Source organism: Gorilla gorilla, chromosome 8 (assembly GCF_029281585.2).
Source record: "Gorilla gorilla gorilla isolate KB3781 chromosome 8, NHGRI_mGorGor1-v2.1_pri, whole genome shotgun sequence".
Taxonomy (NCBI): Eukaryota; Metazoa; Chordata; class Mammalia; order Primates; family Hominidae; genus Gorilla; species Gorilla gorilla.
The window spans coordinates 46,484,748-46,628,926 of NC_073232.2; the positions used below are offsets into that span (position 1 = coordinate 46,484,748).

At 43.0% G+C, this 144,179-nt stretch overlaps 3 protein-coding genes, 1 long non-coding RNA gene and 1 pseudogene across 7 annotated transcripts in view; 2 read left to right on the forward strand and 3 right to left on the reverse strand.

Moving 5' to 3' along the window:
• Positions 1–347: 347 nt before the first annotated feature.
• On the reverse strand, positions 348–47,327 carry HKDC1 (hexokinase domain containing 1). 2 transcript variants are annotated; one of them, XM_004049515.5, is made up of 18 exons: positions 47,105–47,327; positions 40,189–40,351; positions 34,640–34,788; positions 34,419–34,538; positions 28,759–28,854; positions 27,147–27,246; positions 24,534–24,717; positions 21,674–21,829; positions 20,314–20,547; positions 19,175–19,479; positions 17,464–17,609; positions 17,248–17,367; positions 10,777–10,872; positions 10,488–10,587; positions 8,960–9,143; positions 6,624–6,779; positions 2,095–2,328; positions 348–1,290 (listed from the first exon to the last, which is right to left on the reverse strand). In XM_004049515.5, the coding sequence occupies exons 1-18, from the start codon at positions 47,165–47,167 to the stop codon at positions 1,143–1,145; spliced, it is 2,754 nt and encodes a 917-aa protein (XP_004049563.1). In that variant the 5' UTR covers positions 47,168–47,327; the 3' UTR covers positions 348–1,142. The 2 variants fall into 2 exon arrangements, with proteins under 2 accessions (XP_004049563.1, XP_055209594.1); XM_055353619.2 differs by lacking the exon at positions 47,105–47,327 and adding an exon at positions 46,878–46,975.
• On the forward strand, positions 35,063–52,466 carry LOC109028595 (uncharacterized). The gene is made up of 5 exons (XR_002007609.4): positions 35,063–35,181; positions 41,607–41,771; positions 44,369–44,427; positions 44,569–44,717; positions 50,836–52,466. It is a non-coding gene; the product is annotated as an uncharacterized lncRNA (long non-coding RNA).
• A 6,049-nt stretch (positions 52,467–58,515) lies between these two features.
• Positions 58,516–88,081, reverse strand: SUPV3L1 (Suv3 like RNA helicase). Of its 2 annotated transcripts, none has more exons than XM_019035500.3 (15): positions 87,073–88,081; positions 81,579–81,656; positions 81,099–81,206; positions 79,902–80,016; positions 78,209–78,377; positions 75,875–75,986; positions 72,378–72,455; positions 70,557–70,648; positions 69,076–69,256; positions 68,431–68,524; positions 67,128–67,347; positions 65,106–65,186; positions 64,582–64,758; positions 59,685–59,833; positions 58,516–59,016 (listed from the first exon to the last, which is right to left on the reverse strand). In XM_019035500.3, the coding sequence occupies exons 1-15, from the start codon at positions 87,341–87,343 to the stop codon at positions 58,581–58,583; spliced, it is 2,361 nt and encodes a 786-aa protein (XP_018891045.2). In that variant the 5' UTR covers positions 87,344–88,081; the 3' UTR covers positions 58,516–58,580. The 2 variants fall into 2 exon arrangements, with proteins under 2 accessions (XP_018891045.2, XP_055209597.1); XM_055353622.2 differs by lacking the exon at positions 87,073–88,081 and adding an exon at positions 84,984–85,109.
• A 6,680-nt stretch (positions 88,082–94,761) lies between these two features.
• VPS26A (VPS26 retromer complex component A) overlaps positions 94,762–144,179 on the reverse strand; it is a 50,119-nt gene continuing 701 nt past the window's right edge. Inside the window, exons 1-9 of one of the 2 annotated variants that reach the window (XM_031015063.3) lie at positions 135,904–136,048; positions 135,312–135,417; positions 111,452–111,527; positions 110,171–110,327; positions 109,127–109,291; positions 104,848–104,954; positions 101,537–101,605; positions 99,012–99,154; positions 94,762–96,458 (exon numbers count right to left, since the gene is read on the reverse strand). In XM_031015063.3, the coding sequence (XP_030870923.1) occupies positions 96,345–96,458; positions 99,012–99,154; positions 101,537–101,605; positions 104,848–104,954; positions 109,127–109,291; positions 110,171–110,327; positions 111,452–111,527; positions 135,312–135,417; positions 135,904–135,929 (963 nt within the window). In that variant the 5' untranslated portion in view covers positions 135,930–136,048 and the 3' untranslated portion in view covers positions 94,762–96,344. Of the gene's footprint in view, positions 96,459–99,011; positions 99,155–101,536; positions 101,606–104,847; positions 104,955–109,126; positions 109,292–110,170; positions 110,328–111,451; positions 111,528–135,311; positions 135,418–135,903; positions 136,054–144,179 lie in introns of those variants that run through there. The other variant, XM_063710046.1, reaches the window with a different exon arrangement.
• Positions 105,402–105,828, forward strand: LOC129525094 (small ribosomal subunit protein eS12-like; annotated as a pseudogene).

Sequence of the window (144,179 nt, forward strand, 5' to 3'; positions counted from 1 at the left end):
GGGACAGGCCAATTACACATAGTTCTGCAGGGTAGAATGGAGATCAGTGGGGTGTATGGGAGGAACCGAGCTCAGAAGTCAGAAGGACTTCCAGTCAACTCCAGCCGTTCAAAAGCAAGAGCTGTAGGATCATGTGGGAAATGCTCAGTTACTGGAAGTATTCTAAAGACATCTGGATAATCTGTTAAGGATATTGTAGAAGATATTCCATATATTACCCCTGTTGGTAAGTTTGGACTCGAGAAAAATGCTCAAGCTCCTTCTGACTCTGCATCCCTTGTTCCATCAACAAAGTATGGTATTACCAAGTGAGCCTCTCAGAAGAAATATCAGCACCTCATGCAAAGTTTATTGGAAAATCAAAATTTTTTTATGAATTTACTGGATTTCCTATACCTAACAATCCTTAAAACAACTATCAACAGCTGCAACACAAACCACATGCAAAATGAAAAACAGATGCCCCAGACAGCACCCCACCACATGGCACACACTTAATAAGGAACAAAATCCTACAGGGTGCTGACATAACTCGCTTTAAGCATGCAATGATTCCTGCAGTGCTCCCTGGCAATCAACCTCTCTGCACCCTGGGGCTGGATACTTCAAAGTCTTTGTTCTCTTATCAGGTTTGAAGTCAACATGGCAAGTTAAGGACAAGTTAGATGAGATCCCCCTAGTTCATAACGTGAGTTCCTCTTGCTCTCCAATGTTCATCCACAAGTACAGGGTCCAATCCCCTATAAGAGATGGCTTAAGCATCCCAATGGGGAAACAGCCTGCCAGCCACATGGGCAGATTCTATATATTTCCAAGTCCAGCAGCCACAGGACTGAAAGCCATAGAGAATTGACAGCTCAAGCCTCAACTGAACAATGTGTTGAAAGGGGATCTCTCAGGACAGACACTTTGATTTCATAAGTTGGCCCATTTTGGCCCAAATATACCAAATAGAGATGTCATGTGATGTCACTGCAAATCCAGTACAAGATACTAAGAGTACCCGAGAACCTGGGGTTCTCTTTCGGCCATCCAGAAGGTGAGGTCAGCCAGGAGGGTGCCCACTGGTCTCTGACCAACTGATCTGCCAGAGGAAAAGCTGTTCAGTATCCAAGATGCATCAGGTCCAATCCCAGGGGTTCCTAGTTCTCCTTCTGTGCCTGCTGTAACCTCTTGGCCACAGCAGTGATCAGTGCTGCCCCTTTTCCACTGCCATCTTCTGACAGCATGAATGTCACATCACATCGAGGGGCTAGTTCCTTCACGGTTTCCTGCAATATTCTAGAAAAGCTATGAAAAAGAGAAAGAAACATCATCAGCCTTTCCATGTAGAATCCGAACATTTATAAATGATCATAATCTAATTTCTTTAGCTTCTTCCCTTTGGTTTGCTTTTCAAGGCTCTAAACAGCTTCTTCTTCTAATTTTTTTTTTTTTTTTTTTTTTAGACATGGTCTCACTCTGTTGCCCAGGGTGTAGACTGCAGTTGTGCAATCACAGCCCACTGCAGCCTCGAGTTCCCAGGCTCAAGCCCCCCAGCTCAGCCTCCCATGTAGCTGGGATCACAGGTATGCACTATCACGCCCAGCTAATATTTGTAATTTTTGTTCATTTTGTATTTTATTTATTTATGTTTGTGGAAATGGAGTCTCCCTGTGTTGCCCAGGCTGGTCTCAAACTCCTAGGCTCAAGTGATCCTCCCGTCTCTGCCATTACAGGCATGAGCCACTGCACTCAGCCAACTTACATTTCTTGAGCCCTGTGTTAAGCACTTTACATGTGCTAACTCATTTCAACCTCACACATTTAGCCCTATGTGGTAGGGATTATTAGTGCTGGCCTTTTGTGGATGAGGAACCTGGGGTTTAGAGAGGCCGGCTAACATTCCCACATCGTATTACCAGGTAGCAGAGGCACCAGGGCTCACACCTTGTCTGTCAGATTGAATAGGTGACTTGACCACACAGCACTCCTTTCCCATAAAAGGACTGGGATGCATCTTCCCATGCCGCAGTTGAGGAAGCTATGCCAAGTCCACACTTAGCCGCCAGCACCTCCCCAGCCCCACCCGCCACGCCTCTCATGGGCACTCACTGAGGGTGCAGCTTGTACAGGGTGCCGTCCACACCCACAGTGATCCTCAGGTGCTCTAGCCCCTGGTCTTCTCTCCTTTTTTCCACTATAGCGGCCAGGCCAGCACCGCAGAGCTGGGCCGCCCGCCGGGACACGGCTCCGCACACCTCCTTCACCACGATGCTGTCCTCACATGTGCTGTCCAGGCCCAGCTGCTGCAGAATCCTCCTGACCTGGAGGAGGGCCAGCCGATCGCTGCAGGCAATAGAGCAGGGAGTCAGGACCTGCTTCCCAGGACCCCGGGATGTGCCCAGTGTGACCCACAGCCTCCCCATTCTTAGATGCCCTTACAGGAGGGAGGAGAAATTGACCCAGGCAATAGCTAGGCTGGAGCAGAATGCCTTAGAAGCCGAGACTCAAGAAGGTCCACCACCCCTGGAAGTTCCATCAACTTTAAAAAATGAAGTGTGAATGCCTCTGGTGTTCAGCATGTTCATATCTGTGATCTCACTAGAAGCCATATGAGCTGCAGCAACCAACACACCAGGTACCCATTTTTCAGAAAAGGAGGCTGCGGCTCAGCCTGCTAGAGCTGTGCCCTCTCATTAGAGAGCAGGGGCTCAAACTCAAGCCCTTTCACACCACCTCTCGCACTTTCCCACAAATCGTGCCAGCTCCCACACTCTGGCCCCCTTCAACTGGAGGCCAACTTTCCTTCTATTTAACTTTTTCTGATTCTCTGCAATTTCTTCCCTTTTTCTCATTTCTCTGCTCTTTGACGGTAAGACTGTATCTTCAGTAGCAGCCAGCAGGGTATATTCAATGAGCAAGTGAATAAATGAATATACAAAATACAATCAGAACCTTAGAGAATGGGAACCTGGTAGGACTGTAAACACATGCAGAGAAACACCCATCATAGGGGCAGGCTGGCTTCAAGTCTAGACCCTGGTCATCTGGTCATCTCACAGTGAACTAATGGTACTTAAACGGAGCCCTGACTCCCGCACCAAGCAATGTGAAGTTGTATCCTTGACTGTCTCAGGTAATACTTAGAGAAGAAGAGTGTTATCAAGAAAGACAATTGAGAAACAACCTATATGACCATACAGGGGATTCAGCAGGTAAATGGTGGTGTAGCCAAACAATAGAATTCTTCGTAGATCTTAAAGATGAGTTTGTGGCCAGCACAGTGGCTTACACCTGTAATCCCAGCACTTTAAGAGGCTGAGGCAGGAGAATCACTTTAGGCCAGGAATTTGAGACCAGCCTGGGCTACATAACAAGACCCCATCTCTAAAAGATTTTAAATTAGCCAGATATGATTGTGTATGCCTATAGTCCCTATTTGGAGGCTGAGGCATGAGGATTGCTTGAGCTCAGGAGTTTGAGGTTGCAGTGAGCCATGATCATACCACTGTACTCCAGCCTGGGTAATAGCGTAAGATCTTGTCTCAAAAAAAAAAAAAAAAGATGAGTTTGCATGAGAATATTTCATGCCATGGAAAATCTTCATGACACAGTGAAAAAATAGATTATAAAATACTATGCACTGTATGATGCTGGCTTTTTGTTTTAATGTTTGCCCTTGCCCAGATTAAAAAAAGACACACACACACACACACACACACACACACACACACACAGAAGGAAATCTATTCAGACATTGGGAGGATTACAGGTAATTCTCTTCTTTTTGAGGCGGAGTTTCACTCTTGTTGCCCAGGTTGGAGTGCAATGATGTCGGCTCACCCACTTCCTGGGTTCAAGCGATTCTCCTGCCTCAGCCTCCCAAGTAGCTGGGATTATAGGCCCACCACCATGCCCAGCTAATATTTGTATTTTTAGTAGAGACAGAGTTTCACCATGTTGGCTACCTGACCTCAGGTGATCTGCCTGCCTTGGCCTCCCAAAGTCCTGGGATTACAGGCATGAGCCAGCCACCACATGTAGCTTAATTCTTATTTTTCTTCCTTTGTTTATCTGTATTTTTTAGATTCTCTAAAATGAATGAATAACATTTGTATAGTAAGAAAAAGAGGTTTTTTAACTGGTGTGTCTTAAGAGAAAGCCTGCAATTCCTTCCTGGGCCCAGCCTTTCACAGCTTACCTAGTTCAAGTACATTCCCTTCCTGATCCTCAGAGCAATCCTGGGGGTTAAGCAACAGGGCAATTATTTCTGTTATGAAGCAGGAAACTGAGGTTCAAAGAGGTGAAACAACCTGCCCCAGATCACGCAGCATAAACAGGTTAAGTAGTGAAGATAAATCTTAAAACTCAAGCTCTAAGACTGTAAATTCAGGGCACTTCCCCCTGAGAACACTGTCCCATCCATTTGACAAACTGCTTTGAAATGGGCTGCAGTCAGCACAGCACCTACCAATTCCCACTGGCACTAGGTGGATATGATTTTCTTTTTATTCCACGAAGGTTTTAAAAAACAAAACCTGGCCGGGCGCGGTGGCTCATGCCTGTAATCCTACCACTTTGGGAGTTCTAGGCAGATGGATGGCTTGAGCCCAGGAATTCAAGATCAACCTGGGCAACATGGTGAAACTCCATCTCTATAAAAAATACAAAAATTAGCTAGGTGTGGTGGTGTGTGCCTGTAGTCCCAGCTACTTGACAGGCAATGGGAGCAGGGGAGAGGAGCAGTGGTGGCAGCTGAGGTGGGAGGATAACTTGAACCCGGGAGGTTGAGGATGCACTGAGCTGTGATTGCACCACAGCACTCCAGCCCAGGCAACAGAGTGAGACCCTGTCTCAGAAAACAGAAACAAAACAACAACAGAAACCTGTAGAAATCAAAACATCCAAAACAGACACCTCTTGTGCAGCAGAAGCAAATCTTTCTGGGGGCCTAAGAGTGTTACCACCTTGTGCTTGTCTAGGAACAACTATTCTTTTATTACGAAAAAAAAAAGGCAAGGCAAAGATAAGTAAACTTGCTGGTCTATTGCTTATGAGGGAGAAGCTGTTTTACACAGCAAAACAGGATCCCTTTGGTCACCAAGCGTGATGATTTTTAACCCATCTGTTCAGATTGGATGGGTTGAAGACTAGACAGGAGAAGGATGCTGAACACTTGCTAATTTACACCCCAAAAATACATAATCGCTGCTGCTGTTACTGATTCCATCATCCTCTCCTTAAACAATAAGAACTCCCCTTAAACAGCCCATCTGATTTGCCTCATTAAGTAAACCACTTTCATGTATAATGTGTTTCTTTTTTCCCCACTGAAAAGTGATTTTTCACTTGTGGGCATCTGACCATAAAGACCAAGAGAATTAAATGAATGAACACAAATGGAGAGAAAATCCAAACACAAAGCATCAGATAACATCCAGTGCTAGCATAAAAAGCAGTGAAACTGACACATTTGTACATAACTGATGGTGATGGAAATTGAAACTACTTTAAAAAAAAAATACTGCGCCCATGGTGAAATACTCTTTTAACCAAATGTTTCTACTACTAAGGAAATGATTTACTGTATTCAAATGACTATGTGTACTAAAAGAAAAACTATGGTGTTACTCAGAATAACAGGAATTTATAAATTACAAACTAGACATCCTATATTAAAGGGAAAGTTTAGTAAATTATAGTACAGTAACATAGTATAATATGCAGCCATTCAAAATGATAATTACACCAAAGAGTTGATAGGGGAAAGTTCCTCTTTCTAGAAGTATTCCAGCTAATAACTGCAGGAATCATCACCATTTACGATGTCTAGTGAAATAATAGATCCAGGCAATATGCATCAATGACTGATAACATCCTAAAAGAAAGAGAGACAGACAGACAACTCAATGCCACCTAGAAAATATTCTTGTCCAGAATTCACTACTGAATCTAATTAAGCATCTGGGTCTAACTATGAGTTTTTGGGAAATACAAGAAGACAGAGGAAAATGCTAAATGCTGCAATCCACAAAATCTAGAATACAGGAAACTCATAGATAAGACAACAGTTTCTTCAACAAATACATTGCAAGGGAAAGTAAGAGAGGGAGAGGAAACCCATAGATTAAAAGAGATTCTTTAAGCATATCAACCAAATGCAGTGTATAAACTTTGTCTGGATACTGATGCAAACAAAAGAACTGTAAAAACCATTAATTTTTGGCAATTCAGGAAATAAGAACACTAACAGGATATTTTGTGAGATTGAGGTTTATCGTTAGCTTTTTAAGTGTGATAATGGTACTGTAGTTATGTTTTATTAAGAACCCTTATATTTCAGAAATACATTATGAAATATTTATAGATGAACTGATGTAAGATGTGGGGTTTGTTTCAAATTAGCCCAGCCTGAGGATGGGGACAGCAGGACTTTATAGATGAGCCCAGTTTGGCCATGAGTTTATTATTGTTGAAAGTGATCCTGAATCAGTTGGAAAGAGAAGAGCAGCCCCAGGAGGCAATCCCTTACCCAGCCAGGGCCTTTCTGTTTTTATTTTTAAACCTCAAATTGGCCCAACCCCAGCATGGTGGCAGCATATGCCAGTCAGAGCCTCACGATGAACTTGATCACAGGTCACCTTTCGATCTGGGACAGGAACTTGGTTTCGAAGATGCCCCTGGTCCGGAGACGCTCTGAAATCTGCCCTCGGAAGAGGAGACCCTGCTTGGTCAGGTCGATCAGGATCTGCCGCACAATCTCCCCCAAGTACATCCCACTGGTCATTTTCTCGTATCTGTTTGGAGAAGAAGGATAAGGTTGGGGCAGACATGCAATGCAGAAGACCACATGATGTGAGAAGGCCAGGCTTTGGAGCTACGCATGGAGCAAGATCCATATCCTAGCTCTGCCACATACTAGCTGCTTGATGTAAGCAAGCACTGCAAGCTATCATCTACAAAACAGGGAGAAGAGCAGCGCCCCTACAAGACTGTTAGGAGGCAAGCATCTGGGTACAGTGGGCACTAAGCAAAATTTAGTCCCTGGTCTTGGCCCCAAAGCCAATTCTCCTTGGCTTTGTGTTACAAATCTGTTCCACTCTGCAAATTCTGCTCTGTGAGTTAACACACTGAAACTGTCTGCATGCACCAGGGGTGCTCAAAAGCATTAATTCCCTTCCTCCTTTCTACCAGACCGTGAGCTCCATGAGGGTCAAGAGAGCAAGAGAGAAAAGGGGCCTTGTACTGACCAGGCACTCTGCACAGGGTGTGTAATGGTGACACACATCATCATTAACAACAGTGACACAGAGCCAGACTGCCACTGCTTGCAGAGTCAAATGGGAAGCATTTATGTGCTGGGCTTGGGTTCTCTTAACTGCTCAAGACCTCATCAGCCTAAGGGAATTAACACCAGAACAAAAAATGGTGATTTCAAGGCAAGTTCAAAGGTGCTGCCCCCTTAAAACCTCAATCCAAAAATGTGAGCCTTCAGTGGCTACAGACACAAAGCTAACCTAGAATGAACTGCCCCTTGGGAAGAGCCATGACACTCAGGTGCCCCAACTTGGGATTCAAAGGGAAGGTCCCTTCTTTTTGGAGCAATCCCTGCTTCAGCTGGGCTTACCACAACTCACCTGCCTTCCAGTTACAAGATTGGTGCCAAAGAGGAAAGAAACCACCAGGGCCAGTCTTGGTCTTGTCTGAGCCTCTTCCTAGACAACATTCTCAGTTCAACAGCTCCCAAGGTGTCCATGGCCTAAGCATCCCCTCACATTTCCCATCTGCTCAAGCTCTCAACTTGGATAGCACCCATAACAATAAATCTAAGTTTCCCATTATTTTCTATATTAAGACACTGAGCTTAGTTTTGATAAAGACCATATGGCCTGCAAAACCTAAAACATTTACTATCTGTTCTTTTACAAAATAAGTGTGCCAACTCCTCTTCTAGTGGATGGGCCTGGGTTAATAATCAAATTTTAGCATGTGATAAGATTTGGATTTATGTCCCCACCAAAATCTCATGTTGAATTACAATCCCCAGTATTGGAGGAGGGGCCTGCTGGGAGGTGACTGGATCATGGGGGTGGATTTCCCCCCTGTTGTTCTGGTGATAGTGAGTGGGTTCTCACAAGATCTGGTTATTTTAATAGTGTGTAACGCCTCCCCCTTCACTCTTTCTTCCTCCTTCTCCAGCCATGTAAGACGTGCCTGCTTCCCCTTCACCTTCTGCCATTATGGTAAGTTTCCTGAGGCCTCCCAGCCATGCTTCCTGCACAGCCTGTGGAACTGTGAGCCAATTAAACCTCTTTTCTTCATAAATTACCCAGTCTCAGGTAGTTCTTTACAGCAACGGGAGAATGGACTAATATCACATGCCAGCTCTAGCTCTGCTACCCCTTTCTCTCATAATAGCATAATGCAAGTGAAATATACTCTAATTTATTTTTTAGGCCATTCATTATTTTCAGTATTTTTCATGTGGTTAGTCATTGGAATACACCTCACAAGTGATTGTGACCCATGGTGGGACATGACATCATGGTCGAGAACCAGCACTCTCATCCATCACAGGTGGCCACTTCCCCACTCCCAGAAAAGGTCACCAACCTGGTAGCCAGCTCTTGAAGGCCTGAAGATGTTGGCCTCTGAAAGAGACTTATTAAAAGCCCATCTCAAGAAGGCTCACTGAGTCACCATGCCCTTGGCAAATGAACATGCTGGCAGCCTCTGCCTCACTTCCAGAACCACCACTAGACCTTATGGGGCCTTATGGTAATTAGAAAAAGGGACTTTTCCCTTTTACCTGTTGCAAACTTGTCATAATATGTTTCTTTTGTTCCAATAGGATATTTCACTGACATTCGACAGCTGTAATAAGCACACAAAGCTATGCTGTCTATGGTACCCCCTTAGGTCTGGTAGTGTTGCTCACTACACAACCCACATAAATGCACACATCCACCCTCTTCACCTCTGCTTGCCAGGATTCAAGGACCCCTCATCCACCTCCGTGTCGTATCGGGTCCGGATGTCATCTATGCAGCCATTGTCTCCAAATCCTCCCCACTCTGTATTGATGCACATCTTCCCTTCACCCCCCTCCACCATCTCGATGTTCCTCATGTCCTCCATGTAGCACATGTTGCTGCCTGTTCCTAGAAGGAATTGTGAAGGAACTTTAGTCTTCAAAGACATCACCAGGTTTTAGAAAGGCAGCAGAGTGCAGCAAATAAGAATTTAAGCTTGGAGTCAGATACGACTGGATGCGATTCCAGCTTTACAGTCATAGCTGGCTAACCTTGGGCAAGCATCTCATCTTTCAGAGGCTCGGTTTCTTCATTTCTGAGGAGGAAATAATACCTGCCTATGGGTTTGTTATGAAGTGATATCTTTAAGTTTCCTTCACATGGTAAGCATTCAATAAACAGTACCTGCCGACTTCATCATCATCATCATCATTATCATTGTTAAGCCATAGGCACACAAAGCTTCCAAGCAGTTGTAAAATTAGCAGTCAGAGCTGGAAGGGACCATGAGGAATCAGCTAGTCTTGGACAAGCAAATGCTTGGCATCTGTGAGCCACCCTCTTCTTCCTTGCCCATGACTTGGCCTCAGAACTATTCTCAGCCCAGCAGTCCAGGCAAGTATTTTAGTCAATCAACAGGCCTCACCTCTCTGCCCTCCTAGATCTAGCCCAATCCCTCCCACAGATGAAGAAACTCAAGTCAGACAGAATAAGCCACCTGCCCAAGCTCACAAAGTGGGTAAGAGTTAGAGTGAGAGGAAACCTCTTACCTGGCATGGGAGATAACTCAGTACATCCCCATCTCCTTGTTCCACCTGCTGCTTATATCCAGAAAGCCCAGATGATCAAATGGAACAACTTTTCTAGGTTCTATCATTACTTAGCCTGTGCCTATCACCTGGAATGCCTTTTGTCCCCATCTCCACCTGTTCCAATCCTACCCATTCTACCCCTCTTAGAGAGAACATCCCCCTAGAATCTACCCTTGGCCTTAATCACTGCCAGACTTCTCCCAAAGACCCCTAAAATGCCTGTATCAGGCCACTCCTTTCCCCTCTTCTAAGTTTCTTTCCAGCTCCTCTCCTTCCTGTGCACCCTGAGAACCAGAAGAATTCAGAGAACAGAAGAGGCACACATTGGAGCCAGAGTGAAAATCTATAATAGCTCCCTCAGCCCCAGGCCAAGATGATCCAACTGTAGTCTCCTTCCCCTCCATGACAATTGGCCCCAAGGTCCTAATTTAAAAATCTCTTCTTCCTGTGTCATTATCCTTCCTCAATAGAAAGGATGACCTTGGCTTAGGGCTCTTAATGCAGAAAGAACTTGGTGACCTGGAATCCCAATTGTAACTTCATCTCTGCCTTGGGCAGAGCCTCTGTATAATGGAACAATGCCCGCCCTCTCACTATGTTAAAAGGAAACCATCAATGGATACAGTGGGATTAGGCCAACGGGCCATGCCTGACCACTTACCTGCAATCAGGCCAATCTCACAATTAGGATCTTCATAGCCACAGGTCATCATGGTCCCCACTGTATCATTCACGACTGCAACAATGTCCAGGTCAAACTCCTAAAAACAAAAACAAAAAAACCCCAGCTTTACTATGAGTTGAATGTGCAAGCCAAACAGGTTTAGGAGGGGCATGTTATCCCAAGGCAGGCAGAGGCCAGAGTCATAGGAACTGGGCAGAGGATGGCAGAGCAGAGGGGCCTGGGGAAGGCAGCAAGAGCAGGCATGAGCCTCAACACCACATCCTACGTTTCTCCTCTTGATGGCTTCCCTGAGCATGTCCACCACGTCCTCCCCTTCACAGTCAGTGGCCTTGAAACCTTTGGTCCACCCTATGAGTGTTCCCTGTAAGAAAGGAGGGGAAATTCATTTGAGCAATAGTTTGCTAGGGCCACTGCACAACCTCAACATCCAACAGATGCAAGGCACTATAGCTGGCTGCTTGTCAAGTATGTGTGCTTTTGACTATGCCTCCACCTCCACAACCCTAACCCTGGGCACAGCAGCATCACAGAGCACAACACTCAGACAAGGTCTACCACTGAGTGGAATCATTGCAGCAATTCATACTCCTCAAGGGTCAAATCATGTTCCCTGGCCATGATTACGCAGAATAAAGGCCTAGGATCATAGTGATCCTACTTTTTTCTTTCTTTCTTTCTTTCTTTTTTTGAGATAGAGTTTCACTCTTGTCTCCCAGCCTGGAGTGCAATGGCGTGATCTCGGCTCACTACAACCTCCACCTCCCGGGTTCAAGCAATTCTCCTGCCTCAGCCTCCCGAGTAGCTGGGATTACAGGCATGTGCCACCACGCCCAGCTAACTTTTGTATTTTTTAGTAGAGATGGGGTTTCACCATGTTGGCCAGGCTGGTCTCAAACCTCTGGCCTCAGGTGATCCGCCTGACTTGGCCTCCAAAAGTGCTGGAATTACAGGCGTGAGTCACCGCATCTGGCCATGATCCTACTTCTAACTTAGTCAAGGACAGATTATGATGTGATCAAAGGCAAAGCTATCAAATGTTTATCAAAGCATGTTTCACAGTGAAAAACTAGAGGTATCCTAAAACTCCAACAGTATGGATCTATCATCCTGTACCTCGATATGGGACATGATATACACCCATAAAGAATTACACTGTAAAAGAACATTTGATGTGAGAGAAAGATGTTTTCCACACACTGTTAAGTGAAAGCACGTCAAACAAATACAGATGGTGAATTATTCTATTTTTATTTTTAAAATTACACTCATACACACATATACACTCGCACTTGGAGAAAGGACTGGAATAATATATACACCAAAAGGGTTAACACTGGCTCTCTCTAGGTGCAAAATTATGCATCACTTTTCCTCTCTCCTTTTTGTTTGTCTATATTTTCTAATTTTTCTGAAATTAAAATTAACATATATGATTTTTATAATACTGAGAAAGTAGGTTTTTTGTTGTTTTTTTTTTTTTTGACACAGATTCTTACTCTGTTGCCTAGGCTGGAGTGTAATGGTGTGATCTCAACTCACCGCAACCTCTGCCTCCCAGGTTCAAGCGATTCTCGTGCCTCAGCCTCCTGAGTAGCTGGGACTACAGGCACACACCACCACGCCCGGCTAATTTTTGTATTTTTAGTAGAGACGAGGTTTCATCATGTTGGCCAGGCTGGTCTCGAACTCCTGACCTCAAGTGATCCACCCTCCTCGGCCTCCCAAATTGCTGAGATTACAGGGGTGAGCCGATGTGCCCAGCCCGAAAGTAGTATTTTTAATTCTCAAAAGGAAGCCCAAAGTTACACTGTTAGCCTGAGGCAGGAGTTAGTCTAGCCTCGCACTCCATCATCTAGAAAGCCACGGGGGTGAAGGCAGGCAGAGCTAGGGTGTCTAGGCCAGGAGAAGCTCTGGGACAGGAAAGGCAGTGAGAAAATCTGATGGCAGTGCCGTCAGCCCCGTGGCTGGATGCCACCTCACCCTGAGGCCGTTAGCCCACAAGCCCCAGTCTCCCTCCTTCCCTCCATAGTTCTTGGGAAACTGGACCCCTGGCTGGCTCCTTTCCTGGTTGGTATGTGTAGAACATTAGAGAGACACTCCCAACTGGGAAACCTCTCTTACTGATTGCAATTACACAAAACTAATCTATTTTTTGATGTCTCTCTTTTTTCTCCCCAACCATGGGTGTCTTTGCTTTTAGCTGCCCACGGGTCTCCCCTCCTTCTTCACTGTGTCTTCACGACACCTTCAGAGCTGCTGAGAGAGAGGACCAAAGGCCCAGTGTCCTGAGTCAGGAGCAGTAGCTGTGTCCTGGTGCCCTGTCAGGACCGCAGACAGCTGCACACGGCACCCTCCCGGATGGTGTATTAATTTTTAATGGCAGCAGCAATGCAGGAATGCATTAGTAGTGTAAAAAATTAAAATGTTACTGATAAGGATAGAGTTCCCTTCAACTCCCATCCTCCCAATATGAGAGGTAACCTCTGCCATTAGTCTGATATTAATCCTTCCAGACCTTTTCCTCTCCACTTATTAGTATTTTTTTCTTTTTCCCACCATTTCTTCTTTCAGGGGTGAAATTACACATATTTTTAAGTAAGTAAATTCACGCTGTGTGTGAACTACTGCAATTTTTTTTTCTAATTCAATAATGTATCTTCCAGATCCTTCCAGGCCATTTATTGGATGTGCCACATTCCTTTATTGGATATGCCACATTCCTTCACTGAGCAAAATATTCCTTGAATATAATTGCATGAAAATAAAACCACAAAACACACCTATAAAATGAGTTCTATTTTTGTAATCATTTTCAGATGAGGAAACCAAGGAATAGGGAGATTAAATGACTTGCCCAAGGTCACACAGCCAATAAGTAGAGAAGCCAAGGGTCTGGGGGAAGGGGGGCCTAGGGAATCAGCGCTCAATGAGTACAGAAATTCAGATGGAAAAGAAAAAGTTTAAGAGATGGATGGTGGTGATGGCTGCTCAAAAATGCGGATGTATTTCATGTCATAGAAGTGTGCATTTAAAAAATAGTTACAGTGGGAAATTTATGTTATGTGTATTTTACCACAATAAGAAAACGGTAAAAAAAAATGTTTTTTTTCTTTTTTTGGAGACTGAGTCTTCTCTGTCGCCCAGGCTGGAGTGCAATGGTGTAATCTCAGCTCACTGCAACCTCCGCCTCCTGAGTTCTAGCGATTCTCCTGTCTCAGCCACCCAAATAGCTGAGATTACAGGCACCTGCCACCATACCCAGCTAATTTTTGTATTTTTAGTAGAGTTGGGGTTTCGCCATGTTGGCCAGGCTGGTCTCAAACTCCTGACCTCAAGTGATCTGCCTGCCTCAGCCTCCCAAAGTTCTGGGATGACAGGAGTGAGCCACTGCTCCTGGCCCTGGACACAATCTTAGTGCATCTTTTGTGCTACCCTTATTATTGTCCTGAGCTCTCTGGTTGACCTGCTGAGCTGACCAGAGTTCTACCATAAATTTAGGAAGCTGTATTCTGCTTTATGCCAGTCTTGGAAGCTTGGCTGATGAGACTCTGTCAGAAAGACAGAGCTCCTCTCCACAAGCTGGTGAGTCTGTCTGTGAAGCTGAGGCCAGGGATTGCAGAGAATTCACCACTATGATGTCAGGCCCTGGTGACAGTGCACCCCTTCCTCACCACCATTACCAGCACTGGATTCCTCTTGGCCTTTTCCAGGCTGAATTTCAATCCTACGCTGCCTCGAGAGTGAAGGATGATACTAGGATTTGAGTGCCTGCCAGGTGCTGGACCCACGCTATGCATTTTACACACACGAGCTCATTTAGTCCTCACCATGTTCCTCCATTTTCACCAATGGGGAAACCATGCCTCTGAGAAGTTAAATAATCTGTTCAAGGTTATTCATATGGGAAACAGTAGAGACAGGTTTGCAAAACAGGAGCCCATAACCCCAGAACCTGTGCTCTTGAACACTGTGTTTTCTGACCTTAGGAAGGACACTGGGCCTCTCTGTGTGGCCACATCTGGGCCTGCTCCCAATCCCCTGCAGAAGGACATGTCCCTGCCCGGAGGCTTTCTGTGTGGGCACTGGCAGAGGCTGCAAACTGTCTCCCTCCATCTGCAGAACAGACAGCTCTGCCCCAGCCTCATGCAAAGGCCCAGCCTCACTCACCCACTGTCAGCTCCAGGCCGAGGCCCCATGACCCACTGGAGCTCTGGGGAGTCTGAGAGCTTAGCCCAGTGTCTAGTCCCCACTTCTAAGCTCTACCTCTTGGTCAAGCTAGTTTACCAAAAAAACCATGCAAAAAACACACAATACTGACCTTCCTGTGTCTTAGTTTCCCAATTAAAAATCTTTATTCATTACACATAAAGTTAAGCCTGGGTGATTTTTTGTTTTTACACACAGAAAAACACACACACACACACATACACACACACGTTTAGAGATGGGGTCTTGCTATATTGTCCAGGCTGGTCTCAAACTCCTGGACTCAAGTGATCTTCCCATCTTGGCCTCCCACGGTGCTAGGATTACAGACATGAGTCACTGTACTTGGCTTGCTTGTTGTGTGTGTTTTTGTTTTTAATAGAGACGGAGTCTCTGTTGCCCAAACTGGAGTGCAGTGGTGTGATCATAGCTCACTGGAACCTCAATCTCCTGGGCTCAAGCGATCCTCCCACCTCATACTCTCCAGTAGCTGGGACCACAGGCATGTGCCACCATGCCTGGCTACGGTTTGTTTTTTTGGGTTTTTTTTTTTGAGACAGAGTCTCGCTGTGTCACCCAGGCTGGAGTGTAGTGGTGCGATCTCAGCTCACTGCAAGCTCCGCCTCCTGGGTTCACGCCATTCTCCTGCATCAGCCTCCCAAGTGCTGGGACTACAGGCACCTGCCACCACGCCGGGCTAATTTTTTTGTATTTTTAGTAGAGACGGGGTTTCACCATGTTAGCCAGGATGATCTCCATCTCCTGACCTCGTGATCCACCCGTCTCGGCCTCCCAAAGTGCTAGGATTATAGGCATGAGCCACCACTCCTGGCCTGTTTGTTTGTTTTTTAAGACACAGGGTCTCACTATGTTGCCCAGGCTGGTCTTGAACTCCTGGCCTCAAGCAATCCTTCCATGTCGACCTCCCAAAGTGCCAGGATTACAGAGATGAGCCACCACACCTAGACAACCCTGGGTGTTTTTACCCTAGAATTACGAGAAAGATTTTGTAATAAATGTCTCCATATTTATGAATTACCCATTAAATGATAAACTATGATGTTCTTCAATGTCAGCTAAAGTGGCCATGTGATCAATTGCTTCTGAGATACTAATATTAGAAAAGAAATGCATTTCTTGCCAGGCACAGTGGCTCACGCCTGTAATCCCAGCACTATGAGAGGCTGAGGTAGGTGAATTACCTGAGGTCAGGAGTTCAAGACCAGCCTGGCCAACATGGTGAAACCCAATCTCTACTAAAAATACAAAAATTAGCCAGTTGTGGTGGCACACACCTGTAATCCAAGCTACTCGGGAGACCGAGGCAGGGGAATCACTTGAACCCAGGAGGCAGAGGTTGCAGTGAGCTGAGATCACATCAGTGTACTCCAGCCTGAGTAACAGAGTGAGACTTTGTCTCAAAAAAAAAAAAAAAAGAAAAGAAAACAATTCCATTTATAATAGCATCAAAAAGAACAAATTACTTAGGAATAAACAAGAGAAGTATAGACTTTTACTCTGAAAACCACAAAGGATTGTTGAAAGAAAATAAAGAAGATCTAAATTAATGGAAAGACATCCCATGTTCATGGATTGGAATGCGCTATTGTTAAGGTGGCAGACTCCCCAAATTAATATGTAGGTTCAACTCATATGAAAATCTCAGCTGGCTTCTTTGCAGAAATTGACAAGCTGCTTCTAAAATTCATATGAAAATGGAAGGGGTGCCGAATAGCCAAAACAATCTTGAATAAGAAGAAAGAGAACTCACATTTCCTGATTTCAAAACTTATAAAGCAGGCCACGTGTGGTGGCTCACATCTGTAATCCTAGCACTTTGGGAGGCCGAGACAGGTAGATCACCTGAGGTCAGGAGTTCGTGACCAGCCTTGCCAACATGGTGAAACCCCATCTCTACTAAAAATACAAAAAATTAGCCAGGCGTGGTGATAGGTGCCTGTAATCCCAGCTACTTGGGAGGCTGAGGCAGGAGAATCGCTTGAACCCAGGAGGCAGAGGTTGCAGTGAGCCGAGATCACGCCATTGCACTCCAGCCTGGGTAACAAGAGCAAAACTCTGTCTCAAAAAAAAAAAAGAAATGTATTTCTTGTGATGTGCTGGCAAGATTTCTTTCATCAGACGATAAAAACCCATTGTAATTCCCTGTTTACATGGCTGTCCAGAAAGACACAGATCGTATTACTGCCCAATTGTTATAACTGGCCTTCACTGGACATTACCTCTTTCTCCCTCTCTCCATAATATGATTCGACCTCTCTTTTAGTAGGAATATTATGCATGTGTCCCTTTATTGCATACTACTCTAAATTCTCCTGTGAATGGTCAGTCTAAAAAATCGTGATAAATTGATTTAAAATTAAATTGTTGAAATTCTCTATCATGTTTTCCCAGCTGCCCTGAACCCAAGATCCCTGTAAAAATGAAGGCTGGCTGGGAGTTACCTGGAGATGGCCTCAGTAGAGGAAGGAAGCCCACTGGGCTGGCCGTGAGCCTGGTGGGGCTGTCTTACCTTGTCAATGCTCATCTGCCTGCAGGGAAATGAGAATGTGAAGCCCAAAGGTAGGGAGGCTCCCTTGAGGCCCATGTAGTCCAGGAAGTCGGCGATGCACTGCACAATGTGATCAAAGAGCTGCAGAGAGAGAGACAGCGGCATTCACACCGGGCGAACATCGATGCAGGGTGGCAGGCTGGCACCTCGGAGCCCAAAGGCCTTGCTGGCACTTACCTCCTCACCAGTGCCCTGCATGATCTCCAGGGGGATGGCGAAGATCTTGTTGTACATTCGCACTGACCTCCGTCCACTTCTGATCTTCACCAGGAGGACCCGGAAGTTGGTTCCCCCAAGATCCAGGGCGAGAAACTTTCCTTTCTCTGTGATGGAGAAAGCGGCGGCTGCATTCCATGACAGGGACTTGTGTCGGGGCATTGGGAGGAAGAGGAGACATCGGAGCAGAGCAGACCCAGGGCCTGCACTCCTGGGCCTCACAGACCAGAGGGTCGTGGGGGCCACCCTGCACAGTGCCCGGGCCCCGGGCAGGCATCTTGAGCCTGCGTGAGGCCAGGCTGCTTTCCTTGGCCTCCACTTCTGTGGTAAAGGCCCAGGCACCACCTACACTATCGCCAGTGAGGTGCCGTGAAAAGAGCCCTGGCCTGGAGTCAAGGGACCTGGGGCTTCTGAGAAATGGCTTTTTATCTTGAGCAAGAGAGGCAAGGTCCCATCCTTCCACATCTGCAAAATCAGGAGACTGAACCTCTGAAGGCTCTTTCAGCTTCACTGACTGACAGCCTTCTCGGGAGCCCCAAGGAAGGGTACAGGGCATCCAGTCAAGGAAATGCATGATTCTTATACTCAAGGGGCCTCCGGTCTGGCGTGGTGGCTCACGCCTGTAATCCCAGCACTTTGGGAGGCCGAGGCGGGTGGATCACGAAGTCAGGAGATCGACACCATCCTGCCTAACACAGTGAAACCGCATCTCTACTAAAAATACAAAAAATTAATTATCCGGGTGTGGTGCTGGGCGCCTGTAGTCCCAGCTACTCGGGAGGCTGAGGCAGGAGAATGGTGTGAACCTGGGAGGCGGAGCTTGCAGTGAGCGGAGATCACGCTACTGCACTCCAGCCTGGGTAACAGAGCGAGACTCCGTCTCAAAAAATAAATAAATAAATAAAAATGAAATAAACAGTGTCTTTTACTGCTCTCAGTTAAGAGATCCCAAGTACAGCTGTTGGACCATGAGTAGGTCATCTAGCCTCTGTAAGTCTCAGGTATGGCATCCATAAAATGGGAACCATTTCCTCTTTGGTAACGTTCCAAGTGGTTGTGAGGATGAAATGAAATGAAAGGTTCAAAAGCAAATTATAAGATGTAAAGCATTTTACTAAGGTCATTATTTCCGGAAGAGTCTCGTGAGATTCAAAGAGGTAAAATAATTTGTCTGAAGAACTGATTTCACTACTTAGTGGCTTCTTTTGGCTGAGCACCGAGGACCAGAAGGATCAAGGGTTGGAGAAGTTGGGGGCAGAAGCAATGAGAGGGAAAGGGAAGTGAGCCAAGCTGCAGAAGAGAACAGAGCCAGAGAAGCAGCAGGAAGACAAGCCCAGGCAATCTCAGGCATCTAAAACAAAGTTCCTGGGGTCAGGATCTGGGGGTCGGGGGGGGTACACTCCTGTTCTCATCTACACACACATAAGTGCACACACATAACCTAATGTAGGTTTTTTGTGTTTTTGTTTGTTTGTTTGTTTTGTTTTTACTGCAAATGCCTTGGGTTAACAGAGGCCAACAGATTTAGAAAGAATACTAGCCTTCTTCTTACTCCTGCCCTCCATTAGAGACGTGAACCCAAGTTGCTAAAAACCAAGAACCTCACTGGCTTTAAGGAGTTTTGACGGGAGCCCTGGATGGCTGTTCAGAGAGGGAGGCTGTGCTGGCCCACCTGTGCCGTCCGGCAGCCCGCAGACGTAGGTGGGCAGCATCCTGACCGTGGCCAGCCCGTGGCTCTTCTTCTTCAGCCCATACTCCAGCTCAGCCCGCATCTTGGCCTGCACGTCCACGAGCTGCTCTCGGGTCAGCTGGAACAAAGCCAGCACCCTGTCGATCTGCTTCCGCTGGGCCTGCAGGCGGGAGGCCACCGCGGTCACCATGGCGGCCCCCTTGGTGCTGCCACTCTCTGACAGGAGGAAGCGGACATCACAGCTTGGGACCAGTTTCCTCACCACCTTGTGCAGGCGTTTTGGGTACCTGAAGCAGGGGTGATGGCAAAATATTTAGCAATCATAAAGGCCAGGCTCAGGCACAGACCCAGGGGCAGCAGTGAACCCAGTCCCAGAGGGCCCTGCGGGGCGGGGCTCAGCCCTTTATTTGCTGATGGTAGGGAGGGGAGGGGATGAGAGGAGGGAGGGACTAAGAAGCTGGGGCAGTGGAAGGCACTTGGGAGGCTCGGGGAAGTGCTTATTCTGTCAACGAACATTTCAACCAGTCTGTGCATAATGTATTGGCTGAACATCATTTCTGTCCAAAGAGAAGGATTTTCTTTCTCAGCTCTTTCCAGGGTGTAACCACTTGACTTCCAAGTCCACCCCGGTAGCCAAAGGGGCTTTCACTCTCCTTCCTTCTGGAAAATTCCCATTTCCCTGTGTTTTCCTACCAGGACCCTTCCCATAATCTTGGCAACCTGTGCCATCTCTATTTTTCCCCATCTATGACTAGGTGTATCTTACTTCCCAGTCTTAACCACATAGTAGGTGTTCAGTAAATAATGGCTAGATGGAAGAATGAATGGAGAGATGAATGGGCGGGTGGGTGATGGATGGGTGGACATAGATACATGGATGGACAGCATTCCTAATCAGGCAATTGGCTTTAGCAGAATATTTCTTTAAGAGTAATCCCCAAAAGCAACCCAGCCAGCTAGATGAATGCGGGCCCTGGATTCACCCTTTCCCTTGTAATCTCAGAACCAACAAGAGGGGCTGATGGCTCCAGACCCCCGATAGGCAGGATAGTCCAGAAGACACTGGGGCCCTGCTCCAGGGAGACTCATTTGTGGGGCTGTGGCTGGCAGGCAGCACTCACTGAGGGTGTATCTTGTAGAGGGTGCCATCCATGCCCACCGTGGTCCGGAGCCGTTCCACCTTCTTGTTCTCCCGGAGGCGTGTCAGGATGGCCGCCAGAGCTGCTGCACAGAGATTGGCCGAGCGGAAGGAGACGATGGTACAGACATGCTGGACGGCAATGCAGTCAGCCTCAGACGGTTCCAGACCCAGGTCCACCAGGATCTCTCTTGTATTAGCAAGGCCTTCTTTATACCTGGCCAGGGGACAGGAATGAGTGAACCACACTTCTCCATCCCATTGGTATCCTCCTGGGGGAACAAGCTTCTCCACCTCTCAGGATTGTGAAAATTAATAGGCAGGCCCATGGTATAGAATAAAAATAACAATATCAACATTGATAGTAGCAGCTGCCACTAACTGAGCAGTCACCATGAGCCAGGTACTTGTCTAAGGATTTTACACATAGTAACTCCTTCAACGCCCACAAAAATCCTGCGGGAGGCACCGTCATTACCCTATCGTACAGATGAGAGATGTGAGTGCAGAAAGGGTGAGAAACTTTTCCATGGCTGCACAGCTAGTAAGGGCTAGAGCCGAGATTTGAACTCAGCAGTTAGATTCTAGCACCCACATTTTTAATCACCCTGTGCTACGCTGACTTTCATGGAAATTCTGTCTCTGCCAAGTTCTGCATAGACATAGATGCTGCAGGTCAGCGCCATGCGGCTGAGCTCAAAATCTAAACTAATCACAAAGTCAAGGCAATGCCAGGGTTTCTAAGCCTGAGGAGCAGGACCCTCAGATGTGCTGGATGGCAATGCAGTCACGCCGGGGCCAGCTGCCTTCACCTGCGGCCTTCACCAGCCAGCTCCATGCGAGGGACCTGTGTGTAAGGCCTCACATCACCACATTCAGAGCCAGTTCCTGATGGGAGCAGGTGGAGAAGGCTCTGCTATCACAGGAGTTCTGGACTTGGATTCCACACATGAGCTTAGTGTCCAAGGATGCCCTGATATTGTAAGCAAACTTGTGTGTGAATGTACATTTTCGGGGCTGAGGGTCTGGAACCTGAATAAAGTTCTCAAAAGGATCTGTGATCCTAAAAATGCTACAAGTTACCACTTTAACAAGAAGGCAACAGAACATGGGAAGAGGGTGGCCCTCTGACAGCAGAGTCCCTCACTGATGAAACCAACAAGAACCTCTCATCTGAGTCATGGCAGAAATCGCTAACCCATCTGAAGCCACGCCCAGGTCTGAAATCTTCCTGGTGAAGGAGGAGGATCTAGTCCCTCCTGCTGTCCTACCACATGGAGCACCCCACACCTGGGCCTCCCATCCCAGCCCTCCACAGAGCCAAGGCAGGGGGACTTGCTTACTTCTCCATGGCAGCCACGTGCCGTGTTTCGATCTTGCCCTTAGTGTGGAGAGCAGAAGATTTCTCACCACCGAACAGGAGGCCAGCCTTGGCCATCTTCAGCAAGATAAGCCTGACAAGTTCCCCCAGGTACAGGCCACTGATCATCTTCTCGAACCTGCAGGTTGGTGAACAGATCTGTGGACGTAGCCCCTTTGATTAAGCTGCATCATTTCCCGAAGACCAAGAGCCCACAGGAAGGAGCACATGGGAGAGGGCTGAGCTAAGATTCCCTCCTTCTCACAAAGTGCTGGATGGCAAGAACTTTTGTCTCAAATCACCCTGGCCATGGGTACCATTCTCACACCGAGCATAGGGACTCTCAATTTCACAGACTTTGGGTATTTTCCCAAAATCACTCAAACATGATGCGACAAGTCAAATTTCACACTCAGATGCTTCCCACTCCTACATCAAGCTTCTGTCCAAGAGAGAAAGATGCCGTGCTTGTGAGATGGGCTTGGACAGCCCCAGACAGGCTCTACAACAATGTGGATTTAACATTGCCATGGCTACCTACAGCTTTACTCCAAGTCTGCACACCAACAATTCCTAATTGTTTCCCAGGCAGACTATTGAATATTATTATTATTATTATTATTATTATTATTATTATTATTATTGGAGACAGGATCTCGTTCTGTCACCCAGGCTAACGTGCAGTGGTGCAATCATAGCTCACTGCAGCCTCGAACTCCTGGCCTCAAGTGATCCTCCTGCCTCAGCCTCCCATAGGTGTGCATCATCACACCTGGCTAATTTTTTTATTTTTGTAGAGACAGAATCTCATTATGTTGCCTAGGCTTATCATAAACTCCTGGCCTCCAGTGTTTCTCCTGCCCTGGCCTCCCGAAGCACTGGAATTACAGATAAGGGCCACCGCATCAGGCCTAAATATAATGTTTATTTTCCAAACACAATAAGACACAAAATCAAGAACAATCTATGTCACAATCTACTTTATATAGTTCACTATAAAAAGTCTTAGAACAGGCCAGGTACAGTGACTCACGCCTGTAATCCCAGCACTTTGGGAGGCCAAGGCGGGTGGATCACAAGGTCAAGAGTTTGAGACCAGCCTGGCCAATATGGTGAAACCCTGTCTCTACTAAAAATACAAAAAAATTAGCCGGGCATGGTGGCGCATGCCTGTAATCCCAGCTACTCAGGAGGCTAAGGCAGGGGAATTGCTTGAACCCAGAAGGCAGAGGTTGCAGTGAGCCAAGATTGCACCACTGCACTCCAGCCTAGGCGACAGAGTGAGACTCCATCTCAAAAAAAAAAAAAAGTCTTTGAGCATTGACGAAACAGAAGACAATCAAAAGAAATTTAGGGTGGATGTCAGGGAATATAATATATATATATATTTTGAGACAGGGTCTTGCTCTGTTGCCCAGGCTGGAGTGCAATGGTATGATCACAGCTTACTGCACCCTGGACCTCCCTGGTTCAAGTGATCCTCCCACCTCAGTCTCCTGAGTGGTTGGAACTACAGGCATCTGCCATCACACCTGACTAATTTTTTTTTTAATTTTTATTTTTATAGAGACTGGTCTCACTATGTTGCCCAAGCGGTCTCAAATTCCAGGACTAAAGCAGTCCTCCCACCTCAGCCTCCCAAAGTGCTGGGATTACACGCATGAGCCACCAGGCCTGGAAGGAATAGAATTTATTTTAAGTAAAATGGAAATGGGTGAAGATGATAAAATTCAAAAAATGGACACCACATCCTTGGGACATGACTGCAATGGGTCACTAGAGCACAGGCATGTGCCTGGAGTAGGTGCCACCAAAGTGGAATGTGCTTCCCGGGTGCACAGTTCTAGTGTTTGAATCGCTCCTAGAAGGTGCTTGAAATTCACCAGCATGTCTTGACAAAATGGCTGATTCCAGGGCTGGGGCTAGGAAAGTGTGACATGAGCCGGGAACGTCTTACGGTGCCAGGAAATAAGGAAGTACTTAAAGAGTGATGGAACATGTCAAAAGGACACAGGAGGCAGCTTCAGAGGCTTCCTTTGGCCAAATCTGAAACAATTTGAGCATCAAAATAAAAATGGTGGACAGCAAACACAGAGGGAAGGTCCTGCCAGAGTCACCACCTGCTGAGCGATTAGGCCTCTGAGAAAGCAAGGCAGCTGGGGGACATGCGAACACGACGAGTTCGGCTGCGCCTGCCTTCTCCTCACTGCCCAGGTGTGTTCTGCGGCCAAGTGTCCGAGTGCTCTTATCTTCAGTGCCTTTCATGCACATACGTAACCCACAAATACTGACTGAATTAGAATTAGGGTTATTAGGGTTATGACTTAGGGAAATCTTTCAATGTCCTTGGCTTCTATTTCCTCATTTGTCAGATGAAACTGAAATACAAGCAATGCCTTAGAAATTTGTTGTAATGGGGCCATGCATGGTGACTCATGCCTGTAATCCCAGCACTTTGGGAGGCTGAGGCGGGAGGATTGCCTGAGCTCAGGAGTGCAAAACCAGCCTAGCCAACATGGCAAAACCCTGACTCTACAAAAAATACAAAAATTAGCCAGGCATGGTGGCCCATGCCTGTAGTCCCAACTCCTCTGGAGACTGAGGTGGGAGGATTGCTTGAGCCTGGAAGGTGGAGGTTGCAGCGAGCCAAGATCGTGCCACCGCACTTCAGCCTGGGCTAGAGAGTGAGACTCCATCTCAAAAAAAAAAAGAGAAAGAAAAAAAGAAAGAAAGTTGTGATGGATAGCTAGTCACAACTGGAAAGCCTCCCAGGTAGCCAGGGGACCTGAGTGATTAGGCACTGCCTGGTGCCTATGCCCAGATAACACCAGAAGGGAACTCACAGTTGCTTTCCTGGGTTGAGAGAGCCGAGGTCCAGCTCCCTGTCGAACTCAGTGCGAATGTCCTCCAGGGCCCCGTCATCCCCGAAGGCCCCCCATTCTGTGTTGATGCACATCCTGCCCTCGTCGCCCTCCACCAGGTCAATGTTGCTCATGTCCTCCATGTAACACGCATTGGTGCCAGTTCCTGAACCAGGGATCAGAGAGAATATGCAGAGAGAGGACTCCCAGCTGGGCACAGACAGAGAACTCTTGACTGCTGGGGAGTCCTCCTCAATGTACCACAAAGTGCTTTTCATTCCCTGGGGGCTGGCTCTCGCTGAGGGAAGCAGCTTGGGCAAGCCCCAAGCACATGGGGAAAACAGCTGACATGTCAAGTCTGCACTTCTCAGGGTGCTCAGGGTTTGCTGTTCTGAATGAAGTCAATTGTGAAGAAGTCCGCTGATGAATATGGATGAAAGCTGACGAAGCGCTCTTACAAGAGGATGATAAATGAAGATAATCTTGTAAATATTTTTTTCAAAAAATCACCAACCCAGGGTAATTTTGAAAATTCTTTCCTTAAGCTACTTAGCTTCCTCTCTATTTGATACTGAAAATATTCCTTACTTATGGCCTGCCACAAATTGTTTCTAGCATAAGCTGCATCCTTATCTTAGACTGTGATTAGCTACCACCTAAGAAAGCAACATTGCGTTATGCAAACACAAAATCGCTCCAAGGAAATGCCTCAAACACTTGAGCACTGGGGAATGACTGCAAGTGGGCACCATCTTTTTGGACTCTTTTGGGAGGACGGAAATGTTCTAAAATCGGATTGTGGTGATGGTTACAAAACTATACGTTTACTACAAATCATTGAATTGTACACCTAAAATCAGAGGACTTTTATGCCTCAATAAAGCTGTTTGAATTTTCGGGGTTTTTTTTTTTTTTTTTTTTTTCAGTATCTTCCCTTGGCTGATACTCTGGTGTGAGTATTTTAAATGCCAACATGGAAAATGAGAAATGTAGAAAAGCAGAATGTAATATTTGGAAAAAGCTTTTCTCAGAAATGCACGGACACTGTTTAGGCGTGGCCCCCCAATCTGTGGTTACCAGACGCAGCCACAGTGACAAGCAGGTGCCATGACTGGCAAGGGCCTGAACCATTCTGAGGCTCCTGGAAACAGAAGGGTGGAGGGAGCCCCTCAGCTTTAAAAACCTGCCCTTTGAGAAAGCCAGGCTGAGGAGGGTCTTGAGGGACATTAAGAAAAAGCAATTCAGAAGAACTTTCCCCAAGAGTGGTAAAGGAATGGGAAAAGGAGAAGGGGATATTCAAGAACAACCTATAAGTCAGAGCCATTCAGCTTTACTGTACCCCAAACTGCCTTCCCACACATTCCTCCAGCAGACCCCCTAGCTCTGGTGTGGAGACCACCCACTGGAAACCCCCATTGCACCACGACCTCTCTGGTCCACAGCTGCAGTGCACCTTGCCTGACAGTCCAGTGGTCTCTTGGATTGTCACCCTGCTTCCACTCTTTTCCCCAGTAATCTATTATCCACACAGCAGCCAAAATGGGCTTTTAAAAAATGCACATCCGGCCGGGCGCGGTGGCTCATGGCTGTAATCCCAGCACTTTGGGAGACCAAGGCGGGTGAATCACTTGAGGTCAGGAGCTTGAGAGCAGCCTGACAAACACTGTGAAACCGCATCTGTACTAAAAATACAAAAAATTAGCCAGCCGTGGTGGTGGGCACCTGTAATCCCAGCTACTCAAGAGGCTGAGGCAGGAGAATTGCTTGAGCCCGGGAGGCAGAGGTTGCAGTAAGCCAAGACTGTGCCACTGCACTCCAGCCTGGACGACAGAGCAAGACTCCGTCTCAAATAAAAAAATAAAATAAAATGCGCATCCATTTATCCATCGCCCACCCAGAGTCCCCCAGTGCCTTCCAGTCTCCCTCAGGGGATAAGCCGGTGACCTTACAGTGACTGTGTGCACATCCTGTGCAATCTGCCCAGTCTGTCCTCTCCCTCTCACTTGAATGGCCTCCGACTCTCAGCCTTCACTCACCTCATCCGGACACCACTCGGTTATAGGGTTCCCCCAGTGCCCCCTCCCTGGACCCCTTCCCATCTCCAAGCCTGTAGGTGTCCTCTTTCCTTTGGCAGGGACTCCCTACCCTCGGGCCTCCACCTTGCTCCCTGGTTTGCATCACTGAGGTCCCGGCTCAAATGCCACCCCTCAGAGAGGCTTCCCTGACGCCTCATCCCACTCACAGTCACATCACTCTCTTTGTTTTTTTTGTTTTTTTTAATCATGCTAACCACCACCTGAAATTATCTTAATAGCCTAGGCCTTCTGGGCCTCTCACCCACCTCCCCACTGAAAGTTCCAGGAGCACAGGAACTCCCCACTCCAAACCCAGTGCCAAGCCCAGGGCCCGGCACACAATGGGTGCTCAGTAAACACTTGTCGAATGGATGAATGAATGAATTTTTCATGTCCCTATGTTGCTTCTCCTAAATAGTGTCAGTGCCCTTCCCGCCGAATTCACTCAGAGCTCGCTGAAATGAAACTCCCAAACAGTCCCTTCTCCCCTACCCTCAAAAAACCAGTCCAATTGAGTTACCGATGATGACACCAACTTCGCAGTAGGGGTCGTCATAGGCACAGGTCATCATGGTCCCCACGGTGTCATTGACCAGGGCCAGGATGTCCACGTCCATGTCCTGCCGAACACAAGGCCAGAGGGCATCAGCGGGTGGGAAGGAGGTGTTTCCCTCCCTCCTTCCCCACAGAGGCAGCAGGTAGTGAAGGTGGCTGCTGAGACATCCCTAGATCCTGCCTGCTGGGCCTGTCTGAAGGAGCAAGGCCTCATCAAGGTTCAGGGTCTAGGGGAGAGAAAGAGCCGACAGGAGCTGAAGAGGGGAGCCCATCCTCTTGCTTTGTGGGTGAAGGCCTCTGCAATGGAAATATGAGGGACAGGCCACCAGGACTCCAGCCCTTGCTTTTTGTTGTTGATGTTTTTTTTAATTAAAAAAATTTTATTTTTTAATCTACAGATAGGGTCTCACTATGTCGCCCAGGCTAGAGTGTGATGGCTGTTCACAGGTACAAACATAGCACACCACAGCCTCAAACTCCTGGGCTCATGTGATCCTCCTGCCTCAGCCTCCCGAGTAGCTGAGACTACAGGCACACATCACACCCAGGTTTCAGCCTTTGTTTGTGAGATCCTGGGAAGACATCGAGGAAAGCATGTTTATCCAGTGGCATTTCCAGGAGAAAACACCAAAGTCCTCACCCACGGGGACAACTCAGCCAGCAGGCACAGACTCGGCCAAGTCTTCCCCATGTATGGCATGGTGACTTCCTGTCTGGATTTCCTGTTCTGCCAAGTCAGCTTGGGTTATTGCACCAACATCCCCCAAAGTTTGGAAGAACATTTTAAAGTAAAATGAGAGCCAGGCATGTGGCTTATGCCTATAGTCCCAGCTATGCAGGAGGCTGAGGTGGGAGGATCATTTGAGCCTAGGAATTCGAGGATGGAGTGCCAGGCACTGCCAGCCTGGACAACACAGCAGGACCTCATCTCTAAAAAAAAAAAAAAAAGGAAAATGAAAACAATAAGGGAAAATGCAGGCTATAAAACAATAAGATCCCAGCTTTAAAGAAAAAAAGGCTGGAAGGCTATGCAGCAAACATGCCTCTTGCTGTCAGGGCAACAAGCAATTTGGGTTTGTGTACTTTCCAGCTCAGCAAGGAGCGAGTCTTGCTTTCGCAGTAGTTTAAATTATTGTAAAATACGTTCAACAAATAGGGATATTTAATGGACAGGGAGTGGACAGTGAAATAGAGAATCAGCCCAGAAAGAATATGGAACCAGCCCGGAAAGTATATGATCTTTTCGGCCTCAGAGAGGAGGGCGTGTGGGGCCTACACACAGCATCAGATCTAACCAAGACCTCCGGAGAGGGCTGTGGCTGCTGGGGAGGCCCAGGGATGAGCTGGCCACCTTTCAATAGGGATTGGTGCAAGCCCCGCCTACCAAGGCTCTGTGGGTTCATCCAAGTTGGCCACATCTGTACTACAGTGGGACCTTTCCTAAGATCAATTCCTTCTCTGATTCTCCCTCCATGCAGGCACCATATGTGACCCCCTCACCTCACCCCCAGCCCCACCAACCCAAGAGAAAGGAGCTAGGGCTGGGAGAGCCTCCCACACCGAGGTGAATTCCTCACCTTGTGTCTTCTCATGGCTTTGGTCAGACGGCTCACCACATCCGTGTCCTGAACTCCTCGTGCCTTAAACTTTTTTGTCCATGAAAGCAGGACACCCTGGGAGAAGATTTCAGGTCCAGTTTGAATGAAAGACGTGCTGAGATGTGCAACTGAGCTGCAGAAACTTCATGCCTATGTGCATCCCCCATGGCCTTCTCTTCTCTAAGCTGAATCACCCCAATTTTTTTAAAACATTGCTTCTGCAGCCTTTTCTAATAATTTAAAGGACTATTACTCTCATCTGAGTGGTATGAAATATATGGTAGCAGAAGGAGTAATTATTGAAAAGTTAGAGCTCTTGGATTCATGAGACATTAGACAAGTCGTTTAACCTCTCTGAGCCTCAGTCTACTCCTCTGCAAAGTGGAAATGTCACCTCCCTACCTCTCTCAAAGGAATGCTCTAATGAAAATACCTGGTGTATTATACATGCAGAATGCATGGTTTGCCAGGTCCACAAAACAGAACTAACATGGTGTAACCTTGCAGGATTGTCTCAGGAACTTCATTTCAACTTAGAAAAATGATTCTCAACCAGGCAGAGTGGCCCGTACCTGTAGTCCCAGCTACTTGGGAGCCTGAGGCAGGTGGATCGCTTGAGGCCAGGAGTTCCAGGCCTGCCTGGGCAACATAGCGAGACCTCGTCTCTTAATAAAGAGAAAGAAAGAAAAATGGTTCTCAATTTGCATTATCAATCATTGCTTACAAATGGTGTTTCCCGAGTTTCGTGTCTGAAATCGCAAATAATCATAGAATGTTTCAGACTGGAAGAGAACTTGGAAGTTAAGAGAATCGCCCAAGTCGTCTCAGTCAAGAGCAGCTGACCCAGGCTCACAAACTTCCTGACCGCACCTCCTCCATTTCCCTCAATTTATGGATTTAAAAACGCTGGGATTGAGAGAGGGAGGAAAATGCTCTGAATTTCACCGCGAGTGAAGGATAGAGCCCAAGCCGAAAGCAGGTCTCTGACTCTGGACCAGCCCTCGGGCTTTTTTCCTGCACCACAGCGCCGCCGTGTGGCAGCTCTCCCTAACTTCTGCCCTCATAGGCTATGACAACATCCCTGTCTCCAGGGACAGAGCGGGGAGAGATGCACAGGTTGGCTTTCTTCGAAAATCCCTGTTGCAGGGAAGGTGGATGGGGGAAGTGAGGGATAAATGCTTGTGATAGAATCTTAAATTAAAAAGGCAATTACATACAACTGTACATTTTCTTTTTGTCTCAAATATTTGGTGACTAGAATCAACCATAGATTTGCTAAACTGTAGATACAGGATAACACTTGTATTTAATATAGGTATGAGTAAAAGAAAAACCCACAATTCTAGTTGTGGGAATATTTGAATATTGAGATGAGTGGTGATTTCTATTTTCTTCTTTAAACTTTTCCATTCCTTCTCTCTTTTTTTTTAAACCTTGAAAAAAGTATTACCATTTATTTTATTATCAGAAAACACACACACACACACACACACACACACACACACACACACACACAAAGAAATTTCTCTTTGGTTAAGACTTTCTGTTCCCTCAAAAACAAGAATAGAAAAACAAGTGACTTCCTTTAATTCTTATGCTCATGATGTTGGCTATGGGTTAAACATAATAAGAATTCTCACGCTCCTACCTTCTTTAATCATTTTCAGTTTCTCAAAGAAGCCCCCTAATCACACCTCCTCACACAGCCTTCCCCTTTCCATCCCTCTGCAGTCATGGAGCTGAACAGAGCCCATCTTCCCCAGGAGCCCTTATTCTAGTGTTACCGAACCCAGTCCTGCAGCAGAGCCCTGCTTAAACAGCTTTGCCAGATGAGGCCACATTCAAATATTATCAGGAATGAGTTTTCTTGCGGTTGGAACTTTACTACTTAACTTTAGATTTTATTGAAAGGCAGTTTGCGAGGAAATTTTATAAAATATAAGTATATTTGACTAGACTGTGATGAGAAAAAAAGCATTTTTCCCTTCCTTGATACAACTTTTTTTTTTTGAAACAAAGTTTCACTCTTGTTGCCTAGGCTGGAGAGCAGTGGCGCCATCTCAGCTCACTGCAACCTCCGCCTCCCAGGTTCAAGCGATTCTCCTGCCTCAGCCTCCCGAGTAGCTGGGATTACAGGCATGTGCCACCACGCCCGACTAATTTTGTATTTTTAGTAGAGACGGGGTTTCTCCATGTTGGTCAGGCTGGTCTCGAACTCCCGACCTAAAGTGATCCACCCTCCTCAGCCTCCCAAAGTGCTGGGATTACAGGCATGAGCCACTGTGCCCGGCCTCTCCTTGATATAAATGCCCTTCCTTAGTTTAGATTTTACCTGAAAAATCTTTATTGTGATATGACACTAAATGGGTTAAAATGGGCCGGGCACAGTGGCTCACCATGCCTGCAATCCCAGCACTTTGGGAGGCTGAGGCGGGAGGATCACCTGAAGTTAGGCATTCAAGACCAGCCTGGCCAACATGGTGAAACTCCGTCTCTACTGAAAATACAAAAATTAGTTGGGTGTGGTGGCGGGCACCTGTAATACCACCATTCGGGAGGCTGAGACAGGAGAATTGCCTGAACCTGGGAGACGGAGATTGTGGTGAGCCGAGATCACACCAGTGCACTCCAGCCTGGGCGACAGAGCTCAAAAAAAAAAAAAAATCAAAATGCTTTCAGGCACCTGCTGCCATTTTAAATGAAGTTCTAAAGTGGTGTCTTTCTGGAAAGGCACTGTAGTTGGGGAGCTTATGAACTTGGGGTGGGCTACTCTTGGTTGTGTGGCTTTGTGCAAGTCTCTTAACCTCGCTGAGCTGCAGTGTTTCTCAAATATAGAATGAAGATAATCATATCTACCTCTTAGAATTGTTTGGGGGATTTAACAAGATAATGTGCATAAAGCATTTGGCACAGCGCGAGGTACGGTGTCAAAACCGGAGGCAAGTGCTTTTATCATTATTATTGAGAAAGATGTTGGTGGGTATTCAACATAGATAAATGACAAAATCCTGGATGGATAAACCATCCGTTCACACCCTCCGCTGCCAAGCTATCAAGAAAGCATGTGCATTTAATTCTTAAAGTTGAATGAATTCTCACAGAGCTTGAGAATTTTCTTCCTTCTTCCTGGAGTCTCTGTTCCAGAGCTCTCTAATAAGAGCAGCTGGCACACTCTCACTCCACCACCTGCACTACAGGATCCAGCCAGGGCCCCGATTCCCAACCCCCTGACACACACATCTACTCACTCCTGGAACCTTTCTCTGCCAGCCAGCTCCACTTGGTCTCACCCAAACATTCCCTGGAAACTTTTTTGTTTGTTTGCTTGATGTTGTTTTTTGTTTGTTTGTTTGTTTCTGACAGAGTCTCGCGCTGTCACCCAGGCTGGAATGCAGTGGCGTGATCTCAGCTCACCACAACCTCCACCTTCTGGGTTCAAGTGATTCTCCTGCCTCAGCCTCCCGAGTAGCTGGGATTACAGGCGCCCGCCACCAGGCCCAGCTAATTTTTGTATTTTTAATAGAGATGGGGTTTCACCATGTTGGCCAGGCTGGTCTTGAACACCTGATGTCAGGTGATCTGCCTCCCTCGGCCTCCCAAAGTGCTGGGATTACAGGCATGAACCACCGCACCTGGCTGCTTGTTTTAGAGATGGAGTCTCGCTTTGTGGCCCGTGCTGCTGGAGTGCAGTGGTGTGATCACAGCCCACTGAAGCCTGGACTCCCGGGCTCAAGCAATTCTCCCGCCTCAGCCTCCCAGGGTGCTGGGATTATAGGCATAAGCCACCATGCCAGGCCCCTGGAACCTTCTTTATATTATTTTTCTCAGTCCTTTCTTTATAAAAGAATGAAAAAGTAAAACTCAGCCTGTCCCCTGTATAGATGATGGCAAATTCCCACGATGGAATCAAATAAATGATTGACACCTTTCAACTGTGAGATAGTTATCAAGCAACTATTAAATACAACACATTGTCAGAGACCTTGGCGGGGAAGGTCTGTGCCCTTGGCGGGCACTGCTTGCCCTCCAAAAACCTCTGTTGAGTTTAGGGATAAGATATAAAAGCACAAAGAGACAAGTAATCCAGGGACAGTCACCACAGCCTAGCAGCTACTGTGTAAGGCCCAACCACAGTGTTGGATGCTTTACAAATGCTTTGCCTAAGCTTCACCTCAGCCCAACAAGCAGATGTTATTATCCCTGCTTTACAAATGAGAAAACAAGGCGGGACACAATGGCCCATGCCTGTAATCCCCATGCTTTGGGAGGCAGAGGCAGGCAGATCACTTAAACCCAGGAGTTTGAGACCAGCTTGGGCAATATAGTGAGACCTCATCTCTACAAAGAAAAAAATAAAAATAAATAAAATTTTCTCAAAGAGAAAACAAGAGGCTCACGAAATTAAGGAACTGGTCCAAGGGGACACAATTTGTCCTGAAGCATGATTCAAAGCCATGTGTGTGGAAAATGAAAGCTCATTCCCTTTCACTATTCCACACCAATAAGTGACTCAAGCCAACAATATCAAGCACATCCCAAGGAGGTCCATGTGACTGTCAACTGGGCATCATAACCAGGAGGGCCAGGAGGAGGAGATTGATCAGGGTCCCCAACCCAGACAGGAGTGGCCCAGGGAGACTAGACTCTTGACAGTAACTCCCCCAACCTGGCCCCAGAGCGTCCCCTTATTTGCTGTCTTTATTCACATAAGATCGGGTTAGCTTCCTCCTGCTTACAGATTGAAAACTGAGACACACAGAGATGAGTTACAGGAACCCCAGCCTAGATGGTGACACAGTTGAGACTGTGTATCCCAGGCTCTGTGTCTGCTCCAGGACATTCTCACTCCTCCAGTGTCCCCATTTTTTTTTTTTTGAGATGGAGTCTTGCTCTGTCACCTAGGCTGGAGTGCAGTGGCGCGATCTCGGCTCACTGCAAGCTCCGCCTCCTGGGTTCACACCATTCTCCTGCCTCAGCCTCCCAAGTGGCTGGGACTACAGGCACCCGCCACCACACCCAGCTAATTTTTTGCATTTTTAGTAGAGACGGGGTTTCACCGTGTTAGCCGGGATGGTCTCGATCTCCTGACCTCGTGATCCGCCCGCCTTGGCCTCCCAAAGTGCCGGAATTACAGGCGTGAGCCACCGCACCTGGCCCTCCAGTGCCCCCATTCTAATCCTCCTCCTGAGGGCTCACTACAGGGAGAGACTCCCCAGCCTTCCCATGCTTCTTCTAGTTGGCTATGTCAGTGGTCCTAAGCGCAGGCCTCAGGCAGCATCACATCTCCCGGGAACCTGTCAGGGAGGCGAATTTAGGGCCTCCTTGCAGAACCACTGATTCCAGTAGGCCCAGCAATCTGTGCTTAAAACAAGCCCTCCAAGGAATTCCTCACACCAAGGTTTGAGAGCTACTGAAAAGCATTCTACTCCCCCGAGCTGTGCCCACGTTAATCATAAAATCAAGGCCACTGCGTTAACAAGTTCTCTGCCTCACACTGCCACCTCATCATGAACAAAAAGAAAAGAAAAAGACAAACAAGAAAGCTCCTGCTGTTCTCTCCTGCGTGCAGCCTGACTCCCACCCGTGCCCACATTCCCCAAGCCCCAATTCCTGCACAGCTGCTTCCCTCCGCGCCTTACCTCTTCCAGTTTAGTCTGTCGACAGGGGAAAGAAAAAGTTAGGCCAAGGGGCAATTTCTTATGCTTTAAATCTTTGGTCTTCATGAAATCTGCCAGACAGTCAGCTACATATTCAAACAGCTGCAAAGAAGAGAAAGCAAAGTACATGGGCTAAGGTGTGGTTTCCCCACACACAGATGCCACCGCCTTCCCTGCGGTCACAGGAGCCACCTGCCAGGTACCTCTGTGCCGTTCCCGCGGATGATTTCATTGGGCGTTGGGTAGAACTGACTCTCCATCTGCACGTGTCGCTTCCCCTCTTCAGCGACTTGCACCTTCAGCACTCGGAACTTGGACCCTCCGAGATCCAGGGAAAGGAACTCCCCATTTTCTATTAAGAAACAAATTCAGTTTCCATTTATTGAGGGTCTACTACAGATGTGGCAAGCTCTGCATTAGAGGTTGGACATATAATCAACGTCATCAAATCACAGCCACTAGGTATCATTATGCCCATTTGCCAAGGCTGAGGACTCTGGCCATTTCTCAGAGCCCTCGAGGTAAGGCGCAGAGCTGAGATGTGAACTAAGTCGGCCTGACTCTGCAGCCTGAGCCCAACCCACTGGCTCATGCTGTAGGAATGCGCATGGCAACTGGAGAAGGCCAATGTGAGCACAGTCCTTGCGGTGGTATGAGAGGTGGCCTCGACGGTGGAGCCCATCCTGGGATGCCATCACCGGGAAGAGAGAGCTGGTACTCCCAGCCTGGGGAAACTCGGATAAAGGTATGAGGGGGAAGACAGGGTGTGCGGTGAGGAGCAGCTAGCCTCCTGCAGCCGATGATCCTATGGGCAGAGGGAAAACACTCCTGGAGGGGAGAGGAGACAGGGACCAAACAATGGCCCTTGAGGTGCCAAGGATGCTGATTTTTTTAGGCCAGAGCCACTCCAAAAGGAGACATTGGAACACAACCCAGCCCAGCCCAAGACAGATGCCATTAATTGAAAGGTGGGGGCTGGGCACAGTGGCTCATGCCTGTAATCCCAGCATTTTGGGAGGCCGAGGCGGGCAGATCACCTGAGGTCAGCAGTTCAAGAACAGCCTGGCCAACATGGTGATGTTGCTGCTGTTGCTGGTCTGTAGACCAGAGTTAGAGTAGCAAAGGTGCAGCCAGCTCGATTTTTTGTTTTTGTGTAGACATCCGGAAATTCTTACCTTCACAGATCAGCCGCAAAGGAGCTGATGGAGTCATTTATTATTTGGTGAGGGAATTCAGGGAGTTAATCCTATGCAACTTTTATTAGTATTTATTATGCACCAAGTAAGAGGGTTCTCCCAGATGCTGTCTTGCTGTGTAGGAAGTAGGGTAGATCCCACAATCTATGTCCACACATTTACTGCGCATCTACTCTGTGCTGAGTAACATGTGTCAGGTGCTAGGGATGCACAGATGAAAGACGGTGTGCTCCCTGGGAAATTGATCCGAAATACAGGCGCAGAAATCAGCTATTTCCATATAGTAGGACCAGTGCTCAGATTGTGAGAGGCACAGGGAGAGATATCCAGGTCAAAGCTGGGAGACAAAGGCAGCTGGTTTTGCAGGGAGGGGACACAGAGCTGAGTGTTGAAGGGTGAGCAGGAGTCAGGCTGCCAGGCTGCCGGGAGCGGGGGTCCCAGGGAGAGGAACCATGGGCAAAGGAATGAGAAAGCATCTGATAGGAGTGAGTGTGCTTTTGCCAAAGGAGGGCAGCTGTCACAGAAATGAGGTTGGAAGGTGGCTCTCAGGTTAAATTTGGAAGGATTTGGAAAAGCTATCCACCCCAAGGAGCTTGGGCTTTATCTGGAAGGTGAGAGGGAGCTGCAGAAAGATTTTAAACTAGGGAGTGCCAAGATCTGAGATTTTGGGGACAAATGCCTCTGACACCAACCAGAATAGACTGAGGGTTTAACAAAAGAAGAGGCTGCTGCACTGCCATCGGACAGGAGGGGATGTGCTGAGACCTGGCCAGTGTCGGTGTGGAGGCATCCCACTCCCGGCCCGCATCGCAATCACTATCAAACACCTCACTCCACCAGTGGCTCGAGGTGCCATTTCATGGATGCCACGTGGTGTGATCCCTTCTGTCTCTGACCCCAGAAAAAAGGAACCAGTGGACCCTGGGAGAGGGAGGACTTGCCCAGGCAACAGCGGTCTGTGGGGCCTCAGAGTCTTCACAGACATCAAGAAAACAGCCCCGGCCAGGCACGGTGGCTCACACCTGTGGTCCCGGCACTTTGGGAGGCCCAGGCAGGAGAATTAATCCCTTGAGGCCAAGAGTTCAACACCAGCCTGGTCAATATGGTAAAACCCTGTCTCTACAATACAAAAGACAAAAAAGTCAGTTGGGTGTAGTGGCATGCACCTGTAGTCCCAGCTACTTGGGAGGCTGAAGCAGGAGGATCACTTGAGCCTAGACGGTCAAGGCTGCAGTGATCTATGATGGCTCCACTGCACTGCAGGTTGGGCAACGGAGGGAGACCTTGTTTCTAAAAAGAAAGGAAAAGGAAAACAGTGTCCTAAGCGGGGTAAATTGCTTTGGCCAATCTGCCTGCTCCGGAGGACCCTCCATGAACTGCTTTGGACCCAATGGTTCCCTTCTCGTAAGTCACTGCTGGGGCTGGTGCCTTCACTCCCTCCTTTTACCCAGTGCAGAGTCTCCCAAAGGTGCACAGTGGCTGAATGCGGAGATTCCTGGAGATTCAGAGTCCCCAGGGGGAGGGGCTGGGAAAGTGTGTGTTAGGAAATACTCGAGGCTCCAGGCTGATGACCTCAGGGCTCCCGGGCTCACCCCCAAGGCCTATTTGGCCTTGGAGGCTGACTGGAGGCTAAGGCGTGGAACAGAGCCAGCAGGGGTCAAGCCAAAGAATCACAGTCACCCTCATACTTCCCATGCCCCTTCCATGACTGGCAGAGAAGGCTCCAGTATTAACACAGCACTTTTAAGGCACTTGATCCTGTCAGAACAGACCACTGCAGCCCCCTGACCAAAAGGCTGGGTGGTAACTAAGGCTCAAACAGGTGACTCCCTCGCAGATAGGTCCTGATGGCAGTAGGCAAACTCAGGACTTCTCTGGAAGCTGCATACATTTCTGAAACGGACACCATAAGGAATTAGGAGAGTTTTGTTTGTTTTTTGTTGGTAATCATGAAATTATACCACCAGCTCACAAGAGCTAGGAGGACTTGGGACAAGATTTTAGAGATGTTAAAGCACGCCATCCACATGATCTCATTAAATCCTGACAATCATGTATGGTGCCGGGATTTACCAAGAGCACCTGGCTTATTAGGGACTCGGCCCAGGGACCTCAGCACAACAGAATCACTGGTGAGATGCTTTGTGCGGTGAGAGGCTCTGCGGAGACAGGGATGGGGAGCTGGGCGTCTTCCCGGCTAAGGAGGAGAGAGTTTCTATGACTTAGTTAGTTTCACTTCTGAACCTTCAGAAGCAGCCAGGGCCAGGAGGACACCGCCTGTCCCAGAGCCTTCAGACCATCAAAGGCCACCTTCCCTTGCTTCTGGGGACACACCTTGTCTGTATCAGGAGGAGGGGCTGCGGTCCAGGAAGCCAGGCGGACTTAGCCCTGGTGCTCCCCATATGACTCAGCTGCTTCCTCCCAGGGGCCCCAGATGCCCTGTCAAGGACACGTCCCAGTACTCTCGTCAAGCTGTGGCAAGGACAGAGCCAAGATTTCAAAGTAGGGCTGTCTCTCTCCGAAGCTCAACGTCCCTCCAGGACAGGGCACTGTCCATCCCAAGCACCTACCCACAAGTGAGGGCACAGGGCCTTTCCCAGTGCAGTGTCCCAGGGCCTCTCAACCAGCAGAGCCAAGCTACCTTGATCCAGGCATTGCTCCAGAGAGGTCCAGAACACGACTAATCCCATCAAAGCCCCCTGAGAGCTCCCAAACCTCAGACCCTGCTCCTGTGAGAGCCCCAATGCTCTTTCACGAGCTCGGTTTGGGCACTGGGACCCTGACATGGGAGAAACCCCTTGGTCCTTGGTGGTTCTGTCTGAACAGCAACACCACAGGGTTGTCACAGGAAATATGTGGCTCAGCGAGTCCCCAGCACCCCATGACCACAGTGGTTGCTCAGTAAATGGCAGCTTTCTCTCTTTCTTTCTTTCTTTTTCTTTATTTCTTCTTTCTTTCCTTTCTTTCTTCTTTCTCTCTCTTTCTTTCTTTCTCTTTCTTCTTTCTTTCCTTTCTTTCTTCTTTCTCTCTCTTTCTTTCTTTCTTCTTCCTTTCTTTCTTTCTTTTTTGATGGCGTCTCACTCTGTCACCCAGGCTGGAGTGCAGTGGCGCAATCTCAGCTCACTGCAACCTCTGCCTTCCAGGTTCAAGTGATTCTCCTGCCTCAGCCTCCCGAGTAGCTGGGATTACAGGTGCATGCCATCACACCTGGCTAATTGTTGTATTTTTAGTAGAGGTGGACTTTCACCATGTTTGCCAGGCTGGTCTTGAGCATCTGACCTCAAGTGATCTGCCCTCCTCGGCCTCCCAAAATGCTGGGATTACAGGCGTGAGCCACCACTCCAGGCCAGTAGCAGCCCTTTTCCCTCTTACAGCTTCATTCAGAGGCTGAAAATGGAAGAGTTGGATGGGACCTCATAGATCCTATCTAGAGAGTTCTAGGCCATTGTAGGCAAAATAATTCCCCCCAACAAAGATGCTCACATCCTAATCCCCAGATCCTGTGAATATCTGAGGGTGCAAGGCAAAGGGGAATTAAGGTTGCAGATGGGATCAAAATTGTTCATCAGCTGACCTTGAAGTTGGGAGATTATCCTGGATTATCTAAGCATGACTAATGTGATCACAGGATCTTGAAATGTTGAAGGGAGGCAGAAGGTCAGGTCAGAGAGGGACCTGAAGAGGCTACACTGCTGGCTTTGAGAACAGAAAGGGGCATGCCTCAAGGATGCAGGTGGCCTCTCGAAACTGGAAAAGTCAAGGAAACAGATTCTCCCCTCAAGCTTCCAGAAGGAACGCAGCCCTGCCGACACCTGAATTTTAGCCCAGTGAGACCCACTGCAAACTCCCATCCACCAGAACTGTCAGAGAATATATTCGATTGTTTTCAGCCACTGTGATTGTGGTAATACATCACAGCAGCCATAGGAAACAGATACATAGGCCATTTCTCATTCTACAGATGGGCAAACTGAGGCTAAACACTCGCCTCAGGTCACTGAGAGTGACAGAGCTGGGCCTCAGACCCAGGTTTGTTGAATTACCATTGAATATGATTTCCACTACATCATTCTTGCTCCCATTACTCATTCCCAGTGCTACACTAGGTGCTGGGAACACTGTGGTAAGACCTTGGACCCACGGAGTGAGTGGTTAATTTGGTGGAGACTCAGAGTGGGGACACAGCAAAGTGACAAGTGCCCTGACAAGCACCCAGCCCAGCACAGGGATACTTCCTAGATGGAGGCAGGGACCACTACGCTGAGACGGAAAAGCCACGTTGATGCTCACCAGGGAAGAACATGGAGATGCTCCAGGAGGAGAGGGAGCAAATGTGTGAGGCCACGATGGGCAGAGAAGCTAAGGTGCCTGGGGCTGCAGAACTGCAGAACTGCAAGAGGGATTCAGCAGCACTGAAGCACAGAGGGGCAGGGAGGGTGGAACGGCAGAGAGAGAGCTAGAGAGAGAAGCCAAGGTACAGGGGCAAACCTTAGGTACTTTAGACACCCATCAGCCAAGAGGAGCCAGGGACCCTGGCAGCGGACAACTGCACTCACCGGAACCATCCGGAATGGCCCTGACGAAGGTGGGCAGCATCTTCACTGCAGCCGTGGGGTTGGTGTCCTTTGCCAGGCCCTTCTCCATCTCAGCCCGGAACCGCCTCATGATGTCCAAAAGGGTGTCATCGGAGAGCCGCATGTGATACAGGAACCTGTCCACCTGGAACAGACACCGGCCACCAAGGGGCGCTGCTAGGGGCCCTCACCCTCCAGTCGAGGCCGTAACCCCCGACATCCCTCAGCAAGCTGCATTCTTGACTCTGGGGACAGCATTGAGATGTGGATTCCCAAAGCCTCCCTATTTGACCCCTCCTCAGGCAGAGGACAGGGAAGGGAGTTAGGAAAGCAGAATGGAACGGAGGGCTGAGAAGGTGTGGAGTTACTTCTCTGAAGGGCAGACTCTGAAGAGAAAATGATTCCCCCATTATTCTGATGAGACAAGGGAGAGGCAGAAACTAAGAAGGATTCAGGGTTTCCGATTCCCAGTTCAGGGCCCTCACCAGTGTCTCATTCCTCTCCACCAAAAAAGGCCAGCCAGAGCTTGAATCGTAGATTTCTAAACATGGAAGCTTTCTTTCATCCAGTGATGACCACAGATATAGCCAGACAGGTTTCTCTTTGTTTACTGGCTGCTAGGAAGCTCAGAGCTAAATTTAGTTTCCAAAAGCAATGCCTAAATCTAGCCCTTTAAATTCCCCTCCTTTTTTTTTTTTTTTTTGAGACACAGTCTCACTCTGTCGCCCAGGCTGGAGTGCAGTGGTGAGATCTCGGCTCACTGTGGTGAGATCTCGGCTCACTGCAGCCTCCACCTCCCAGGTTCAAGCCATCCTCCTGCCTCAGCCTTCTGAGTAGCTAGTATTACAGGCAGGTGCCACCATGCCCGACTAATTTTTTTTTTTTTTTTTTTTTTGTATTTTTAGTAGAGATGGGGTTTCGCTATGTTGGCCAGGCTGTTCTTGAACTCCAGACCTCAAGTGATCCACACGCCTCGGCCTCCCAAAGTGCTGGGATTACAGGCGTGAGCCACCTCACCCAGCCATAAATGTCCATTTTGGTTTAACTGAGTTGTTCTAGCTAAGATAAAGCTGAATTTTTTAACTCAGCTCAGATTGCTATTGAAAATGAGTGGATGTCACTCATGTAACCAGGAAACAGGGACAGAGGACCATACCCAAAGGAGGGAAGTTATACAAATCACTATGGCTATAATCAGTCCTCTTGTTGGTAATATGTTACATCAGGGACGGCAGCAAAGCTTCCTCCCTCACACTAATTAACACTAATCAATTGGTGCTGGCAGTCTGGAGCCCGGGCTCACTGGGATGGATTATTGATGGGGGCAGGAGGAGAGACGGGGTATATGCACCCTGTCCTTTCCAGCCCTGTTTTTATACTGAGCACTCTCCACCCTCCAGGTGACAGCAGGCTCCATCCCAGGCACATTCCCGGTGAAAGGGCATTTTATCCAGGGTGAAGAACACGTGCTACTGTCTACAGAGTGCGTCCATGTACTTCACCTCTCCTCATCGCCACAGCATCCCTTTGAGGCAGCCACGTAAGGCCAAAATTCTTGTCCCCAAGTGAGAGGTGAGGTGAGAGGGCTGCAGAGCTGCGGCTACATGGGACTGTAACATAGGCTCTAGATCCCTCACCCCCATGGCCTGGCTTTGGCTCACAGCTCTGTCGGGGATGCATAAGCCCGACAGACAAATTATACCAAATGCACAGGGCTCACATTACCTTCGCGCTAGGACAGGGGCCCGGTCATCAGCCAGGCCTCAGAGGCCAGGACCCAGCTCAGTCCCGTGACAATGAACAGACCCAAGACACTGAAATGGTACCATGGCTCCGGGGACTCAGGGGCCAGAGAAAGACCAGAAAATCATCAGAGAGCCATTAGCAAAAAAGGACAATTGAGCTTTCAGCATATTTGAGAAACGGGATGGAACCAGGTCAGGCTTCATTAAGGGCTTCCTGTTCCCCCAAGGCTGTTTATGACTAATTGGTTGGCACAGCCACACACAAACCGAGAAAACTGGATGCAAAGGACGTGACCCAAGTAATTGCGGTTGGGGAAGGGTGGGATGCTGTACGTGGGAACCAAACTTGATTCTTTCCTACCCAAAGGGCCCTCAGACAGTGCCCCTGAACCTACTGATCATTTTTGCTTAGCCTGAGAGTATAAAAAACTCCAGGCATCCACACAATGTTATCCCTGCCATGTAAGTCCTGTTTTTTGAGACCCAGTTGGGGTCATTTGCGACTGGGGTTTAATGGGGTCATTGAGCACTTGGTTTGCTGCTGCTGCTCTTTCAATAAGTTGAGGTTATGACAGAAAGAATGTCAACTCAGCAACAGTTTCCTTTTGATCTTCTGTATCTGCCACAGCACCAGGAACAGTTGTTAGAAGGGAAAAGTGAAACATATGTTGGGACAAAAAGCACCTATTTTCAATCCAAACAAGTCATGTGGGGTATGTGTAACCAGGGACACACGTCCCAGGCACTAAGGGAGAGTACTGGTGCTGCAGAAAACCAAGCCCACTTTTGGAGAGACACACAAACCATCATGGGAGATATCGTCTAAGCAAGAAAGCCAACCAGCAGCGCGTTTCACTTAGAAAGAGCAAATCAAACATTCAAGACTCAAGACTGAATTGCAGAAGGTGGGAGCTGGAGGGGCCTTAGAGTTCATCTAGTCCAAAGATCTCACATTAGGAATGAGAGTCATAAAAAATTCCGCTCTTTGACCCAGGGCTTTCATTTCCAGAACCTATTCTCAGGAAATAATCCTGTCTATGGAGAACCATAAATCTCTACCAAGGCCAGGCGCAGTGGCTCACGCCTGTAATCCCAGCACTTTGGGAGGCCGAGGCGGGTGGATCACCTGAGGTCAGAGTTCGAGACCAGCCTGGCCAAGCTGATGAAACCGTGTCTCTACTAAAAATACAAAAATTAGCCGGGCGTGGTGGCGGGCGCCTGTAGTCCCAGCTACTTCGGAGGCTGAGGCAGGAGAATGGTATGAACCCAGGAGGCAGAGCTTGCAATGAGCCGAGATCACGCCACTGCACTCCAGCCTGGGTGACAGAGCGAGACTCCATCTTAAAAATAATAATAATAATAAAATAAATAAAAATAAAAATAAAACTCTACCAAGGTTTAACATAACAATACTTTTATTTTATTTATTTTATTTTTGAGACAGGGTCTTGCTCTGTTGCCCAGGCTGGAGTGCAATGGTGCAGTCACAGCTCACTGCAACCTCAACCTCCGGGGCTCCAGTGATCCTGCCACCTCAGCCTCCCAAGTAGCTGGGACTACAGGCATGTGCCACCATGCCCAGCTAATTTTTGTATTTTTTGTAGAGACAGATCTCTCTATGTTACCCAGGCTGGTCTCGAGCTCCTGGAGGCAAGTGATCATCCCGCCTCAGCCTCCCAAAGTGCTGGGATTACAGGCATGAGCCACTTCATCCAGCCTAATATTTTAATTATTAAAAATGTTTTTGAAAGTATCCAAATAAGGCCAGGCGAGGTGGCTCATGCCTGTAATCCCAGCACTTTGGGAGGCCGAGGCGGGCAGATCCCGAGGTCAGGAGTTCGAGACCAGCCTGACCAACACAGCGAAACCCTGTCTCTACTAAAAATACAAAAATTAGCTGGGCGTGGTGGTGCGGCCTGTGATCCCAGCTACTCAGGAGGCTGAGGCAGGAGAATCGCTTGAGCCCTGGAGGCGGAGGATGCAGTGAGCCGAGATCGCGCCACTGCACTCCAGCCTGGGAGACAGAGCAAGACTTCGTCTCAAAAAAAAAAAAAAAAAAAAAATTAGATTGTGGTAATGGTTACACAACTCTGGATATTCGAAAGTAACCAAATGTCCAACAAGAGGGAAAAGGTTAACTACATTATGGCATATCCACTTGATTGGATATTAAGAAGACATTGTAATGATAATTATGATGATAATGAAGAAATCTACATAAGTGGTTACACTGTAACAGTAAGTGAGGGAAGCAGTTCAGAACTGTATGTACCTTATAAATATAGCTAAAAACATACAGGATGAAGAAAAACTAGGAAGGCTTCCACCCAGCAAATATGAAAGTGTTTGAGATTAAAAGTAAATTAAAGGTGGAATTACAAGTAACATTTCCACTTTTTTGTAATGTTGACATACAGAGCTGTGAAAAATACACACTGAAAACCTCCCAGTTCTCCTATGGATGAACAATCTGCAGGTCAGTGACCAGGTCTGGCCTGGTGCTATCAATAGGTCAAATAATGTCAATATATTGAATTGGAAAAGAATCTGTCAGAGTGGTTTCTATTTTCGTTTTTTTCATTTTGTCTTACTTTTGTTTCCACGCTGGTATGGGAAGATTTTTAGAAATTGTTCCAGGGTCTCAGTAGTAACCCTTGCAGGCACCGCTGGCCCAGGATCTGGACAATTCTAGAGGCAGGAAGCACAGAGACGAAGAAGGGGACTCACTGCCTGACCGCAGAGAAAAGAGCTGTGCCTTTTGACCAGGTGTGTTTCCACCACGTGTTGGGAGGATTGTTCTCAGAACCATGACTCAGCCCAGCAGCCATAAACCAGCCTCCCACACTACCCCAGAGACTTCCTGGGGCACTTGCTTAAGGTGGCTATAAAAGTGCTTCCAACTTTCTCGCCTCCCACAGGGAGAGGGAGGTCAGCTCCAGGCATTGAAAAAGGCTGACTGTCCTTCCAGAAGGACCTGGAGCACATCAGCAGAGGCTGCATTTCCCATCACAGGGTGCTCCTGAGCCTGCACCTGGGCTGTTGGACAAACATGTCCCGCCTGATCCTAGGGTACAAAAGGTTAACCAACACAAAGGGGCCCAAGGAAATGAAATAAGTTTGCAGAATCAAAGGTTTCAGGGTTCCAAAGGCTCCCCCTTGGGGGTGGGAGAGACATGGTGCAACTTGTGCCTTTACTAAGCAGATAACAAAAGAAAGTGGATTCCTAGGCAGCGCCTCCTTAAGTAGCCAGTAGAGGGCTCTGTGAATCTAATCAACAAGTGATTGCCTTATAATGGTTTTAAATTTGCCACAACCTCTAACTCAACTCTCTAATGAATAGAATTTAGTGGGAGTTTATCCCACCAAGTACCTGAGGGCTATAAGGGGCCACACTTCCTCTCTCTCTTTGTTTTGTTTTGTTTTGAGACGGAGTCTCATTCTGTTGCCCGGGCTGGAGTGCAATGGCATGATCTCAGCTCACTGCAACCTCTGCCTCCCAGGTTCAAGCGATTCTCCTGCCTCAGCCTTCCGAGTAGCTGGGATTACAGGCGCACTCCACCACGCCCAGCTAATTTTTAAATTTTTAGTAGAGATGGGGTTTCACCATATTGGCCAGGGTGGTCTCGACCTCCTGACCTCAGGTGTTCCACCCACCTCGGCCTCCCAAAGTGCTGGGATTATAGGTATGAGCCACCACGCTTCGCCTTTTTTTCTTTTCTTTCCTTTTTTTTTCAGACAGTTTCTCACTCTGTCACCCAGGCTGGAGTGCAGTAGCGCAGTCTCCCGGGCTCAAGCCATCCTGCCACCGCAGCCTCCCAAGTAGTTGGGACTGTAGGCACACACCACCATGACCGGCTAATTTTTACATGTTTTGTAGAGATGGGGTTGCTCCATTTTGCCCAGGCAGGCTGGTCTCAAACTCCTGGCCTCAAGTTTGAGATGAGATCTGCTCATCTCAGCCTCCCAGTGTACGGAGATTACAGCCGTGAGCCACGGTGCCTGGCCTCCTTGTTCATTTTGAAAAGCAGGAGGGAGTCATGGCACAGCAGAAAGAGCATTGAAGGAAGAGTCAGCCAACTTGGGTTTAATCCTCATTCCATCCTAAATACTTGGTGACCTTGGCTAAGTCCTCCTGCTAGGAGGACTTCTGTCATCTGCACATTGAGAGATGCTTTTTGCCCAGGGCTGTGACAGCCAGCCGATGTGGCCAGAGTAGCAGACTGGGCCCATTTTAGCTGCCTGGAAAGAACCCTGGTTCCCTCCTGTTGACCCTTGGCCACCTTTAACCCACCCACTTTGGAATGAATTTTGTAGACAAGTTCCCTGAGCAAAGTGACAAAATAATGCACACCATGAATAGTGTACCATTGGCAAATAGCAGGTGCCAATAATAGATATTTCAATTACTGTCTGTTACAACTCACACCTCTTGCTGCCCACATTTATATGCTTTCAAATACATGAATAAACAGATCTGCCCCAACAGTTCTTTTTTTTTTTTGAGATGAAGTCTCGCTTTTGTCCCCTAGGCTGGAGTGCAATGGCGCGATCTCGGCTCACTGCAACCTCCACCACCCGGGTTCAAGCGATTCTCCTGCCTCAGCCTCCCGAGTAGATGGGATTACAGGTGCCCACCACCACGCCCGGCTAATTTTTGTATTTTTAGTTGAGACGGGGTTTCACCATGTTGGCCAGGCTGGTCTCGAACTCCTGACCTCAGGTAATCTGCCCGCCTCGGCCTCCTAAAGTGCTAGGATTACAGGCGTGAGCCACTGCGCCCAGCCTTCTGCTCCAACACTTCTTAAAACTTCTTTGAAAATGATTCTCCTCGCCTTTGTGGCCTTTCCGAGCAAACATCCCTTACAGCAAACACAATCCTCTTCAAGCTTTCCAAAGACCCTCCTCACCCGCTTCCGCATCCAATACCTGCCAGGAAGTTCCAAGTGAAATGTAAGGTTCAGGACAGTAATGCAATGCCCAGGAGTGTGGGAGAATTACTCCCTCTTCCCTCAGTGAGTCTTTTACTGGTCATATGCTCCCAGTATCTTTTCTAATAAGCTCTCTTAACTCCCTTCTGATTTTTTTTTTAAGGGAATCAGCTTTGTCCGTGAAGAAGGAGCTGTGCATCTCTCAGCTTCGTGGGTCCTCCTTACCTTCTTGATCTGATCCTCCTTCAGCTTGCTGAAGTAAAATGCCATCAAGTGGACCGCGAACATTTTCCCCAAGTTTGGTTTCTCCTGAGATGGGCAGAGATTCCTGTGCAGTGTTCACTCCCACGACTCTGGAGTGTTGCACGCTTCCAGTCCAGGCTGGCAGACCTCCTGGGGAGCGAGGTGCTGCAGACTAAATACCTCCAGCCTGCTTGGTTCAATGATTAAACTCCCCCCCACCCCACCCCTTTGGTCCCTCCCTCTGGCACACACTTGATTGTCTAATAGGAGGCTCTGGATGGTAGCTGAGGTTTAGTGGAGGGGGAAGCAGGGAATTGATGGGTTGCTTGACTACTTGAGAATTGGGTGCCACCAAATCTCATTGCTAAGCAACCCTCTCAAGCCGGGGCTCTGCCAAGCCCACTCAGCCGAGGAAAATCTTCTGTGAAGTTGGGCACTAAACAAAGCCAACTTTCAACCGGTGGAGCTGCTCTGCAAATTTCCAGTCCCAGGCTTTTCTCTTTAGTTTTTTATGCCGGTGGCATAACTCTGTGACCCCCTGCTCCTCAGAAGCACTGAGCTAACTACAACTAAACATCGTCCTGGTCAATGGGATTTCAAGAATGTTGGGGCAGATTCTTCCATTTGTGACAGATCAGATCTCTTAACTAATAGCCCATGGTTAACAGAAAATGATCAATAAATGTTTACCTATTCACAGTGTTAAGCCAGAAAATCTTTAGTTCACAGGTAGTGACCCAGGAAAAAATATTCCTGAGAAAGAGTGAACTGAAGTCACCAGTGCTCACTGGGAATCACTGCTGGAGAGAAGGAAGTCACAGATAAGAAATGTCTCAGTCCAGCCGGGTGCAGTGACTCACTCCTGTAACAATCGCAGCACTTGGGGAGGCCGAGGCAGGCAGATCACGAGGTCAGGAGCTCGAGACCAGCCTGGCCAACATGGTGAAACCCCATCTCTACTAAAAATACAAAAAACTTAGCCAGGAGTGGTGGCAGGTGCCTGTAATCCCAGCTACTTGGGAGGCTGAGGCAGGAGAATCACTTGAACCTGGGAGGCAGAGGTTGCAGTGAGCCGAGATCGCGCCATTGCACTCCAGCCTGGGTGACAAGAGCAAAACTCCATCTCAAAAAAAGAAAAAAAAGAGAAATGTCTCAGGCCACCGAGATGTTTTATTCACTCACTTCTCACTCATCATACTTGACATGAGAAGGACCCAGAAAGCACCCAATACGCGGGTACAATCAACCTTTCACTCTCCCCACAGTCATTGGCTGGCTAATGAAACCAATAACAACAGTGTTAACAACAGCGGCTAACATGGATGGAGCATTTACCAATCCCATTTTGTTTTTATTACTTTTGTTATTATTATTTTTTAGACAGGGTCTCATTCATCCCCCAGGCTGGAATGCAGTGGTGGAATCATGACTCGCTGCAACATCAGCCTTCTGGGCTCAGGTGATCCTCCCATCTCAATCCCCAGGGTAGCTGGGGCTACAGGCACGTGGCACCATGCCCAGCTAATTTTTGTATTTTTGTAGAGATGGGGTTTTGCCATGTTGCCCTGGCTGGTCTTGAATTCCTGGGCTCAAGCGATTTACCCACCTCAGCCTCCCAAAGTGTTGGAATTACAGGCATGAGCCACTGCTCCCGGCCCACTCTTATTTTATAGATGAAAAAATTGAGGCCCAGAAAGGTTACGTGATCACAAAGCCATAAACAGGACAGCAAGGGGTCAATCCTGGAAGTTTGATTCCAGGGCCCAGCTCATAATACATGACATTGGCTCTCCAGCCCTGCTTTCTCCACGCAATAGATACTCAATAGATATGCAATTGATAACTATTAGTAGCAGCCGCATTCTGTTGGGTTGTTAAGAATTTCTTTTTCTTTTTCTTTTTTTTGAGACAGAGTCTCACTCTGTTGCCCAGGCTGGAGTACAGTGGCTCAATCTCAACTCACTGCAACCTCCACTTCTGGGTTAAAGCAATTCTCCTGCCTCAGCCTCCTGAGTAGCTGGAATTCAGTGCTCTCTACCCATTGCCGTGTGGACAAGCCATCAGGTCTCACTTAAGCCCACAATGCAGAGGAGGCTCGGTTAAAATTACTCCAGATGCTTTATTCAGATTGATATAAGCATGTTAAAACTGTCTCCCAGATTGAGGATCCCCATCCTTTTCAGTCCATTTACCCTCAGACTATGACTTTTAGCTTGCTCCTTTATTACACAAGCAAACAAAGATGAACCTTTAGTTCCCCAAACCATTCAGTTCCCCAAACCAGGTGGAATTGTTGGTATTCTGAAATGGGCATGCTAGGCCCTAGCCCCCATTGGCTAAGGATAACATCCTGGGAAGGCCATCTGCCCGTAAGTGATGACATTATTTATCCTAATTCCCCCACTAGTTGATTTATTTCAGAAACAGAGTCTCGCTACATCTTGTCTTGCCCAGGCTGGATTCGAACTCCATCCAGTCTTGCCCAGGCTGGATTCGAACTCCTGGGCTCAAGTGATCCTCTGGCTTCAGCCTCCTGAGTAGCTAGGACTACAGGCTTGCGTCACCACACCCAGCATTTAATTCCCCCCATTTCAAAAGTAACCTGGGCTGGGCGCAGTGGCTCACACCTGTAATCCCAGCACTTTGGGAGGCTGAGGTGGGAGGTGGGCAGATCGCCTGAGGTCAGGAGTTCGAGACCAGCCTGGCCAACATGGTGAAACCCTGTCTCTACTAAAAATGCAAAAATTACCTGGGCATGGTGGCGGGTGCCTGCAATCCCAGCTACTCAGGAGGCAGAGGTAGGAGAACTGTTTAAATCCAGGAGGTGGAGGTTGCAGTGAGCCGAGATTGCACCACTGCACTCCAGCCTGGGCAACAGAGTGAGACTCCATTTCAAAAAAAAAAAAAAATGTAACCTGGGCAGTGCAGTATGCACCAACTGTCATTGATTTGTTCGACATAGGGATAAGAGGTTACAGTAGCCAGTGGTCAAAAGGATGCAAACCATAACCAAAGATCTCTGTAATCTCACGGTTGCTTGTGTGAGTCAGATAGGCAGCCTTTGGAATTTTAATCAGGCAAATGATACCAGAGGATTTTCATCTATTGCATCATTCCATTTTTAATCTGAGCACATTAGCGTCTACATTCCAGGCCTGAGTAAGGTGACTAAACCAGGAAGTTTAATGATTACAGAGATCACATGCATTTGGAGTCATCTAGCTCAGCCCTCTCACTTTATAGAATCAAGACAAAATAATTAGGTTATTTTATCATTCCTCATCTGATTACTCCAATTCAAGTCTTGGGATTTTTCACCCTTACTACAGCTCTATTGGCTATTCAAGGATATCTAGGTTTAAATCTTATAAGTAGTTGGATTTTGCTTAAGAACACCCATTTGAGGGCTGACACTGACAAGTGACATTTTAGTTAAAGCGTATCACCCATCTGGCCCAAATCTTCCATGTAAGAAGGGAAACTCTCCCATCTGTAGACACATCTCCGTTTCATAGAGCTCCACTTTAATCTACACGGTCCGTTTTGGCAAGGCTCAAAGATAATTTCTGTTTCTCTTTAAGTACTGAGTATGGTGGGAGGACTAGAAGTCCAGCAAAAGTTACCTATTTATTTAGCAAACACTTCCCCATGGGGTTTACTAGATGTCTTACGATATTAATTCCACAGTAACTGTCATTCTCCCTATTTTACAGGTGGAGAAACCAAGGCACAGAGCCCAACTGGGACGCAGTGAAATCGAGATTTGAACGCAGGCAGTCTGGCTGCAGAGTTCTTGCTTGCCCGCTGTGCTACACTGGCTAGGCTGGAAACAAGGCACGGGGAGACATGGGGCCTCAGCTGGAAAAATGGCCCTAAGCTCTGGCTAACACAGTGGAAAGTGCACAGGCCCTGGGGTCCTACTTTGGCTTTTTTTAAACTGTAGGTAAAGGTCCAAGTCTATATTCATATCTGTAAAAGCTTCATAGCTATGTCAGTGGTCACAGTGAGAAAGAAAGCAAATTATCACACAAGGAAAGGCATGTGGTCTACAGTGGGCACACTAGAAGCATCTCCTGAAGCTCAGCCTTTCCCTGGCTGGGGACCCCTCTTCGCTCACCCCACTTGGTCTCTTGGGATAAGAAAATGTGTGCAGACCTTTCAGTCCACTCAGTAAGGCATGATCCTAAACCATTAGAAAGTACCTGTTCCATGTACTGGAATTAAAGTAACAGTTGGGAATTTTATGGAAATTCTATTCCTGTTACTAAAGAAAACAGCTCTTGAATTCTGCCCTGTATTCTCTTTAATGGTAAGTCCAAAGTTAAGTTGTCATAACATAAATCAATGTGACCTGCTGGTACTCCACTTGCTGCAAAAGAATCAGAAACTGTGTGGGAGAGCAAACTTCCACAAATAATAAGAAAACCAATGTAGAGACTTCCAAACGCTGCCAGTGGTTACAGTTACAATGGTGTCTCTATCGGAGCAGCCACAAATGAAGCAGAAATGCTAACCTCAGCAAGTTTGAAAAGAATGCTGCTAATCATTTTTACAGGTTTATTCTGAACCGAAGACAAGGAATGCTCAGGAAGAAATTCTGACACGATTTCTAAATCACAACTGTACATTAAAGGTCATATTTGCAAAACACCTATCAAGGAAAGAAAAGCCATACAAGAAAATGCAGTTCATGTGACTTTTAACATTTTTCAGAATAATTACAATCTCAATTGCACAAAATAACCAACTTTTCAAAGCAAATGAGACTTCTGGTTAAACACGGCATTAACCTACAAGGACAAAAAGAAAGGAAACAGTGACTGATAAGAGATCTTAACGTAATTCTGGAAGACAGGAAGCTCACGGAAGTAATTGCTTAGTAGAGGAAACACTGAAACCTGAGTGCCCGCAGAGGGTGACTCGGGTGAGAAGGGAGCTGTGACATTTGTAAAACTCTAAAATGCTCAGGAATCAGAGGTCCGGGGCAAGACATAGAGCCAAAAACAGGAGATTGGTTAAAAAGCTATATAAAAAAGCTTGGCCAGGCACGGTGGCTCACCCCTGTAATCCCAGCACTTTGGGAGGCCAAGGCAGGTGGATCATTTGAGGTCAGGAGTTCGAGACCAGCCTGGCCCAGGTGGTACCCCCATCCCTACTAAAAATACAAAAAAAAATTAGCCAGGCATGGTGGTGGACACCTCTAATCCCAGCTACCCAGGAGACTGAAGCACAAGAATAGCTTGAACCTGGGGGACAGATTTTGCAATGAGCTGAGATTGCACCACTGCACTCAAGCTTGGGCGACAGACCCAGACTCCATCTCAGCGGAAAAAAAAAAAAAACCCAAAAAAACCCAAACCCACAGGTATGGAAAAGGGAAAACTATAGAGACAGTAAACAAGTCGGTAGTGGCCAGGAATTTGGAAAGGTGGGGGATGCTGAATAAGTGAAACACAAGGGCGTTTTTAGGGCAGTGAAACTATTCTGTATGACACTGTAACGGCAAATACATGACACACTTTCAAAACCCATAGAATTTGACAGCACAAAGAATGAACTTTAATGTACATACATTCAAAAAAACATTTAGGAGGCCAGCAACACAACACAGACTGTGACATGAGTCTAACTGTGTTGCAAATGTGTGAAATAGCCTCACTGAAGGGGAAGGGGAGGGAAAATATGCTGACCTAAGAAACGTTGGAAATTAATAGAGTAAGACTACAGGTAAAAGGAAGTGTATGTAGTACTGTATTCTGATTGATAAAGTTGCTTCCTGCAAGAGCACGCTTAACAATTCTGAAACCACTACACAAGAATACTGGAATTGAACAATTAAGTACACGGATGGTGGATGGCGGGAGGGAAGTTTCTTGCTGCTGGAGTGAGAGGCTTCAAGCAGGGGAGAAGGCTAGAATGATCCATGTCACTGGATTAGAATTGAGGACATCAGTATACACTCATGTTTAGCTTGATATTCATATAGATGACTATACATATATGTTTATATAAAGATTTGAAGACATGTATATAGCTTAGTATACACGTGCATATGTCCTTGCTTTGTCAGCTGAGAAACACTAGAAGTAATGACACCCAGTAGCAACAAGCACACCTAGTGCCCAGATCAAAGAACCAGGTCTATACGAGATGGTCCTGGCGCATCTTATAGTGCCAGAAAGGAAGGAAGTAATCAACAAAACAAAAACCAAATGATACAGATATGTCAAAGGAACACAGGAGCCAACTGAAAGTGAAAAAGTTCCTAATAACCAAAGCTAGAAAACACTGATAGGAGTGTTAAAAAAAAGAAAGAAAGAAAAAATTGAGCAAGATAAAGTATGATTGGATTATAACCCAAAGTCTACATTTCCATTAGCCCGTACTGATGTTAACAAATAACTGCATAAATATATGTGAGGGAGAAAGGACCAATCTCCCATGCAGAAGAATGTACATGGATACTCCACCCTCAAAGAGGTGGAGCACAGTATACACAGTGATTCTTTCCAGAGAGTTCAGTATAGAAAATGAGAAAAGGGTAACATGACAGTGAAGAAACCTGACATCTTGTCCTCAGGCATGTGATGAAGGTCAACTTCAGCAGGGTGAAGTCATGTTGACAGTACAGATCCGTGATATGAGGTGATAAGACCAGCACCTTACCTCTGGGCTCTTTCTCCCAAAACCCAAATCCTAGTCTAATCATAAGAAAAACACCAGACAAATCCCAACTGATGAATAGTCTATAGAATATGTGATTAGTACTCAAAGCTGTCGAGATCATCTACAGCAAGTCTGAGAAACTGTCACAGCCAAGAGGAGCTTAAGGAGATGACTAAATGTCATGTGGTGTCTTGGATGGGATCCAAAAGAGAAGAAGGCCACTGGGTAAAAACTAAGGAGATCTAAACGACCTGTGGCCTTTAGTTAATAATAATGTATCAGTCTTGGTTCATTAATTATAACAAACGTACCATACTAATGTAAGATGTTAATGGGGGAAATGTAAGATGTTAATAGGGGAAATGTGTTGGGTATATGGGAATTCTTTGTATTATCTTTGCAATTTTTCTGCAAATCTAAAACTATCCTAACTTTTTTTTTTTTAAGTTTATGTTTAAAAAACCTTACAGGCCAGGCATGGTGGCTCACGCCTGTAATCCCAGCACTTTGGGAGGCCAAGCTGGGTGGACCTCCTGAGGTCAGAAGTTTGAGACCAGCCTGGCTAACGTGGCGAAACCCCATCTCTAATAAAAATACAAAAATTAGCCGGCTGTGGTGGTGTGCACCTGTAGTCCCAGCTACTCTGGAGGCTGAGGCAGGAGAATTGCTTGAACCCAGGAGGCGGAGGTTGCAGTGAGCTGAGATCACACCATTGCACTCTAGCATGGGCAACAAGAGCAAAACTCCATCTCGAAAACAAACAAACAAACAAAAAACCTTACAGATACTGCCGGGCATGTTGGCTTATGCTAGCACTTTGGGATCACCTGAGGTCAGGAGTTCGAGACCAGCCTGGCCAACATGGTGAGACCCAGTCTCTACTAAAAATACAAAAATTAGCTGGGTGTGGTGGTGCACGCCTGTAATCCCAGCTACTCAGGAGGCTGAGGCAGGAGAATTGCTTGAACTTGGGAAGCAGAGGTTGTTTTCTGTTTGTTTATTTGTATATTTGTTTGTTTTTTGAGATGGAGTCTCACTCTGTCGCCCAGGCTGGAGTGCAGTGGCACAATCTCGGCTCACTGCAACCTCCGCCTCCCGGGTTCAAGGGATTCTCCTGCCTCAGCCTCCTGAGCAGCTGGGACTACAGGCACACACCACCACACCCAGCTAATTTTTATATTTTTAGTAGAGACTGGGTTTCACCATATTGGCCAGGCTGGTCTCGAACTCCTGACCTCATGATTCACTCCCTCCCCCGCCACTGGCCTCCCAAAGTGCTGGGATTACAGGCGTGAGCCACTGCACCTGGCCTTGGGAGGCAGAGGTTGTAATGACCAGAGTTCATGCCACAGCACTCCAGCCTGGGCAACAGAATGAGACTCTGACTCAAAAAATAAAGTAAAATAAACCTTACAGATACTGACACTTAGGGAATCATTTAAAAAGCCAGCTTATCATCCAATCAACCTGCATAAAAACTGAAAAGACATTAGGCCTATAAACAGAGCTCTCCATTAGCTTATTTCTTCACTTTTAAACATAGACACAGGCAAGGATTACTAGACACATGAGACAAGTTTCCAACAATAAAAGTAGAAATCAAACCAAGCAGGGAAAAAAAAAAGGAATTAGAATAATGTAAGAAACAGAAGAAAACTTAAAAATTACTTTATCTAGAGATACTATAGGTGGAGGTTTAGCTATTTTTTTGAGACAGGGTCTGGTACTGTCGCCCAGGCTGGAGTGCAGTGGTGCCATCTCAGCTCACTGCAACCTCCGCCTCCTGGGCTCAAGTGATCCTCCCACCTCAGCCTCTCAGGTAGCTGGGACTACAGGCGCACACCAACATGCCAGGCTAATTTTTGCTTTTTTTTGTAGAGACAGGGTTTTGCCATGTTGCACAGGCTGGTCTTGAACTTCTGAGCTCAAGCGATCTGTCCGTCTCAGCCTCCCAAAATGTTGGGATTACAGGCGTGAGCCACTGCACCCAGCCAGGTTTATGTATTTTAAAGCTGTGAAACAGGGGAGGGAAATCTCAGCATGACTCCCTTATCCATTTGCCTGTCCCATAGCAAATCTCTACTTTTCATTACATCCTAATAGGTTTGAGTTAGACACACACAGAATGACTGCATCATAATTACAGACTCCCAGTTTTGAGTCATAAGAGACTCTAATTTGTGATGACAGTTTTATATATTTGTGATTTACAGTCACTTTTCAAGAGTTTCATTTCGCAGATTTACACTCTTCCATATATATAACATACAAAACATTACAAGTCACTGGATATTATTCCCAGTCATTTTCTAATCACATTTTATTAAATTATCAGGTCTGTATAGTGATAGGCTGAGATTAGTCTCTAAGCCTTAGCCCACATCCCATGTTTAAGTTCAGTGGAATCCATAATAATCCACGGAGGGCTCTCAGGTGAGTACTTCAAAATCTGTGAGAAGACTGCAAGGATAGGAAAGAGCTGTCTCTCACAAAGACTGACATGACCATAGTGAAATGGAAATGAATGCCTGGAATTTAGCTGGCCCTGAAGCCCACAAAGAAAGATAAGTGACATGACAAGCTTGTTGCAGAGAAGGAAGACTAGGCTGCTTTCCTGGTGACAATTTTAGGTACACTGAAGATAATTCTCCAGGGCCACTCCAATTCTATTTTTCCTATTTTGCTTCACATGCTGCCATCTTTTCTTCAGTCTCTTCTTCTAACCACAGTTCCCTCCTTTCCCTCCAAAGGAAGGAGATGTGAAAGGGCAAACTATCACTATTTATAAATGCTCGTTAGCTGAATGTTCAAGCAGCCCTTCCCTTACAGGACCTCCCACCCCCACCTCTCTTATTTGAGGCTTTAACTTTATTTATTTACTTATTTAGAGACAGGGTCTCGCTCTGTTGTCCAAGCTGGAATGCAGTGGCATGATCACTGCTCACTGCAGCTTCAACACGCTGGGCTCAAGTGATCCTTCCACCAGAGCCTCCCAAGGAGCTGTACTACTGGTGAATGCCACCATATCCGGCTAATTTTTTAAATTTTTTGTAGAGATGGGGTCTCACTGTGTTGCCCAAGCTGGTCTCAAACTCCTGGCCTCAAGCAATCTTCCTGCCTTGGTCTCTCAAAGTGCTGGGATTACAGGTATGAGCCACTGCACCCAGCCACTTCTTTATTTAACATATTCAGGACTTTTCACTTGCCTTAGTTTTTAAGTGTCTTGCCTAAGTCTTTTCTCTGACTTAACAACTCTGGCCCCCAAACTGGAGAAAATGGGAGAGTTAACAGCACTCTAAGTGATGCACCCCATCACTTACATACGATGGGACCAAATCCACTATTTGGTTCAGTTCATAGATATTTCTTGTAACCATCTGGACAAGAATGATTATGTCTGCTATGGTGTAAGTCACAGGGGTAAGCAAATTCTAGAAGCTGCAGTTGCCCCACTGCAGAATATCAAGAGATAAGCCCTTCCAGGCATTTCACTAGTTTATCCATAAGCAAGAGGGAAATAGAGTCAGTGCCACCCACTCAGCCTTTACTCCCATGAAGGCAAAGGTCAGAATGAAGATTGTCATCTCAGTTAAATGTTACCTCTGAACTACCAAAGAAAAAAGCAGAGAGAGGTTGCAGATCTGGCTACGTTCCCTCACCCAATTTGAGTCAAATCATATTTAATCCCTACCAGGAGGTCAGCCCCAATTCAATAGTTGCTCAAGAAATTAGTTCAGTTGTCAGAATAATCTGAGAGCTCAATTCACAGCCCAGACTGGACCCAAACCTTCAGGTTCATTTATATAATAAAATGCTTCCTGTGTGCCAGGCCCTGTGCTAAATGGCACGTGATCACACTTAACCTCCAAAACAACTCTAAGTGAGCGTACTGACCATTTTCTTCAGATGTGAGATCAAGCCCAGAGATGGCAAGGCTACTAAGCTGTGATATGAAAAGGAACCACATCTAACTCCAAAGCTTCCACCTTTAAACCCCTTTTAGCTAGGTTTCTGAACAGGGTTGAAAACTTCGCTGGACAAGTGTAGGCTGGCCTTTGGACAAGGGAAGACCACCCTACCTAAAACAGCCCTTCCCTGCCACTCAGCATCACTCTTTCCTTATTCTTTCTAGCATTCATCTCTAAAATTACACCCATTCATCTCACAAAGACTGATTTTGCTTCTGCTATATTCCAGATACTGTGGATGCAGCAGTGAAATAGACTACAATCTCTGCCCTCACCGATCTGACAGGATTTATGTTAACCTGTTCCTGTCTCTCCTACCAAATATGAGATCCATGAGGGTAGAAGATTGTCAGTCTTGCTTACTGCATATTTCCAGCACCTAAATAGCCTCTGGTATATGGGTACAACAGACAGCAATGTTTGTCAAAGAACTGCATCCATGACATCCTCAGCATGGCATAGGAAACTGGTCAAACAATTCACCAAAGTGATTTTATTCCCATGCAGAGTTCCTTATAGTGCACTGTCTTAGTACTATTCTACAAATGGCCATTATATAAAGACTTAAATTAAACCTCTATGATATCCTAGTATTTTCTAAATGTTGAAAAAAAAAAAAGTTTAGTCATCAAGAGAGATTTTTCTGTGCAAAAAAAGAAAAAACAAACAAACACACACACACACACACACACACACCAAAAATCCCCCAGTACCAGATAGCCACAATACTAGAGGAGAGAGTAAATGCATATGAGGAAAAAGGATTCAAAATAAATTTTTATTTGCAAAATTAAATAAAAAAAAAAAAAAACAGGAACAGAAAACTAGTCCGAATCAGGTTCCTTCTTCTTTCTTCTCGTCCCTTTTGGATGAGTCCCAGACTCTGTTTTTTCTTTGTTGTGTTCAGTTTGTTGTGTCATCCACTCTTTTTCTAGCTGTTTCAGCATGTCTGGAGTGAGGAGTCCTTGCTGCACCAATCTGGAAGCAAGGGACAGCTCTCCTGCATCGGGGCTGGGTGGCTCAGTAGCTTTACTCCCTAGAGCTTTGGTGCCGCGTGTCCTTCTAGCTTGGCTCTTTAAGGTTCCTGACAATCGTGACTGGCTCCCTGATGGAAAGCCCTCCAAATTCAACAGCTTATGCGTCTCAGACATTTTAATCAATTTAGTGATATTGTGCACACCATCCTGGATAATACCATCTAGTTCTTTCTGGAGATCTCGAATAAGGCTGGCATCTGGAAACATATCCATAAATCGGTAGCTGGGAAAAAGACACATTAGCATTATAGCAACAGCTCTTATCGCAGTCACTGGACAACTCTCAATGGCACACCTACATCATGACATTGATTAATTCTAAATGTTCTTTTTGCAAACTCTCTTCAGTGCCTTTGCTCAACCTTGATTTCTGCCCCCACACATCCAAGGAATATGTCATCCTGAGGGTGGGTCGGCACTATACCTCAATAGACTCTGATACACTCCTGGAGAGGGACATGCCCCTCCTTTGAGAATCACTGGCCTAGAACAGGACTTCTCAAATGATAATGTACAAGTGAATCACCCAGGGATCTTGTTAAAATGCAGAATCTGATCAAGTCAGGCATGGGCCTGATACTCCTTAGTTCTAACAAGCTCCCAGGTGATACCAATGCTTTTGGTCCAAGGACCATCCTTTGACCAGCAGGAGTCCAGTGGACCATTCTTCTCACCAAGCCATCTTAACTAGAATTGCAAGAACTCAAGTCATTTTTGGAATGGGTATAAACTATAAACCATTCCATCAGTTGAACTGCCTTTATGGACAATAGACATAATATAGAGCATCTTGCAAATATGTCCATAATTTGAAATAGAAAAACAAATTCATAAAACCTTTAATTTGTCCTACTAGAAAAATGAGAGCACATAAAGGAAAAATGTTGGTACCTTAGCCACAGGTAAAGATCCAAGACATCGTGGACAGCTTCAAGATCCATGAGGTCTTTAATATTCTTAGGTGGAAGTAAAGGCCATTTGATGTATCGGCGTAACCATGCAAAGGTCAGGGGCTCATTCCTGCTATACTGCCTGGCAAACTGAGAGAGAAAGAGGAAAAGGGTTTCAGAGAAGTGTCAGAATTCCCTTAAGTCTATAATTAGAAAGAGAAAAAAAAGAAAGCAAAACAAAACATTAATTGTGGTTGTATTTCAATAGACAGGTGGTTTCTTTTCTCCTTTATACTTTTCTACATTTTAAAGAACATTTAATACTTTATAAGGCCAGGTACAGTGGCTCACGTCTATAATCCCAGCACTCTGGGAGTCTGAAGCGGGTAGATCACTTGAGCCCAGGAGTTCGAGACCAGCTGGGGCAACATGGAGAAACCCCATCTATACAAAAAACACAAAGAATTAGCCGGGCATGGTGGTGTGTGCCTGTGATTCCATCTACTCCTCAGGAAGCTGAGGTGGAGGATTACTGAGCCCAGGGAGGTGAAGGCTGCAGTGTGCCATGATCGTGCCACTGCACTCCAGCAGAGTGAGACCATTTGGAGAAAGAAAAAACAAAAAAAGATGATTTCCTTCTTTTTCTAAAACCAGGGTAATAGTATGTGCAGCAGAAGTTCAAGGGCTACTCTGGGCACACTACCTATAAGGTATCCCTGCTCCACAAGGAGCAGTTAAAAAAGAAAAAAGAAGCTGTAGAAGGACTAACTTTCCAGGGCCTAAGTCTGTTAACTCTTATTTAGGAATATGTGATGTTCTAAGCTATGGACAGACAGTACCTGAAGACTCCTATTTCTATCTCATATGTAATAGTCCTATAACCTCAAATACGAGCTTAAGTTTCTCTATCTTGTTAATGTCCTCCCTTATTTTTTAGAGACGGAGTCTTGCTCTGTTACCCAGGCTGGAGTGCAATGGCACGATCTTGGCTCACTGCAACCTCCGCCTCCTGGGTTCAAGTGATTCTCCTGCCTGAACCTCCTGAGTAGCTGGGATTACAGGCGCCCGCCACAACACCCAGCTAATTTTTGTATTTTTAGTGCAGACGGGGTTTCATCATGTTGGTCAGGCTGGTCTCAAACTCCTGACCTCGTGATCCACCTGCCTCGGCCTCCCAAAGTGCTGGGATTACAGGCGTGAGCCACCGCACCTAGCTGTCCTCCCTTATTATATAGAAACCCTCTGAGGTGGCCTGGTGCAAGGCTGGTCAGAAGTCAATCTTGGATCTGCCTCCTGCGAGCTGTGTGGCTTTGGCCAAGTCACCACTCTTTGCTTCAGCTTCCTCACTGGTAACGTGAGACATCACAGCCCTGTCTTGAACCACAAGACACTGCTAGGGAATGTGCTTTCAAAACCATGTTGCATTCCAGACATTAGGCAATATTATACATCACCTGTACTACAGAAGACAGACATACAACCACACAGTAAGACCCCTCAAGCAAGAGTTTAAATAAAATCTTCAGCTTCAAGATTCAAGCTGATTTCAAATGATTCATTTCCTGATTAGGGGAAATTATCTCTAAATGCTTAACCTAAGCAAGGTTAATACTTCGGAGAGGAAGAGCAGTTTTAGATCAATTGTAGTTAAATAATGCCACAATTTTTTTAAATTCAGTCTGGTCCACTCTGCTAAGTTTAATAAATGCCAAGTAGGATAGCCATAAAGGGTAGAAATGTGACCACACTACCTGCTAGGCAGGACAGGCCAAGCATGAGTTCTCAAGTTATCTTATAAAGGCAGTGGCTCTATTTTTTGTGGCCACAAACAACTAGTGGAAGCCCAATACATAAAAGAGCTAAGTAAGGAGCTATGCAGAGAGAGCAGGGAGAGATGCCCGCCCATCCATCCATCCATCCATCCATCCATCCAGCAGCTGGCCCTAAAGGAGCTCCATGGAGCACAGCTTCCAAATCACAGTCCTAAGGGGCATCCTAAGTCATTAATGTGATTGAGCTCTTTCATAGTTCAGTAATGACAAAGATCAGGAAAAAAGGAAAAGCCTCTAGATTTCATATTCTAATTTTTAAACAGAAAACACACAGAGCGGCCGGGTGTGGCGGCTCATGCCTGTAATCCCTGCACTTTGGGAGGCCAAGGCGGGTGGATCACTTGAGGTCAGGAGTTCGAGACCAGCCTGGCCAACATGGTGAAACCCCATCTCTACTAAAAATACAAAAAATTAGCCAGGCATGGTGGCGGGCACCTGTAATCCCAGCTACGCGGGAGGCTGAGACAGGAGAATCGCCTGAACCTGGGAGGCGGAGGTTGCAGTGAGCCAAGCTCATACCACTGCACTCCAGCTTGGGCAACAGAGTGAGACTTCATCTCAAAAAGAAAACACACCACGCATCATGGCACACACCTGTAGTCCTAGCTACTCAGGAGGCTGAGGTGGAAGGATCGCCTGAGCCCAGGAGTTTGGGGTTACAGTGAGCTATGATTGTGCCACTGTACTGCGGCCTGGGCAACATAGTGAGACCTTATCTTAAGAAAACAAGCAACTGTTGACCTGCACGTTCCAGAGACTCCCTACACCTTAGTAAAGAGCTTCTATTCACTAGAATAGCTGTTTAAAGGACGGTGTGAATGGGGCCAAGGCCATGGGACTGAGTTCCACTCAGGTCAGTTTACAGCAGTTTAAGACTGTTCCATAAACTTCAACCTTATGCTAGCTAAGTTTTTCACAAATGCCAGCTCTAAGAAACATATTTTCTAGGTAAACATCTGGACATGGAAGATCTCTAACACATATTATTAAGAGAAAAAGAAAAGGCAAGTTGTGAGTAATTCATTAAGATAACGTTGATAGGGCTGGGCACAATGGCTCATGCCTGTAATCCTAGCACTTTGGGAGGCTGAGGCAGGTGGACTGCTTGAGCTCAGGAGTTCGTGACCAGCCTGGGGAACATGGCGAAACCCTGCCTCTACAAAATATACAAAAATTAGCCAGGCATGGCACGTGCCTGTAATCCCAGATACTCAGGAGGCTGAGGCACGAGAATCGCTTGAACCCAGGAGGCAGAGGTTGCAGTGAGCTGAGATGACACAACTGTACTCCAGCCTCAGCGACAGAGTGAGACTCTGTCTCAAAAAAAAAAAAAAGATAATTTTTTATGGGGAAATGCACCCTCACAACAAATCTAGTGTTTCCACATGAACATGCACATAGGCAAACGCAATGAAAAACAGTCTGCAAAGATACACACAAACTTACACAAGTAGTTATTTCAGAGGACTAAGACTGGGGAGTGAGCCACATTTAAGCTATCTGTAATGTTTTCATTTTGTATGAAGAGAATGTATGTATTATTTATGTAATTTTTTTTTTAAAGGGCAGAGTCTTGCTATGTTGCTGGAGATGTTCTCGAACTCCTAGGCTTAAGCAATCCTTCCTGCCTCCCAAAGTGCTGGGATTACAGGCATGAGCCACAGCACTGGACTATTTATGTTATTTAAAAAATAAGTTTAGAGCTAGATTTGATTAGAATATAGCTCATATGCAGAATGCTCAGGCCTACAGAGGAAATGGCAGTGAATCTCAGTGAGTCAGGACAAGATTCAGAGAAGAGGAGGCCTTTGGGTTTAGTGGGGTGGGGAGCGCATGCAAAGCAGAGGAAATAGGGCGGGAGGTGAGAGAACATGTTATGTTTATAAGGTACATACAGTTCTGAACCGCTTCCCTCACTTACTGTTATAGTGTAACCACTTATGTAGATTTCTTCATTATCATCATAATTATCATTGCAATGTCTTCCTAATATCCAATCAAGTGTATATGCCATAATGTAGTTAACCTTTTCCCTCTTGTTGGACATTTGGATCCTTTCAAAAACATTTTTAATAATTAAAATATTAGGCTGGACTAGGTGGCTCATGCCTGTAATCCCAGCACTTTGGGAGGCTGAGGCGGGATGATCACTTGCCTCCAGGAGCTCAAGACCAGCCTGGGTAACATAGAGAGACCTGTCTCTACAAAAAATGCAAAAATTAGCTGGGCATGGTGGCACATGCCTGTAGTCCCAGCTACTTGGGAGGCTGAGGTGGCAGGATCACTGGAACCAGGGAGGTTGAGGTTGCAGTGAGCTGTGACTGCACCATTGCACTCCAGCCTGGGCAACAGGGCAAGACCCTGCCTCAAAAATAAAATAAATAAAACAAAATAAAATAAAAGTATTGTTATGATAAACCTTGGTAGAGTTTTTTTTTTTTTTTTTGAGACAGAGTCTCGCTCTGTCACCCAGGCTGGAGTGCAATGGTGCGATCTTGGCTCACCGCAACCTCTGCCTCCTTGGTTTAAGTGATTCTCCTGCCTCAGCCGCCTGAGTAGCTGGGATTACAGGTGCCCGCCACCATGCCCGGATAATTTTTGTATTTTTAGTAGAGACAGGGTTTCACCAGCTTGGCCAGGCTGGTCTCGAATTCCTGACCTCAGGTGATCCACCCGCCTCGGCCTCCCAAAGTGCTGGGATTACAGGCGTGAGCCACTGCACCCGGCCTTGGTAGAGATTTATGGTTCTCCATAGTCCACTGTCCTTCCTGGCCCCCAGGAATCCTGTGCTTCTCAGAAGTCAGAGATTTGCATCCCTACCCAAATGAGTTAAAAGAGGCTAGAACCCTGGCATGGTGCTCATACAAGACAGTAACCCCTGGCTCAGTGCTTTACACTTAAGAAAACTGAACACTATTGCTACTATTAACCCCTATTTAAGTTTTTACAAACTCTGTCATATTACAGAGTACTCTTCTAATTATTTTATTTTGAATAACAAAGTACTGTTTGGGGAACCTGCATCAACCAGAAGGAACTCAAAATAGCTTAAAGATAAAGGCTTACCTGTAACAGTGAAGAACACACAAAAGGCTGCTTCTTGTTGATAGGAGCTGTGCAGAAAACATACCTCACTCGCAGACTTAGTGGAATATGCTGGATCAACTCTGCAGAAAATTTAAAATCATCCATATTGCAGACAAAATACTGCCCATCAACTTGTGAAAAGTCTACAAAAATATCCTTGGGGAAAAAAAGACAGAAATTACTGGACTGCCTAAGTGAATTAAAATGAACAATGAATAACATACTCAAGTCTATAAAAGACAATCTCTTTAATCCAGAACAAACTTCCATAAAGGCTTGCTTTAATCACTCCCTCATATCCTTCCCCACCTGAAATACTGAGAGGAAATTCCTCAGGGCTAAAGTCCCAAAAGATTTTGAGAAAAAATTTTCGCTTGTAAAATAAATTTTATAAATAGCAACTTCTCAAAGGCAGACTATCCATTCATGCTCATGAGGTTAACCAGTAATCACTTGACATATCAACATTTTTAGGGGAGATGTGAAAGGGAGTTTCCACTTACAATGAGATTGGACAGTGTTGCATCAGGGAGATGGTAGGCAAACATTTCAATCTGCTCAGCAGTTGGATGAAGACCAGCTGCCTTTTAGTGAAAGAAAAAACAACTATAAGCTGATTTTTTTAAAAAAAAAAAAAGGACAAATTTTCTTAAGTTATTGCATGATAAAGTCCTATTCAGGCTAAGCTCTCACCAAATGAAGTAAATGCCAAGAATTTGAGTAAAAGAGAAAAAATATCATTTTACCATTTATTACCAATTAGAAAAGTTGATGATTTAGTAAAAATGACAGATTATGGCCACTGAGAAATTAGTCTTTTGCTTACATTTTAGTTATATTTCTAAAACCTATGATGACCTGGCAGTGTACAAAAAACGATTTTATGGGCTGGGTGTGGTGGCTCATGCCTGTAATCCCAGCACTTTGGGAGGCCAAGGTGGGCGGATCACGAGGTCAGGAGATTGAGACCATCCTGCCCAACATGGTGAAACCCCGTCTCTACTAAAAATGCAAAAATTAGCTGGGTGTGGTGGTGCATGCCTGTAATCCCAGCTACTCGGGAGGCTGAGGCATGAGAATCACTTGAACCCAGCAGGCAGAGCTTGCAGTGAGCCGAGATTGCTCCACTGCACTCCAGCCTGGCAACAGAGCAAGACTCCGTCTAAAAAAAAAAAAAAAGATTTTACGGCCAGGTGCAGTGGCTCATGCCTGTAATCCCAACACTTTGGGAGGCCAAAGTGGGAGGATTACTTGAGGACAGTAGCTCAAGATCAGCCCGGGCAACAAAAGGAGATTCCCATCTCTACAAAAAATTTTTTAAAAATCAGCCAAGCATGGTGGTGAGCACCTAAAGTCCCAGCTGCTCAAGAGGCTGAGGTGCAAGGTCCTGAGCTCAGGAGATTGGGGTTACCGTGAGCCGTGATCATGCCACAGCACTGAAGCCTGAGTAACAGAGTGAAACACTATCTCAAAAAAAAAAAAGGAAAGAAAAACCTGTTTTCCAGGGTAAAACCATTTTCCATGTCTCATTTCTCCTCATTGAATTAAAATGAATAAGAAAAACCCAGTCACTTTAACCAAGGCAATAAAACTAACATAGATATATACATCTAGAAAGACATGAGAACATTTTTAAACTGGAAGCGAGTTCTCTTTAGCTACACATTACAGCATTAGGACATGGCCACAGGAAAGTATAAGGAATGAAGTATGAAACAGAGAGAGAAAGTGAATGAAAAAGACAGAAGAAAAGAGGCAAGAGAGATTAGTCGTAAGGGAGGGAGGAAGAGTCCAAGACATGAGGTGCCCAGGAGGGAAGCAGGGAGGTCACAGGAGCCACCCACGAACCTAACTGTACTGCTAAGAAGTTACAGAAATGATTCCAGCACAGCCTTCCCCTGGAAGCTTCTCTCCCTGCATGCTTCTCCCTGTATGATCTCATGTCTATATTCCCCTTCATCTAGTGTCACAGACAAATGAGATAAGCCATGTAAGTGAATTTTCCAGAGAACTTTAAATTTTAACTATTACTAGAAAGTTTGTTTCAAATATGTACAATTCTAACTCATTAACTAATATTAACCAAAATTTAACCTTCTCCTCACTGGATGAAGTTGTATTGCTTAGGGCTGTTTTTGCCCCAAGCAATACAAGGTTTCGTCTATATTCAGGCTTCTGGTCATTTTTCAGTCCACTAATGTAGCTCTGTGTGCTCAGCTGAAGAAACTGCTTTTCTCCCTGTTCCTTCCCGCTGCTAGATTCCAGAAGGAAGTAGAGGCAAATCAGGCTCACTAAACTTTGTCAATCTGGACCTTCACTTGCATACCATTCTCTGATCAAAGGATCTCTGTGGCTCTCCAAAGCAATAAAGTAGTGCTTTTTTTAATGCAGTTTTCATGGCACAAAATTTTCTTTCACTTATGTCTGTATCCAGAAATGTGTCTGAGGTGAGAGTCTGGATGGTGGGTGAGGGAAAGAATGACTCTCCCCCACAGAGAAGTAGTAATTAACATGTTACCTCTTACCCTTATAGGATCCACAGGCCTCTTCAAAATTTCCTTTAATAAACTGAGATCTTCATGATTCATTGTTGTAACCTCTCCTTCTTTAAACCGCGAGCTGAATCTGCCAGCTCTGCCAGCAATCTGCAGGGCTTGAGAGGTTGTGATTGGTTCTAGTTCTCTCTCTCCCTTTTCATTGATACTGGGCTTTATAAGGGAGTAAAAAATAATTCTCCTTATGCTCCTGAAACAGAAATAAAAGTGATCCTGCAGACTGTATGAAAAACCCTCCAATACTTGGGTCATTGCATAATGCTCACTCCAATACTAGCTTAGGTCCTCTTGCAACCTTGACTGCCACTTACAAAATTAAGGAACATCTGGCACAGTGACTCACACCCATAATCCCAGCACTTTGGGAGGCTGAGGCAGGAGGATTGTTTTGAGGCCAGGAGTTCAAAACCAGCCTGGGCAACATAGCAAGACCCAAGTCTCTACAAAAAATTAAAAACATCAGCTAGGTTCAGTGGTGCGTGCCTGTTGCTCTAGTACTCGGGGGGCTGAGGCAGGGAGACCGCTTGAGCCCAGGAGTTTGAAGCTGCAGTGAGCCATGATCACACCACTGTACTCCGGCGTGGGGCACAGAGTGAGACTCTGTCTCAAAAAGAAACAAATACATAAATAAATAATATTTAGGCTTAACATTGTTATCATTTAGAGATCATAACTAGACCCACGTGCATAATAGGCACTCGGACACCTGACTGAGAAACTGAAAGTAAAGTGACGTAGTACAATAGGTTAGCAGTAGTGGTGGGCAGCATTCAAATGTCCTAGTGTGGGCCAAGTGTAGTGGCTCATGCCTGTAATCCTAGCACTTTGGGAGGCTGAGGTGGGAAGATCACTGGAGGCCAGGAGTTAGAGACTAGCTTAGGCAACAGGGTAAGACCTTGTCACTACCCCCAAAAAAAGAAAATAACCAGGCTTTGTGGTGTGTGCCTGTGGTCCCAGCTACTCTGGAGGCTGAGGCAGGAGGATCACTTGGGCCCAGGAGTTCAAGACTGCACTGAGCTACAATTTGATCACTGCACTCCAGCGTGGGTAACAGAGCAAGACCCTGTCCCTAAGAAAAGTCCTGGCACTATTTAATATTTTCTTTTTATTTCCCTCAATAGGTGTAGGCAAGACAAACCTCAAATCTAGCCTATAATATTTATTCTCCCAAATCATAGTGTTTGGTCATTAATGCCAATCAGAAAACTGAAAAACAAAAAAAACCACCATTTAACTCACCAAATATTCATCTTATTAAAAACAAATTACTTACAAATTAAGTCCCATGCCAATTGCATCTGTAGCAACCAAGATTTTGCATGGGTCATTGGGATCATTAAACTTTTTTGCTTGAGCAAGTTTGGTCCCTAAAACAAGAACAATTTATGTTAAATCAGTGTTCTCAGTCTTTTATTACATCAAGCTAAGTACATCTTGGAAACCCTCACCTCCTGTTCTTCCCATTTTTAATGATAAAACCTTTACTGTTTCAAACTTTATTTCTTTATATCCTCAAAGAGCCACTTATCCTTTACATCCATTCCTTCAAATACTCCGTCATATAGCAACACAATCCCCCAGCACACTAGCCTTATTCCTGAGGACACAGATTTCAGGACTACAACTTAAAAGGACATGGTCAAGTCCAGATTTCAATGACATTTCTGTAAGAAAATAATAAACTCAACATTTAAGATACAGTCTAATAATAGCAGCAACTAACAAGAACTATAATTAAAATACTTCTATTTCCACTAAGATGAAATAAAAAATTATTTATTTTATATGACGTTTAACAAACTACCAATACATCAAGCAGCTTAATTCAATATTGTTTACCATTTTTTTATATATATCTGAACATAAATTGCAAAGATAGGAGATTTCATATCTTGTCAAGAGGAAAGTCAATAATTACCAGGTGGGAGACTGCCATATATAACAGCTGATTCTAATCCCCGAATTTCAATCTGCCGACTCACAGAATAAATATCATTCTTGCTAAAACAGACAATGCAGTCCCCAGGCCGAAGGTTATCTAAAGATTCTAGTGCATGGTCCAGCACAGAAATGGGGGTAAGCCTCTTATAGTCTCGAACCTACAATAAAGACATGAAATGGCAAAATGACACACCCAACTCAACTTCTTGTGACTAGTAATTAAGTGAAAAGCTTGTAATGCAGTTAAGAGTAGCTAAAAACTGATAAGTACCAATGTTTTTCAAAAGAAAACACAGAAAAACATTTATTTTGATATTATAAGTGTTACCATCACTTCTCATTGGCATCTCTAAATTAATAAGATGAAACAGAGTGTTTCAACTGTTTTCAAAGCTTTTTCTCATATATTTCATTTTCATGGCAATGTGTTAAGTTCAGAAAGGTTATTAACTGCTATTTCCATTTTATAAAATAGTAAAACTGAGCCCAATAAAAAATTAATGTCTGAGGCACATTTTGCAAGTCTAACCTTCTGTGACTTGTCTAAAGAATGCAAAGCTAAGAATGGCAAAACACAGAATGGACTCCAAAATTTCTTCCACTATATCCCACTATCTCTCCTTGAAAACTGAGCACAAAACTAAAATAAAAGGCTAATTCAAAACTATTTCCTTGGCTTATGCTTATAATCCCAGCACTTTGGGAGGCCAAGGTGGGAGAATTGCTTGAGCACTGGAGTTCGAGACCAGCCTTGGTAACATAGTGAGATGCCCTCTGCTCAAAAAATAAAAAATTAGATGGGCATGGTGGCAAACACCTGTAGTCCCAGATATTTGGGAGGCTAAAGTGGGAGGATCACTTGAGTCCAGGAGGCTGAGACTGCAGTGAGTTGTGATTGCACCACAGCACTCCAGCCTGGGTAACAGAGTGAGACCTTGTCTCAAAAAATAATAATAATAATAATAATAATAATAATAATTCACTTTATTATAGAACTCTGGTAAAGAAAAAGAGAAGCAGGATTAAAAGGAAACCAGTTACTTCCAACTCTAAGAATTTCAAAAAGGAATATAAACTGTGTCTGGCAATTAGATGTGTATCAAAGGCCCCAATATCTGACATACAAGACTTTGAAAACGACAAACTTGCTGGGTCTCCGACTTCTAAGAGTACTGATTTATTTAATTCGAAGAGATCTACTCAAGCCCCACAAGGTTTTGTCAAGAAGTGAAGAATTTCCTGTACTCTTGGAAGACTTCAGGTGTGATGACCACTCTGTCAGAACTTCAGATCATGAGGTTCAATCAAATATATATGGTCTAGTTGATCACAAGAAAATGAAGCTTTCTTTTTAGTTAAGTTCTGACGCTGGCATTATCTAGGGCCTCTGAAGCCACTGCCTAGGTACTCTGGACTATTTGATATGCCACCTGGAGAACAAAGCATCTAATCGAATACCTCCACTTCCTCCCCCGTTGTGTACATAAGCTCCGTCACCAGGTCAATAGCAGCAGGTTCTCCACACAAATGAACCTCTTCGGCACACAGTCCTGTCAATGCAAAACTGGGTTTCTTAATTTTAAAGATTTATAATTAAATATACAACATTTTACATAGCCAAAGTACTTTACGTTGGCTTACATATTGCTTTACAACCTTACCAAGTATTTTCAAAAATATTATCTCTGATGCAAACCTTGAAATAATCACTAACTTCTAGTGGGCAAAGATTATCCAATTTTTATTAATCTCAGGCCTTTTAAATTGCTTTGGCCAAAGTTTCAACTCTATCAGAGTGAAACGAGCCAGGATTAGAAGCTGGCATTTGGATGCTAAGTACTGAACACAGGTCCTATACTTTGTTTTTCAAATTAGGCTCCATGGAATTGCTGAGGTACCTCAGAGGTTGGGGGTTGGAGGGCAGAAGAAACTCCAAGCTCCTTATCCCTGAGCAGATCCACTTCCATGTATTTTACATAACAGGCTTCAATGTATACTCTTTGTTTAAAAAAAGAGTTCAGCCTTTTTTTTTTTTTTCCATGAGACAGAGTCTTGCTCTGTCGCCCAGGCTGGAGTGCAGTGGCATGATCTCGGTTCACTGTGGTTCACTGCAATATCTCCTTTCCAGGCTCAAGTGATTCTTGTGCCTCAGCCTCTGGAGTAGCTGGGATTACAGGCATGCGCCACCACGCCTGGCTAATTTTTATATTTTTAGTAGAGACAGGGTTTCGCCATGTTGGCCAAGCTGGTCTTGAATTCCTTGCCTCAAGCAATCGGCCAGCCTCGGCCTCTCAAAGTGCTGGGATTACAGGCGTGAGCCACCGCACCCGGCCAAGTTCAGCTATTTGTTTTTAAATTTGAAAACACCTGCCCTAAAACATGATCAAAAATTCACTCCAACATCAAGCAGTAGAAATGTTCATTCATGTCTATGGACCTCAAGAACTCCACTTACAGGAGCCTATCCTAAAGAAATAATTAAAAAGATAAAAAATAAGCTGAGTGTAGTGGCTCATGCCTGTAATCCCAGCATTTGGGGAGGCTGAGGTGGGAAGAGTGCTTGAACCCAGGAGTTCAAGACCAGCCTGGGCAACATAGGGAGACTCTGTCTTTACAAAAAATTTAAAAAGTTAACCGGGGGGCATGTTGGCAAACAGCTGTAGTCCCAGCTACTCGGGAGACTGAGATGGGAGGACTGCTTGAGCCCAGGAGGTCAAGGCTGCAGTGAGCCACAACTGCGCCACCACATTCCAACCTGGGCATCAGAGCAAGACCCTGTCTCAAAAAATAAAAAGCTTTGGCCACAAAGATTTTTACTGCAGCGTTATTAGTAATAGGGAAAAAAAGGTTCAACTCTATGGAGCAAATTACGGTATTGCCCTTCAATAGAGATATGCGATCATATTAATACGTAATGAAAAATGTCACATGAAAAACAGCAAGATACAAAATAAGATGTTCTCAAAACACCATATGCACATACAAAAAAAAAAAAGACTAGCATGAAACACACCAAAACATAAATTGTAGTTGTGTAAATATGAGATTTGAACATTTTAACTTTAATTACATGGTTATGCTAGTTTTAGCACAGGAAAAAATAGATTTCCCATTATTAAAATAATATTTAGAAAATAAAAACTCATACTTAGTTTACTTTTTTGTGTCAAAAAGAAAGGTTCTAGGTGACTCTATTTGGTTGGCAATGGCAAGCAGATAAAAACGCATCTCAGCGCAGATGTCATAAAGCACGGGTTTTATAGCATTACAACCACCAACCTAGAAGTGCTCTGGTCCAGGCCCATCCTCTGGCTGGATCTCTAATCATTTGAATTTCATCAATTACAGCCACTTCATCTTAAAATAAAAAAGTTAACATGAGCAATACCATCTACTTAAATAGTATTATAAACAAATTCCAACACCAAAATTCAAGCATCACTATCACCACTACCACCATCACTTACTGGGTTCCTCTTTTCCAGCAGGTTTGTTCTAAGTGTTTTACCTCCTCTTAAGTACCTCCTCCTTAATCCTCACAACAAATCTATGAGGTTAAGTATTATCACTATCTCCATTTGACAGAAAAAGTCAGAGGCCCAGAGAAATTAAGTTACTTGCCTTAAGTTATACAGTTAAGTGCAGAGATGAAATTCAAACCCAGGCCATCTAGCTCCAAAGTCTATACTCTTTTTTTTTTCTTTTTAATTTAGATACAGGGTCTCACTGTTGCTCAGGATGGCCTTGAACTCCTGGGTTGAAAGTGATCTTCCTAACAGTGTCTCACTGTCATACAGCCTGAGTCCAGTGGCACAATCATAGCTCACTGTAACTTCAAACTCCTAGGCTCAAGCAATCCTCCTGCCTCAGCTTCCAAGCAGCTGGGACTACAGGCATGCAGCACCATGACCAGCTAATTTTAAAAACATTTTCTTGGGAGGTCGAGGCGGGCGAATCACAATGTCAGGAGATCGAGACCATCCTGGCCAATATGGTGAAACCCCGTCTCCACTAAAGATACAAAAATTAGCCGGGCGTGGTGGCGTGCGCCTGTAGTCCCAGCTACTCTGGAGGCTGAGGCAGGAGAATCATTTGATCCCAGGAGGCGGAGCCTGCAGTGAGCCAAGATTGCACTACTGCACTCAAGCCTGGGCAACACAGCAAGACTCCAGCTCAAAAAAAAAAAGTTTTTTTTTCTTTAGAGATGAGGGTCTTGCTATGTTACTCAGGCTGGTCTCGAACTCCTGGCCTCAAGCAATCCTCCCATCTCAATCTCTTAAGTAGCCAGAATTAACAGGCACAAGTCACCACACCCAGCTCCAAGTCCATACTCTTACATACTCTACCACACTGCCTCCCACACTGAGCAGTTCCACTTGTCCTGTTTTTTTGCAATCTAAGAGACAGCCTGGAGAATTTCTCTGATGAGAACTATCACATCTGGACAGAAGTAAAAGAAGAAGGCAAGTTCCAGAACAAGGAGGTGACAGCCCTTCATTTACTAATGAAGCATCTCTACCACAGGAAACCAGGCAGCTCTCAGGAGCAGAAAGTGAAGTGGAAGGAATAATTCCTTGGGCCTCAGTCATGCTCATCCTTAGGGGTTTTAAATCCATCGCTATGGCAAAAAGTAGTGTCTCATCTCATTTTCTAAAGCTAAAATGCTTCCAAATACCTTATTCTATTCCCTGTAATTCATATATTATATTTTACTTTCTTCCCCAAATACTACAGAATTGAAAAGAGAACATTTAAAAATACAATGACACTTAGGAAAGTAAAGAAAGCTAATTTTATATTGAACAATCATCAGATTCAAAATTACTTATTGAGGCTGGACATGGTGGCTCATGCCTGTAATCCCAGCACTTTGGGAGGCCGACGCGAGGCGGACTGCTTGAGCCCGGGAGTTCAAGGCCAGCCTGGGCCACAAAGTGAGACCTCTTCTCTACAAAAAAAAAATTTAAAAGTGAGGCAGGAGGATTGTTTGAGCCCAGGAGGTCACGACTACAATAAGCTGTCATCTTGCCACTGCACTCCCACCTGAACGACAGGAGTGAGACCCTGTCTCAAAAAAAAAAAAAAAAAAAAGTACTTAGTGATCTGGATATGTACAAACAAGACTAGAAGAGAAGACGTAGAGAAGAAATTCTGATTTATAAACTTCTGTGCAACTGTACAATATATTACTTTATAATGTATTGATTTTTAAAAAACTATTCTTCTCACAAAGTTGATTATTAAAATGAAAAAAAGCAAGCTACCAAATAGTAAAGTACCTTCCTATTTGTTTAATATACACACCCACCATGCACATTTAACTATATGCATACACAACATGAACACAAATATTAACAAAGTCTGGAAAATATATAGGGTTAATTAACACCTATTGATTCCGGATAGGTGGGACTGGGAAATTATGTACGTTTGTTTTCTTCTGTTTGCTTGCTTACATTTTTATATTTTCAATAATGAAGATATGATTGCTTACATAATAAGGAAAAAGTTAATTTTCACTTAAATGTTAAGGCCAGGTGCGGTGGGTTATACCTGTAATCCCACTGCTTTGGGAGACCTAGGTGTGAGGACCACACAAGGCCAGGAGTTAGAGACCAGTCTGGGCAACATAGCAAGAACCCATCTCCACAAAAAATTTATTAATAAAAAATTAGCTGGGTGTGGTGGCTCACACCTGTAGTTGTAGCTACTCAGGAGGCTAAGGCAGAAGGATTGCTTGAGCCCAGGAGGTCGAGGCTGCAGTAAGCCATGACTGCGCCATTGCACTTCAGCCTGGGTGACACAGTGAGCCCCTGACTCAAAAACAAAACAAAACAACTTTAAATAGAAGCTCATTGTGGCAGTGTACATAACAGGAAAAAACTTTAAACAACCTAAATATCCTTTAACAAATGGGGAACAAATAATTTCAGTTCTAAGATGGAATACTATAAAACAGTTTAAATGAAATAACTACAAATATGTAGCTATAGATACTTCAACAAGACTAGACAGATCTAAACACATTTGTGGAGTAAACAAGCAAGTGGCAGAATAATAATAATATAATAATCACATAAATGTTTTAAAACACAACAATCTAGAATACTGGTAATACGTATCAGTGATATAATATATATCCTGAAAAGAGACAGGAAAACTATACATACCAAATATCTGTTACTAGTTAGAACAAAAGAGGAGAGACGAATTAAACTGGAGAGTGGTACAAAGGAAATTTCAATTATGCTTATTAACATTTCAGCTCTTTTAAGAGAAAAAGGGAAAGAACTTCAGGTGCAGGCATTTGTCAGTGGTGGCAGGATCGCACGTTTGTCATACTTATTCTCTTCTTTTCCTAGATTTTAAAATTTTTTCTTCACACAAAAAAATCGTATTTCACATGTTCAAGTGTATTTTAAAATTAAAAATACCATGGTCAGGCGCAGTGGCTCACGCCTGTAATCCCAGTACTTTGGGAGGCCGAGGTGGGCAGATCACCTGAAGTCGGGAGTTTGAGACCAGCCTGACCAACATGGAGAAACCCCGTCTCTAGTAAAAATACAAAAATTAGCCGGGTGTGGTGGCGGGCACCTATAATCCCGGCTACTTGGGAGGCTAAGGCAGGAGAATCGCTTGAACTGGGGAGGCAGAGGTCGCAGTGAGCCGAGATAGTACCATTGCACTCCAGCCTGGACAACAGAGCAAGACTCTGTCTTGAAAAAAAAAAAAATTAAAAATACCAAACCATAGTTTCTTAAACAGCATATACATACAAGGAGTTGTAACACTGCACATCTCAACTGTACAAGAAACATGTGAAGCCTGTTTCCCATTTGGCTGAACTGTCACACGCTCTTCACCTGTCACCAAGTCACATGGCACACCCTAGAAAGACAGAAAAAAACCTAGAATTATTGAAAATAATGCAAAAATACGTTTTGGATATTTAACAGGGTGTTCTCTCCACTACCACCAAATTAGTTTGTTTCACAGTTAAAACATAATGTTCCCACTGCCGGACACGGTGGCTCATGCCTGTAATCCCAGCACTTTGGGAGGCTGAGATGGCCAGATCACAAGGTCAAGAGATACAGACCATCCTGGCCAACATGATGAAACCCCATCTCTACTAAAAACAGAAAAAGTAGCTGGGAGTGGTGTTGCACACCTGTAGTCCCAGCTACTCGGGAGGCTGAGGCAGGGGAATCGCTTGAACTGAGAGATGGAGGTTCAGTGAGCCGAGATCATGCCACTGCACTCCAGCCTGGAGACAGAGCAAGACTGTCTCAAAAAAAAAAAAAAAAAAAAAAAAAAATTCCCAATGCTTTTTTCCCTTTTATAAAAAATAAAGTAAAATAAGAGCCACTCTCTTACACAACTTGGGTAAACCTGGAAACATCTCAAATCAGCTAAATCCTCAGGTAACAAAAGCATGAGACACTGCAGCAGTTTCACATTTTAACTTTGTACATCTCTGAACTATTTGACTTCATTAAAATGAGTTGTTTGTATATTCAAGAAGAACATTATAAATACAATTTAAGAATGTAAAGACCTCCTATTATAATTCCCTGAGAGGGACCAACATTAATGCTGTATCAGGGTGATCAACCATTCTGGTTTGTCTAGGACTAATGGGTTCCCCAGAATGGAGGACTCTTGGTGCTAAATCTGGAGAAGTCCAGGCAAACTGGGATGGCTGGTCATCATAGTAGCCTGAATCTAATCATGGGGAAACACCAGACACATCCAAACTGAGAGACAGTTCACAACACAACTGACCTGTAGTCTTTCAAAATGTACAGGTTATGAAAGACAAAGGAAGACTGAGGAACTGTCCAAGATTAATGGAAACTAGAGATACGACAACTAAATACAGTGTGAGACCCTGAAAAGAACCCTGGAGGGGTGGAGGATGGGGTGTAATTGGACAATTAATAAAATTTGAATATGGATTGTGTATTAAGAGTAATTTATCAATATTAAATGTCCTGCTTCAGACAAATATCCTGTGGTTACGTAAAAGTCTGTTCTGAGGAAACATATTCTCAAGTATTTACAGATAAAGAGGCATTATGTATGTAAATTGCTCAAACTGTTCAGAAAAAAAAAAAGAGAATGCAAATTACCTACCAAAACTGGTTAAACTCACATTATAAAGTCATAATAAAACAATGAACCAAAATGTAGCCCATTTAGTGAAAATGATGCCTCAGACTACAGGGCTTCAGTCCTTTCAGTTTTGAAAAGGTGGCTTCAGTCTTTATCATTAGTTCTAGCTGATAGCATCAGAGGTCTAATCTATAAAAGGTAAATTAAATATCATAGAGTAGAGTAAAACTCTGATGGGGCAAAGGACTACAGAGTTTTGAGTATAGCAACAATATTTTATTTCTTAAAAAAGTAAGTGAAGCAAGTATGATAAAATGTAAAGATATGATGAGGTGGTGTAATAGGTTCAAGCTTATTTGTATGTTACTTTCTGCATTTCTCTACATATGTAAAATGTTCTTCAATATTATATTTCATTCACTGTACTGGCACATGTTTTCACGTTTTTGTATCTCTGAAATCAAGATGCATCTTAAGAATTGATAGAGCTGGGCGCGGTGGCTCACGCCTGTAATCCCAGCACTTTGGGAGGCCAAGACGGGCAGATCACGAGGTCAGGAGATTGAGACCATCCTGGCTAACACGGTGAAACCCCGTCTCCACTAAAAATACAAAAAATTAGCCAGGCGTGGTGGTGGGCGCCTGTAGTCCCAGCTACTGGGGAGGCTGAGGCAAGAGAATGGCATGAACCCGAGAGGCGGAGCTTGCAGTGAGCCAAGATCGCACCACTGCACTCCAGCCTGGGCGACAAAGCGAGACTCCATCTCAAAAAAAAAAAAAAAAAGAAATGATAGCATGTCAGAGTCAGTTGGTAGCATCTTTTTCTTTCTTAACTGTATATAAAATAATGATACATCTTACAATTGACAGCCTCTTAGATACAATGAAATATGGTAATTTCTTGTTAACAGTAAATTACTACAAACATCTTTTCCCACTCCCACCAAAAAAGAAAATTAAGAAAAAAATGAGCAAATATTTGGTAATATACTGACAGCAGCATTACTCTTTTCGAAGATCTCATGTGCCAGTAATTTTAGAGGGCCACAATACACTCCAGACTTTGCTGAGAAGTATTTCTGGATTGCGTGATAAGTCTTTCCACTGTTTGTGGGGCCTGAATGAAATATTATCTTCCGCTGCATGGCTCTAGCATCTGGGTACCTAAAACATGAGTAGGTAAACAGCTTAATCCATTAACCTCAAAATCCATCCTGGCAAAGACAGCAAATGAAACAAATTCCAAATGAAATATCCTCTTAATGTTCACAAGATCAAGTCTTTGAAAAACTAAACAATGGGTTTCATATCCACATTAAAATAATGACTGGTTTCCAAGAATAGCATTTACTAACTAGAGGACAGAAAAACCCAAATGCAAATTAATGTCTTGGAAATTTTTCCCATTGTACAAATCTCTTTTTCTCAGCAGTTACTAAAAATAAATTTAAGCTGCTATCAGTTCCATACTATGTTCACATCATTCCCACAGCTCTAAACACATGACTCTAAAGGCAAACATTCCCAGGCCCCTGAATTCCAACATACACAAATACAATAACGGAGTCTTCTACCTCTGGCCATAGTGGAATAACTGGCACTAGACTTGCCCTCCCACTAAAAGCAAGTACAGGCGAGGCATGGTGGCTCACGCCTGTCATCCCAGCACTTTGGGAGGTCAAGGCAGGAGGATCACTTGAGGTCAGGAGTTCGAGACCAGCCTGGCCAACATGGTGAGACCCCGTATCTATTAAAAATACAAAAATTAACCAGGTGTGGTAGCACACGTCTGTAATCCCAGCTACTCAGGAGGCTGAGGCAGGAGAATCACTTGAACCTGCGAGGTGCAGGTTGCAGTGAGCCGAGAATGCACCACTGCACTCCAGCCTGGGTGACAGAGTGAGACTCTGTCTCAAAAACAAACAAACAAACAAACAAAAAAATTAAGTACAAAGCGGGGCAAAATACATGCAATAAATGTGTGGGGACATGGGCCACAGGCAGTGCAGGACTGAAATCCTTGAAAGAAAAGAACACTTGGGATGAGCCGTACTGCACCCCAGCAAGGCATAGGGAGGTGGAACCCAAGCAGAATATGACAAACAGTCCCACTGAAGCGAGCAGCAGAGATTAAGTTCAGAGCTGCTTCAGCAGCTAAAATGTGAAGAATAGACTGTGGAAGAGAAGGGTGCATAGAAGGAGAGCCCAGAAGTCTGTGTGGGGGTTCCCTGTGAGTTCCTGGCCAAGGGCTGGGCTAACCATGTACAAGGTAAGAATCGGCAGGGTCTAGGAATGAGCAGCCTACCAAGGGTTTGAGTGGAAAGTCTCAAAGATGTCTCAAGTGCTAGGTGATGTTGCAGTTCCAGCCATGGTGGAAAGAACTCATTAACACCCAGGCGCTCAGCTAAAACACCAGGAAGGCCACAGCTTACACTTAAGGACAACATCCTTAAGTCAGGGCTATTCTAGATCTGCCCTAATAAAACCTAAAACCACACTCAATCCGGATCAAGGTGAGATACCAATGAATTGCCTAAAAGAGTTAACTGCCTCTTTTTATTTTAGGAAAACAACCTAATCCAGACTCCTTATAATTTGTTATCTAGAATACAAAAAAAAAAGATAATGACCACGAATCATCCAAGATTAGAAACTGAAAATTTCAAATCCACAAATGGAGAAACTAACCAGTTAGGTGGTATTCTTAAGTCACTGATTTTACGTAGATCATCCTTACAGTCCAACACAGGAAATATTTGTTTGGCATGTCTCAAGAAAAATGGGAATAAATCATCCGCATGAGCTGGAAAATAAAACACTGTATTAACATGTGCAATCTACATAAAATTCGTAACTAAATTTAGTGAAATCTTTTTTCTTAACAAGCTAAGTTGGGGGGGCATTGCCAGGGTAAAAAGAAAAGTCCTCTCTGGGCACAGTAGCTCACGTCAACAATCCCAGCACTTTGGAAAGCTGACCTGGAAGGATGGCTTGAGCCCAGGAGGTTGAGGCTACACACTGAGCTGAGACCGAGCCACTGCACTCCAGAGCCTGGGTGACAGAGTGAGACCGTGTCACAAAAAAAAAAAAAAAAAAAGGAAGAAAAGAAAAAAAAAAGTAGAAAAGTCCTGAGGTTACAGGCCTTATCCTTTTCTGGGATCCTGTTTTGTCTTACTTTTTCCTTTTAATTTATATTTTCAGGAAATTGGCTAGCAACCACCACGTTCTACTCCCTTAGTACAAACAGGCAAAGATTAGCATTGGCAAAAGTTAAATTAAAAATAAAGAACCTAGACATGTACATTACAGAGATGAAGGCGCAAACATTTTTTAAACTTCGAAAACCACAGACAGGCAAAACATGTGTTTGTTCCTCAGCAAGAATTCTCCACATCTTAGAGGCTCTGAGAGGAGGTTGGGGCATGTCCCATTCAGCGTTGTATCCTCAGTGCTGGGCACAAGGTACAGGTCTAAGAGTCAAATACATAACCAAAGCCAAACTGCCTGTGGGAATGAAATTACGATATTTTGACTTTTTTTTTCTTTTATAGCAAGAACTTTGTCCTGATATGAGGGAGAAGGAAGCCAGTGGCAAAAACAGATGGAATCTGCTATGCACTAATTCTAACTTGTGTGAGAGCTTATTTCACTGGGCCCCAGTCTTCCTCCAGTCTAAGACATACGGGTGATGTAATAACCAGCTCAGGGACCCAATATAAAAGCAAACAACCTAGAAGTCATCCTGTCAAAGCACTGAATTATTTACAGAGGATGTTACCAGACCCACTCTAAACCAAATAAGCCCTTCTAGAGAAATGAGCATGAAGTATGAGAAGAAACAGAAAGTATGTTCAACAGGATTTTAAAAAGTCTCTAAACACTTGCCTGCACCGAAGCAAATATCATTCAAAACAATGTGAATGTCCACATCCAGGGAATGAGACTGCATAATATAATTTCTAAAGCTTATGAAAGCTTGGTGGAAGAGACGAGCTGTAGAAACACAAAATGAAAAGATGTAAGGTGTAGTCCTCATTTTAAAAAGCACACAGACGCACCACACCAAACTCATCAAAGAGTCTTTTTTCTTTTTTTTTTTTTTTTGGCAGTACAGCTGGTTTATTATGATCTGGGCTAAAACTGAAGTCCTAGCACAGCATGAAGGAAGGCCGCAGCTGCAGCTCCTCTGCTGTGCAGTATGGCTCACCAGGTGAGCCTCGCCAGTCTCCCACTCAGCCAGAAGCAAAGGGCAGGGACGTGTCTCCAGACTACAACAGCCAGGTCACATGAGGGGTCGTACAGTCCTGACCAAGCTGTACCGTAAGAGGTAATAAAATACCTCTATGAAGATGTTTTGGGCCTTACCATCAAGTCCATAATCAGCACCCAGTTTCTGAATTTCTTTCCTCTTGTAAAATTTGTCTAAGACCTTCTTTACTTCATCTAGAAGAGAGATGTCAAAATTTAACATTTCCTTACCTTAGATAAATGCTGAAAGAAAGCAAAAGAAACTTGAAGCAATAACACTAAAGGCAGCAGTCTAATGAGTGTTGCAAGAACTAGAAGGTTTTAGTCGATCCTTCTTTATGAATTCATATGCGATGGGAGTGTTAAGAAAAATGATCGAGTTGGCCGGGCACGGTGGCTCACGCCTGTAATCCCAGCACTTTGGGAGGCTGAGGTGGGCGGATCATGAGGTCAGGAGATCGAGACCATCCTGGCTAACATGGTGAAACCCCGTCTCTACTAAAAATACAAAAATTAGCTGGGCCTGTTGTTGGGCGCCTGTAGTCCCAGCTACCCAGGAGGCTGAGGCAGGAGAATGGCATGAACCCAGGAGGCGGAGCTTGCAGTGAGCCGAGATGGGCCCACTGCACTCCAGCCTAGGAGACAGAGCGAGTCTCCATCTCAAAAAAAAAAAAAAAAAAAAAAAGAGAAAAATGATCGAGTCAAATAATGCAGCACCCTGTTATACCACAGAGGAATGAGCAATGCACTCTGGGATCAGAGGCAGCCTCAAGCCTTCACCAGGCCACTTATAGGTAGAGAGCCACACTGTCATTCACTTATAACCATTCTGCACATCCAAACAGTGAGCAGCTAAAACACATCCAGAAAGACAACCAATATAGCAAGGACCAGATCCTCATGCTTAAGGAAGCCAGGCTGATGTTAAGTTTGAGGATGATGATTTCAGGGATAAAAGATTACACTTGTTTTGTGCTAGATAGCATAACTAAAGTCAGTGGGAGCAGATTTCAGTGGAATTTATACAAGAACTTCCTAACAATTAGAACAGTGAAACGTGAGAGCTCCTTGCCAATGGAATTACTCAAGCAAGGGTTAGATGACTGTCAAGGGTGACGGCAGAGAAATGTCTATGCTATTGGGAGATAACATGCCACTATGAATCAATAATCTTACAGGTAAAAGTATTTTAAACTAATCAAGCTGAGATTGTATTATGGTTGTATATGTTAAAATACTACAGCATTATTCAATAAACATTTTACTGACTCAGTCACACACTATGTATTTCTAGGAGGAGAAGCCACAATGAGGACACAGCCTTTACCCATGAAATTCAGAAAGGCCAAGTGACCTGTATTTTTACCTTTCACAAATGTGCCAACCACATTTTCACACAGTCCAACACACACAACACTCATTGAAGAAATCAAGCCTGAACAAAGCATTCCACTAATAAAACTTTGTCTGACAGAATGAGGAAATTTCAGAATCACTAGATCTGCCCACAATTAAATATGAGATACACATACACACACACTGTGTGTGTGTGTGTATATATTTATATTTCAGATCACAGGCAGATTTCTGGGTCTCTGTTACTTTGTGCCGGGTAGGAACAACAGTTTCTTTTTTTCTTGGAGACAGTGTTTCACTCTTGTTGCCCAGGCTGGAGGGCAATGGCGCGATCTCAGCTCACTGCAACCTCCGCCTTTCGGGCTCAAGAGATTCTCCTGCCTCAGCCTCCCAAGTAGCTGGGATTACAGGCATGCATCACCATGCACCATGCCCAACTAATTTTGTATTTTTAGTAGAGACAGGGTTTCTCCATGTTGGTCAGGCTGGTCTCGAACTCCTGACCTCAGGTGATCTGCCAGCCTCAGCCTCCCAAAGTGCTGGGATTACAGGCGTGAGCCACTGCACCTGGCCAACAGTTTCTTGGTATCAAGGGTAGAAAAACCAGTGACAAATAAAAGATTGGAAAAAGGCACATGCCATCATTGCTTGGGAAAATTCTGCTGACCTATAAACTCGATACAAACTAAAGACAGATCACATTTATTTAGAATTAACCTATTTTCTGTGACTAATACTACAGTGTTATATAAGATTCATGCTGCTTTACTCAAATTAAAATGCTTCCAAAATGTGAAATTTCTCATTATGCTAAGTAAAAGAAACCCGTTACAAAAGACCACATACTATATGACACTATTAATATGAAATACACAAAACAGGCAAATCAACAGACAGAATGTGGATTAGTGGTTATCTGGAGCTAAAAAAAAAAAAAAGACACTGGGGACTGGGGGACTAGAGAGTGACTTGCTAACAGATATCAGGTTTCTTTTTAGGGTGATAAAAATGTTCTAAAATGAAATTATGGTGATGATTGTACAATCCTGCAAATACACTAAAACCCAGTGAATTATACACTTTTAAAGGGTGAGCTTTCTAGTATGTAAATTAAAATTGTATCTTTCTTTTTTTATTTGAGACAGGGTCTCACTCTTGTCACCCAGGCTGGAGTGTGGTGATGCAATCTCAGCTCACTGCAACCTCTACTACTACCCAAGCTCAAGCAACCCTCCCACCTCAGCCTCCCAAGAAGCTGGAACTACAGGCACACATCATCATGCCTGGCTAATTTCTGTATTTTTTGTAGAGATGGAGTTTTGCCATGTTGCCCAAGCTCATCTTGAGCTCCTGGGCTCAAGCGATCCACCCTCCTGGGCCTCCCAAAGTGCTGGGATTGCAGGCATGAGACACTGTGCCCAGCCTAGTCTTTTTAAAAGAACATTCTGACTGCAGGTAGAGAATAGAATGAAGGGATCAAAGCCATATGAGGAGACACATAAGGGGCTATATGTGCAGTCCAGTCAAAAGATGGAAGCTGGCAACTTAGACTAAGCTGGTTGCAGTGGAGAATGAGGGAAATGAATGAATCCAACATTTATGAGGTACAATCAACAAGACTCATTAGCTGGGCTTTCTCTGATTGTTAGATGTAGGGGTGAGGGATGGAAGAACAAAGACTACCAGGTTTTGACCTGAGCACCTGGAGGAGCAGGCTGAGGGGAAGGTAAGTTGTCTTGACATGCTAAGGTGAGGTGTGTGTAAGAAAGACAAGTGGAGACACCTGGTAGGCAGCGAGATATATAGGTCCAGGGTGAAGGAGAGAGGTCCAGGGTAGAGACAAAGATCTGAGAGGAATACTGAATTAGTGAGGGGAGAGAGAGAATGAGACACCCCATAGACAGCACAGAATAAGGCAGCAAGGTGACGCAGGACAAAGCCTTTAAGTACCTCAACTTTTTGGGTTATGAGTAGGCAAAAGAGATTGAGAAGTGACAGCTTCTTGTCCTGATTGCTAAGCTAAGTGGAAATCTGACACCTTAACCACATGGCTATATCAGAGTGTAGTAATGCACCATCTTCTGTAGCCCCTCCTGCCATGCTGAAAAATCATTCTAGTAAATTCAACATCTGGACCAATCCCAGTCAAAGGAGATGAAAAATCACCTGGCACACAGACCCAATGAAGTATCTAAGGATTCTCCACCAGAAGAAATCTAGTGCTGACAAACCCATGTCTTTATTCTATCTTCTTACAGGAAGCAGCAAAGACATTTACATTTTCAGGTGAATTGGAATAGCTGCAGAAAATAAGAATTTATCAATATTTGAATACAATAAGGCAAATTATCTCATCCAAATTACCTTATGCCTTCAAATAATATAAAATAATGGAAAATTGTTCTTTAATGGGTAAACTATTGTTTGAGTTTCAACTCTGCAAGATGAAAAAGTTCTCATCTATTTCGCGACAATGTCAATATACTTAACGCTAGTGAACTATGTGCTTAAAAACAATTAAGACTGGCTGGGTGCAGTGGCTCAGGTCTGTAATCTCAGCGCTTTGGGAGGCCATGGCAGGAGGATCCCTGGAGCCCAGAAGTTTGAGACCAGCCTAGGCAACATAGCAAGACCCCATCTCTACAAAAAATTAAAAAATTATCCAGGCATGGTGGTGCACGCCTGTATTCCTAGCTACTTAGAAGGCTGAGCCAGGAGGATTGCTTGAGTCTGGGAGTTGGAGGTTACAGTGAGCTATGATCATACCACTATACTCCAGCTTGGGTAACAGAGGAAGACCCTGTCTCTAAAAAAAAAAAATAAAGAAAAAAAAACTAAAAAAAAGTTTAAAAGAGTAAATTTTATGTATTTTTACAATTTAAAAATAAATAATAGTATAATTACATTATTAAAATAACACATTCTCTGCTATGGTTTGAATGTCTTCTCCAAGACTCATATTGAAATTTAATTGCTATCTTAACAGTTGAGAGGTGGAACCTTTAAGAGGTGATTAGGACATGAGGAGTTTGCCTTTGTGAGTGGATTAATGCCATTATCACAGGAGTCAGTTATCACAGGAAAAAAAGGATAAGTTCAGCCCCCTTTCTCTGTCTCACAGGCTCATTTGCCTTTCCACCTTCCACCATGTGATGATGCAGCCAAAGGCCCTCATCAGATCCCGGCTCAGAACCATGAGTCAAATACACCTCTATTGTTTATAAATTACTCAGTCTCAGGTATTATGTTATAACAGCAAAAAATAAAGACAGTCTCCCAACACCAAGTAAAGTGAAAGGCCTTGCTTAACACTGGAAGAATATGTCAAAGAATAACATATACTGTGAGTTCCATCACATGTTTAGTGAAAGTACTGTACTTCTGCTCCGAAAAACATATTGTAGTCTATATTTTAGATTTACAATAGGAGGCACCAATGTCGCTTGTTGAAGTGAGACATTTCTCCTATTCCTGGAGACAATTCTGGATAGCATTTCCTCAATCTCCCAGTTTCATATGGTCAGAGGAAACTCCCTTACCTCCCTAATCATCCCGAAACTCACCTTGAAAACATTCACATGCCTCTCTGTCAACGAATCCATCCAAACTTAAGTTTTGCTGAGCAAAGCCCGCTGCCACTAACTGATGCTACCCTCTTCTTTTCTCTCTGGAGCCGGGGACACCCTACCTTGTTCTAGACCTTGTCATGTTCTACCTTGTATTACAGTTCACTTTCCATACACGTGTCCTCCCCCACGATACCGTCACGTTTCTTAAGAGGGGATCTGGATCTGAGTCTGGTTCCTCTTGGCAACCACCACACAGCCTAACAGCGTGGTATGAGTCGGCGCCTCATCAATGACAAAGAATCCTAAAAGGAGTCTCCGCTGGCTTTTCACTGCCACATCCCATTCGGGGGTGGGAGAGAAACAAAGAATGCAAGAAAGAGCGGGCGTCCACCTAACAACTCAAAAAAGTCAAATCTTCCCAACCCATGAGTGTCTAAACCATTCAGAGAGCAGGGCAGTAAAAGAGAAAAGGCCGCTTCTGGGACGAGGCGTTAAGAATTAATCACATACAGTCCCAAGCCGTTTGAGGGGCTCACACACCAGCGAAGGAGGCAGACACTGAGAGGCACGATGACAACACTCGATGGGACCTCGGATCCCCAGGGGAAAGGGATGTAGCTTCCTCCCAACCAGCTTCGGCCCAGCAGACACCACCCTCTGCCGCCCTCAGTAGTTCCCGCACTCACTTTTGTCCAGAGGCCGGGTTAACTCGGCCCCGACGTCGCCGTCGGCGCTGGGGCCCTGAGGTTTCACAGTCAGGGGTACGAACAAGGACGTGTTTGGTATTTTGGAGCCACCGGAGGCAGAGGAGGAGGCGGTGGCAAGGACAGAAACTTGCCCCAGAACCCCAGGAAAGGGCCCAAAGTGGGGACGAAGGGCAGAGCAGATGGCTGCCCGGTGGCCAGCCTGGCGCCCCGCCAGTAGCCGAGCCCACAATAAGGCACGGGAGAAGGACATCGAGGCCGCAAGTTCTACACTGTCCGGCAGCAGCCGCGGACACGGCGGCGGACAGTGACGCGCACCTCCAGCGCCTACTGTCCAGAAAGACCCAGGCCGAGCAGGTAAGCTGCCCGGGAAAACGCCTGACCGCTAAGGAAAACGCCGTGCCGTGAGGGTGTTCTTTCAGGGAAGAAGAAGATTAGCAGGGAAAACCACTGGAGATAATTCTCGTTCCCTTTCTCTGTTTTGTTGGTGATTGGGACCAGCTTTCCCTAAAGAAGGGAAAATAATCAGGCATCTTTGGGATGTCATACATGAGCGGAGGGGGCCTGCTAGTCGTGTCACGTGATGCAAACTAGTACTTTGGTAAGCAAGTGTCCAGAAGCACGTGGGTGAGCAGTGAGAGAATGGGTGGTGGAGCAGCAACTGCGAATGCTCAGGGTACGAGTATGTCTTGCGAACTCAGACACTAAATAGCATTTCCCAAAAGTTTCTTGCATTGTTAACCGTCATTTCCTGATATGGTAACGTTAGCGATAATAACTTGATATGCCTCTCAGAAATGTTGCTAAGAAATATTGTTGCACTATTAAACCCCTTGTATTACGTAAGTACTTTTGCTTTAATGTGAGCAGTTTGCGTACATCATCCTAGCAGCTATGACCACATAGTTGTGACCACATGGCAAAAATACGTGCTCTGTACCCCAGCCATAGTTTCGTTCCATTGCATTTGTTGAATACCGTGTCCTCATGTGAGGCTGCAACATGTTAAATTCACAAGTTTAACCCGGGCGTGGTGGTTCACGCCTGTAATCGCAGCACTTAGGGAGGGCGAGTCCGGTGGATCATCTGAGGTCAGGAGTTCGAGACCAGCCTGGCAAACATGGTGAAATGCCCTCTCTACTAAAAATACAAGAATCAGCCGGGCGTGGTGGTGCACACCTGTAATCCCAGTTACTAGGGAGGCGGAGGCAGGAGAATCGTTTGAACCTGGGTGCCAGAGGTTGCAGTGAGCCGAGATCGGGCCACTGCTCTCCAGCCTGGGCAACAGAGTGAGACTCCGTCTAAAAAAAAAAAAAAATTCACAAGTTTAGCATCTCCATCCACATCTCTTTATACTTACATCATTAAGATCTTACAACTTGAAGGAACGTGTTGTGTAATATACAATACTGTATGTCTAATAGGATTCCAGTAACAGTTTGCCACGTGCCTTTGATTCACAAAATAATTTTTAAACATCAGGGATACAAGGAGACAGTCCTTTGCTTTCAAAGGTTCTGATCTGGTTTTGGTGATAAGAACAGTACACCTTAAATAATGCACTTATTACTCTAATAGACTAATGGCAGTTCAAAGAAAGGAGCAATTTGAGAGTGGTAAGGAGATTTCTGCCAGACTTAAAAGTAAAACATAGAGAAGCGGTAAGTAAATTCTAGTCGGAGGAAACGATGTAAGCAGAGGCTTAACTAAGGAAAAGACATATTGAAAAAAATTTAAGTAACAGGGTTAACGCAGACCTAATTCTATGGCTTACAAATAGTGATTATATTTTTGAGAAGAGAAATCATTCATTAGGAAGTACCTAGGATAGACTAGGATAAACACAAATATGCAGGGAGGAAAATTACAACTTTATCAACAGTTCTAGCTGAAGATGGTAGATTCCTGTGTCTGAGTTATGATGGAGACCATGTATGTGGAATGGAGAGGTTTTACAAGACTCCTTAGATAATGTAGTGAGTGACTAAATATGCTAGAAAATGTTAATAAACAATGATGTCTCGTCAGAGTTGGAAACTAGGAGAATGAAGGATAAACCAAACATTTAATACGTAACTGAGGCAAGCATTGTGTTGTTCCTTTTAATCTTTTAATATGCCTGACAACCATTTGGAGGTATTATTGTCACCAGGTTAACTAACTTGCCCCAATAAGTGGTAGAGTCAGATACAAATCTAAATCTTTTTTTTTTTCTTTTTTTTGAGACAGTCTCACTCTGTTGCCCAGGCTGAAGTGCAGTGGGGCAATCATAACTCACTGCAACGTCCACCTCCCAGGCTCAAGCAATTCTCATGCCTCAGCCTCCCGAGTAGCTGGGACTACAGGCTTGCACCACAATACCTGGCTAATTTTTGCATTCTCTTTAGTTTCACCATGTTGGCCAGGCTGGTCTCAGAACTCCTGGCCTCAAGTGATCCAGCCGCCTCGGCCTCCCAAAGTGCTGGGACTACAGGTGTGAGCCACCGTGCCCAGCCAGTCTTTCTGATTTCAAAGCAAATAGGTGGGCTTTTTGGACAGGAGCAGCATATTAGGCCAGAATCAACATTTGTACGAGTCTTTTTTTTTCTTTGGAAGGGTGATCCTGAACTCCTGGGCTCAAGCAATCCTGTGTCAGCCTCCTGAGTAACTGGAACTACAGGTGCATGCCACAGCACCTGGCAGTTACTAGTCTTACAGATCTAGCCCAACCCTAGTATAGTTTTACAGAAAAAAAAATTCTCAAAACTATTTTAACTGTAATTTTGTTTGCACCTCCTTGCAGGTAGACAATGCAATCTGAATTTTATGATAGCACATACAGGCTTTCCCTTTCAGCCATTTATTAAGTTCTACTATAAACATTGAAATGGGAAAATTCAATATAAAAGTTTTGCTTTTATAAAAAAAGATGTCATATCTATACTGGTTATGTCATATTTATAGCAGTAAGTGTAATCAGCACCTAACACATATTAGAGCCTCTATAAATGTTTTATTTTGCTTGTTGAATGGATTAATGCAGTAACTATGTAACTGGTATCCTCCTATACTTTGCCGTAGCACCATAATGATCTTTTGAAAACACAAATCTGGTAAGTTACTCCTGCTTAGAGTCCTTTGGTGATTCTGAATAAATGTTCAGATAAAGCCCATATTCCATCGTATGGCATCCAGGTTCTGTCCTAAATTGTTTGGCCCTATATGCCTCTTCCAGCTTTATTTCTACTCCCCACATCTACCATTCTATTCATGCTGGAACTATACACCAGTTATATCATCGTTTCTTACCTCTGCACCTCTGAACACACTGGGTGCTTCTCTTACACATCACAGGTCCCAGTAGAGGCTCTATCATAGAATGAAAACTATCGTAATTGTGTCTCTGGGTCAGTGGTTCTTAAACGTTAGAGTGCAACAGGATTTTTGGGCCCCATCCCTGAAGTTTCTGATTCAGTAGATCTGGAGTGGGATCTGAGAGTTTACATTTCTAAAACATTTCAGATCTGAGAGTTTACATTTCTAAAACATTTTAGATGATGGAACTCTGCTGGTCTGAGACCACACTTTTGAGAACCACTGCTCTGGATTAAAGTTCCTTCAGGGCAGGGCCAAGATAACACTTACTCCATTTTGCATTGCTATAACAGAACACCACAGACTGAGTAATTTGTAAAGAAAATGAATTTATTTCTTTCAGTTCTGGAGGCTAGGAAGTCCAATATCAAGAGGCTGGCATCTGGTGATGGCCCTCTTGACATAACCTGGTAGAAGGCATCACATGGCCAGAGAGCAAGACCTGTGTGTCAACTCAGGTTTCTCTTTTCTTACGAAGCCACCAGTCACATCATGGGGGACCCACACTAAGAACTTTTATCTAATCCTAATTACTTCCCAAAGGCCTCACCTCCAATCAATATATGAATTTGATGATTAAGTTCCAACACAAAAAATTTAGGGGACACATTCAAACCATAGCAAGCACTAACTGATAGTCTGTAAATATGCTAAATCCATGCATGAATACGGAAATAAATAGGAGAAGGGGAAAGGAAGTGGGAGAAGATAACCTAGGTGGAAGAAATAATACAAGTTAATTTCTTCTTCGCCTTTGCTTTTGCTGTTTGTTTGTTTTTTTTTTTTTTTTGAGACGGAGTCTTGCTCTGTCGCCAGGCTGGAGTGCAGTGGCGCAATCTCGGCTCACTGCAAGCTCTGCCCCCTGGGTTCATGCCATTCTCCTGCCTCAGCCTCCCGAGTAGCTGGGACTACAGGCGCCCACCACCACGTCCGGCTAATTTTTTTTGTATTTTTAGTAGAGACGGGGTTTCACCGTGTTAGCCAGGATGGTCTCGATCTCCTGACCTCGTGATCCACCCGCCTCGGCCTCCCAAAGTGCTGGGATTACAGGCGTGAGCCACCGCGCCCGGCCTGCTTTTGCTATTAACAAAATCTGGTGTAGGTTTCACAAAAGCACATCCTGTAGATTACTCTCTCATACCTTGTCCACCAAATTTTGTAAGTTGAAGTTTCTAGTATTTTTCTGACATTAAGGTTATCACGATCTAGACGCTAAACTGTTGCTTATCCTAAGTGAACTTTTAAGATTTACTCTTGGCCGGGCACGGTGGCTCACGCCTGTAATCCCAGCAGTTTGGGAGGCCAAGGCAGGTGGATCACGATGTGTCCAGAGTTTGTTCCTTCCAGTGGGTTCGTGGTCTCGCTGATTTCAAGAATGAAGCTGTGGACCTTTGCAGTGAGTGTTACAGCTCTCAAAGGTGGCATGGACCCAAAGAGTGAGCAGCAGCAAGATTTATTATTGTGAAGAGCGAAAGAACAAAGCTTCCATAGCATGGAAGGGGACCCAAGCGGGTTGCTGCTGCTGGCTGGGGGCTGGGGTTGGGGGGTGGCAGCCAGCTTTTATTCCCTTATTTGTCCCCCACCCATGTCCTGCTGATTGGCCCATTTTACAGAGTGCTGATTGGTCCATTTTACAAATCTCTAGCTAGCCACAGAGAGCTGATTGGTGCATTTTACAAACCTCTAGCTAGCTAGAGTGCCGATTGGTGCGTTTTACAATCCTAGCTACAGAGTGTTGATTGGTGCATTTTACAATCCTCTTGTAAGACAGAAAAGTTCTCCAAGTCCCCACCCGACCCAGAAGTCCAGCTGGCTTCACCTCTCAGTGAGGTCAGGTGATCGAGACCATCCTGGCTAATAAGGTGAAACCCCATCTCTACCAAAAATACAAAAAATTAGCCAGGCATGGTGGCACGTGCCTGTAGTCCCAGCTACTCCGGAGGCTGAGGTAGGAGAATCCTTTGAACCCGGGAGGCAGAGGTTGCAGTAAGCCGAGATCGCACCGCTGCATTCCAGCCTGGGCGACAGAGCAAGACTCCATCTCAAAATTAAAAAAAAAAAAAAAAAAAAAAAGATTTAGTCTTAGAATCATGAAATGTTAGAGCTGGAAGGGATGGGGCACCTGTCGGACACATTTGTAGAACTTGTACAGATGGTACCCACGTGGTCCTGCTCTGTCTTGCTTTCTTTCCGGGGCATAATACCACTCCTGGAAAACCTTTGCTTTATTCTAATACTGAGCTGCATAACAGTTCTAATCCATAACTGTGTTATATTTTAGACCTGTATTTTTTTTCTAAATGAGAGCATCTTTAATTTTATAATCACTTGTTTTTGAAATCCCTTAGCTGTCTAAAAGCCTGGGCTCTCAAAAGAGCTAAAAAATCCCCTTCCTGGGAGCAACCAGGAAAGACTGACTTTTATCCTGAGACAATAAATGGGTACCACACGTGAACAGACATTGTAACAAAATTTTATCTTCCATCTATTTTCATAAGAGCTCATTTTATATTTTCTAAGTCATTTGTTTTCCCGTAAGTACTCTTATGCCCCACCACTTCCCCTATGTTTTTTTTTTTTTTTCCCGTAGAGATGGGATCTCGTTATGTTGCCCAGGCTGGTCTCAAACTCCTGGGCTCAAGCAGTCTTTCCACCCTGGCCTCTCAAAAGAGTTAGGCACCTGGCCACGTCTCTTGTTTATTTAATTTGCAGGCCCCCAAGAACTCATCCTAAGAGGGTAAAAGTTTTTCTTCCCCAGCAATATCAAAACAATGAGAAAATTCTTCATTAGTGACAGAAATAAAAGTTTTAATGGTTTAGATCAGTGGTTCTCAACTCTGGGTAGATTTCTGAGACATGGTGTCTCTGTCACCCAAGCTACAGTGCAGTGGCATGATCACCTCAGTGTAATTTCAAATTCGTGTACTCAAGGTGTGTCCAGAGTTGGTTCCTTCCAGTGGGTTTGCGGTCTTGCTGACTTAAAGAACGGAGCCGTGGACCTTCGCCGTGTTACAGCTCTTAAATGTGGCACAGGCCCAGAGTGAGCAGCAGCAAGATGTATCATGAAGAGTGAAAGAAGAGAGCTTCCACAGTATGGAAGGGGACCCGAGCTGGTTGCTGCTGCTGGCTGGGGGGTGGCCAGCTTTTATTCCCTTATTTGTCCCCGCCACGTCCTGCTGATTGGTCCATTCTACAGAGCGCTGGTTGGTCCATTTTACAAACTTCTAGCCAGGCTGGAGTGCATTGGTGCGATCTCAGCTCACTGCAACCTCTGCCTCCCGGGTTCAAGCAATTCTCCTGCCTCAGCCTCCCTAGTAGCTGGGATTACAGGCATGTGCCACCACGCCCGACTGATGTATTTTTGGTAGAGATGGGGTTTCTCCACGTTGGTCAGGCTGGTCTCGAACTCCTAACCTCAGGTGATCTGCCCGCCTCAGCCTCCCAAAGTGCTGGGATTACAGGCGCGAGCCACTGTGCCCAGCCTGATTGGTGCATTTTACAAACCTCCAGCTAGCCAGAGTGCATTTTACAATCCTAGCTAGAGTGTTGATTGGTGCATTCTACAATCCCCTTGTAAGACAGAAAAGTTCTCCAAGTCCCCACGCGACTCAGAAGTCCAGCTGGCTTCACCTCTCAAAGGGATCTTCCTGTCTCAGCTTCCTAAGTAGCTGGGAATACAGGTGCATGCCACCATGCCCAGCTCATTGTTAATTTTTTTGTAGAGATAGGGTCTCATTTTGTTGGCCAGGCTGGTCTCGAATTCCTGGCTTCAGGTGATCCTTCCGCCTCAGACTCCTGAAGTAGGTGGGATTACAGGTATTTTTTTGAGGTTGTTTTGTTTTTAATGCTTATGGCCCAGTCTCTGAGATTATTTTATTGGTCAGAGTAGGACCCGGGCCTGGTTATTTTAAAAGCTTCTAAGGTGATTCTGATATGCAGCCAGGGTTGAGAACCAATGGATTAGACATTGTAACTCTTCATTAAAGACACAAATTTCTTTTTCAGTTTATGACTTCTAATTAACTGGCTGACTTTTGACTGAAATCACCAAATATTAAATTTGAATTTTTATTTTTCAAATTGGTTATGCTACAAAAAGTCTTGGGCAAAACGGTAGGCATCCTGTATATGACAGTTTTAAGCCAGCCTATTAAAAGCATTATATATCTATTTAAAATTGAAACCAGTAATATTTATAAAAATTATCACAGTTACAGCTTCCTAAACTATTGAACAATCCTATCCTCGACAATAAATCTAACAATGAGAAGAGATCTGAGAATAGAGCTATTTTAATCATGCAAACAGCAAGCTCAGTTTCTGTTTCAAATTCTTTATTATACATCATGGTTGCACAATTTGAGGCTGGTTAAATACAATTGTTTTTCAAAATCTCTTTGAATATTTTCTAGCTTACTACATGCAAATGACCATGAAAATATTTGGCATTTTAAAATTTTGAAACTCTGAATAGGCACTTACATGAAGGAAAACATTACCATTCATAGATATCCACATGTAGAACAGATGCTCCAGCACATGGTACATGGACCTTTTTGCCAGTAAAGTTGGTTCCTGACCATTTTATCAAAGTGCCATAGTAGTAAAACAGGTTTAAAGAAATGTAATTTGGGTTATTTAGCTTACTCATAAAGTAAGGTTAACTGACAAGACTTGCACTGAAGTGCATAAAAAATATTGGTACAAAAACCAATGAACCATAAGTGAAAGTAGTTTCCATACAGCAGGTTTCATTTTGGTTCCCACACTCCACATTTAGTGTATTTGCGATCAGACCCCATGCATATGAATGGATGACTGCAATCTTCTTTTTTAGAGACTTTAAACAAATGACTTGAATTTAGTGTTAAAAAATTAAGAGACTCGATGAAGTTTCAATATGAGTTTAGCCAAAGTTCGAGTTTAATAAACATGAAATTACCCAGATCTAGATAACTACATGCTTCACAGGTCCTCCTGAGTCCCCCATCCCAAAATTTTCCCCTGAAAAGAAAATGAATGTATGAAGAAAATAATATTTGCATACACATGGCAAAAAGATTCCTTAAATTGAAATATATAAATATGTTTCAAAGTATTTATGGAAAAAATAGTTTTAACAAATCTAAAATGCCAACCTAAGTCAACTCCACATTGCAGAAAACACACAACGGTACTACTGGAATATAGCAAAACTGTTACTTAATATGGCCAAAAAAAAGAAGGCCATAATGACCTGCCACATAATCCCTTGGGGAAAGAAATCTAATATTCATAGCACAGAAGACCTCAAAGAGGATGAAATTCTGGAAGCCATGGAATGGTACTCAGAAGTGCCTGCAGTGAAACACTCCATATGCTTTTCTCAAACACATATGTTAAAAACAAATGTAGTTCTCAAAAATATTGAGATGCCATGTTTTAAATCTCTGCAGGACACAAGAGGCCACTCAGGTTTTCTAATTTTATTTGAACATAAAATATTTAATTTTTTGCATGTAGAGAATAAGAGGTAATCATTAGCCTGAAAAGAGGATTTATAATCAACATTATGCAGAAAGAAAGCAAAATTACAAATACCAGCCTACTCACATGAAAATTTTTCATGTTTACGCTGATATATATCTGAGTGCTTATCATCAAAGTAGGAAGTTAAAAAAAAAAAGGCAGCTTAATAAAGTTCCAGTGTTTCAAAGAAAGCACTTTTAAAAATGTATATACATGAACGAACATTTCATTATATCATAAAATAAATGCTGCGCTGTAAGATAAAGGAAGACTAATATATATGGAGTTTTGGCCTTTTTCCGCCCCCTCCAGCTGCAACCATCTTTAACCTGCTGAACTTAATCTCAAGGGTTACAGGAGTTTTTTGCTTTTCTTTTTTTCTCCTGTTCAGTTCACATTTCAGGCTGTTCGGCAGATGCCTGTGATTCTGGAGATTCAAATCGCTGGTGAAAGTTTGTTCTCTGTTTCCTCAGTTTTTCAGGAGCTTTTCTCCATAAAATTATCTCCTAGTAAACAAATGCAAGATATTAACAAATTAATGTTTGATATGATGCCTTATCTCTATGATGCCTTAAATTTTCACCATGGAAATCATGATTGCCACTTCAATTTTAACCGTAATAAAATTAAATTCTTCCCTACAAAAGCCCTCCTCTTTTCCAACTGATCCACTTTCTTCCAGCTCTAATCTTGACTGCCCCTTCTACATCTAGTGCTCCTATCACCAGCACCCATGCATTCCACCACCACCAATCCAATCTGTCGAGAAGTCCTATTGTTACTTTGAAGAATTCCCCAAATCCATCCTTTAATTGATCATTGCCCTCATCCAAATTCAAGTTCTTGTCACTTAGATATTAAAACAGCTTCCTCAGAGGCAAGAGAGGCAGAGCCCTTTCTATCTAATCCTTTATTATCACTAGCAGGTTAATCCTCCAGCACATTGCTTGGATTGCTCTTTAGTAGTTCTCAGTGCCTCCAGGATAAATCTCCAAACAGGTATTCATGCCCCTCTATAACCTTTATCCAATTTACCAACATTATTCTCTTCCCTCCCTAGACCATTTTCCCCCATCGGCCAAACGGAGTTACTCTCTGCCTCCAATGCAATCCAAATAAACTCGCCCTACATCTTCCCCAGTCTTCAAATCTCGATTTCTCTACCTAACTCTTACCCTAACCAATCCATCCTGAGAACTTCCCTCTTCTAAATTCCTAAAATTATTTGCTTCATGAAGTCATTATAGGCTTTTTTTTTCTCCCCAACATATCAGAATTTAAACATCCAAATGAGTGCACATGGGAAATAACAGACTTACCTCCAATAGTGCCATGATATGCAATTGATTTTGAAATTGTAAAAATCATGTAATTTATTTCAAAGTTATAAATCATGTATGTTTAATTATACAACATTAGGATGGCAATACTGGAATAGGTTTTGTCTCTTCTAAATTACTGTCAAACTATTATTTAAGTATTCTGTTAGTTTATATTATTTTTCTTTTTCCCAGATATCTACAATGTGAGAACATGGAGGACAGATCATGTTTATAAAAGGTAGTTTTCGTATTTTTCACAGTACTTAGCACAGAGTAATTTCTAACTTAGCTTTGAACACTCAACTGACATTTAACTACATGTTTATTAATCTGATTCAGAATACAAAAGACCATTCTAACTACTATCTTCATTCAAAATTCACCAAAAGCTTTTAATTGATTTTCAAATGAGAACAAGTTTGTAATGAACACTTTATATTAAACAAAGAATTAGAGGCGGTTGGGCGCGGTGGCTCATGCCTGTAATCCCAGCATTTTGGGAGGCTGAGGCAGGCGGATCACCTGAGGTCAGGAGTTCGAGACCAGCCTGGTCAACATGGTGAAACCCAGTCTCTATTAAAAATAGAAAAATTAGCCAGGTGTGGTGATGCATACCTACAATCCCAGCTACTCAGGAGGCTGAGGCGGAAGAATTGCTTGAACCCGGGAGGTGAAGGTTGCAGTGAGCTGAGATCGCACCACTGCACTCCAGCCTGGGCAACAGAGCAAGACTCTGTCTCAAAAAGTAAAAATAAAAAAAAAAAGGATTAGAGGCTGGGCATGGTGACTCATGCCTGTAATCCCAGCACTTTGGGAGGCCAAGGCAGGCGGATCACTTTAGGCCAGGAGTTTGAAACCAGCCTGGCCAACATGGCAAAACCCTGTCTCTACAAAAAAGAAAATACAAAAATTAACCTGTAGCGAGACTCTGTCTCAAAAAAAAAAAAAATTATTAGAATTCAGTCATCTCATGGACATTATGACAGAATTGTTTAAAAGGGATAAATCAGCAGGGCACAGTGGTACGTGCCTGTACCTCCCAGCTACTCAAGAGGCTGTGACTGGAGGATTGCTTGGAAGATCCCCATCTTAAAAAATAAAAATAGTAATAATAATAATAATGTATATTTGTTAAGAGAAAGGTATTCAAGACACTACTGAGTAAAAATGCAAATTAAAGAATACAGCTGGGCACGGTGGCTCATGCCTATAATTCCAGCACTTTGGGAGGCCAAGACAGGAGGATTGCTTAAGCCCAAGAGTTCAAGACCAGCCTGGGCAACACAGTGAGACTCTGTCTCTACAAAAAATTAAAAACAGTAAAAAAAAAAAAAAAAAAGCAATATCCATAATATGATGTAAACACACATACACACATTAGTTGCAATGGTGGTGGAAATTCTGCTGACCTTTACTTCATTCTTTGTTCTTTATTGCCTTATTTTTTTCTAAATAACCAGCAGGTATTGTTTTTATTAAAAAACAAAAACAAAAGAACTTGTAAGAGAAAACTAAAAGCCCTGAAAAATTATAACTCATTCTGCAGTACTGCAGAATGATTGGGGAGGGATCTATCATAGGATTCTATTCTCCTCTACTTCTTTATCTATCATACCCACAGTGTTTTTATTTATTTAGAAACTCCCACTCGCTCAGTACAATGAAGCTTAGAAGAGTGCTTTCAAGGTATTTTTATATCTGCCACAGAACATAATACCAGCCTAAGTGGCACCATACCTGCTGTTTGAAGTACCTCCGGTCTTCCTCATCAACAAGCACTAAATTCAAAAAGTACCTTACTGAAAATTTTTTGTTCACATCTCTCATTGTTGGAGTTGGGTCATATCCTGCTAAAAATAGTCTTATTGGAATTGATTCACCTGAAAGAAAAGGAATTTCTACTTAATTCTAAAGATGATTAAATATAGTCACATAACAGGTAGGACTAAGCACTATAGAGTTGACACTAATGCTTCACATCCTCATGAGATGCAAAATAACAAAGACCAGGGTTCATCCTCAGTAGTACTGATATTTTGGGCTGAATAATTCTTTGTTGTGGGGAGGGTCCTATCCTTTGCAGGATGTTTAGCAGCAACCCTGGCCTCTACCCACTAGATACCAGTAGTACTCTCCAAATGTAACAGCCAAAAATATCTCCAGACAACACCAAACATTCATTGTGAGGTGAAGTTGCCCCTAGACGAGAACTACTGTTCTAGAGTCAGAATACCTGGCTTCAAATCTCAACTTATTGGTTGTGTGACCTTGGAAAAATCACTTACTCATTGTTTAAGTTCTTCATCTGTGAAATGGGGAATAACAATAGTATTCACAAGGAATGTGTAAGGACTATATGGGTTAATATACCTAAAAAACTCAAACAGTGCCAACAGATAAGTGCTCTATAAGTTGTTTTGGTATCTTCTTTCATGAAGTTTACCATAATTTCTAATCATGTGTATAAATTATTGAATACTTGTTACTCATATATTCAAAGCTAAAAACGGACAGAATGATGACATTCTTTTATTACCAAAAAGACTGTTATTCAGATTCTCATTGCTTCTATTTTCCTAAGGGTAATTCTTTGCATATTCTTTTTTTTTTTTTTTTTTTTTTTGAGATGGAGTCTTGCTCTGTCGCCCAGGCCGGAGTGCAATGGTGCGATCTCGGGTCAGTGCAACCTCCACCTCCTGGGTTCATCCAATTCTCCTGCCTCAGCCTCCCGAGTAGCTGGGATTACAGGCACCTGCCACCATGCCCGGCAAATTTTTTTTGTATTTTTAGTAGAGACTGGGTTTCACCATGTTGGCCAGGCTGACCAGTCTTGAACTCCTGACCTCAGGTGATCCACCCACCTTGGCCTCCCAAAGTGCTGGGATTACAGGCGTGAGCCACCGCACCTGGCTTTTTTTTTCTTTTTCTTTTTTTTTGAGGCAGGATCTCCCTCTGTCATTCAGGCTGGAATGCAGTAGTGCCATCTTGGCTCACTGCAACCTTGCCTCCTGGGCTCAAGTGAGCTTCCCACCTCCCAGGTAGCTGGGATCATAGGTGCATGCCACCATGCCTGGCTAATTTTTGTATTTTTTATAGAAATGGGGGTTTTGCCATGTTGCTCAGGCTGGTCTCAAACTCCTGGGCTCAAGCAATCCACCCACTTTGGCCTCCCAAAATGGTGGGATTACAGGCGTGAGCCACCACACCCGGCCCTTGAATTTTTTTTTTTTTTTTTTTTTTGAGACGGAATTTCACTCTGTCTCCCAGGCTGGAGTGCAGTGGCATGATCTCAGCTCACTGCAATCTCCGCCTCCCAGGTTCAAGCGATTCTCCTGCCTCAGCTTCCCAAGTAGCTGGGATGACAGGCGTGCACCACCATACCCAGCTAATTTTTATACTTTCAGTAGAGACGAGGTTTCACCATATTGGCCAGGCTGGTCTTGAACTCCTGACCTCAAGCGATCTGCCCACCTCAGCCTCCCAAAATGTTGGGATTACAGGCATGAGCCACCACACCCGGCCTGAATATTTTTTACATAATAATTTTCTCATGCACACCAATTTGCTGAAAGATATAAAACTCATAATTTTACATAAAAACTGGTGGCTGCTGGAATTTTACAAAGTAATGTTGCATAACACAAGAGTACACATACATGCATCATAAGGGACACAACCACCTAGCTCAAAGAGTTTTAGAGCATCTAAGACTACATTGCCTCATCTACACTTGGCACTTAATAAATGGTACTGGCTTTGTGATGTAAGTACAAATAGTGAAGAAAACCCAGACATAAATTTTAAAAGGATAAATACTGGCTTCATTGTCTCAGATACTGAAGATTAATGTAGTAATGGAACTGCTTATTTTCTTGAGAGCTATAATGACTCCAAAAACCTACAGGAATTAATGCTCAGCCATACTCCATTTTGTGGTCAGCAGGAAAAAAAAAGATTTACAAAGATGAACTATTGTATAATAGAAGACAATGAAAATATCACAAATTCAAAACTAGGGAATAGATACATATAACTGTCTCTAGTAAATCCTAAATTGAAACTGAAAAATTAAACCTTATTTCAGACTAGGAAATATAATTACCGTCTTCTTTGCAGCTGTACAAAGATGACCGTAAAAGCTATCATTGTAAGAATGGTTTAAGAATTCAAAGATACTTTCACACTAAATAAATACAAACAAAACTGCCATGAACACTGATGTTTTTGCACTATACAAAAGAAGTAACTGAAAAGTGTGTTACCTTTTACTGGTGCACCATCCATTATTTCATATTTGGCGATTGTTTCTGTTTCTGTTGTGGTACTGGGTCCTAGTGCAATAATGTAAATAACATTAATTTAAATATTCCAGAATATAATTACTAGCCTTATGCCTTCTTATTTTTCCACTACATTTTTTTTTTTTTTAGAGACGGTGTCTCGCTCCATCACCCAAGCTAGAGTGCAGTGGTGCAATCATGGCTCGCCGCAGCCTCAACCTCCTGGGCTTAAGCAATCCTTCTGCCTCAGCCTCCCAAGTAGCTGAGATTACACGTGTGCACCACCATGCCTGTTTTTTTTATTTTCAATTTTTGTAGAGATGGGTTCTCAATATATTGCCCAGGCTGGTCTCAAACTCCTAAACTCAAGCAATCCTCCCACCTAAGCCTCCAGAGTAGTTGGGACTACAGGCATGCACTATCATGCCTGGCTAAGTTTTGTATTTTTTGGGATAGAGATGGGGTTTCACCATGATGCCCAGGCTGGTCTTGAATTCCTTGGGTTCAAGTGATCTGCCCGCCTCAGCCTCCCAAAGTAGTGGGATTACAGGTGAGCGACTGCACCTGGCCAAATTTTAAACAACAAAGGAGAATTTGAAGTTGTTTGAAACAACAAAGGAGAATTTGAAGTGATTTTAAAATTACTTAAATTTACTAGCAAGTAGAAACATGGAGATTAAGAAATCACATGTGGGGGTACATGTTCTCAGGACCTCTTGCCTTGAGATCATGCCTTGGGTGAGAATTTTATTTAAAAATAAAATAATAATAATAATAATAATAAAAGAAATCACAGATGTTTTAAATTATGAATACTGACTATAAATTCTTATAAAGTGTTGCCTAGAATTACTTTCAGCAAAAAACCCGACGATGAGGCCAGGCACAGTGGCTCACGCCTGTAATCCCAGCACTTTGAGAGGCCAAGGCAGGCAGACTGCCTGAGCTCAGGAGTTCGAGACCAGCCTAGGCGACACGGTGAAACCCCGTCTCTACTAAAAATACAAAAATTAGCCAGGCATGTTGGCATGCGCCTGTAATCCCAGCTACTCAGGAGGCTGAGGCAGGAGAATTGCTTGAACCCTGGAGGCAGAGGTTGCAGTGAGCCGAGATCACGCCACTGCACTCCAGCCTGGAAACAGAGGGAGACGCCATCTCCCAAAAAAAAAAAAAAAAAAAAAAAAACACCCAACAATATTAGAGGAGAAAGTAAGTTTATATATTTATATATTAAAATCAAAAAGCAGGGATGAACCAATAAAAGATATCAGGACAACTGGTCAGCCATCTGGAAAAACGTAAAGGTGATACATACCTCACCTCTTACATCACAACACATTTCAAATGAATTAATATTTTAAAAATGAAACAAAATCCCTAAACCACAATGTATTACTTCAGTAGAATCAAGCACAGAAAATTATTTTTAGAACTTCAGTGTGAAAAAGACCTTTCTAACCATGGCATAAAACCCAGAGGCCATAAAATGAAAAACTGATAAATCTGACTACATAAACATCAATAACTTCTTCATGGCATGAACCACCACAAACAAGACAAACGAGGGAAATTTTTGCTACCCTTAATATTAGAAAAAGGAATTCAGGTCACAGTGGCTCACACCTGTAAACCCAGCAATTTGGGATGCTGAGGCAGGAGGATCGCTGAGTCCAGGAGTTTGAAACCAGCCTGGGCAACGTAGTGACACCCTGTCTCTACAAAAAAATAAAAAATTAGCTGGGTGTGGTGGCATGCGCCTGTGGCCCCAGCTACCCACAACGCTGAGGTTGGAGGATTGCTCAAGTCCAGGAGTTCAAGGCTGCAGTGAGCTATAATTGTACCATTGCACTCCAGCCTGGGTGACAGTGTGAGACCCTGTCTCAAAAAAAGAAAAAGGTGGAGGGGGATTGATTTCTCTAATATATAGTTTCTACAAATAAGTAAGAAAAAGAATAGATAATGGGGCAAAGAATATGAATGGCTTACAGAAAATAAAAATTGTTTTTATTCATATGAAGAGATGTTCATCCTCAATAAGAAAACTGAAAATTAAAACTATAATGGAATATATTAATTAGCTTGACTGTGGTAATCATTTCATAATGTAAACATTCCATCATACATCTTGAATATATACAATTTTTATTTGCCAATTATACCTCAATAAAGCAGTGGGGGAAAAAGAATCCATAAGAAAAATCCCAAAACTACAATGTAGTAGTGTCTCCCCCTTACCCATCAAATGAGCTAAAAGTTTTTATAGCATTGTGCTCATGAGAATATGGGGGAAAAGAGGCACTCTCCTACATTCACTGCTGATAGCAATGCAAACTGGGATAATCCCTAAAGAGGACTTACTGATAACATGCATCAAAATTATAAATGGCCAGCTGCAATGGCTTATGCCTGTAATCATAACACTTTGGAAGGCAGAGGTGGGAGGATAGCTTGAGCCCAGGAGTTCGAGACCAGCCTGGGCAACATAGTGAGACCCTGTTCGCCACAAAAAGGGCAGAAGAATTATAAACAAATATGCTGTTTAACCCATGAATTCTACTTCTAAGATTTTATCTTGCACACGTGCAAAATGACATTATTTGTAATAGCAAAAGACCGGAAACAACCAGTATGTCCACAAACAGCAGACTGGTTCAATTTTAGTATACCAATAAAATGGAAAACTATTAAAAAGATAAAGTATTCTACACATTGTTATGGAAAGTTCTCTAAGATGCACTACTAAGTGGCAAAGCGAAGTATGCATTATACACCACCATTTAAGTAAAAAGGGGTGTGTCTTATACATAGGTACTTGCTTGTATACATAATAACTAATTGGAAAGTTTTGGTTTTTGTTTTTCTTTTTTTTGGAATGGTCTCACTCTGTTGTCCAAGCTGAAGTGCAGTGGCTATTCACAGGCACAATCCCACTACTGATCAGCACAGGAGTTTTGACCTGCTCCACTGAGGATTTTTAAACTTATAATAAACATATTACCTATGAGTAGCTAGAGTACAGAAATAAGATACTTTTTACTGTATACTCTTTTACATTTTATTTTTGAACCATGTGAATTTATTACCTATTCAAAAATTAATTTTTTATAAAAAATAAATTCTGGACAATCAAAAATTAATTAAAAAAAATTAAATAACTTACTGCCAGCAATATTAACTAGCAAAATTAGTACTCAATGTGGATATCAAATTAATTATGTTTAAACAATATTTTAAGATTTTTAAAATGTCAACTAAAACAAAGAATTTTAATTTACATACTCTTTTCAACTTACCAATTCCTGTGATCTCTTTTTTGATCAGCTGTAACTCCATATGTTGTATTTTTATTCTTACTAATAAGAAGTAAATTTTTCCAACAATCACATCCTTTAAATGATACCTATTGGGGAAGAACATATCTCACTAAATGTCAGTTTAAAAACAAGCAAAAAGAGTGAACTATGTCCTAAAAGACTATGATAGACATCTTTAGTATAATTACTTAAGAATACCATTTTGAGGCTGGGCACAGTGGCTCTTGCCTGTAATCCTAGCACTTTGGAAGGCCGGGGCGGGCGGATCACTTGAGGTCAGGAGTTCAAGACCATCCTGGCCAACATGGCGAAACTGTGTCTCTACTAAAAATACAAAAATTAGCTGGGCATGGTGGCACATGCTTGTGATCCCTGCTACTTGGGAGGCTGAAGCGGGAGGACTGCCTGAACCCAGCAGGTGAAGGCTGCAGTGAGGCAAATCGCACCATTGCACTCCAGCTTGGGTGACAGCAAGACTCCATCTCAAAAAAAAAAAAAAAAAAGTACTATTTTGAGCTCTTTCCTGGCCACTGCTGAGTTGCACGGAGGTGGCGGCCTGGGTGTATTCAAGATTCAGTTTCACTCACCACCATGGCTGAGGAAGGCACTGCTGCTGGAGGTATAAGGGACGTTACTACTGCTTTACAAGAGGTGCTGAAGACCACCCTCATCCATGATGGCCTAGCATGTGGAATTCACAAAGCTGCCAAAGCCTTAGACAGGCACCAAGCTCATCTTTGTGTGCTTGCATCTAATTGTGATGAGCCCATGTATGTTAAGTTGGTGGAGGCCCTTTGTGCTGAACCCCGGTTGATGACAAGAAACTGGGGAATGGGTAAGCCTCTATAAAACTGACAGACAGGGGAAACCCCGTAAAGTGGTTGGTTGCAGTTGTGCAGTAATTAATAACTATGGCAAGGAGTCTCAGGCCAGGATGTCATCAGAGAATACTTCAAATGAATAAATAAAACTTTGGCTCACCAAAAACAAAAACCAACAACAACCATTTTGATTATTCATATTGTTTAGTGTTCTTTTTTTCAAAAAAGTATTCATCATTTCACTATGCAAATAAGGAATCAAACTTTTACTTGACTACCTCAGAGGGAATAATTACCCTGGTTAACTGTTCTGGCTAGGCTCAGTGGCTCACACCTATAATCCCAGCACTTTGGGAGGCCCAAGGCGACAGGATTGCTTGAACCTAGGAGTCTAAGACCAGCCTAGGCAACATAGGGAGATGTAATCTCTTCTAAAAATTAGCTGGGTGGTGCAAAATTAGTGGCACATGCCTGTGATCCTAGCTACTCAGGAGGCTGAGGTGATATGATAATTTGTGCCTGGGAGATTGAGGCTGCAGTGACTCATGACTGTGCCACTGCACTCCAGCCTGGGTGACAGAGCCAGACTCTTTCTCAAAACAAACACACACAAAAAATACTTGAAATATTTGGTGTATGAAGATATTTTCAACATTAAAAGACACAAGAGTTTAGTGTCATTATTACTCAAGTTCTACAAGAGTGCAGCTAACATAAATCATCTGCCCACAAAGACAAAGTAAAAGAAACCTACCTACATAGGTTGAGTCTGCTGTTGTGATAGCTAATAACCAAAGGTCGCTCCCACGTACCTTGTAATGATGTGGTAATAAACTTAGGAATCCCTATAATATCCAGAGGACTTTTTAGCATCCTCCCAGGTTTGCCTCTCAAAATTGTATCTCAAGAGTTGGTTAATATAAATTATGTCAGGCCGGGCACACCTGTAATCCCAGCACTTTGGGAGACCAAGGCGGGCAGATCACCTGAGGTCAGGAGTTCAAGACCAGCCTAGCCAACATGGTGAAACCCCATCTCTACTAAAACTACAAAAATTAGCCGGGCGTGGTGGCACATGCCTGTCATCCCAGCTACTCAGGAGGCTGAGGCAGGAGAATTGCTTGAACTCAGGAGGTAGAGGTTGCAGTGAGCCGAGATCATGCCACTGCACTCCAGACTGGACAACAGAGATTCCGACTCCAAAAAAAAAAAAATATATGTCAGGCGCGGTGGCTCATGCCTATAATCCCAGCACTTTGGGAGGCCAAGGCGGGTGGATCATGAGGTCAGGAGTTTGAGACCAGCCTGACCAACATGGTGAAACCCCGTCTCCACTAAAAATACAAAAATTAGCCAGGCATAGTGGCAGGCACCTGTAATCCCAGCTACTCAGGAGGCTGAGGCAGGAGAATCCCTTGAACCCAGGAGACAGAGGTTGCAGTGAGCCGAGATCATGCCATTGCACTCCAGCCTGGGCGACAGAGTGAGACTCAAACAAACAAAAAACTGTGTGTGTGTGTGTGTAAAAATTATGTCAGTCTGAAGGGAAGCTTCAGTGGTTTCAGGTCCTAAACTATTTGATAATTTCATCAATAATATAATTTTAAGATTCTGAAGTCCATATGTATTACATATTCAGTGATATAAACCTGGGAGTGACAACCAATAAAAATAATGTAACAAAAGACTGGGGTATGAAAGGGATAATACAGGGCACATCCATTTCTTCAGCAAACAAACTTTAATAAAAAAAACAGAAGGGAAACCTATAAATTAAAAAATTTAAGGCTCAAACAACCAAATGCAATGTGTGGCCCTTGTTTAAATATTGATTTGAACAAAGCATGTGAAAAAAGAAAGATATCTGTGAGCCAATTAGGGAAATGTGAATACTGTCTGGGTGTATGAAGATATTAAGGAATTACTAATATTTTTAGATATGAGTATTGTAGTTATATTTAGAATGATATATAACTTTTTAAAACTTTTTTCTGAATAGACACAGAAAACAAGCTTGTCATATAACATTTAAATAAGAGATATGTAAAGTCAGTACATACATAATTTCATCCTTTACAGATAACCACTGTTAACAATAGAATATCATTGCAGACTCTTTTCTATTCATATCCAAATACATGAGTATTTTACAGAAATGAAACAGTACTATCCACGCTGTTTTTATGGCTAACTTTTTCACTTAATATATCATGGACACGCTTCTGGAGAACTAAATACATATGTCTCGATCTTTTTTTTTTGTTTTTTGAGATGGAGTCTCCCTCTGTCACCCAGGCTGGACTGCAGTGGCGCGATCTCAGCACACTGCAACCTTTACCTCCCAGGTTCAAGCAATTCTCCTCCCTCAGCCTCCCAAGTAGCTGGGATTACAGGCGTGCACCGCCACACCCATCTAATTTTTGTATTTTCAGTAGAGACGGAGTTTCTCCATGTTGACCATGCTGGTCTCAAACTCCTGGCCTCAGTTGTTCAAACTCTGCCCACCTTGGCCTCCCAAAGTGCTGGGATTACAGGTGTGAGCCACCGCACCTGGCCTCAATCTTTTTAACCCTTCTTTAGCATTCCACAGTATGGTTGGACCATAATTTATTTAACTGTTATAATACCAGTGGGCATTTAAATGGCAATCTTTTGTTCATGTAAGTAATGTTTCTGAGAACATCTTAGTCCATGTATAAAATGATATTGATACAGCTTCCCACAGATTATATTGAAGCAAATTCCAGATATATAATTTAATTGATAAAATGATACATAATTTTATGGGTTAAATTAAATGTCTGGAATTTGCTTCAATATAACCTATGGGGAGTATGACAGCTGAATACAGATAAACTGGATCGTGTGTTGATAACTGTTGGAGCTGGGCAATGGGTACATGAGGATTCATTATATTATTCAGTATACTGTTCAAATATTTTAGTATATGCTTGAAATTTCCCATAATAAAATTTAAAAAGGCATTAAACACAAACAAAATATGAGCCAGTTTTGTAAAAATACAACATATATAAACATATATACCTTCCCCCTCCCCCCATGGAATGATATACAAGGAGACATTAACAGTGATTAAGTGGTAAAGGTGAAAATATGTGAAAAGAGATGGCTAGGATGAGGTAATACCAAGCCAGTAAGATAAATTGTATCCTCAGAAGGATTGGCTGCCTTCTGAGATGGTGACATCCTCTACACAAAGTGGCCAAGCAGAGATTTATCAGGAATAGAACATAAAAGATACCTTTACTGGGTGGAAACCAAACCAAACTCCTAAAATTTCTTTTAGCTCAGAGATCCTGTTGATTTGTTAACATCAGATTAATGTCAATTCTATCCTTACTTTGATCAACTGACAAACACCTGAAAAGTTAATTTTTGAATTGTCTCTGAACAACTTATCTGTGAACGATACTTACTTTGATTTATTATATTCAAATTCTATATGTAGACAATCTTCAATGCCCACTTCCATCTTAATAGAGTTGTTAACATCAGGATAGGTGGCAAGCTGGTGAACAATAAGATCATATTCTTTTACCAAATCTGTCAGTCTTCTCACTATTGTCACTTTAAGAAAATACCTACAAAGTTAAAAGAGGATGAGTTAAATCACCTGTGATAAATTTTCATGTTTTAAATCAGCAAACATTAACTGCAACTCAGGCTTCTCCTTCTTGCTGGAACTCCTTTGGGATCAACTTACTTCATTACTTCACGAAGGAGTTCCAATTTTCTTTAATGCCCCCAACATGAAAAAAAATACAAAGTTCAATTTTAAGAATAGTGTAAATACTTTACAGATGAGTTTGGAGGGCTGTCATCAAGCCTACTTGAAGAAACCTCTCCAGATCACTTCTTTAAGGAACTGCTATTTGAAATTTGGGTTGTCAAACCCAGTTCCAGATAGATAATGCCAAGTTAAACAGAGAAAGCAAGATCTCAGACCTGATGCATTCAGATTAATATCCTCAAATGCCCTGGACTCTGAGGCATCCCTGGCTTCCTGCATACAGACTTAGTGAAGGGAAAGGACACTGAATTGAGAGTTTAGAAAACTAGGTTCGTACTCCTGTTCTGCCATCCACTATTTGTGTCATTTTAGATGTATCAGAGCCTCTCTGGTACTCCAGATTACTTCTGAACCATATACTAAATGAGATTTTCTGGGAAACTAGTGGATTTAGAAGGTAATTCAGTTTACATGACAAATGAAGTACGTAAGGGACAATTCATACCAGGGAAGTGTATAACTGAAATGTCTCATAACAATGTTGTCTAACTCTATAATGTTAGAACGCTCTATTACCTCAAATCAGCATTAGCCAAAGTATGTGACAGAATTTTTAAAAATCTTGAATCTTCCAATATAGAATTATAATTAGAGGTTCAAATAAGATATCAACAGTAGTCATTACTTTCTGGTTTTGATTCTGTTTACAGTTCATAATACACATTCATACCTCAAGCGGACATTGGCACCGATGTAAGATTCATATGGCTTTTCAACTTGCATAAATTCAAAATCATAACTTCTGCTCTGAGTCAGTTCTCCAGGTAAGGCTAGTTCTTTCACTAGGTTTACAAATTCATGAGTATTACTCTTGTCATTGAAAAGTTCTAAGAAATTTTAAAAGGCAAAAAGACCAATTATTTAATAGCCATTTCAATAAAACCCAAACATCTACTTCAAACACAAACGATTTTTACCAAAAGAATTATTGAGTTTGTCTCTAATAAACTAGACCTATGCTCTGAATTCCATTATCCTTTTTATAATTATACTTCATGTAGGCATAAAAGATTTCAAGTGGCATAGCACAATGAAAATTTCTATTAAAAATGATTTCATTCCTTTGATGTATTTGGGGCTCTCCCAATATGAAGCCATTTGACACATTACCAGCAATTATTTGAACTTCCCCTAGACAAGGCAAAAATTCTATTTTGCTTTAGTTAGGCAAATATATTACCTTCATAAAATTACAAAACACAAAAAGACTAAAACCAACTATCAATTACTACAACTTGCCTCTCAGTCAGAAAAGACATGCAAGTACACTCTCAGTCAGAACAGATATATAAATAAATATCTACCCATTCCAATTCTGATACTTTAAAAATGTACACTGAAACTTAGAAAGCTAGATTTTAAGCCTAGTTATGTAGACAGTATTATAAAGACATATTTTCTTTTCTCTTCTGAATCTTCAGTATAGAAAGATTTATATAGTTTAACTCCCTACTAAATCAAGCATGTATCTGGAATCATGTATGGAAATGTACATAAGTTGATCTAAGTCAAGAAGAAACTACACCTTTCCTTCTCACATGGAATTGTGTGTTGACACAAGTGAGTCTGGCTACAGGCACACACTAGATCAGGAAGACAAATGGCATGGGTAATTAGAAAATGAAGAATGAAGGTGAGGCTGCTAATTATAAGAAGGATGGTGAAAAATGTAGGCAGATGAAAATTTCAGTAGGTCAACTAATTTACTTGAATTAGTTTTCAAGGCTGGTAGTTTCATATATATCATGAAATGATATATCAAAGATCATTTCATACAAGTCAAAGAAACACAATTTAATATAGTTATAAAGTAAATCCTCTCTTTTATTATGCAAAATCAATTCCTTCCTTCTACAAAGCTAAGCTCTAATTCAATTATTTTGGTGCAAAATCCAACCCTCTTCAAATTCAGTTATCAAAGAAAAAGAAATAATACTATTTTAAAACTCACCAATTTGACCTACAAATTCAATTCTAATTCCTTGGTGTTCTAGCCTCTTTCCAGGTTGCTTAAAGGCTAGGTTTACCTGCCAAAACATGAAATTATAAGAGATGTTAACAATCCTATGAGTGGGCCTACTAGTAGCTTCCTTTCAGATGAATGCAATATATAAATATATCAGGTATTCATTTATGAAGTTTGAGACACCACCACATACCTAAATCAGGATGATGTTATAGCACCAGAGAAGGTGTAATTTAGTTATACACAATCATGGGTGAACCTCTTATTTACATCAACATAAAGTCTGCTTTGTTAAGAAGGAATCCTTAATAAGTGGAGAACTATAAAAAGACTCAAAGAAAGGAACAGCCTTCAACTATCCATATTTGTTTTCTGGTCAAACAGTTAATTCTATGACTAATAAAAGCATTTTAATGTGAGGTAATTACTAATTTCAAGAACTGACCTAAAAACAGATGCAATTCCAGGACATTTAAATCAAGCAAGACTAACATCCACACAACTAGGACTATATTATGGACAATGCTCAAAAATTTGTCGGTCAAATCATAGCTTCATACTTATTGTAATTGAGGTATCACTTTCAGTTTTCTGTAACCAATATATTATTATAATTCCTAACCTTAAAAGCAGTGCCTTTTGTCCTGAGTCTGCTACCCACCATAAAAACAGAATGCCTAAAGATTTAAATTCAAGTATGATTTATCTTACATACTTTTTTTTTTCCAGAAAGGACTCTGTTGCTTAGGCTGGAGTGCAGTGGCACAATCGTAGCTTACTGCAGCCTCAACCTCTTGGGCTCAAATGATCCTCCTTCCTCAGCCTCCCAAAGTGCTAGAAGTACAGGCATGAGCTACTGCACCTGGCCATTATCTTACATACTTTTGGAGTAAAGTATATAATCTCAAAATCCCCAAACTCATATATCTGCCAAGTGGAAATCTTAAAAATATATATATATATGTGCACGCACGTGCACACACACACACACACACACACATATTTTAAGAGACAGAGTCTCACTCTGTCACCCAGGCTGGAGTACAGTGCATGATTATTGCTCACTACAGCTTTGAACCCCTAGGGTTAAGTGATCCTCCTGCCTCAGCCTCCAAATAGCTGGGACTACAGGGATGCATAACTATGCCAAGCTAATTAAAAAAGTTTTTTTTGTAGAGATGAGGTCTCACTATATTGCCCAAGCTGGTCTCAAACTCCTGGCCTCAAGCAATTCTGCCACGTTGGACTCCCAAAGTGCTGGGCTTACAGGCATGAGCCACTGTACTGGCCACAAACTCATCTTTAAGATCTACACAGAATTCCTTTTTTTTGTTTTAGACGGAGTTTCGCTCTTGTTGCCCAGGCTAGAGTGCAGTGGCAAGATCTTGGCTCACTTCAACCTCCATCTCCCAAGTTCAAGCAATTCTCCTGCCTCAGCCTCCCAAGTAGCTGGGATTACAGGCATGTGCCACTACGCCCAGCTAATTTTGTATTTTTGGTGGAGATGGGGTTTCATTATGTTGCTCAGGCTGGTCTCAAACTCCTGACCTCAGGTGATCCACCCACCTCGGCCTCCCAAAGTGCTGGGATTACAGGCATGAGCCATCACGCCCAGCCAGATCTACAAAGAATTCTATTGTTTGGCTACACCACCATTTACCTGCTGAATCCCCTGTATGGTCATATAGGTTGTTTCTCAATTGTCTTTCTTGATAACACTCTTCTTCTCTAAGTATTACCTGAGACAGTCAAGGATACAACTTCACATTGCTTGGCACGGGAGTCAGGGCTCCGTTTAAGTACCATTAGTTCACTGTGAGATGACCAGGGTCTAGACTTGAAGCCAGCCTGCTCCTATGATGGGTGTTTCTCTGCATGTGTTTACAGTCCTACCGGGTTCCCCTTCTCTAAGATTCTGATTGTATTTTGTATATTCATTTATTCACTTGTTCATTGAATGTACCCAGCCCTGTGCTGGCTACTATTGAAAGATGTATGTAGTCTGAGAATATCATCTTACCCTCAAAGAACAGAGAAATCAGAAAAAGGAAAGAGAAAGCAGAGGATCAGGTGGAGTCTCAGTATATTGCCCAGGCTGGTCTCGAACACCTGGCCTCAAGCAATCCTCCTGCCTCAAGTGACCATACCCAGCCAAATTTATAACTTTTTAATTTGAGAAAGATATCTGTAAACTATGTATGTTAGAAATAAAATTCCAAGCTAGGCGTGGTGGCTCATGCCTATAATTTCAGCACTTTGGGAGGCAGAGGCAGGAAGACTGCTTAATTAAGGTCAGGAGTTCAAGACGAGCTTGGACAATATAGCAAGACTCCGTCTCTACTAAAAAAAAAAAAAAAATTAGCTGGGTATTGGGGCGTGTGTGCCTGTAGTCCCAGCTACTAGGGAGGCTGTGGCAGGAGGAGCCCTTGACCCTAGGAGGTCGAAGGTGCAATGAGCTAAGATTACACCACTGCACTCCAGCCTGGACAACAGGGCAAGACCTTGTCTCAAACAAAAAAAAGGCAGGGCACAGTGGCTCATGCCTGTAATCTTAGCACTTTGGGAGGCCGAGGACAGTGGATCACTTGAGATGAGGAGTTCCAGACCAGCCTGGCCAACATGGTGAAACCTCGTCTCTACTAAAAATACAAAAATTAGCTGGGCGTGGTGGCACATGCCTGTAATCCCAGCTACTTGGGAGGCTAAGGCAGGAGAATCACTTGAACCCGGGAGGTGGAGGTTGCAGTGAACCACTGCACTCCAGCCTGGGCAACAGAGCAAGACTCTATCTCCCCCCGCACCCGCCGACCCAAAAAAAAAAAAAAACTTAACATTTAAGAATTAGGTGGGATCCTTTTTCATACAAAAAAGCATACTTCCAGGTTTCTTTTTTTTTTTTTTTTTTTTTTTTGAGACAGAGCCTCGCTCTGTCGCCCAGGCTGGAGTGCAGTGGCACGATCTTGGCTCACTGCAAGCTCTGCCTTCCAGGTTCATGCCATTCTCCTGCCTCAGCCTCCCGGGTGGCTGGGACTACAGGCGCCCACCACCATGCCCGGCTAATTTTTTTGTATTTTTAGTACAGACGGGGTTTCACCATGTTAGGCAGGATGGTCTTGATCTCCTGACCTCGTGATCCACCCACCTCGGCCTCCCAAAGTGCTGGGATTACAGGCATGAGCCACTGCGCCCGGCCGTTTATTCTTTACTATAACAAATGCTGGTAATGTAACTTTTAAAAGCTTTTCTTACAAATAATGTTTCTCAAAAGATAACAGAAATCAAGGAACAAGAAAAAGAGGTCCAATTACTTCTGTTTGTAAACTGCATAGATTAAAATATTCATCTTCTGTATCTTCCCTATCTTATAACCAATATAAGTTAGTTACTTGCCTTCAAAATAACTCAGAAAAAAGTAAATTGTGATACACCATATGATGGAATATTATTAAAAGTTTAAAAACAATAATGATAAAGAATTTTTAATGATGTGGGTAGATGTGCATGATGTGTTACGTGAATAAAGCATGGTTAAATTGTATACAAGTATATGCCGATTATATTTTTTGAAACTACAGAAAGAAAATACTCTTAACAGCAGTTACTTCTGAAATGAATGATTATTGATTATGGGTAATTGTTTCCTTCTCTGGTTTTTAAGTTTTTGTTTTGTTTTGTTTTTTGTAGACAGGGTCTTGCTGTGTCACCCAGGCTGGAGCACAGTGGCACCATCATGACTCACTGCAGCCTCAATCTGCCAGGCTCAAGTGATTCTCCCACCTCAGCCTCCCAAATAGCTGAAACTACAGGCACATGCCACCATGCCTGGCTAATTTTTTTTATACAGGGTCTTACTATGTTGCCCAGGCCTGTTTAAAAAAAAAGGCAAAAAATACTATTAAAGTCAGAAAAATATTTAAGAAAAGTAGTACTTAAACAGGCTTAACATTAAAAATTTTATATTTGAACCACAAATAATAAAACAAGCATAATCCCAGCTATTTCAAAAGCCAAGCAGTAATTTGAACTATTCTCTAATCTGTACCAACAAAGCATATAGGAAAAAATTGTATTTTTGAAAATATCTATATGGCAGCTGTTTTTAAGAATGATTTTATTTGAACATGGCTTTGTCTGATATTTTTAAAACTTACAGTTCTTCAAAAACCATCATGAAACCACACTATTAAAGTAGAAATGCAAAGTTTTTCAGTCTTCCCACCGAACTGCAAACTCTGAAATTTTCCTTGATCTCCCACTGATGTTAAAACACAGTTGCTTTTAAGCCTTATTGTAGGCTCTTCTGCAATCTGAAGAATCCCAGAATTTGAAGGCATAATTAAGCATTTTGGTTTAAAAGCTATTCTGCAAGGAAGCACAGAAAAGTAAACTAACTATGCTGGTGAGCTGGGTCAAGAATTTTTTTTTTTTTTTTTTTTTTTTTTTTGAGACGGAGTCTCGCCCTGTAGCCCAGGCTGGAATGCATTGGTGTGGTCTCGGCTCACTGCAACCTCTACCTCCCCAGTTCAAGTGATTCTCCTGCCTCAGCCTCCTGAGTAGCTGGGATTACAGGCAACTGCCACCACACCCGGCTAATTTTGTGTGTGTGTGTGTGTTTTTTTTTTTTTGAGATGGAGTCTCACTCTGTTGCCCAGGCTGGAGTGCAGTGGCGTGATCTCAGCTCACTGCAAGCTCTGCCTCCCAGGTTCACACCATTCTCCTGACTCAGCCTCCCGAGTAGCTGGGACTAAAAGTGCCCGCCACCACACCCGGATAATTTTTTGTATTTTTAGTAGAGACGGGGTTTCACCATGTTAGCCAGAATGGTCTCGATCTCCTGACCTCTTGATCTGCCCGCCTCGGCCTCCCAAAGTGCTGGGATTACAGGTGTGAGCCACCACGCCCAACCTATGTCAAGAGTCTTAATACCAATTCAGTTATACTTTTCTAACTTCTTATTATAATTCAAAAACTTGCAAAAAACTTGCAAGAATAGCACAAGGAAATCTCACATAACCTTTACCCAGATTCAGCACAAGTTTTATATTCTGCCCCATCTGCTTTATCATCATCTCTCTACATATATATGGGCATGCATATATATACTTTTTTCCACAACAAAGAGTAAGTTGGCGACATGATGCTCCACTACCCCTAAACACTTCATATGTATTTCCTAAGAAAACAGACATTCTCCGCCAGGTGCGGTGGCTCACGCCTGTAATCCCAGCACTTTGGGAGGCCAGCGCGGGCAGATCATGAGGTCAGGAGATCTAGACCATCCTGGGTAACATGGTGAAACCCCGTCTCTACTAAAAATACAAAAAATTAGCCGGGTGTGGTGGCAGGCGCCTGTAGTCCCAGCTACTCGGGAGGCCGAGGCAGGAGAATGGTGTGAAACCCAGGAGGTGGAGCTTGCAGTGAGCCGAGATCGTGCTACTGCACTCCAGCCTGAGGGACAGAGCAAGACTCCATCTCAAAAAAAAAAGAAAGAAAATTCACATTCTCTTACATAATCACAGTGCAATTATCAAAATCAGGAAAGTTGGGCCGGGCACTGTGGCCCACACCTGTAATCCCAGCATTTTGGGAGGCTGAGGTGAGCGGACCACTTCAGGTCAGGAGTTCGAGACCAGCCTGACCAACATGGTGAAACCCCCTTTTCTACAAGAAAATACAAAAATTAGCCAGGTGTGATGGTGCATGCCTCTAGTCCCAGCAAATTGGGAGGCTGAGGTGGGAGTATCACTAGAAGCCGGGAGGCACAGTTTGCAGAGAGCCACTGCACTCCAGCCTGGATGACAGAGTAAGACTCAGTCTCAAATAAAAAATAAATAAAAATAAAATAAAATAAATGAGGGCCAGGTGCAGTAGCTCACGCCTGTAATCCCAGCACTTTGGGAGGCCAAGGCAGGTGGATCACTTGAGGTCATGAGTTAGAGACCAGCCTGGCCCACATGGTGAAACCCTATTTCTACTAAAAATACAAAAATTAGTAGGGCGTGATGGCACGCGCCTGTTCCAGCTACTCAGGAAGCTGAGGCTAGAGAATCACTTCAACCCGGGAGGCAGAGGCTGCAGTGAGCTGAGATCATGCCACTGCACTCCAGCCTGGGTGACAGACGAAGACTCCATCTCAAAAAAAAAAAAACAAGAAAGTTAACATTCCATGGTCTATATTCAAATTCTATCAATTGTTCCAATAGGGACAGGCACAGTGGCTCAGACCTGTACTCCTGGCACTTTGGGAGGCTGAGGTGTGAGGATCACTTGAGCTCAGTAGTTTGTGGCTACAGTGAGCCATTATCACACCACTGCACTCCATGCTGGGCGACAGGAGACACTGTCTTAAAAAAAAAAATTTTAAATGTGTTCCAATAATGTACTTTATAGTCTTTTCCTCTCCAGTCCAGGATTACATATCTCTTTAGTATCCTTTTTAATCTAGAACATTCCTCAATCATCGTCTTTCTTGACGCTGACTTATTTAAAAATACAGGACAGTTTATAGACTGTACCTCAATTTGGTGTGTCTGATGTTTCATCACAGTTAGACTCAGCTTACACACTTTTGGAAAAAAGACCACAAAAGTGTAGTTGTATCTATTTCAATGCATCATATTAGGAAGCATACGATGCCAGTTTGTCCCAATACTGATGATGTTAATTTTGGTCACTTGGTTAATCTACCAAGTTTCTCTAATTTAAAGTTATTATTCTCCCCTTTGCTATTAATGAATAATTTGTGTGCAGATACTTGAGACTATATAGGTTTGAACTGAACGTAAAAAAAAACAGATCTACATACAAAACATACTCTTGGCTGGGCGTGGTGGCTCACACCGGTAATCCCAGCACTTTGGGAGGCTGAGGCGGGCAGATCAAGAGGTCAGGAGATGGAGACCATCCTGGCTAACACGGTGAAACCCCGTCTCTACTAAAAATACAAAACAATTAGCTGGGCGTGGTGGTGGGCACCTGTAGTCCCAGCTACTCAGGAGGCTGAGGCAGGAGAATGGAGTGAACCTGGGAGGCAGAGCTTGCAGTGAGCTGAGATCGTGCCACCGCACTCCAGCATAGGCGACAGAGTGAGACTCCATCTCAGAAAAAAAAAAAAAAAAAAATACTCTCTGCTCCAACCAATGAGTCTCAAAGCTCATGCCTCAGTATACAATATTCTAGAGATGTCTCGAATAATGCTATCTTCAGAATTTAAGGAGTTATATTATTCTACACTGTTTAAGACAAACATATACTATCAATGTACCACACACCATTTATACACTCATTTTAAGTCAGACACCAAATTATCTGTATATTATTGTTGCTGGATATTGTGATTATCCAAAATTAGTTTCCAACTGCTGCCAGTGGAAATCCAAGATTAGTTTGCAACTGCTGTCATAGTCCATATGCATACTGATGAAAGATGCCACAAAAATATTCCTTGCTTAAAGAACTAAACTATAAACTACTATAGTCTTGGACTAAACAAAAGTCAACCCCTGTGTTGACTTTTGCAACAGGGAATAGATCCAGAGTTCACTCTAAGTGGCTTGTCAATAGTAGTACCACCTCAAGCCATTTTACTTACCACAGATTCAATTTCTAAAAAAGAAATAAAAATGTCTTACAAATGAAAGTAGAGAACAGTAAAAATTGACTTCTAAAATAATATCTCACTTTGAAATAATTACCAACTATCTTAATTACTAAATATCTCTTTACCTTAAATAGATACAATAAGAGGTTCTTCTATTCTCTGCCTGTTGTGACAGTAGCTATTTCATATTTATAAAAAAAATATTCTCAGCAATACATAAAGAGTTTGACAAAGTTTTCATATGAAAACACAATACAGGGGCTGGGCACGGTGGCTCATGCCTGTAATCCCAGCACTGTGGGAGGCCGAGGCATGCTAATCTCGAGTCCAGTAGTTCGAGATCAGCTGGGGCACAATGGCGAAATCCTGTCTCTACAAAAAAATATAAAAATTAGGTGGGCATGGTGGCACATGCCTGTGGTCCAAGCTACTCAGGAAGGTGAGGTGGGAGGATCACTTGAGCCCAGAAGGTGGAGGTTGCAGTGAGCCAAGATTGTGCCACTGCACTACAGCCTGGGTGACAGAGCAAGACCCTCTCTCAAAAAAGGGTTAAAAAAAGAGCAAAAACCATTCCTTCTTAAAGCTGCTGTCTGGAAACTGTATAAATTGTTTTTGTTTTTTTAGATGGAGTCTCACTCTGTTGCCCAGGCTGGAATGCATGCAGTCGCACAATCTCGGCTCACTACAAACTCTGCCTCCTGGGTTCAAGCAATTCCCCTGCCTCAACCTCTCCAGTAGCTGGGACTACCGGTGTCCACCACCACACCTGGCTAATTTTTGTATTTTTAGTAGAGATGGAGGTCTCACCATGTTGGCCAGGCTGGTCTTGACCTCAAGTGATCCGCCTGCCTTGGCCTCCCAAACTGCTGAGATTACAGGCGTGAGCCACTGCACCCGGCCTAAACTGAATAAATTACAGGAGAAAAGTCCTCTCTTCAAAGTGAGTTTTACTTTTTGTACTTCATTATAAATTTGGATTGCAAGTCAAAATCAAAACTTAAAAACAACACTGTAAACAAACATGAATTTTAATATTTTGAGGGGTTTTTTGCCTTTTAAAAAAATGTCCTGGTTAAGGAATTCTAACTTATGAACCCCTCCCAAAAAAATCCCCAGATAAATCACCAGTCAAAATGCTCACAATTCCAAAAAAACAACTATACCTCAACACTTAATTAAACATAGTCAAAAAGACTCTCAAAATTACTCAGAAGGTACAGAGATGTAAACTATATTTTTAAAAAAGGGGGAACCTAGGTCAGATATATTCTTAAAGCATAAAAAATTTAGGGCACCGTCCAGGTGAGCTAGACTTAACCCATTTATGCTGGAGGTTGCAAATTTGTGTGTGTGAAAAATCAGAGCTTGGTGATGACCTTGAGCAGTAGGATATAAATAACTCCCACAAGCTTAGTGTTCCAATAATGGAACACTAGGCATAAATGGGTTAAGGATGATTTGTCACCTGACATGAACCAAAGAGTAAATATTCTAAGTAGAGACAAAAAGGACTTGAGTAAATCAAGTTTAAGAAGTTCCCAGCTGGGAGTAGTGGCTCACATCAGTAATCCCAACACTTTGGGAGGCCAAGGCAGGAGGATTCCTTGAGTCCAGAAATTTGAAACCAGCCTGGGCAACATGGTGAGACTTCATCTCTACAAAAAAAAAAAGTGTTTTTAATTAACTGAGTGTGGTGGCATGTGCCTGTGGTCCCAGCTACTCAGGAGGCTGAGGTGGGAGGATTGCTTGAGACCAAGAGACTGAGGCTGCAGCCCACCATGATCATGCCACTGTACTCTAGCCTGGGCGACAGGGCAAGACACTGTCTTAAAAACAAAAACAAAAAATTTCCCTATTTATTTTGTGATAATTTAAATATTTCCAGTTGTCTAAGGAATGCTTCAAGAGATTGAGACCATCCTGGCCAACATGGTGAAACCCCATCTCTACTAAAAATACAAAAATTAGCCAGGCATGGTGGCATGTGCGTAGTCCCAGCTACTCAGGAAGGCTGAGGCAGAAGAATCGCTTGAACCTGGGAGGTGGAGGTTTCAGTGAGCTGAGATCGCGCCACTGCACTCCAGCCTGGCGACAGAGCAAGACTCTGTCAAAAAAATAAATAAATAAATAAAAAATAAAATGCCACAGAGGTGCCAAGACAATTCAATGGGGAAGGAATATTCTTTTCAGCAAACAGTGCTGAAACAACTGGATACTGACATGCAAAAGAATAAAGTTGGACTGCTGCCTCACGCCATCACAAATATTAACTCATTTGGATAAAACACCTACATGTAAAAGCTACAATTAAAAAACTCTTAGAAGAAAACATGGGTGCAAATCTTCATGACCTTTGGATTAGGCAATGATTTCTCAGAAATAATGCAAAAAGCGCAAGCAACAAAAGAAAAAAAAATTGATAAATTGGACTTCATCAAAACGTAAAACTTTTGCACTGCAAAAGACACCAAGAAAGTGAAAAGAGAACTCAGAATGGGAGAAAATATTTGCAAAACACATATCTGGACTTGTAACCAGAATATATAAAGAACTCTTACAACTCAACCATAAAAAGAAAAATAACCCAATTAAAAAAATAGTCAAATTTTGAATAGAGTTTTCTCCAAGAAACACAGACATATGGCAATAAGCACATGAAAAGATGTTCAATATTATTACTCATTGGGGAACTGAAAATCAAAATGAGATAACACTTTATACCCACTAAAATAACTATAATAAAAAATAGACACATTAGTAAGTGTTGCCAAGAACATGGAAAAACCAAAACCCTCATATATTGCTGGAGGCAATCTGAAAGGGTGCAGCTGCTTTGGAAAAATTTGGCGGTTCTTCTAAAAATTAAACAGGAAGTTAACATATGACCCAGCAATTCTACTGCTAAGATCCAACAGAAGTTAAAACATATGTTCACACAAAAACCTGTACATGAATGTTCACAGCAGTATTATTCATAATGGTCAAATAGTACCAACCCAAATGTCCTCAACTGATGAATAAACGAAATGTGGTATATCCTTATACCACACGGATATATTAGAATATTATCTGGCACCAAAAACAAACAAAAGAAGAATGATGTTCTCATACATGCAATAACATGGATGAACCCTGAAAACATGCTAAATGAAATAAGTCAGGCACAAAAGGACAAATATTGTATGACCACTTATACAAAATATCTAAAATAGGCAAATTCATAGAAACGGACAGTAGATTAGAGGTTACCAGGGGCTGGAAGATGGGGAGTTACCGCTTAATGGGTACAAAGTTTCTATTTAAGGTGATGAAAAAATTTTGGAAATATAGTAGCTATGCTTGCAAAACATTATCAATGGAATTAATTCCACTGAATTATATACTTTAAAACTGTTAAAATGGCAAATTTTATGTAATATATATTTGACCACAATTTTTTTAAAAAAGAATTAAGTGTTGACCAGCCACGGTGGCTCACGCCTGTAATTCCAGCACTTTGGGAAGCCGAGGCGGGCAGATCATAAGGTCAGAAGTTTGAGACCAGCCTGGCCAACATGGTGAAACCCCGTCTCTACTAAAAAATACAAAAATTCGCTGGGCGCGGTGGCAGGCACCTGTAATCCCAGCTACTCAGAAGGCTGAGGCAAGAGAATTGCTTGAACCCAGGAGGCAGAGGTTGCAGTGAGCCCGTATCACACCACTGTACTCCAGCGTGGGCGACAGAGCGAGACTCCATCTCGAATGAATGAATGAATGAATGAATAAGTGATTGAATAAAAATAAAAAAGAATGAAGTATGGGTACATACTACAACACGATGAACCTTGAAAACATTATGCTAGGTAAAAGGAGCCAGACACAAAAGGCCACACAGTATATACCATTTATATGAAATGTCCAGAATCAATAAATTCAGAAAGAAAGAAAGATGATTTTTGTAAATTAGTGGTTCTCATGCAGTTACTGCTAATAGTATGGGATTTCTTTTTGGGGTGGTGAAAATGTTCTGGAATTACATTTTGATAATGGTGGCTCAACTCTGCAAATATAGTAAAAATCACTATACACTCTAATAGGTGAATTTTATGGCATGTGAATTATAACTCAATTAGGCTATTTAAAAAAAGAAAAAGAAAAGAAAAAAGTACATGCCACAAATAGGCCAACAGAACAGAATAAAATTCTGAACAGGTTCACACAACCTCTGATTTATGACAAAGGTGGTATATTACAGTGCAGCAGGAGAAAGGATGGCTTCTTCAATATACGTCCTGGGTTCATTAGCTATCCATACAGAAGAAAAATACATTTGACTCCTGTGTCACACCACAGACTGATTTATGACAAAGGTGGTATGACAGTGCAGTGGAAAAGGATGGCTTTTTCAGTATACATCCTGGGTTCATTAGTATCCATACAGAAGAAGAATAAACTTGACTCCTATGTCACCACCACAGACAAACTGAAAACCAATTCCAAGCAAAACAAGGATCTAAATGTGAAGTATAAAAATAAAATTTAGGCCGGGTGTGGTGGCTCACACCTGTAATCCCTGCACTTTGCGAAGCCGAGGTGTGTGGATCACCTGAGGTCAAAAGTTCGTGACCAGCCTGGCCAATATGGTGAAACCCGGTTTCTACTAAAAATATAAAAATTAGCCAGGTGTGGTCGTGGGTGCCTGTAATCCCAGCTACTCAGGAGGCTGAGGCAGAAGAAAAGCTTGAATCCGGGACGCGGAGGTTGCAGTGAGCCAAGATGGTGCCACTGCACTCCAGCCTGGGCAACAAGAGCGAAACTCTGTCTCAAAAATAAATTAATTAATTAATTAATTAAATTAAATTAAATAACATTTATAGGAGGAAAAAAACAGGAGAATATCTTTGTGCCCAAGGGGTAGGCAAAGATTTTTTAAACTAGATATGAAAAGCATAAACAAAAAGGAAACATTAAGATCTAGTGTATTAAAATTAAGAACTGTTTATCATAAGACACCATTAAGAGACTACAAAGTCAAGCCAGAAATTAGGAGAAGATATTTATGATACATACATAGACAAAGGACTCCATATCTAGATATATAAAACACCTTTATCAAGAACATACAAAAAATCCTACACATCAATAAGAGAAAAAGAGTCAACTAGATAGAAAAATGAGCAAAACTTGGAACCAACCAAGATAGTAGGTAAACGGATAAACAAACTTTGGTACATCCATACAATGGAATATGATTTGGCACTAAAAATAAATGAGCAATCAAGTCACAAAGATATATGGAGAAACCTTAAAAGAATATTGCTAAATGAAATAAACCAATCTAAAAAGGCTACATTCTATATGATTCCAACTACATGACATTCTAGAAAAGACAAAATTATAGACAGTAAAAAGATGAGTAGTTGCCGAAGACTGTGTGGATGGTGGTGGTAGCGCAGGTGCCAGAGCGACATGACTAGGTGAATGAAACACAGGGAATTTTTAGGGTGGTTAAACTATTCTATATGATATCACAATGATGGATACATGACCTTATGCATTTATCAAAACCCAGAAAATGTACAACAGAGTAAACCCTAATGTAAACTATGGACTTTAGTTAATAATAATGTGGTAATAATGGTTCAACAATTTTAACAAATGTATCACTCTAATGCAAGATTAGTAACAGTGAATCCATGTGGGGCTGGGGTGAGGAAGAAGGGAGTACATAGAACTCTACTTTCTGCTCAATTTTTATGAAAATCTAGAATTGCTCTTAAAAGAGCTCTTGAATATGTATCTAGGAGTGGAACTGCTAGATACAGATAATGCAAACCAGTTTTCTATATAGTTATGTAAGAATCTGAGGCTGGACACAGTGCCTCACACCTGTCATTCCAGCACTTTGGAAGGCAGAGGCAGGAGGATCACTTGAGCCCAGAAGTTTGAGATTAGCCTGGGAAACATGGGGAGACCCCAACTCTACAAAAATAGTAAAATATTAGCTGAGCATGGTGGTGTGTGCCTGTTGTCTGAGCTACTTGGAAGGCTGAGGTGAGAGGATTGCCTGAGCTTGAGAGGTCAAGGCTACAATGAGCCATGATCACGTCATTACACTCCAGCCTGGGTGACACAGCAAGACCCTGTCTCAAAAAAATTAAATTTAATTTGAAAACTAAAAGGAAGCAATCTGGGTGATAAAGACTCAAAACCCAGGGTTCTTGAACAATAACTAAAGGAAATAGCATATTTAGCTTAGAGAAGACAGGATAAACAAGACAGTGATGTGGAAAATGTTTAAAGAGAACTCTTATTTAGAAAAGGATTAGATTTATTTTGCGTATCTCTAAAAAGCAGAGTGGATACTGTTAACAGAACAGCAGAATCCCCACACTCTGAAAAGTAGGCATACAGAAACTCACGTCAGGAATATTAAAAAGGAATTTATTCTTGCTGTGGGCGAGATGTCAGACCTCCAAGATCCAACATAATATCTAATATATGAAAGATTTTCATGCAGAGCATCCTACAGTGAGTGCAAAGCCAAGTTTGGAAACCAATGAGGCAGTCTAACCTCCTAAACTTATAGGTGAGATCCAGGAAATTAAATGACTGTCCAGAGTTACCTACCAAGACAGCAGTAAAGTTAAGGCTAGATCTTCCAGTGCTAGCCCAGTGATCTTTTTATTACACCAGGACATTTCACAAACCCTAGATTTGTGTGGCAAGATTTGTTCTTAGTGACACATGCTTGGTCGTAAACAACCCGTTGTTTCCTCTTCTTTTTCCTTTAAGCTTTCTTTTCAGCATGTTCACTGATCATCTATTTAATAATCTAAAGATATGTCAGGAACCAATATTAAGTTTACCTGAAACAAACTTTCTACCCCATTTTATAAATAAGGGCTTTTCTTATATTCTAGAACCTCTCCCATTTTCCACAATTACTAAAGGACTCCTAGCAGAGATTTGGTGACCAGTTCTGCAAAATTCTTTCACTATTATCGCATAGCATTTGTCTGGTATGGTCACCAGGATGTTTGAAAACTAGACAGTTTATTTTTAACCTTCTTAACCATAACAAAGCTTTCATTCTGTTTTAATTTTTAATGATCCTACCTTTCCCAATTTAAATCTTTTTTTTTTTTAATAGTGGGGGGAAAGCTTTCTTTTGCATTTGTTATATTAAGTGTGCCAAATGAGCATATTATTTTCTTATTCATCTTATTCTAAATATGAGGTTTAAAATGTCTTTCTTAGCTTTAAAAGCCTCAAGCTCGTTGTCAAGATAGTCTTTCTGAGGTTATTACAAATCTATACCACTTTTTAAATTTTCTTTAGTTATCCTAATTTTACTGAACACAAGATAATCTTTAAAATAATCCTTGGCCAGGCACAGTGGCTCATGCCTATAATCCCAGCACTTTGGGAGGTCAAGGTTGGGGAATCACTTGAGTCCAGGAGTTTGAGACCACACTGGGCAACACAACAAGACCCTATCTCTAAAAAAAAAATTTTTTTAATTAGCCAGGCAGGGTGGTTCATATGTCTGCGGTCCCAGCTACTTGGGAGGCTGAGGTAGGAGGATTACTTGGGCCCCCAGGGGGATGAGGCTGCAGTGAGCCGTAATCATGACACTACACTCAGCCTGGGCAACACAGTGAGACCCTACCTCAAAAAAAAAAAAAAAAGGCCTGGTATGGTGGCTCACGCCTATAATCCCAGCACTTTGGGAGGCTGAGGCAGGCGGATCACGAGGTCAAGAGATCGAGACCATCCTGGCCAACATGGTGAAACCCCGTCTCTACTAAAAATACAAAAAATTAGCCGGGCGTGGTGGCATGCGCCTGTAATCCCAGCTACTCGGGAGGCTGAGGCAGGAGAATCACTTGTACCCAGGAGGCAGAGGTTGCAGTGAGCCAAGATCGCGCCACTGCACTCCAGGCTGGCAACAGAGCAAGACTCCGTCTCAAAAAAAAAGAGGAATCATTGTATCATTGTGAAGAACTGAAGAAGGAATACCTGGGTCATGGTGAGTACTCAGTAAATATTGTTATTATAGCAAACCTCTTTTCATGTGAATGAATACAGATCAATATCATCACATTAATAATGGCCCTAAGCACTTAATGGTTATTACCATAATTAGGTTTTTTAATGTCTGGACATTTAAGTGGCTTTCAATTTTTGAATATTATAAACAGTGAAATGAACAAAGTTGATTATTTTAGGATGAAATCTGATCAGAAGAATCTGCGGATCAAAATAATATTTATCAGTACAGGCACTGCTCAAATATTTCCAGCTGCATACATTCTGAGTGCATGGTATGATTGTATTCCCTACCCTCTTGTGGCTGGGTGAGGTACGAACGAGACTGTTTCTGGAGACAATAAATTTGATCAAAAATGCTCTTTGTTACTTCTAGGATGGGGCATTTTAATGGCTTGTGAGAGACTCTGCAGAGATTTCTCTCCCTCAGCCATGATGAGTGTGATGTTCCTGGCTGCTCCATCACTGAGCATGGCACAGAATAAGGCCCTCAGCTAACTCACAAGGAACATGTTGCCTGGGCAAGAAAGAAACCACTGCCACTGTTATAAGTCACTGAGTTTTGGGGTTGTCTCTTACATAGTAATAATCCAGCCTATTCTGGCTACTATAAATGATATCCACTTTTGAAAATTTTGATACATATTGCTAAACTGCCAGAATGGTTACACATGGCCTTTTAAAATCTCAGATCAATTTCTGGGAAGATGGCAACATAGTCTTTGAATCTCCCCAGATCCTCACATAAAAACAGATGGACCAACTAGACAGCAAAACCAAAAAAATCTAAGGATCCAATTTACCACAGAAAAAGATAAAGTATTCCCACAATCCCAAAACATAATGCGTAGGGACAAACCAGGTTAATAGCCACAAAACCTGCATGATACTAGGGTTGTGCAGGAGGAATCAAAGAATGCAATGGAGTGTCTGATGGACCTAAGAACTCCCAAATTACTCATATATATTCACTGGAAAGCATGGTGTCAATCTGAGAATAAGAGCTAACGCTGGAAGGGGTTTTGCACAATCCAATAATATTAGAACACTCAAAACTGACCAGTCAGGCCTCCTGTCTAGGATAGGTGGTTAGAAAAACTATCCTAAACCAAACCATCAAAAGTTCAGGAAGGGCCAGGCACGGTGGTTCACACCTGTAATCCCAGCACTTTGGGAGGCTGAGACAGGTGGATCGCTTGAGCTCAGGAGCTCGAAACCAGCCTGGGCAACATGGTGAAACCCCGTATCTACCCCAAAATACCAAAAAAAAAATAATAATAATTGGGCGTGGTAGTGTGCCCTGTGGTCCTAGCTGCTCAGGAAGCAGAGATGGGAAGATCGCTTTAGCCTGGGAGACGGAGGTTGCAGTGAGCTGAAATCGCACCACTGCACTCCAACATGGGTGACAAAGTGAGACTCCGTCACGAAAAAACAAAAAGTTCAGGAGAAGGTCGGGTGCAGTGGCTCACATCTCAGCACTTTGGGAGGCCAGGATGGGAGGATCACTTGAGTTCAGGAGTTTGAGACCAGCCTGAGCAACATAGCAAGACCCTGTCTCTACAAAAAATATATATTTTTTTAATTAGCTAGGCACAGTGGCACATGCCTGTGGTCCCAGCTACTTGGAAGGCTGAGGTGGAAGGATCGCTTGGGCCTTGGAGGTCAAGGCTGCAGTGAGCCATAGTCATGCCACTGCATTCCAGCCTGGGCAACAGAGCAAGATCTTATCTCAAAAAAAAAAAATTGGGGAAAACTAATTTCACGTAAAAATTAGCAACATAAATATATCAAGGTCAAATCCCATACAAAGTTATTTTAAGAAAAAAAGAGAAGGAACAGAATGGCATTTCTACAGACAAGATAGATCAAAACTGTAATTTATTTCAAAACAGGCTATACGATATTAAGAAAATGATACAATGCATGAAAAGAAAATCTTAAGCTAGGGTGAGAAAAATCAGAAAAGAATTAGAAATAGAAGTAAAAATCATTTTAGAAATAAAGGATAAGCAGAAGGAATACAAGAGCAAAAAACCACACTCAAACAAGACTCAAAAATACTGATATCAAGAAGAAAACCAAAGCAAAGGAATGGAATAAATACTAATTAATAATGGCTGTAATTCAAGAAAACTTTCCTCAAATGAAAAAACTGTTAACAATACCCTATGCCAGAAGACAATGCAGTAATAATAGATTTAAAACACTCAAGAAGGCCGGGCACAGTGGATCATATCTGTAATCCCAGCACTTTGGGAGGCCAAGGCAGGCGGATCACAAGGTCAGGAGTTTGAGACCAGCCTGGCCAATATGGTGAAACCCCATCTCTACTAAAAATTTAAAAACTAGCCAGACATGGTGGTGGGCACCTGTAGTCCCAGCTACTCGGGAGGCTGAGGCAGGAGAATCGCTTGAACCTAGGAGGCAGAGGTTGCAGTGAGCCGAGATCATGCCACCGCACTCCAGCCTGGGTGACAGAGCAAGACTCCATCTCAAAAATAATAAATAAATACAAAATAAATAAAATAACTCAAAAAAAGTAAGCCAAGATTATTCAGAAAAACTAACTTTTAAGTGTAAAGGACACAAAAAAGCCATTACCAATATGCAAAAACTTAGGTCTTATTGTTCCCATGAGCATTTCCTGAGGAATCTATTAGACTCTAGTAACTAGAGAATAAGCTTCAGACAATGAAACAAATAAAGAGACAAAGATATAAGGACTGGTGGTGCACACTATATGAACAGTTATTTATAAAACCAAGACTAAGTGAGGGCGAAAGGAAGCACATAAAGTATATAATTACTATACACTCTGACAATGTACTTACTATGGTACATTTAAGAAATGTGAGTAAAACAGAAATGGCAAATGCTAAATTTTTTTAACTAACTTCATAATCATATTGGTAGTGGTAATGTTAGTATTGTTATTCTGAGACTATTATGTATATAGTGTGGGGTAAAGATATTGAGTAAATTATGGGATATGCTAATTACATCTGCCTTTGACTCTGAAAATCAGTATTCTTGATGCAGAAGAAAGGAGATATACATGTGACATAAGAGGTTAAGTAAAAACTTCTAATTTTCAAATTGAATTGGAAATGACAATATGATTCCTGAAGTATTTTATCTTAAACAATATACACAAATAAAAATAAATTTATTAAATCTATATTTAAAAACTCTCCCCATCTATCCACTGAGCAACCTAGAAATAATGTCCAACACTGTAGCAATGAGCAATCTTTGTACGCAACTATGGCCTTGAAAGATACGGCTGAGTGCAGGTATGAAGCAGAAACACAAAAGACCCTTAAACATCTTGTCATACCAGTTAGCAAGAAAGCCACCAAAAACTCCTAAGGTCTTTGGTAGTTTATTAAAAACTTAAACATATTTAACATAAGGCAGCAATTCCACTCCCAGGTACATGCTCAAGAGAAAGGAAAATATAGGTCCACACAAAACTGCTACACAAATGTTCACATCAGCATTAGTCACAACAGCAAAAAAGTAGAAACATCCCAAATACCCACCAACTGGTGAATGCATGAACAAGAATGTGGTATAGCCATAAAATGGAATACTATTCATCAATAAAAAACAATGATATACTAATAACAAATGCTACAATATTGATGAATCTCAAATACATTATACTAAGTGAAAGAAACAAAATAGGAAAAGACCACACATTGTATAATTCCATTTATATGAAATGTCCAGAATAGGCAAATTCATAGAAACAGAGATCAGTAGTTGTCAGAGACTGGAAGGAGGGGAAATGGAGAATGACTGCTAATGGTACAGCATTTTTAAAAATTTCTGGAGTAATGAAAATGTTCTGGAATTAGTGGTGATAGTTGTACAACTCTAAATTTACTAAAAATTTTAAGCACACTTAAAATGGGTGAATTTTTATGGCGAATATATATATATATATGTATATATATATATGTCTCAATACAGCTTAAAAAAAGAAAAATCCTAGGGCCCCCATGTCCTTTCATAAGCGTCAATACAAATGTGGCAGGCAGAATTCTAAGATAGCCCTCAATATTACTATCCCATGGTGTACACATATGTATAATCCTCTTGAGTGTGGGTGAGTCCAGTGAATATGATAGGATACCACTCCTGTGATCAGGTTACTAATCAGTTGATTTTTTTAGTTAATCAAAAGGGAGATTATCCTAACTGGAATTGATCAAACCAGGTAAGCTCTTTAAAAGAAGATGAATGTCAGAGTGATGGTCTCCTCCTGGCCTTGAAGACAATGCAAACTGAGAGAAAGGGGCCACTCAGCAAGGATCCGAGGGCAACCTATAGGAGCAGACAGCCTACCGCACAAGAAACAAGGGTATCAGTCATAGCACAACAAGGAAATTTCTGCCAAAAACCAGTGAGCCTGGAAGAGAATCCTGAACTTCAGACGAGACTGCAACCTTGGATTGATTTTAACCTGGTAAGTCCCTGAGCATAGGACCCAGCTAACCTCCACCTGGACTTCTAAATCACAAAAATCCTAAGACATAAATTTGTTATTTTAGGCTGCTAAGTTTGTGGTAATTTGTTACACAGGATTGTACAACTAGAGCTTCAATAGGGCAATATTTATAAACATCAAGTATGTTTAAATCATGAGTTTATATATGTTATTGAGAAATAAAACTAGTAGTTTACACCTTTGGAGGATAAGGAACCAAGTTATTATTTTTTAAAACACGCCAAAGGCGGGGCACGGTGGCTCACGCCTGTAATCCCAGCACTTTGGGAGGCTGAGGCGGGCGGATCACAAGGTCAGGAGTTCGAGACCAGCCTGACCAACATGGTGAAACGCCATCTCTACTAAAAATACAAAAATTAGCTGGGCATGGTGGCACGTGCCTGTAATCCCAGCTACTCGGGAGGCTGAGGCAGGAGAATCACTTGAATCCAGGAGGTGGAGGCTGCAGTGAGCCGAGATCACGCCATCGCACTCCAGCCTGGGCAACAGAGCGAGACTCCATCTCAAAATAAATAAATAAATAAATAAATAAATAAATAAATAACAAAACAGGCCAAAAAAGGAAAAAGGTCAAGCATTCTTTTTTCTATATGAGCTGTACCACTAGGTCACAAGAGATAGATGACGTCTCTTTGTAAATGTATTCCATTTCATAAGTAAAAACAAAATGACAGAATTTAAAGTATCACCATTCTGCAACTCCCAGTGAGTTAAATCAATCTAGGTACTGATCAACAGTTGCAAAAAAGAAAAAAGGCCAGGCGTGGTAGCTCACGCCTGTAATCCAGCACTTTGGGAGGCTGAGCTGGGCGGGTCACGAGGTCAGGAGTTCGATACCAGCCTGACCCAACGTGGTGAAATCCCGTCTCTGTTAAAAATAAAAATACGAAAATTAGCCGGATGTCGTGGTGCGTGCCTGTAATCCCAGCTACTCAGGAGGCTGAGGCAGGAGAATCACTTGGACCCAGGAAGTGGAAGTTGCAGGAGCCAAGATCACGCCACTGCACTCCAGCCTGGGGGACAGAGCAAGACTCTGTCTCAAAAAAAAAAAAAAAAAAAAGAAAAGAAAAGAAAAGAAAAATGACAGAGAAAGAAAACCAGACATTTTGCACCTGCAGTGAAAAAACACACCACCACCTATATTCTTGCCAGAAGAATCAAACTTGAATTTGATTCAAGCCTCTGGACCTAGCGGCCAACTTATAGGCAATAACTGTACCAGGAATACACAAACATAGAGAACTCTACAATTCAAATGACCAAGTGTTCTTCAACAGATACTGCAAGTTAAAGAAAGGTATGAAGAGGGAACCTGAGATTAAGAGAGACTGAAAAACCGTACCAAATTTTTCTTAAATGAGCAACACTAAACAAACACAAGAAAGTACTACTATAAAAGTCAGTACACTGGTTACTTTTGAGGGGATGGGAGTGTGATGGAGACAGGACACATGGGGTAGCTGGCAAAGTACTACTTCTTGACTTGGATGGTGATAATAAGAAAATATGCCTTATAATAATTTATTTTTGTTGTATATGGTTTTCTACACGTGTTTTTTCAATAAAAACATTAAAAATGAAAAAAACTCAAACCAATAAACAATCAGATTCAAGATATAGTAACTTTTGAACTGAAAATACTTACCTGTAAGAGATCTTATCATTTAAAAAAATGCTATCCATAGTTGATCAGGTCTACGTATGGTTTCTAGCAATTCCAAAATGTAATTTTTAAAAAAATTATTTACTTAGTGTTAGAGACAGGATCTTGATACACTGCCCAATCTGGTCTTGAACTCTTGGGCTCAAACAATCCTCCCTCCTCAGCCTCCCAAAGAGCTGAGATTACAGGCATGAGCCACCACACCCAGGATCAAAATGTAATTTGAACACCAACTATTCTTTTTAAAAAACACACTGGAGTAGCTTTACTTTTACTTTAAACACCCCCCTTTTCCTTTATCCCATAAACATCAGCGATGAACTTCAACTGGTCCAGGTGACATAAGATTACTTTAAACTAGACTGAGGATATTCTCTACAAGACTTAAAAACAGTAAATAAACCAAATAAATATTTAGCGAAAGCCTATTATATAATCAACACTATCATGTATTTTATGGAGACTACAGAAGCACACTCTGATCCCCTGAACTTGAGCTTACAAATTAGTAGGAGAGATATTTACATGTCATATCTATAAAAGAAATACCTGAGATGCTAGGTTCAGTCTCTCCCTAGAAAGAAAACTAGATTGGTATTCCTATGCCCCCAGCCCATTAACAAGTCATTTCAATAGGCCAAACACTACTACTTTTACGCTTCTTTCATTTGACATGTTCCATCCTTTTGATGATTGTCTGCTCTTCTTTAGGCCTCTCTTTTTCTCCATTTTTTTTTTTTTTAAATAGATACAGGGTCTCCCCATGTTGCCCAAGCTGGTCTTGAATTCCTGGGCTCAAGTGATCCTCCCTCCTCGGCCTCCTAAAGTGATGGGATTAAAGGTGTGAGCCACTGCACTTGGCCTTTTTCTTTTTTCATCTTTTAAAAGGAAGAATAAAAGGGAAGTAAAGTTGAAAACCAAAAAATTCACCTCGGATTCAACACTAAGACCCCAGTAGGTAATCTGGCAAAGGACCAGAAGAGACAATGCAGTACAAAAAAAAAAATAACCTCAAATGGCTGGTAAATCTAAGTTCAATTTATCTAGTAACCAAAGAAATGCAAATTAAAATAGTAAGATTGTTTCTGCCTACCAAAATAGCAAAGATTACAAAAAGTGATCATATTCAATGCTGCCTTGGGTGAAAAAGACCCACAGGTGGACATGTAATTTAATGCAAATACATTTTGCAGATTAATGTGTATTAAGATCCTTCAGATATTTCACAAATTTTGGCCTAGCAGCTCACTTTCAGGAATCTATTCTAAGGAAATAATCTTGTCCTACAGAAATTTAGAGAAAAATTTATGTATACCGATGTCCATATTACCAAAGATATGAAGAAAGCCATCTGAAAAACAGAAACTGCTTAAATATCAAACAATAGAGGAAAAAGTATGCTTAATATATTACATATACATAAATATCAATTAATGCGGAGATTAGAGAAAACACATCCAAATTTTAACAGTGAATTATTTCTATATGAAGAGATTATATATATTTCCCAAACTGTCTACCACATGAATATATTAACTGAACAAGCAGGGGAGAAAAATCCTAGTATTTTCTATTTTTAAAACTATTTCAAATGTTTTGTGGTTTGCTTTTGTCTATGATATTACCATTCTCCACTATCACTGACCACTAATAAGTATTGATCATACTCCCTAAAATATAAGAATAATCAGTCAGGTGTGGTGGCTCAAACCTGTAATCCCAGCACTTTTGTAGGCCTACGTGGGTGGGTTGCTTGAGCCCAGAAGTTCAAGACCAGCCTGGGCAACATGGACAAACCCCATCTCTACAAAAAAATTTAAAAATTAGCTGAAGTGGTGGTGTGTGCCTGTAGTCCCAGCTACCAGAGAGGATGAGGTGGGAGAATCACCTGAGTCCAGGAGTACAAGGCTGCATGCAGTAAGCCATGATCACACCACTGCACTCCAGCTTGAGCAACAGAGTGAGACCCTATTTAAAAAACAAAACAAAACAAAACAAAAAACCCAAAAAACCCAAAACAAAAAACCGTATACATTACCGGATAAAGAAAAGGGGAAAAAAGCGAAACCTTATAGAAGGCGTCATAAACATATCTGACCATGCATAGACACATCCCAAAAGTACTCAAGTCCTCTACAGAGTACCTAGAAATAAGATCAACAGACACAATAGTAGCAGTACAGAGAGGTAAGTTACAAAGAATGTAAAAAAACCTTTAGAAAGTTAACCAGAGAATTACTCTCAATCTCTAACTTAATGTCAAAGGAAAAACAAACTTTGGGTGAATTACAGCTCCGATCTGAAGAAACTGTCTGAAACCAGACAGAAGCACATAATCACAAACAGAAAAAAAAAAAAAAATTTTTTTTTTTCATGAACCACACAGGAGACTTAAACAGAAAATTTTGCATGAAATTTAGAGGCTCTTCCCTTGAAAGCCTTCCAGGGTAAGAATCTTTCCTTTGCAGGAAAGATTATCTTCTAATCAATCAAATATTTTAGCTGAACTTTAGGGAAAAAAAACCTCTCTCCCTCATAAAATTATTCAAATTTAAGAAACAGCACAGACCACTTTGATAACTAATTCTGATATCTTACAATTAGATAGTTTTGTCAAACAGAAGATTTACCTTTCCTGAAACAGATTCTCCGTCATAGAAGAGATAGTGTTTTTCTACTTTGCCATCTTCAGTTTTCATTTCTGCCATTTTCCTGGTTTCCCCATCATTAAGAACAATATCGATCTCACAAATTGGACCAAAAAAGCCTCCAAGAAAACTCTGAAATAAAATGAAAATGGTCATAATTATCATGTTTAGTCAGTCACTACATTTTGTAATTTGAATTTAATTACCTATGAACTACGGTTAAATAGACTGCAAATCTGTGAGTTCATAAGGAAATGATAAAAACATATATCAAATGCTACATCAAAGGCCGGGCATGGTGTCTCACGCCTGTAAACCCAGCACTTTGGGAGGCTGAGGTGGGCGGATCACCTGAGGTCAGGAGTTCAAGACCAGCCTGACCAATATGATGAAACCCTGTCTCTACTAAAAACACAAAAATTAGCCGGGCGTGGTGGCATGCGCCTGTGATACCAGCTACTCGGGAGGCTGAGACAGGGGAATCACTTGAATCCAGGAGGCAGAAGTTGCAGTGAGCCAAGATCGCGCCATTGCACTCCAGCCTGGGCAACAAGAGCAAAACTCCGTCTCAAAAAAAAAAAGAAAAAAAAAAAAAAAACTACATAAAAACTGAACAACTTAAGTACAATGTTAAGAGGGTAGATTTCATATTATGTGTTTTTAACCACAAAAAAGACCAAAAAAAAAAAAACCCTAAACAAATTTCAGCATGCTATAATTTCAATCATTTCCATACAAAACCACTATAAATAATCAAATATTAACATATGTCAGAAATCTAAGAAGTTAATTCTTAACATCTAGGCTTGAAAAATTACCTTTATTTATACTTTTATTTATGAGGTTCTTTTATTATAGCAGAATTTACACAATTCAAAGTACTCACACAAATCCAAATGTACTACTATAATGCACTACTTACTATAAAATCCACTGCTATATTTGGTCTGAACAGGATATGTTACACTGTGAAAGCCCTTGTAGTAAAACTGGCTATAATGAAGGAAAATAAAATTTCTGTGAATTTTTCCAAAGAAAATCTACAAGCCTTGTTCTATAAATCCTGAATATGACAAATATAAGGGACAAAGATCAATTGCTTATCAATGCCAAAACACATCAGTTGGTAATAATACAGAATCCATTAGCAATTTTGATACTGGATATAGTTATGGATTATTTTAGCCACAATGAAATTTAGTCTTCTAATCTTTTTAAGTTTACACAGAGAACAGTCTCCTATCATGTCATCCTACATCCCTTCATATTCTGTCCTACATAACAACCAGAATGATTTTTTTTTTTGAGACGGAGTCTTGCTCTGTTGCCCAGGCTGAAGTGCAGTGGCGCAATCTTGGCTTACTGCAAGCTGAGCCTCCCGGGTTCACACCATTCTCCTGCCTCAGCCTCCCGAGTAGCTGGAACTACAGCCGTCTGCAACCACACCCAGCTAATTTTTGTATTTTTAGTAGAGACAGGGTTTCACTATGTTAGCCAGGACGGTCTCGATCTCCTGACCTCGTGATCCACCCGCCTTGGCCTCCCAAAGTGCTGGGATTACAGGCGTGAGCCACCGCGCCCGGCCCAGAATGATCTTTTTTAAAAAAATTTTTGTAGAGACAGGGTCTCACTCTGTTGCCCAGGCTGGTCTCAAACTCCTGGGCTCAAGCAGTCCTCCTGCCTCGGCCTCCCAAAGTGTTGGGATTATGGGCGTGAGCCACTGCACCTGGCTCTGAATGATCTTTAAAAAACATATATCTGGCTGGGCGCGCTGGCTCACACTTGTAATCCCAGCACTTTCAGAGACCAAGGCAGGCAGATCACTCGAGGTCAGCAGTTCCGGACAAGCCTGGCCAACATGGTGAAACCCCGTCTTTAATACAAAAATTAGTCGGGCATGGTGGTGCATGCCTGCAGTCCCAGCTACTCGGGAGGCTGAGGCAGGAGAATCACCTGGACCCAGGAGGCAGAGGTTGCAGTGAGCCAAGATCGCACCACTGCGCTCTAGCCCGGGCAACAGAGCAAGAATTTGTCTCCAAAAAAAAAAATGTTCACAAGTGTTATTCATAATAACCCCAAATAGAAACAATCCAAATATCAATCAACAAGAGAATGGATATATACAATTTAGTATATATTCATACAAATGGGAACACCAAACAGCAATAGAATTAGAGATACAACTACACACAAGAATGAATCTCATACACATAATGTTGAGTGAAAGAGGCCAGACACAAAAGGAATACACAAAATGTACGTATAACTCCACTCACATAGTAAGCAAAAAACATGTAAGGTACATTATGGTATTACAAGTCAGGCAGTGACTGAAAGAAAGCACAAAGGGAGCTTCTGGCTGCTAGTAATGTTCTGGCTGTTTTTTTTATAACTGAGCATTTGATACAGAGGTATTTCACTTGGTGAAAATTCATCAAGCTATACACCTATTCGTGTACTTTTCCATAGTTATTTTACTTCAATTGTGATTTTAAAAACAGACACACGAGCAATGTATTCTCTAATGTGGTCTACATATATCTGACACTAGTCATCTCTCCAACTACTCAGCCTCCAACGTTCAGAGCTCTTTCTTCAACAGTTCCAATTTGCTAGTGTCCTTCTTGTCTTAGAGCCAAGCAAAGTATTCTTAACCTAATTCACCCTTTGAGTTTCAGTTTGACTCCCTCTCCATGAGACCTTCCTTGACTTCCTAATCAAAACTGGATTCTCCAAATTTAGGTTTCACAAGGCTTATTTAGTACCTGACTCTCCTACTGAACTGTAAACTCCAAGAGGCTCATCTAAGGCAGCGTATGGCATTTAGCAGAAGGCATTAAAATACCTGTTGAATGTTAATTTTGAACAAACACATACCATTTTAATAACAGAAAATAAACAAATATACAAGAGAAATTAACTGAAATCTGGAATAGTCGATAATATTAGCCTTTCTGAGCAAATTAGCATTGGTATAGTAGCAAACTATATCAATGGAATTTATATTAAACCTCAGTTCTGTCCTCACTTAGGAGAGTCATTAGTTTGCTTTCTGTTAGCTTGCTTTGTGGCTATGTAGGGCACAAGGTGATGCTATACTCAAATGAGATGTTTTCCTAAATCCTATATTAACAAAAGGGATTATAATTTTAAGCAACCAACTAAAAGAATTACCAGATTAGTACTTTTGACATATGTAGCAAATTTTCTTTTTGGGCCAGGCGCGGTAGCTCACACCTGTAATCCCAGCACTTTGGGAGGCCAAGGTGGGCGAATCACAAGATCAGGAGTTCGAGACCAGCCTGGCTAACACGGTGAAACCCCGTCTCTACTAAAAATACAAAAAATTAACTGGGCGTAGTGGTATGCGCCTGAGGCAGGAGAATCGCTTGCATCCAGGAGGTGGAGGTTGCAGTGAGCCGAGATCGCGCCACTGCACTCCAGCCCTGGGGACAGAGTGAGACTCTGTTTCAAAAAAAAAAAAAAAAAAATTTTTTCTTTTTGACATGTTTTAATCTTTTCTGGCAAAATTACAAATAACAAACTCGAATTTTAACCAGAAAACTAATTTTAATCAGAAAACTATTCTGAACTAATTTAGAAAAAAGAGAATGAAAAGCATCAGTGATAGGTCACACACACTGTCCATTCCTAGGTGGCTTTCGTACTCCAAGTCTTAAACTCAAAATGGTAAATTTTGAAATACTGTAGTACATTTCCTCCTAAGGGCTACAGAAATGAGAATGTATAGCAGCTCAAAATCATGCAGCTCACATTTACTAATCGAATATGTGCTGAGCTAGCAGGGTACAGGGGTTGTGTGGGAGGAGCAATCATGAAAGGGTAGAAGACAACATCTTCAAGTAGCAGTCTATTTTAGATGGAAAACAAAATCAGTTATATTGAAGGATAATGCTAATTGGCAGAGAGAGCAATAAGAATGAGCTCTCCTTCCTTATGACATCCACATTTATAACTCATTTGAGTTATAAAACAGAGATAGAAAAATTAAAATTAATTCTTTTTTTTTTTTTGAGACAGAGTCTCACTCTGTCACCCAGGCTGGAGTGCAGTGGTATGATCTCAGCTGACTGCAACTTCTGCCTCATGGGCTCAAGCAAGCCTCCCACCTCAAGCCTCCCAAGTAGCTGGGACTACAGGTGTGAGCCACAACACCTGGCTCGTTTTTATATTTTTTGTAGAGACAGGGTTTCTGCCACATTGCCCAGGCCAGGCGCAAACTCCTGGGCTCAAGTGATCCACCCGCCTCAGCCTCCCAAAGTGCTGGGATTACAGGCGTGAGCCACCTTGCTTGGCCTTAAAATTAATTTTCTCATTCCTCCTGACACTTCCCAGAGCTACGTAAAAGAAAAATGAGATTTGAAAACTATAAAAATTGTTTTACAGAGAAAAGGAAATATTATAACTTTTTTCCACATGCATATACCTAAACACACATAGAGTTCCACTTGGGATTTGAAAGCTAACATTAAAAGATCAAATCACCAGGCGCAGTGGCTCACGCCTGTAATCCCAGCACTTTGGGAGGCCGAAGCAGGAGGATCACAAGGTCGGGAGATCGAGACCATCCTGACTAACACGGTGAAACCCCATCTCTACAAAAATAGAACAAATTTGCCAGACGTGGTGGCATGCACTTATAGTCCCAGCTATGCGGGAGGCTGAGGCAGCAGAATCACTTGAACCCAGGAGGCAGAAGTTGCAGTGAGCCGAGATCTTGCCACTGCACTCCAGCCTGGGCGACAGAGTGAGATTCTGTCTCAAAAAAAAACAAAAAAATCAAATCCCAAAGTTAAATAAAATTTTATAGAACTAAAATTGCCACCAATTAAAATGGTATAAACCAAGTTCATTTTATAAAATTTCACAATTAACTAACACCGTAATGATAAACAATGTTTTGACACCATTCTTTAAATTTTTAAATTCCTAACCATTAAAAATATGTGAAAAACTACGTGCTATCCTCTATTATTTTCTGGATGCAAGAAATATTTCATAATTTAAAAAAAAGTAGCAGAACACAGTGGCTCACACCTGTAATCCTAGCACTTTGGGAAGCTGAAGCAGGAGGATCACTTGAGCCCAGAAGTTCAAGACCAGCTTCGTCAATACAGCTAGACCCCCATACCTACAAAAATTTTAAAAATTAGCCCAGCATAGTGGTATGTGCCTGCAGTCCCAGCTACTTGGGAGGCTGAACCCAGGAGGTCGAGGCTGCAGTAAGCCACTGACTGGGCGGCAGAGCAAGAGCTTGTCTCAAAAAAAAAAAAAAAAAAAAAAGATATTTTTAAATACAATCAAAACACTAAAATTGGAAGCAATCAAAAGGCATTTTTAAAAAGCCTAGTATAGCATATGCAAAAAAGTAATAGGTTGAGTAATAAATTACTGCACTTTAACCAGTTATTCCATGACAATATAGCATTGGGTTAACATTCAGTTGTTTTTTGTTTTTTGTTTTTTTTTTTGAGATGGAGTCTCGCTCTTTCGCCCAGGCCGGAGTGCAGTGGCGCTAGCTCGGCTCACTGCAAGCTCCGCCTCCCGGGTTCATGCCATTCTCCTGCCTCAGCCTCCTGAGTAGCTGGGACTACAGGCGCCCGCCACCGCGCCTGGCTAATTTTTTGTATTTTTAGTGCAGACGGGGTTTCACCGTGTTAGCCAGGATGGTCTTGATATCCTGACCTCGTGATCCGCCCGCTTCGGCCTCCCAAAGTGCACCATGCCCGACCAACATTCAGTTTTTTTACATTAGGGCATATCGAAAATGAACTAGCCGGCCAGGCACAGTGGCTCACACCTGTAATCCCAACACTTTGGGAGGCCAAGGCGGGCGGATCACTTGAGGTCGGGCGTTTGAGACCAGTCTGGCCAACATGGCGAAACCCCGTCTCCACTAAAAATACAAAAAAAAAAAAAATTGGCCGGGTGTGGTGGCGCATTCCTGTAGTCCCAGCTACTCAGGAGGCGGAAGTTGCAGTGAGCCAAGATCGCGCCACTGCAGTCCAGCCTGGGCGACAGAGCAAGACTCCGTCTCAAAAAATAATAATAATAATAATAATAATAATAATAATAATAATAAAAGAACTAGTCTTACCAAAAAACACCTCCAGAAAATTGTGGATATCTTACATTTTACAGGTAGAGAACAAAAAGACAAAAATAACTGAGGAAAAAAGCTTGTCTTTCAGAAAGAACTGAAAGAGAAAGATCTCTACCCAAAGTCTCTCTTTCAAAGTTTTTTCTAAGATGTGCAACTTCTGTCATTTGAAATAAAGGGTAATGAAATTAAATTCTTTTTCTAATTATTCTAAATAAAATTCTAATACTTCTGATATGTTAAAGAGGAAGTAAAATACACAACTGTCAAGCTGGTAAAGACTAGAAGGAAAGAGAATAAAATTTGTTGAGGGTTAGGATATGATGCAGGCAGCAATTCAGTTTTGAGATTCTTTTTTTTTTTTTTTTTTTTTTTTTTTGAGACGGAGTCTCACTCTGTCGCCAGGCTGGAGTACAGCGGCGCGATCTCGGCTCACTGCAACCTCTGCCTCCGGGTTCAAGTGATTCTCCTGCCTCAGCCTCCTGAGTAGCTGGGATTACAGGTGTGCGCCACACCTAATTTTTTTATTTTTAGTTGAGACGGAGTTTCACCATGTTGGTCAGGCAACTTCCGCCTCCTGAGTAGGTGGGACTACAGCAATGCGCCACCACACTCGGCCAATTTTTTTTTTTTTGTTTTTGTATTTTTAGTGAAGACGGGGTTTCGCCATGTTGGCCAGGCTGGTCTCAAACTCCCGACTTCAGGTGATCCGCCCACCTCGGCCTCCCAAATTGTTGGGATTACAGGTGTGAGCCACCGCACCCGGTGAGATCTTTTAAGTGCAAAAATACTACTCACTTCTTTTGGTAAAGATATCTTCAAGGGCGCATTCGGAATATTGCGATTTTCAGGATTAACTATTAATATGCAAGTTAAAACTCTTAAGGAGCTTTTAAATAACTGGACTGCAATATATATGACTATAAAAACATGCTAGCAATTGTTTTTATAGTTTTCTAATCTTGGCCTAAACCTCCTATCACTGACTTTAGGTTAATTTAGGATTTTTCATATAATTTGTGAACCCAATATTGGGCATTACCAATTAGCAAAAATACATGGTAGATACATAAAAAGGCAACTTTTTAGTCCCCACTGAAGGAATTTCATTAAGTCCAGTGGATGTAAAGAAATGCAACTCATTACATTTCTGAGGTGGAAGGCTGACTCTCAAAATTCATTCACTTAGCCCATACACAAGCAATGAAACAGCAAATTTTCATACGTATATTACATCTGTGACCATTTCAGTGTTTTAAAGTTTTACAATTTAGTTTCTGTTTGGGTAACTTGAAAATATAAACTGCTCTTGAACATAATTCAAAAAAGCGTATTAAAAGTAATAATTACAAATGTAAGCAAAAAATAGGAGGACCTTTTAAGTTTTCTTTTCAAATGATATTCAATTAAAGAAGCCTGCCCTAACTCCCTGACTAGGCAAGGTCCCCCAATACTTCCTTCTTAGTATCTGTCACAATTCTAATTTCCACGTTAAAACAAATAATTTACACAAATAAATGTTTATCTCTCCCTACATTGTAAGCTACGAGAGCAGGTAGGCGCTGTTTCCATTTCACTCGGGTCCCCTAGGCACACCTGAGCAATTATTTGTTGAATGAAAGAAAAAAAGCTCTAAGAATGAACATGAATGTCTGGATTTTGTTGTTTTGTTTTGTTTTGAAAGCAACATCATTACTGAAGTTAAAAGTTATTTATTCAAAGTAGCTTTTTAAAAATATACCTGGCTCGGCCTTTTAAGCCAAAAGTCTCAAGCAGTCTATTGAATCAGTGAGCTTTGGGAAGAGCAGGTAGTATTAGGAGAGCATAGAGTGGGCGCTAAATGAAGCGAATTGACGACTACTACCAGAAAATGGGTAAAATGAGATCTAACCTAGAGACTGCCGACACCCAGCTAAATACCACAATGCCCAGGCTAGTGCTTCCGCGGACTGTGGTGAGAGCACTGATTCCCCTCCCTCCTCTGCCTCACAGGCCGTTTCAACAACCCAGAGCGTTAAGTTCAGAGAAATAGCTTGCGGACGGAAATGAGAGTCAATGCTTAAAACGGCGGGCACCAAACGGGTGTCTCTGGAGTTAAAGATATCCCCCATTCCAACGTCCTTTTATTTTTCTCTCC

Coding starts and splice junctions, on each gene's coding strand:
- HKDC1 (XM_004049515.5), bottom strand. CDS start 47,167: ATGTTCGCGGTCCACTTGATGGCATTTTACTTCAGCAAGCTGAAGGAG. Junction 27,247..28,758: donor AAGCCATGAGAAGACACAAG/GTGAGGAATTCA, acceptor TGTGTTCGGCAG/GACATGGACGTGGACATCCT. Junction 1,291..2,094: donor CTGTACAAGCTGCACCCTCA/GTGAGTGCCCAT, acceptor TCTTTTTCATAG/CTTTTCTAGAATATTGCAGG.
- SUPV3L1 (XM_019035500.3), bottom strand. CDS start 87,343: ATGTCCTTCTCCCGTGCCTTATTGTGGGCTCGGCTACTGGCGGGGCGC. Junction 78,378..79,901: donor TTAAGAATACCACCTAACTG/GTTAGTTTCTCC, acceptor CTCATGTTTTAG/GTACCCAGATGCTAGAGCCA. Junction 69,257..70,556: donor CAACGGGGGAGGAAGTGGAG/GTATTCGATTAG, acceptor TCTTTATTGTAG/GTTCGAGACTATAAGAGGCT.